This window comes from Crotalus tigris, unplaced genomic scaffold, assembly GCF_016545835.1.
Source record: "Crotalus tigris isolate CLP2741 ecotype Arizona unplaced genomic scaffold, ASM1654583v1 scf7180000018485.2372832, whole genome shotgun sequence".
Classification (NCBI taxonomy): domain Eukaryota; kingdom Metazoa; phylum Chordata; class Lepidosauria; order Squamata; family Viperidae; genus Crotalus; species Crotalus tigris.
The window spans coordinates 532,229-676,407 of NW_024097033.1; the positions used below are offsets into that span (position 1 = coordinate 532,229).

At 39.3% G+C, this 144,179-nt stretch overlaps 1 protein-coding gene and 1 long non-coding RNA gene across 3 annotated transcripts; both read right to left on the reverse strand.

The window, feature by feature from the left end:
- Window positions 1-10,499: 10,499 nt before the first annotated feature.
- LOC120312317 lies at window positions 10,500-12,120 on the reverse strand. The gene is made up of 2 exons (XR_005557857.1): window positions 12,082-12,120; window positions 10,500-11,474 (listed from the first exon to the last, which is right to left on the reverse strand). It is a non-coding gene; the product is annotated as an uncharacterized LOC120312317 (long non-coding RNA).
- Window positions 12,121-17,914: 5,794 nt separating this feature from the next.
- On the reverse strand, window positions 17,915-111,865 carry KLF7 (Kruppel like factor 7). Of its 2 annotated transcripts, XR_005557856.1 has the most exons (5): window positions 111,108-111,865; window positions 69,062-69,671; window positions 41,227-41,350; window positions 24,343-25,541; window positions 17,915-20,408 (listed from the first exon to the last, which is right to left on the reverse strand). XR_005557856.1 is itself a non-coding variant. In XM_039352878.1 (4 exons), the coding sequence occupies exons 1-4, from the start codon at window positions 111,312-111,314 to the stop codon at window positions 25,490-25,492; spliced, it is 993 nt and encodes a 330-aa protein (XP_039208812.1). In that variant the 5' UTR covers window positions 111,315-111,865; the 3' UTR covers window positions 17,915-25,489. The 2 variants fall into 2 exon arrangements, 1 of the variants encoding a protein (XP_039208812.1); XM_039352878.1 differs by having other exon boundaries at window positions 17,915-25,541.
- Window positions 111,866-144,179: the final 32,314 nt, after the last annotated feature.

Sequence of the window (144,179 nt, forward strand, 5' to 3'; positions counted from 1 at the left end):
AACGGTAGAAGAATGTTAAAAATGCCATTTTATACATACCTATACAAACTGCAGGAAGTACACAACTATAATTTCAGACAGCAGGTTTGCATGATGCATTTACGAAGCTTCAAAAGGAAGTCAACACATTGCACTTCCTGCTTCAGAAATCTTATTTATTTTTACCTTGGTGCCAATTTGGCAGTTTAATTATTTCTTCAATTAAATATGGTTCACTGAAAATTAATTTGATTTCAGATTTATTATGCATATTTGCTTAGTAGTATATGTCACTACATTCTTATCATTTTCTGTCTAGAATATATATGTATTTTGTTGTCTTTTAGAAGAGGTAAAATGCAAGTTTATAAACTACATAATTTATAGCTGTTGGTTTAATTTAGCATAAAGGTTCAACATTCTGCTACTTCTTACTGAAATGGTAAACCTGTTTCTGGAAGAATGAGCTTTATTCCTTTTCATCAATTTGGGTTGAAACTTATCTTTGTTCCAGTCGACTCTATGAATTTTGGATGAAAAAACCAAGTCCAGACCCATAAGATATATGTGTGTGTGAATAGGTGTATGTGCCACACCCCTTCCCTTTTTAGCACCTAAACAATTGTCAAGTTTTTTATATTGATCTATGTTAATATTTTCCTTTTCTTGTGGAAAACAAAAGGAACTTTTACAAATTCCAGAGTGTTTAGCAGAGAGATTTATTGCGCATGTTCAGAAGCAATAGAGACAAGCAATTCTGAACCCCGAGGGCAGGTTCAGGCTTCAGTTTTATACTTTCTCTTTCTCGGGAACAAAGGACTACACATTTATGATACACATTGTATTACATTAGGTTAGTTTCTCACAGGCATACAATGGACAGTTTTGCTACATATATTGTCTCCAAGTGCAATGTGCATTTGGTTAGTCACATATTGCTAACACAGCATTACTCCAGTAATTATGCAGACACATCATTATTTTAGTGATTTTTCATTATTCCACATTATTCCCCCCTTTGGAAGTTTTCCTGCTTAAACTTCCATCATTCTACCTCTGATATTAGTTCGTAGCCGTTGGCATCTATTCCTATCCCAAACATCCAATCTTCTCTTTCCCATCTATTTTGTTCCAGGACACCAACTGCCATTCTTGACTGTGAGAGTCACTAAATTACAGTTATCCATTCCACAGGAGTCTGCTTTTGTATTATTCTTTTCAAACAAGATGTGCTCCATCTCCTTTGGGTCTTGGGTATGCCACTTAATACATGACCACCACTTACATCTGACCATGGAGACTGTACATCCATCTGGTGGGCACAAGTACTTATGGTTTGGGATATAGCTGTGGATATAACTGATCCCTCTGCAACCATCTATTGCAGCCCAATAATTAGCTGCCTTACAAACATCAAAGGTGACGCTAAAATTGGAGTGTGGGTTGGATTTCCACTGAGAGATCCCTAATAGTGCTGGGTCCCTAGAGCTCCCATCTGTTCTATATGTTCAGATTTGTAAGGCCCAACTATCAGGATCAGACTTTGGGTTATAACACTGATCTTGGACCCCTTTTCTGCAAACTTTATATGTAGTTCTATTATATGTACAGGAGCTAGGGGAGCTATCTTGGCATCCTTCTGGTTTCATTATATAATAAATCAAAGTCTTAGTTATCTGGCTTCCTTGTTTTGTAATCTTGATGCAGTTTTGACAACCCTGGTTTCCCTATGTTTTTGTTCTTTCTTTGTGTGTGTGTATATTCCCCATATTAAATAACTAACAGATATTATGAGCTGTAGAATCCTCATATCTTCCACTGTGAAGAGAGATACAGCTTCCAGAGTGTCTCAGCAAGGTTTGTTGTTCACACCGTGTGTTGAGAACCCGTTGCCGGTAGGGTTCGACAGGGTGTATTTCTTGTAAATTTCAACACCAAAGGTTTGTCAGTTTTATCCACCTTGTAAGTTACTGGATCGGCAGGTGCAGCTGCTTTCAATCTACTCCAGTGGATCCAGGACTTTCCCTCCAAGGTTTTCACTGCCAAAAGAGAACACATGACAACAGTACATGGTCCTTTCCATCTTGGGCTATTCCCCCCTTACGAGTCAAGTCCGGCCAGCCCTGACTGTCAGGTTTAAATAGACAAGGGGGACGGCCAAACATGAGCTCATAAGGGCTAAGTTGTAATTTAGTACGGGGGGCCAGTCTGATTGCATACAAAATCATAGGCAAAACATCTGGCCAATGGTGATGAGTTTCCAAACAAAATTTGGTAATAAGGGTTTTAATTGTGCGATTAGCACGTTCACCCTTCCAGCTGATTGGGGGTGAAAGGCACAGTGAAATCTCCACTTAATTCCTAATGCCTGGGTTAAAGCCTTATTAATTTGGTGTACAAACTCAGGGCCATTATCTGATGAAATCCTAGAAGGGCAACCAAATCTAGGAATAATTTCTTTAAGAAAGATTCTGGCAACCTGTATAGCTTCCTTATTTACAGTTGGAAAGGCCTCAATCCACCCTGAATAGGTATCAATTATAACTAACAGGGCTACATATTTCTTACTCCTAGGCATATCAGTAAAACCAACAATGACATAGTCCATTGGAAAATAAGCGATTGATTGTCAACCAGGTGGTACTATCGGTCCTTGGCGTGCATTGGTTTGGGCACAAATGGAACATTGAGAACATACTTGTGCCATTAGCGAAGAAGCAAAGGGAAGATAGAAAAATTGTTCAAGCTGCTGTAATAATGCAGTTTTTCCCAAATGATGTTGCTTATGGGCCTGAAAAATAAAGGGGCGGGCAAGCGCAAGAGGAACAGCAATGCATCCATTGGGAAAGGTGTACCAGCGTTTAACCACTTCGGCTTGTACATCCTGCTTCAACTTTTGGCTTTCCTCTTTCGTATATGTAGGGTCAAGTTGTTCTAAGTAAGTGTCTAAATACATGACTTCTGTCACTATCATCAATCGCCATATTTCTTCCACTGGGTGGTGCACTTGAATTAATTGCTTCCCATTGTCAAAGGAAATGGTTGCTTTTAACTTATTAAGCAAGTCTCTTCCCAATAATGGGACCAGACAGTCTGGGACATATAGAAATTGATGTTTAATGATTCCTTGTCCCACTTGGCATGTTAGGGGTTCTAAGAGTGGTCAGGATTGAGTTTCTCCGGCTACTCTCTGAATTTGGATTGTCTGGTTTGATGGCTTGCCAATAGATTTATTTAGGACTGATCTGGTGGCTCCCGTGTCAACTAACATTGGGACAAACTGTCCTCCCACCCGTATTTTAACAATGGGCTCCGGGGGTGGGACCATAGAACCCTGTCCTCTTCAGTCTCCCCATTCCATGTCAGCTAAGCCGATCATGTTTTCTTCTCTTTCTTCCTTCTGACTGGGATAGGCTGCACGCCCTCTTTCCCTAAAGCTTCCCTTGCAACTTCTCTGGAAAGTCCCTCTAAATCCTCTTCCTCGTCCTCTTCCATGCTGGCGAGATTGTCCCCTAGGTTGGCCATTCTTCTGGGGGCACTCCCTTTGCCAGTGTCCTTCCTGTCTACAGATGGCACATTGGTTGGGTCCAATACGCATGCCCCCCAATACCACTGCTAACATTTCAACCTTCTTTTTCTCTTTCTGATCTGACTTACGCTCTTCTTCCTTTTCATGGTTACGGAACACCTTCTGAGCTATTTCCATGATCTCTGCTACATTTTTCCCTAAGGCCCCTTCTGTGCGTTGTAATTTTTTCTTTATGTCTGGGGCACTTTGGGTGATAAATCTTTCAATTAGGAGTGGGCGATTTTGAGCCACTTCCATATCAAGGCCTGTGTTTACTTTATAAGCTTCTATCAGTTGGCTGAGAAAAGCGGTTGGTGACTCATTTTTATCTTGCCAAATACTAGTTACTGCAGCATAATTAACTGGATGAATTGCGGCTTCTCTCAGGGCTTCTAAACACAAAAGCTGATAATTCTGCAACAAAGTTTGGTGTTGTGCATCGTTAGCATTCCAGTTTGGTCTTTCTTCTACTGCTTCGGCATCTCTGCTTGCCTTATAATTCACTCCCCCGTCAGGGTGTCGGCGGGCAACCACTTTTAATTTCCCTAATCTATATTTTTATCTCCCCTCCATATCTAGTAAAGTAGAAATAAGTTGTTGCATATCATCCCACATGAGGTTATGCGTCTGAATAATGGTGGAGAATAGGTCTATTATTTCTTGAGGTTTTTCTGAAAATGGCCCATATTGCTGACGCCAATTAAATAGATCAGTGGTTGTAAAGGGAACATACTGAAGCATCAGAATATTGGTGTTGTTTGATCCAGGGACCAAGACTTCTCTTAGAGAGGCTATCATTTTTTCTGTTTTGACCCCCGTTTTACTTCTAGTTTGACTAGAAACTGATGTTTTGCTGTCATCGCTATCCAAGTCCTGGACTTTCTTCTGAACAATTTTATCTTTTTTATTTTTTTATTTTATTTTTTTTAAAAAAAATTTTTTATAAATTTTAACAGAAAAACAAAAAAAATAACAATACAACAACAGCATAAAAGAGAAAACAAAACAAAACAAAACAACCCTTCCCCAAAACACCCACTCCCTCCCCCCCCTGGAGCTTCCCAGAGCAGAATATAGGCTTAATTAAAAAAAGTTAAACAGATTATATAAAAAAAAGAATATAACACTAATATATATATATATATATATATATATATATATATATATATGAGTTATAAAAAGGCTAAATGATATTTTTTTATATCCAATTTAAATTGTATAAACTTTATCCATTTATCCCAAACAGCAAGAAATTTCTCTTGCGATTGTTCTTTTAGGAAAGTCGAAATCTTTGCCATTTCCGCCAGATAAGATACTTTAAGAAACCATTCCTGCAAAGTAGGCAAAGATTCCTTCTTCCAATATTGTCCTACTAACAGCCTTGCGGCTGTAATCAAATTCAACATCAATATAACCTCCTTTGCATCACAATCAGTAACTATACCTAACAAAAATAATTGTGGAGTAAATTTTACCCTCTTTCTGAAAATTCTCTGAATATTCCACCATATCTTAATCCAAAAAGCTTTTATATTTCTGCACGACCACCAAATATGATAGTAGGTGGCATCCAAACAACCACATCTCCAACATTTAGGCTGTAGGTCAGGGTACATAAGAGACATTTTTTTGTGGATCAAGGTGCCATCTATAAAACATTTTATAAAAATTCTCCCTTAGATTCTGTGCTTGTGTAAATTTAACATTTCTCACCCAAATAATTTCCCAGGTATCCAGTAGAACTGGTTCACCAAAATTCTGCGCCCATTTAATCATACAATCTTTAATTAATTCTGTTTCTGAATCCAATTCCACTAGAACCCCATAAATTCTCTTAATATGACTTTGTCTTTGGTCCTTTACTTGCTTAATAAGATTTTCATCTTCTCTGAGAAAACCCACCTTACGATCCATCTTCCATCTATCTGCTAATTGTCTATATTGAAACCAAGAATAAGTAATATTTTCATATACTAACTCTTCCAATAGTTTTAACTGCCAGTTTTGTCCATCCCATCTGAGTAACTGTGTATAAGACACCGTATCCATTCTGACACCTCTTTTTATCCCCTCTATTGCATGCCAAGGTATAGCCCATAATGGTATTTTAAAGTCACTCTTATAATATTTTCTCCAAACCCTAAGTAAAGAGATTCTTATAATATGAGATTTAAAAACCCGATCCACCTTCTTATTAAATATTAAATAGGCATGCCAACCAAAAAGTAAATCCCATCCCTCCAGGTGGAGTATCTCCAAATTTGTTAAATTTACCCAATCGCTAATTAATGTTAAGACCACCGCATCATAGTATCTTTTTTATCTTTCTCTTTGCACCGGCTTCTGGTTGAAGATGGACTTCATTTCTTTCAACCGGAGGGGTGGAATTTGCTGATGTATCCCCCCTTCTTCTCTTCTAGGAACATAGGGCAGGGGCCTGGCAACTTCCTCCCTGTCTTCCTGGCTCAAAATCTTAGCTTTTGTCTGAGGTTTGGCTTTTTGGTTTGCCAAATATATTTTAGCACATTCTATCTGACACTTTGCTAACCATTGAGGCTTTTCTTCAATATTGATCTGCCATTGGTCTATATAGGGATATTGGTCCCAATGACCACTTCCAGTCACAATTTGATGAACCCATGCCATGAGTTCGGGATTCGCCGATCCCTCTTTGGGCCACCCTACGCCAAAGGTGGTCCATTCAGATTCACAGAATCTTTTTAATATGGCTGGATTTGGTCTTGGGTCCCCATAATCCCTAGAAAAACCCTTTTTGAAATTTCCTAACATGCACTGAAGCGGCGTCTGACCAATGCCCTTCTTAGTCTGGTTCCCCCCCATTTCTCCCTAACACACTACCACCGACCTGGAGTGCCGGACATTCCAATGGTCTCTCTTCAGGAAATGCGATGGTTTAACCACCACACAATCCTAACTTTTGAAGACTTAAGGATGCCGCCTTATCTTCTAGGGAGTGATCAGTCTCCTCTTCTGATCCAAACGGGATCAGGTATCCCCTTACAATACTTGCCTGCAGGCGTTCCAGACCCTTCCGCGGATTAAAGACTCATCTGCTACCCTTGGTGGATCCTTGACTGGAGTGCTTCGCTGGCGGGTGAGTTCCCCTCCCTTCCCATCAATGTCTCCCCATAGACAAAGGCCACAGAGCCAGCTTGGAGGAGTCATCGTTAGGAGAGGGGCTACCCACAAGGGCAGTCCATCTGGAAGGTCAATGGCCTCTTCCTAAAAGTCCCGGAGGAATCGCCATAAATCTTGTGGAAAACAAAAGGAACTTTTACAAATTCCAGAGGGTTTAGCAGAGAGATTTATTGCGCATGTTCAGAAGCAATAGAGACAAGCAATTCTGAACCCCGAGGGCAGGTTCAGGCTTCAGTTTTATACTTTCTCTTTCTCAGGAACAAAGGACTACACATTTATGATACACATTGTATTACATTAGGTTAGTTTCTCACAGGCATACAATGGACAGTTTTGCTACATACATTGTCTCCGAGTGCAATGCGCATTTGGTTAGTCACATATTGCTAACACAGCATTACTCCAGTAATTATGCAGACACATCTGGTGTAGTATTTTATCATAAGAAGGGGAATTGGAAGATAAAACAAAGATAAGTTTAACCAAGAAAATAAAATACTTAGGGACCTGGCTTACAGCGAAATGCTCCTCAATTAAGGAGGACAATTATGATAAAATACTACACCAGATAAAAAAAGATTTAGAAAATTGGGAAAATTTGCAAATTTCATTTTTAGGGAGGACCGCTATGGTCAAAATGAATGTATTGCCAAAAATATTATTTCTGTTCCAGGTTATTCCAATAAAATTAGGGAAAACATTCTTTCAAGAATTAAATAAATTGATCACTAAATTTATACGGCAAAGGAAAAAAACCAGGATTAAATTAAAACTCTTGCAAGACACGAAAGATAAAGGGGGATTGGCATTACCAGAGTGGGAAATATACTACCAAGCATCAAGCTTAACTTGGCTAAAAGATTGGATGGATTTGAAAAATACTAGAGTCTTAACAATAGAAGGACATGATTTGCAAGCAGGGTGGCATGCATTCCTATGGGACGAAAAACATAAGATACACAGATATTTTCAAAGACACATAGTTAGGAATGCATTGCTAAAGACTTGGAAAAAAATAAAACAAAAACATTATACAAGAATTCCAATGTGGTTATCCCCAACAGAAGCTTTGAAATACCCAAATCTATTGGATATAAATAAGATAATTAGATACAAGGAATTAGTAAATGAACAGGGAAATTTGAAAACAAAACAAGAATTGGAACAAGACATTGGCAGAGAGATTGATTGGTGGACATTTACACAAATTCAATCTAAATATACAGAGGACAAAAAATTATATGAAATTCAAAGGAGCTGCAAGAATTGGATAAAATTATATATGAAACAGAAATAAAATTAATTAGCAATTTATATAAATACCTATTGAAATATAAAATGGAAGACGAGGTTGTCAAAGACACAATGATTAGATGGGCAAAAAATTTCGGATATAATATAGAATTGGAGAAATGGGAAAAAATATGGGAAATAAATATAAAATTGACTATGTCGGCGGCATTCAAGGAAAACCAGTTGAAAATGTTTTACAGATGGCATCTTCCACCTGCCAAACTTGCCAAGATGTTCCAGAATAACTTGCCAACATGTTGGAAATGTAAAAAAGTACATGGAACATATTATCATCTATGGTGGACATGCCCAGTTGCAAAAAAATACTGGTCTACAATAAGAAAATGGATCCAAGAAATAATAGACCAGACTGTAGACTGGAAACCAGAGATCTTTTTGTTGGGTATTTTAAATAGAAAATATAGTAAAGAAATATGGTACTTAATTTTACATATAATAACTGCGGCAAGAATAGCATATGCACAGTGCTGGAAAAATGAGAATATACCATCAGAGGAAGAAGTAATAAGAAAAATCCTGGACTGTGCTGAGATGGACAAATTAACAAAAGAGATAAAAGAAAAGGAAGACACAGCCTATTATATAGTATGGAACAAGGTGTATGTCTGGTTGGAGACTAGAAATAATAGAGGAGAATAAATATGGAAAGGTCAAAAGTGAAAATATGTGTACACATGAAGGAAGAAAAATGTAAATAAGAAATAATGGGGCTATAAAGACAAATATTTAAAGAAGAATAAGGGGGAAATGTAAATATTAGATTACCATTACGTAATTGCTGTAAAAAAAAGGAGGTATATATTGTGTGTGTATGTGTGTTATGTGTTGCTTTGTTCTGTTTTGTCTTGTTGGTTAAAAATAAAAATTTAAAAAAAAATTATGCAGACACATCATTATTTTAGTGATTTTTCATTATTCCACATTACTTTTGTTTTCAGCAAATCTAGAAAAAAAGTATTTTCAAACTAACAGCTTTTCATTTGATTTTCTTGTTTCATTTGGTCCTGAAAGTGCTAGAAGAGTTATTAAGCAAGAAATCTGGGAAATGGAATTTCAAAATATTCATGGCTGATTTTCTGTCATTCCTATGTTGGGGGATCTCAAAAAACAGATTTACCGCTGCCTCTAACTTTTCAATGTATTATAATACTGAAATACCATTGGGCCTCCACATATCTATCTTGTGAATATGGATTTTGCCACTCAAATTCCTTTATATTATCCCTTAACAAGTACGTGACTTTGACTGTCCCACTGCTATGAAGACTAATTTTTGTATGTTATTTATTATTGGATCAGAATACAGCAGCATATTAAATTTTGCACCATTAGTTGCCTTACAGACCAGCTGCTAGTAAAGACAAATTAATGTGCTATACTTGGTAGTAAATTGCATTGGGGAGGGGGGGAAACCTTAAGAGATGAAGCTTGGTTATTCGGAATTAGAAGTTCTTTGCCATCTTTGAAATCATTTCTTTCTTTGATTAAAACAATTGTAGTATGATTTCCTGAAATACATAAATGTTCACCACTTTCGTTTCCTACCCTGTTTCCTAGAAATGTTTTACTTGTATAATGTTACCCATCTGGATTCTAGACATTTTATAAATAATACAAACCTTCCCATGTAAGAATATAAGGTCTTTCTAATTATAATTTCCTTGAATAAAATTATATTACCTATGTGTGTATTGCGTATGTATGTGTGTAGATCAGTGGTTCTCAACCTGTGGGTCGGGACCTCATTTGGGGTCGAACGACCATTTCACGGGGGTCACCAAACAACGCAGTCCACCATTTTTTCCCCCTTTTCCTTAGCTGTGCTACTCCCTTTTATTCTATTGGCTTTTGAAAGCCAATAGAATAGACTCTCTTGAATAGAGTCTAATTCTATTGGCTTTCAAAAGCCAATAGGAATTGTCCAGGCTGTCTCTGCCCTGCTGAGCCCGCCAAAAGTCCCATTCTGCAAACGGTGCTGCACCAGTTGAGCAGTCCTCGACTTACGACCGGTTGAGTAGTCCTCGACTTACGACCGGTTGGGGGTCACAGCATTAAAAAGGTTGAGAACCACTGGTGTAGATGGATGGATGGATGGATGGATGGAGAGAGGGGGGAGGGAGGGAGGGAGGGAGAGAGGGAAAGAAGGAGAGAGGGAGGGAGATGTTGTGGCCTGATGGTCAAGACACTCACCTGCCACTTGGAAAGTTGAGATTTCAATCCTAAGTAGTAGCAGATGTTTCTCTACTAGGGCACAAAGAAAAAAAATCTGCTGCAAGCTGTGTACATCACATATGTGCACGCATGTATGCATGTGTACATAGACACAGATACACATGTAATATACACAAATACACACACATACATGCACATATATGATTTTGACTGTCTGTTCAAAGATGCTGCAAGTGGATCCATTTCTTTATGATAGCGCTAAATCAGAGTTTGTCATACTTTCAAAGATAATATTTCTTTCTTTCTATTTTTATTTATTGCCGTTTTTGCTTCTGTCTATATATAGAAACTAACAACTTTTTAGACTTTGTCTTCTTCCTGTTTTCAGTTAACGTTTTCAATAATGGGGTCTATCTGAATATCCTGACTGATACTTTTACCCATTTCTACATCTACCAAGCACTCTTTGAGCACTTCCACCACAAATGAAAAGACATGGCTTCCCCTTTGCAGTTATGCAAGGAATTTAAAGATTTATTTTTAGTTATATATGCCAGTTTCGTTAGTCATATACCATGCGTACTGTATACATTAAAAGAAAAGACTTCATTTCAATTCCTTGGAAGGACTCTGCAGACCATTTCCCCGAAATTGTTTCAGTTTAATGAAAAAAAAATCTTCCAAGAAAATAACGTAGAAGTTAAACATACTGTAATTGAATATATATATTCAAATTTAATAAGCTAACTATTGCTTATTTGTCAGAAAGAAAAAATATATTTGTAAGAAATAAATCTAGATAAACTGAGAGCAAGACATTTTTGTTGTATTTGATGTAAGGAAACTTAATGTCCCTCATTCTAATTCCCTGATTACTGTTTGCCCTATCACATTCTTCAAAGAAGTCCACAGAAAAGGGATGAACCAGCTCTTTCCAGTGCTAGTATGTCCTCTATTTTGTTTTTATTTCAAACAGCTGCCTCTCCGTTTCTATAATGGAAAACAATTATGTCACAGGAGTCAGAGGACTAGAAACAGACAATCCCTCATTGTCAAGGATCCTATAAGCAGCAGCTGGCTATTTCCTTTGAAGAGCACTTCCTCTGGACCAGGCTTTCCAAACTTATGTGCTCAGATGTGGTAGTGTGCAAGATCCCATAATTTCCAGCAAGATAACTGTGGGAGAGGAGGTGATCAGCTGTGGGAAAATTGCCCTATATTGACTTCCAGAGGCTGCAGCTCTAGTCACCTTCTCTGTTGAGGTCTCTATCCATTGCAATAACTAAAGACCAAGCAAAAAGAAAAGGGAAGGAGAGGTTAATTACAGCTATCTAGAAGGTTAATGACCAAATATTTCTGCAAAGATTCCTAGAATTTCTTATTTGAATGTATTCAGGGAATATACTTGTTAGTTCCTCTCTTTCTCCACCAGACAACTCAGCACCTGTTTAAGTATTCCTTTTCTTATTTACAGTAGCCATTCAGCTCACAGATCCAACAGTGAACTCCAGAAGGAGGGAATGGGATGGAATAGAATATTTTGGATTTGATTTTATGAAGTGATGGCATTTCACCGATTTGCTCGGCTCTGATCATTAGAGCAATGTGTTTTGAGAAAGTGCCTGAATCCCCAAGCAGGAAGTATTGACCTCCATGCCTTCAAGTGAGTGGGTGGGCTGTGAAATAATTGCCAATTGTTTTGCAAAGCAATCTGAAAGGTATACTTTGGTTAAAGCTGTTATCAAAGTCAAATGCCTGTTTATGTCTTTGCACAGCTACAAATGGTTTGTTATAATCCTGAACAAGAGATGAAAATAACCTGCAGCCTGCTGCATTAACAGAGGGATAGAATCAAGATCACGTGAAGTGTTAATACCACTTTACAATACCTTGGTAAGGCTACACTTGGAATACTGCATCCGGTTTTGGTCACCACGATGTAAAAAAGAGATTGAGATTCTAGAAAGAGTACAGAGAAGAGCAACAAAGATGATTAGGGGACTGGAGGCTAAAACATATAAGGAACGGTTGCTGGAATTGGGTATGTCTAGTTTAATGAAGAGAAGAACGAGGGGGGACATGATAGCAGTGTTCCAATATCTCAGGGGTTGTCACAAAGAAGAGGGAGTCAAGCTATTCTCCAAAGGCAAGACAAGAAGCAATCTAGAACTAAGGAGAAATTTTCTGACAGTTAGAACAATTAATCATGGAACAACCTGCCTCCAGAAGCTGTGAATGTTCCAACACTGGAAGTTTTTAAGAAGAGACTAGACAGCCATTTGTCTGAAATGGTATAGGACAGTGATGGCGAACCTTTTAGAGACCGAGTGCCCAAACTGCAACCCAAAACCCACTTATGCATCGTCAGGTGCTGGGTGGGCATGGCCCACTGGATGGGCGTGGCTGCAGTGGTAATGGCAGACTGGGTGGGACTAAAAAGTTCAATCAATCAATTCCAACTTTGCAAGATCTTTTTTTTCCTGCAAGAAGTCGAAATTGACCGATTGATTGAACCTTTTTTTTTGTACACGGTGGCGGAAGCCTAAAGTGAAAAGGTTTTATAAAACCCAGCTGAAGGCCTAGGACTGGGGCAATGGCACACGTGCCCACAGAGACGGCTCTGAGTTCCACCTCTGGCACCCATGCCATAGGTTCGCTACCACTGGTATAGGATTTCCTACCTGAGCAGGGGGTTGGACTAGATGACTTCTAAGGTCCCTTCCAACTTTATTATTATTATTATTATTATTATTATTATTATTATTATTATTATTGTTGTTGTTGTTGTTGTTGTTGTTGTTGTTGTTGTTGCTGCTGCTGCTGCTGTTGCTGTTGTTACAGGCTGATATTTCATTTTGTATTATCAATAGATTGTCTTGGAAGACTCTGTAGAGGCAAAACCTACTGGCATTGGCCTTGAAGTTAAGCCAAACAGCAATTGCAGCAATTTATTTTGGCTTCCGCATGAAATGACCCCAAATAACACCAAAAACAAGAAGCAAGCAGATGTTCAGCCTACAGCACTGAGATAAAATTGTAGTAGTTACCCAAACCAAGAGGTGAATCAACAGTCACTTTGACAATTATGGTTATATCGGTAGGTTAGGTTGTGGAAACATTGGTTCTGCAAATATTGTTAAATCACAACTCCTGGCATGTCTTAACATTGACTAATGTTTGCTGGCTCAGGACCCTGAGACCAACATTATCCTTGTTCGTAGACCAGGCAAAGTAGGTTGTGTGCCCTACCAAGAGAAAAAAAGCCTTTTCTATTTAGTGTATAGTTTTGTAGCATTAGGCCAGTTTTAATGAATAACATCCTACTCATCATGAAATTTTCATATTAACACATGTGGGACACACAAGCCAAAGTTGCCAGAGTTTTAAACAACATCACTGGCACCAGCCAGTTGGTAGATATTTGACCTCATACTGGTGACTTCTGCTTCAATCTCAGAGCTCCAGACTCCTGCTTGGGTTGTCTATCTCTAGCTTTAGTCTTGAGCTATGCTGCAATATAGAGACTTACTTCGCCTCTCCCCTGCTCTAATTCTATGATTTATAAGACTTATCTTTCCTGAGGATGAGACAGGTACAAATGATCATAGAAAACAATGCATACTTTAAAATCTATGGTCACCTGTGCAGTGCAGAGGAAAAAAAAACTTGCAAAGGAACTCTCAGAGGCAAACAGTGCATGGCCCAAAAATCTCCATCATCAGCATCTTTGATTTTCTAACTTCAAAGAGCCAGTGAGGGGAACAGGATGCTCATTTGATAAATGAAGCATTGCTTTGGAGAAGGCTGTTTAATTTTGTATCCCCCTTGCTCCAAAGCCAATAGCAGCTGGGGAGCAGTTTAGATTGGCTTCTACAGATCAAATAAGTAGATCTTTGAAGAAATGGCATTGGGAAGGAATGTGGCAAAGATTTAATCAGAGATCCCATCATGGTTTCCTTTTCTCAAAGAGAGCAGTAGTGAAAAGGTTAATAGCCATTCCAGTTGAAAATAACTTTTCAGAATGCAGCACTGTAAACAATTATCTGGTAACCAATCTCTGAGAAAAAGGAAATGGGAACATGGCAAAGGAAAAGAAAAAAGGCACTAGAGCTCAGAGAGGTCACTGAAGCACATGAGAGAGGGAATACCTTCATTTTCATAGGCTGTGAAAGAACTGACCTGACACATGGAGTAAATTTCTGCTAGAGTATCACTTCGGCTGCTAAAGCTCACTTGATCCCTTCAGGGATTGCCTGCTGTTTAAAGAAACTGTCCAAAAAGCTACCTTCTCAGCTTGATTGTAAATGAAAACAACTAGGATAAGGAAGTCAATCTGGGCAATTCTGTTTTTTGGGTTTTTTTTGCAAAATAAGGAGATGGGCCATAGCTGCTACTATCCCAAAAGAAATATGCTTTGTAAAAATAAAGGCATTTTGTGTTCTGAGAAGAAGGGACAATTGGAGAAAGCTTCTTCTGAAAGAGTCACCTTGTAAGTGGGAGAAAGTGACTGCCACCAGAGTGTTTTGGAAAAAGAGAAATGGCCTTAAGGGACCCTCTGTAGACCAACATAAATTTCATCATTAGATTATAGACTTACCTCCCTCATAAAGTGCCTGAAAGAGCTCCTCTACAGCTAAAGCTAACTCCCATCTGCAAAAACAAAGCAAAACAGAGTAGACTTGGGCCTTCAGTTGGAAAAAAAAAAAAACATCATTAATTGTGTAGTATGTGAGGGGGAGCTGTTTAGGAATTCCAAACCTGAGAACATAACAATCTTTCCAACAGTCCTGGATGGAAAGGAAGGAAATGAGTCTACTTTTAATCACTGCCTGACTTGGTGGTGAGCTTCCTGACATTTCTTCCTGCTGGTGCTCTCCAAGAATTGCAGGAAATTAAGCATCTACTGTGGAAAGAAGAAAAAGAAGCCACACTACACTTAGTGAATAAGTTGTAAACATCTCCACCCTGGAGAGGGAACACTTAAGTGTTGCTGAGAAAATGACAAGTGAGATTATTTTAGTAACAGTTCTCACAGCAGAAACATCTGATTTCCACACTGAAAATTCCAGTTGCTTTAATCAAGAGAAATAAAGTAAAATAGATGTTTCAAGATGAGACAAGGTGAGCATCATTGTGATGATGTATAATAAGCGAGTAGAAACACAAAGTTCTTTTTTTAAAATTCCATGTGAGGGATTTTGTACTAAATGATATTTTTGTTAGCTCAGTCATTCACTTCAACCATCTACTACATGAGAAGTGAGCCTTGCTCCATGCCCATGTTTAACCACTTCTATTTTTTTTTAGTTCAAGCTATCCCGATTGCTTTACAATTTTTAAAAGGTCTAAAAATGCCATAATCACAACTGTTTATGGAAATTGTCTAAGCATCATAAGGCGTAGAGGTATGGAGAAATCATTGAGGAAGATACGGGACAACCATTAGGAAAATATGAACTTAGTTCAGAACACAGGAAGGAGTGAAAAAGAAACTCACGACAGGTGAGCCTGACCCTCTTTAGTGTAAGACAAGGGGAAAGAGAAACACTGCCAGACTATCAAGAGTTTGTTTATAACCTCACAATAATTAAACAAAGTCTATTATTTCTTGTTGTAGCCGTTTCTTGGAAAGGGCTGTGTTGAAAGAGTGGCCAAGGTTTATGGTTCTGTAGCTCTTTAGCCACTATCTGTGAGGAGAAGGGGATCAAAAAGGTCAAGATGGCAACTGCAACTATGCAAATCACAAGTAAGCAACAAGGGGTTAGGACATTGATTGCACAGTTACGGCTGCTGTTTTGACCCCCACTCCAGGTTTCTCTTTAATTTTCCTACTCTGTCCTGTTTCTTGAAAATATTCTGCACAGAAAGTTGGCACTTGTCTTTATGATTTGAAAATTTCCAAGGACCACAGAAGAAGAGGCAAGAATAATGTAAATGCCAAAATCTAAATTATATAAAGTGAATATTCTGCCCTAGCACTGTAATCAAGCTTTATCCAATGAAGAGGCTTAATTTAACATGACACACAAGCTTCTCAAGCAACAATAATCTGGAACAGAGCAAGTGTAGCTGTTGAGCTACATTACAGGATGAAGCGTCAGAGTTGTTTTCTCTGTATTAACTACTATTCTTCCACCAGAGTAAGCTATTTCTTTGTATGTACAGCTATACTGCTCCCTCAATCATGCCTCCTCCTCCCCCCCCCAACATAGTTAGAATGAGATTTCATTATGACAAGAAATGTAGCAGCTACAGGAGTCCAGCTATACTGGATTTAATTCATATCCACTGTGTCAATGACATTATCCAATCATGTCATCTTTGCCATCCCTTTCTCCTTTTGCCTTCAATCTTTCACAACATCAGACTATTTTCTAATTAGTCGTCTTCTCCTCTCATTTGGTATCCAAACTATTTGAGCTTCAGCTTCACTATCATTCCTTCCAAAGAACAGTCAGGGTTGATTTCCCCTTTAGGATTGACTGATTTATCTCCTTGTAGTCCAGGAGACTCTCAAGTGTCTTCTCCAACACCACAATTCGAAAGCAAGATACATTAAGTACATTGCTGGGAAAACACATTCCTAAAGTTGGCTCTAAAAGAGTGAGTAGCCTTATAAAGCATACAATGTGGTGGATTTTCAGGGAGTACATGGCACAATTCATCTCTCTCCCAGATACAGGAACCTACTCTCCAGAACAGACATACTACTGAAACCAAGAGTGGGACAAACCCTTGAAAATAGCAAATATCGGTGTCAGTAAATACATGCCACAGAAACTTTTTCTTTAAAGCTGAACAGAAGAAACCCACAAGCAGTACAGGACAGGTCTGTCAGAAAGGAAGGGCCAGATAGATAGCAAAGGCAGATCAAGCAAGTTGATCAACTACTTCACTTCACCTTATGTACTGTCCAAGGCCATATTTCTTGCTTTGGGGAACTCTCTTTGCCAAAGCTTTGTCAAGCTGTCTTAGCTTGCCAAAAAGTGTGCCTGATTATAGAAGGGACTAAGCAAAATTCTGAAACAATTCATGTACAGTTTTTGTACAGTATATGCATTTGTAGAGTTATAGGTGCTGTCCAAATTGAACTCCATAAATCTTCTATTCAAGAATGAGATTTGTTTTACATTATTTATCAATAAAATTACAAAGAAGTTGAGAAAAGGTGTTGTACATTCATCAATGCTTTCAACCAAATCAGTATCTGAAGTAAATTTGGTATGTTCCTCAAGGAAGGAATCTAAGAATTCTGAGACAATATGGTTTACTGTAAACCATTAAACCTTTTCAGAAGGTTTTGATAAATAAATCTATTTCTTGTTTGGAACTTTATTTATGTATACGTCTACTCTATTCCCTTTCCTTCTATATTATAAGTCCATCAGTATAAAGAAGAATAGGAACTTTGCTCGAGTAGAAAACCAAATGCTACAGCATTCTAAATCCTACAGATTATGAAAGCAGGGGGTCCTCCTGTAATAGGAGAGTGCATGAGCAGAAGGGGGTTTTCACCACAGTATGTGCTTGAATGGAGGAGCATGTGATAATCTGAAGATCCTCTGGTGCAAACAGTTACTTGTGAAAGTAACTATTGGATGTAATCCAGAAAATTTTGCTTCCTCATTGTTGTGAGTTACCGCGAGATACAGCCCTGTTTTTATCTTTATATTAGACAGTTTTCTCTCTGCTTCAACAAAAAATACCCAGGATGCCTTGAACCATTTTCAGGCCAAACACATTCTACTTTTTATTACACATATTACATTCTTAAATAAAAATGCGTCACATAACTTTTTTTGCATAGATATCTTACAATATACCAATTTAAAAAAGAATTATGAAACAGACCAGTAACAAAAATAAATCTTCTTTTTCATTAATAATCTTGTAACATTAACATACCACCATCATATAATACAAATAATATTTTTAAATCTTAAGACTTTTGTACAGCCAAAAAAATGGACAAAGTAATATATTCATATATTTATATTTATATTTATATATTTATATATATAAAAAGCTTAAAAAAAATAAACACCAACCAAAAAATGGGAGAATGGAGGGCTACCATTTTGGGTACTTCTGCGATATACTAGAGCCATGTTTTTCAACTTTGCCAACTTTTAAGATGTGTGGACTTTAATTCTCAGAATTCTCCAGCTAGGAAGGGGGATTTCTGGGAGTTGAAGTCCACACATCTGAAAATTAGCAAGGTTAAGAAACACCGTACTAGAAATACCTGAGAGAACGAGGCTGAAGGTTCCTCCAAATGCACTTGGCAGAAACATCTGATGAAAGAAAAGCTGTAGTGCAAAAAGAAAGTCCTTCAAGAATTGGTGGTGGTTACGCAGATATTGTTTTGAAAGAATGACTGGATTATATATATATATATATATATATAATTAGAATGAAAAAAGGACCTGGTGAATCTGTTACAAATACACCAATCCTTTACTTCCCTAAGCAATGTTCATTGTACCCATTGTCTAAATTCTGACATGCTTTTCCCTTGATATAACTTTAGAAAGATTAAAAGGGGGTTGTTTCAAGGGAGTAATTTCTCCTACCATGCTCCTGGAACCTCTTGCCAGGGGTTCCAGTTCTGGAGGTAATTAATGCTGCTCATATACATCATCAGTCTTTAAGTCAAGACCAGAATCACTGTAGATCAGCTCCTTGAAAGATCTAACTGTATGCTGAATGTGCGCCTCAGCAGATTGAGCACATTACATGTGAAGGACGAAAGAACCACTAATCCATGAAACCCAGTACCTCCTTTATAGTACGAACTACAGCTGGAAAATTGACTGGAAATGGGGGCTGTGGATCTTTGGACTGATGCAACTAGAAGCTAATCTTGATCATGAGGCAATCTTATCAGGATTGTAGCTAATAAGGGGCAAAAGCAAGCTTGCCTACTTTGTTATTCCTTTAGATATTTTTCTGAACTTTCTTAGAATCCAATTTTTTTGTTTGTTTGTTTGGTAGAACTGTGGAATAGGAAGGACACGGGTTTAATGCAATGCTACTTGCTAATTCCATCCCATCCCTTCCCCAATGAATTTGGGGACTGAGAACTACTTCTGGAAAGTGTTACTGCAGACAACAGGATACACATGAGAGATGCCTGACCTCTTTATTTTTTTAACTTGTGTGCAGCCCATCTTGCCTAGAAGGCGGGACCTCTTAACATATTCTCAAACCTTATGTTTTGCCTCTCAATTCAATGCATCATCTCTGCATGTTTCCTCCCTGTCAAAAATATATACTTCACAAGAATAACCTTGCTTTAGAAGCAGCAAATGACTTGATTATGAAGATTGGCAATAAAGCTCAGCTTTGGCTAACCTTGAATTGGGGTGAGATTCCAATTTTTCCTTCCCAATTCAGATTCTGATTGACTTCCAATTGTTGATTTGCAATTTTTCTCACATAGGAGGGTGGAAAAAAGGGGCAATTGCTTGACCAGCTGCTCAAGACATCTAAATATTGTTCACTTTGTAGGTTTGTGCACAATAATCAGCAGATGAGCTTATGCATCTGGTAAGGGTCATGTGAGGAAGAGACAGACCCTGGTACATGATTCTGGATTTGGGGCAGTATTTCTTCTCACCAGGAATGAAGTATTAACTTGCCCATTCTATCCCCAGAAAAGTTATTTACTTGTTATAACCTTTTCATACATTTGTGCATCCAGGCTTCTAGCCTTGTCGCCCTCCAAGTGTGTGGCATCCATGGAATTGGCAGCCATGTAAAAGGCATAATTCCAGCTCTGATGCAGAATTCCTTCAAGTGCAGATGACTCCTGAAGGAACCAGACATGAGCAGAGCCCTATTGTATCCCCACTGGAAGCACTACTCTAAGAGAAGGTGCAGAGAACTCAACACAAGGCAAGGAAGGAGGTGAGCTGAAAACTACTACTACCTTGTGTGCTCAGCCTCTCCGCTCAGCCAATATTTGTGATATTCTATAGTGGTTTTTTTTAAAAAAAATCCCTCAAATGTTCTCTTTATACAGTGCTCATTTTGGGATAAAATACTGTTCTCAAAATGATACCATTATAGTACTCTCAATTTGTTGAAGAGATTTTAACCATGTATATACTTACAGTGTTCATTTGCTGATGATACATGCTAGCATAATTGAAGTGCTGTTTAGTTTTTTCTTAGAACTGAGCAACTTCATACAAATTTCACTATATCTGTGGAACTAAAAAAAATTAAAAAATAATACAATGTCTATCAGGTAGTGAAGGATCAATAACAAATGAGTGCTTAAAAACAGTGTTACAATTTTGGTGTTCAGGGATTAGCAGATACAACGTTCAGAAATGCGTAAAATACAAATAACAACAAATAACAATATACTGGATATACTGGACCAGATATATACTCTGGTCTGACCATATGGCCTTCCAGGGAACCATTTATTAGCCACAGGAATAGTAATACAATAAATGAAAATATTAAGTGACAGACGTGTAAAAATATTACTTTCAGGAATGGCTTCCCAAATGGATCTATCAACCATGCTGATTTATTTATCCAGGTAATAATCTGTCACACAGGAATTTAAAAAAAGATGTCCAAGAAATTGTATGTTATATTGATAGGTGATTTTTGCACACTGAAGCCTCAGCAGATAAATAGGTCAATTTAATGTCACTTCCCTCCATGTGACATAAAACTCAGGGTACTTTTGTAAACACTTCCCCCCCCCCCAGTTTTCATTTTGTTTTCTCATGGTATACAATAAAGATACACACAAGCAAAATCATTCCCAATAAGCCAACATTCTTTTAAAATTCACTATCAGTAGTAAGGGCCCTCACTCAAATGAGACAGAAACAAGGATTGTTGATTACTACATCAGGCAGAGTTGGATTTCACTTCATCTATATGGGCTTATATTTTAGATATATTCAAATGTTTTAGCATATGTATAGATATACAGAACTTGGGAGTGTACGCCTGCAATTTGGCCTTATGCCCAATCAACAAATAAAAAAAATATATAAACATAGTTCAATTTAAAAATATGAGTATGCCAACATTAACTTTCAAATCTAAGAATATTTTAGTGTGCTTTTGAAATTACAGCAGGTTAATACATTCTTGATACTTTTCCCCTATTGTTCGAGGGCTTTTAAGAAAAATGAAGCATTTACTGTATCCCTACTGAGAAAGAGAGAGATCCTTGTTGCTGAAAGAGGTCGGGTGTGTGTGTCAATTCTTGCTATTTTTCTGAAGATAGCCCCTATCTTATTTTAGCAAGGAAAGGCAAAATCCTTAACACATATACACACATATACTCACACACATATATACACACACACACAAACAAACACACAGAGATGGCCCTCTGTTAAGTGTTTAAAAGAAAACAAGAGTTTTCTTTTGAATCCAATTATCATGGGGTCTACCAGAAATGTGTAGTACAAGTTAGCATGTAGAGTATGCCATGCAATTAACCGATTCTAAATTTTCCAGAGTATATTGTAAACTGGCATACTGAAAACAGGATGCAGCAGACACTGCTGCTGCTGAAGCAACAAGAATACTGCTCAAAGGCCTGAATAAAATGCCTCAGATTGCTTTTGCCTGTGTTTTCTATCCAAGCTTCCTTATATTAGACTAGGAAGTTAGCTACTCTCTCGTGCCTTGCCATTTCCTTTCCTTGAGAGCATTAATAAAGACTGGGTGGTAAAACCCTGCCATCATTGCTGTTAGAAAATCCTTTTATAGGATGGTAAAAGCCAAACTAAGATCTGCTAAATGATGTAATTAAGTCCTTGAAATATTTACACACTCTCTCCCTCAATTTCTGTTGAATTTGTAATAGAAATACAGAACCCATTAAAAATCATTTTTGGTATGGCACAACCATCACACATGATTATCTTTCGGTAAGTGGTCAAAAGAAAATCTCAAGAACAAATTACTATTTGTGTTTGCATTTCCCACGGCTCATTGTCCAGAATTCTTCCTCCTCCTTCCTGCCTCCCACGTTTGTGAGACTGTCAGTATGATTAGGATTGCAGACAGATCCTATCACCATCAGCGGATGAGGTGGTTCACTGGGAAGTAAGAGGCTGACAAGTGCTAACAGCCTTACAGACAAACATTGCAAACTAGGGGCAGAGGCAGATGGCTAAGCTGTGATTGATTTGCTGTACCAACTTATAGGCTTCTGATTATTTATTTATTTGGTGGTGCTGGCCAGCTAATAACTATATAATCTACTGTGGAAACATAGCAACCTTATGCATCAACTATGGATTAACATCTCTTCCTCATTCATCTTCTCACAGGCTGAGAGCAGATCCCTTTCACATTTACTCAGGAAAAGGCCCTGTCCGATTTAGTTGACTTACTCCCAAGTCCCTATACTTCAAATCTACTTTGAGCAGGGAGAAAAAGAACAAGCTTTTTGTTCCCCAGATTATTTCAAGTCCTGTTAACAGAAAATTTTCTGAGACTTCTAATATCAATAAGAGTTAGATGAACACAATTCCTTTTGGTTTCTCGGGATTCCCATTCCCATCTGTTTCAGATTATTTAAAGAAGCAAACTTATTTTAAATTTGTCTGTTAACTCTTATAGTCTCAAATTAAATACTAGATGCAACAGAACTGAATATTTTGGTCTATGGGTATTACTTAAGGACTATGTCATGACAGTTACATATATATTTGTGTGTGGGTTCGCGCACATACAGATATATACGTACATACATACATATCTATATACATACACACATACGCACAGATACATGCATGCACATTATGCAAGACTCTACAAGAAAACAAAAAAATCTTGACAGTAGAGATTTTTCAACTAATTCGTTGTCTAGATGTTCAGTCTTCTCTCTTCTCTGATATTCTAAAACTGTCACACAATATTCCAATACCAAGTTACAGAGTTCTCAAAATTCCCAGTGAACACCTCCATAGAACAGAAAAGATGCAAACACGGTTAAAGAGAACTACAAGATTGTCAGCAAACAATGCTCCAAGATTTCTTCACCACAAATCTTTGGAATAAAACTTAGATCTTGCCCTTATTCTTAAATCCTAATGTTAATTGCCTCTGTAAAGATTATTCGTGTTTTTGGTCTGTATCTCATCCCATCATTAAGGGCTACATTTTGTATTTGCAATATAAATGGTTGTTGATAGTCACAGTATGTGCAGGGATTATCTGAGCCCGAGGAGAGGACTGTTTGGAACCTCAGTAGCTGAACAAAATTACAGATGGAAAGAAAACCCCAAGAGCTAAATATTATGTATCAATGTCTGTACTTCCATTATATATTTGAAGATATAAAAAGTTATTTTAATGTTTCTGCATCCTAAACATGAATTAGGAAATTAGTGAACAGTCAACAAGTCAAAAAACAGTCCAAAGTAGGGCAGTGAGCTAGTTTAGTGAGTGGAAGAGTAGCAACCAAGAGAGTTACAGGCCATTCCGTTTCTCAGCACATCTTGCAGGGATGGTCCCAAATAAACTATACACAGCCATTCTGAATCACTATCTCTTTACCTGCATGAGAGATAGTTTGAAAAGGCAGTCTTTGGAATAGTGCCAGCTCCAACTAGCTAAAAATAAACATAATGCATATATAGAGAAAGGTGTGTGTGTGTGTGTGTGTGTGTGTGTGTGTGTGTGTAGATAAGTACAGAAAAAAATAATCTAATTTGACCACAACCATCAAACTATCTACAAGATCCAAGCATGAGCCTGATGCCTTCATTGTTCATTAAATAGTACAACCATTGCTTGAAGTGGACCCATGCATCTACTTTTTTTTTTGTTTATTTAAATTAGTTGTTTGGAAAGAAGTCCGTGCTTACCAAAAAGCCAATCCTTTCATTCAACTGCATTGTGTTGGACAAGTGGGAATTACACCACCTTAATAAAATGGGAAAGGAGAATCTAGGCAGGCATTTTCTCTTTTAGAAAACATGTAGGAGACTAATATTAAAAGCAAGAGATTCTCACTTCTAACTTGCATGATTGCAAGTATTCTATTGATCTGCTTAACCCAAAATATTTCTTTTGCGAGTGCCAGACACACACATATATGTTACCACGTATTTCACCAAGTAAAAGGCTAGCAACAACAAATAACCAGAATTGCTAACCATTTTTTGTGGGTTGCCACAAGCATGCTCCCCAGGGTGCAGAAGGAAAACCTGAAGTCAGGCCTGAGTTAGAGAATCCAAGACAGATATCCAGGTGTGTAAATGAGTTCTCAGAAACTTGGAGAAAAGGTTCAAAGCTTCAAATAAGCTTTCTTTCAAGTTTTCATTAAGTAATTAAATAGGAAGTTTGAACTATGGCAATATGGTGATGCCTCCAAAGATATACTGTGATCTTGCTCAGGGATTTCACTTGTCAACCATTATGCAATCATATCAGCAGTTTTCACAGTTCCTCTGTGCACGGGATGTGCAATAACCAAATACCAAAATTAAAGGAACAAAACAGTATGCCTCTCTCTTTCTTTCTCTCTCTCTCTCTATATATATATACTGTATATCTCCTTGACAAAGTCCATAACAGCTGAAGCAAGAAAACTGGTAGGTGTATCCTAGGATCTCTGCAGAGTGTACTGCCAATTAAGGCCATTGGTATTGACTTAAACAGATCTTGACAGCTCAGTTCTATGAAAAAACAAAACGGAGCAGATCAAGAAGTTCTTGAGGAATCTTGATGAATCATTAAGGGTGCCTTAAAACAAAATCAGCAGAAAGGAACCAAGACAGTAATGTTTTGGCTACCAAACTGGAATTTGGTTTTTCTAGGTCATTAGTTTTCCTTCCAAAATTATCTCCAAAGAAAAGTTAGTGCTACAAATATGCAAGTCCAAAATAGGTTTCCCCCCTCCCCAGTCAAGTTGCACCAAGAAGCGAGTTACATATATGCTGCTTCTATGCTGTTCACCTGCAAGGAATTCTCTTCCATCTGCTTTGATTTCCATTGGCAATAAACAGGAGCAAATATTTTCAAGTTCTGAAGTGCTGTAAGCAACTGTGTCTTAAAGACTTCCCCTGCATCCCTTTTCCTAATCACGTCTTCTGCCTTTCAGATGGGCAAGGCGTTGGAAACAGATGAATGTACTGCTGAGTGCATGACAGCATTTAGTGCATGTTGTGTGAATAGAAGTTTACATGTGATCAAATTCTCTTCTTCTGGAAGGTAGCAAGAGACAGGCAATTGGGTTCCACCCTTCTCCCCATGACGCTATGGTCTAACTGCATCCGGGTCACACTGTATGGTCCCTATTATTTAGATGTGCCTCTTCATATGGAGGGCAAGATGATCAGACCTTGAAAAACACCTGCAAAGTAAACACAAAAGTAAAATCAGTATCAAAGACAATTATACAGTTCGGATTTCACCTCTCAGTGTACAAGTTTGTAATCAGCTGGAAAACTCTCTGCTTATTCCTACATAATAAAATTGCAGAAATTGTAAAGCACCCGATATGTAGTAAAAATGGTATGAGTAATAAATGAATACAAATTTATCTGGCAATTTTAATTCTATTACATCCATTTCAAAATCTACTTTTTTAGCTCTCATGGTTATGGAAGAATCTTTAAGAAGAAAAATGGGTGAGGCAATCTCATAATTTTGAAGTATGTATGTATGTATGTATATAGATAATTGCTCCGTAATAACTTTAGTCAGTGGCGTACAACTGAAAAGGGTGGCTGGGAAGAAATGCCCAACTAATCATGGTCCAGCCAGAAGGAAGCACAATAATCATTGAAAAAAAAGACACAAACTTGGTCCCATTTATGGAGAAGCTATTCTCAAACAATATGTAGTATTTTAAAGGACCATTGTGTGCTATTTATTTACAGACAGCTCCTACTGCAATAAAATTTGAGCCCACTAAAATACTTTAAACAATCTTCTACCTAAGAGCAAAGCATTCAGAAATATGCATATATATTCATAGTTCAAGCTGATATCACTCTTAAGAGCTTCATGTCACCAAGGATGACCATATTTGGGCTGTAGAAATTCATAAAAGAGACGAGGTGGCGCAGCAGTTAGCGTGCAGTACTGCAGGCCACTTTAGCTGACTGTGTTCAGCAGGTCAGCGGTTCAAATCTCACCGGCTCAAGGTTGACTCAGCCTTCCATCCTTCCGGGGTAGGTAAAATGAGGACCCAGATTGTTGGGGGCAATGTAAATAAATATATATATACATATATATATATATATATATATATATATATATATATATATATATATATACACACACACACACACACATTGCTTACTGGTGTACACCGCTTAGAGAGTGCTCGCAGTTAAAGCGATATATAAGTCTCATAAATAAATAAATAAATAAATAAATAAATAAGGTCACTAAATAGAAAAGAGAGATATGAAAAACTATAATTCTTTGTTGTCAATTAGCAGTCATCTGGTTTTTGGCAGCCCAGCTATGGTAGCCCTAAACAAAAGCACTGTGATGATCTATGTCCGCTTCCTCATTTGCCTCTAACCACAGCGCAAACTTTGCCTCAATATCTGCTTTTTTCCTTCCATGTCCTCCTGACATTGTTTTGGGGGTCAAACAACCCTTTCACAGGGGTCGCCTAAGACCATCGGAAAACACATATTTCCGATGGTCTTAGGAACCAAGACACCGCTTCGCATCCGTCTCCGTATGGCCTCCTCCGCCATTTGCAGACAGAGAGAGAGAGAGAGAGAGAGAGGCACTTTCGCTTCCCTTCTCTCTCTCTCTCAGGCAGACTTACCTCCTGCAGGGCTCCTGATTGGCCCTGTGCCCAGGTGCCCCACCCCCTGGGAGAAGCGCGGCCAGGGCCTCGTGGCTGGGGAGCCGCCCAGGGAAGCCCCGGGATCCCTGCTGGGAGCGGCCCACTGGAGGCTACGCTGAGCGGGCCAGCCCTCCCACAAGCTGTGGCCCAAGGGAGACCAGCCCCTGCGATCCCGAGCCAGCCCGACCATTAGACCCGCTGGCCAGGAAGGCACGCCGAGTCCAGGCTGCCAGGAAGGAAGAAGGAGGTTCAGCAAAGGTAGGAGAGGAGAGCTGCCTCCTGCAGCCCAGTGCTGGCGGCGGCTTCCTTGCCCTCCTCTTCCTCCTCCCCTTCTTCCTCCTGCTGCCCCCAAGGTGGCTCGGGCGGGCGCCGGGGCAAGAGGGGTGCCTGGGGGGGAGCAGCCGGGCACCAGCCCCCACCGTGACTCCATCGATGGACGGAGGACAAGGCCAGGCAGTGTGTAGTCCCGGCAGGGGCGGCATCCAGGCTGGGGCGGCAGGGACCCCCAACGATGCAGCAGTGGCCGCCGCAGCCGCTGCCTCCCGTCCTGCTCCCCCTCCCTGCCTGTTCAGCTGAGGACATGGCGGAGGCCGGGCCGGGGGCGGTGGGGACCCTCAACAATGTTGCCATAAGAGAGAGAGCGAGGGGGGGAAAGAGAGAGAAACAGAGGAAAAGAGAGAGAGGAAGAGAAAGAGAGGGGAAAGAGAAAGAGAAAGGGAGGAAACAGAGAAAGAGAGAGAAAAAGAGAGAGAAAGAGAGAGAAGAGGGAGAGGAAAGAAAGAGAAGAGAGAGGGAGGAAAAAGAGAAAGGGAGGAAATAGAGAAAGAGGAAAGAGAGAGAGGAGAGAGAGAGGAAAGAGAAAGAGAGGAAAGAGAGAAAGAGAGAGGAAAGGAAGAGGGAGAGGAATGGCACTTCTTCAACCAGATTGGGCGAAGCCAGCGGAATAGCCTTCCTGTCCCCCTCCCCGGCCAGCTGGATGGGGGGTTGGGAGTCACCACAACATGAGGAATTGTATTAAAGGGTCGCGGCATTAGGAAGGTTGAGAACCACTTCTCTAAAAGAATGCAAATGACCAGCTGTCTGCAAGGAGTATAAATCCTTCCACTCGCCACCATCCAGTCAGAGCTGAAGAAGCTTCTTGGATGAGAAGCGAAATATCTTCAAAGAAAAACCAGAAAGTCCAGTTGCCTCTTGAAAAAGCATCTTTGGGACAGTGTGTTTGCCATGCAAATAATAATAACAACACTGTGGCACTGGGAACTGCCAAAGCCAAAATGGAGTAGACAAAATCATATTCCCATTAAATCAAAGCTTTGCCTGATTCGTATGATAGTTGTAGAGCTCTTGCATAAGTTATCAGAGATAATAAAAAGGGTAAAAAATACAATCACACAAATTTCTCTTGACAGCAGAACCAATGACAACCAGTAATGCACCCAATGGAGACAAAAGTAGTACACACCTGACGCTACCTAGCACTCACTCCTATCTTCTGTGCAATAAAGGATTGGTGCTCTTTCAGAAGAGTATGAAGTATGTATTTAAAAATAAGTTTGGTGCTCTTTCAGAAGAAGCAGGAAACAAGTTTGTATAAGGAGTCCACCTATGATCTGACAAGCCCTATTGGAAAGCTCAAGCCAGGTATTAATAAAGTGGAAGTCAGATGTCCTGTCTCTCCTGAGGTTAAACTACCCTGGCAGTGGAAAACAATGCCAAGAAACAGAACAGAGGGCTGTGATCACCAACATTTAAACTGGCTAAAAAGGGGCAGGGTTGATCCCAGCTCCCAACCATGTCAGCAGTCAAATGGCCAGTGAAGTGTGCCAGATTGTACTTCTTGCAAAAATCTATTGAGAGAAGAGAGGAGAGGAAATATTCCTTTAAAGCTGGAACTGAGGATGAATTTAAGTTGCCTCAGATATGGGTTAAGACAGCGGTTCTCAACCTTTCTAATGCCGCGACCCTTTAATACAGTTCCTCATGTTGTGGTGACCCCCAACCCCCCATCCAGCTGGCTGGGAAGGGGGGCAGGAAGGCTGCTCCACCGGCTCTGCCCAGTCTGGTTGAAGAAGTGCCATTCCTCTCCCTCTTTCTTTCCTCTCTTTCTCTCTTTCCTCTCTTTCTCTTTCCTCTCTCTCTTTCCTCCCTTTCTCTTTTTCCTCTCTCTTTTCCTGTTTCTCTTTCCTCTCTTTCTCTTTCCTCTTTCTCTCTTTCCTCTTTCCTCTCTTCTCTTTCCTTTCTTTCCCTCTTTCTCTTTTTCTCTTTCCTCTCTTTCTCTCTTTCCTCCCTTTCTCTTTCTCTCTCTTTCCCCTCTCTTTCTCTCCTCTCTCTCTTTCATCTCTCTTTTCCTGTTTCTCTTTCTTCTCTTTCTCTCTCTCTCTTACGGCAACATTGTCGGGGGTCCCCGCCACCCCTGGCCTGGCCTCCGCTGTGTCCTCAGCTGAATGGGCAGGGAGGGGGAGCAGGATGGGAGGCAGCGGCTGCGGCAGCCCCTGCTGCATCGTCGGGGGTCCCCGCTGCCCCCAGCCTGGACGCCGCCCCCGCCGGGAATCCACGCTGCCTGGCCTCGTCCTCCATCCATCAATGGAGCCACGGTGGGGGCTGGTGCCACATGGCCCACCTTCCTCCCAGCGCCCGCCTGAGCCGCCTTGGGGGCAGCAGGAGGAAGGAGAGGAGAAGGGCGAGAAAACTGCCGCTGCCCCAGCCGGGACTCCACGCTGCCTGGCCTCGCTCTCCGCCCATCCGATGGAGCTGCGGTGGGGGCTGGTGCCGCGCGGCCCCTGCCAGCCCCTCTGCCAGCCTGGCTGCTCCGCCCAGCACCCCTCTTGCCCCGGCGCCCGCCTTGAGGACAACAGGAGGAAGAAGGGGAGGAGGGCAAGGAAGCCGCTGCCAGCGCTGGGCCGCAGAGGGTGGCTCTCCTCTCCTACCTTTGCTGAATCTCCTTCTTCCTTCCCGGCAGCCTGGACTCCGGCGCGCCTTCCTGGGTCCAATGGTCAGGCTGGCTGGGGATCGCAGGAGCTGGTCTCCCTTGGGCCGCGGCTTGCGGGAGGGCTGGCCCACTCAGTGGAGCCTCCAGCGGGCCACTCCCAGTAGGGATCCCGGGGCTTCCCCTGGTGGCTCCACAGCCATGAGGCCCTGGCCATGCTTCTCCCAGGGGGTGGGGCACCCGGGCACAGAGCCAATCAGGAGCCCTGCAGGAGGTAAGTCTGCCTGAGAGAGAGAGAGAGAGAGAAGGGAAGCGAAAGTGCCTCTCTGTCTCTCTCTCCCTGCAAATGGTAGAGGAGGCCATGCGGAGCGGTGTTTCGGTTCCTAAGACCATCGGAAATATGTGTTTTCCAATGGTCTTAGGCGACCCCTGTGAAAGGGTCGTTTGACCCCCAAAAGGGTCGCGACCCACAGGTTGAGAACCACTGGCATAAGAGATTGCAGATATGGTGAACTGCAAAAATAGTTGTGACAGTCAGCAGCACTGCCAGTTGTAGTGGTAACATTTTAGATATGCTTTTTTTTTTTTTTTTTTTTTTATTAAAATTTTTCAAAAGTTTTACAAATAAAAATCCACCCCCCCCCTCCCCAACCACCCCACCCCCCCCCGACTTCCCAGAACTGGATATAGGATTATTTAACAAATTTTTTAAAAATAACATTTACAATTTATAAAATAGTTAATAATAATGATTAAAAATCACAATAATAATATATATAATAATAATATGCATAACATAAACTTTAAAATAAGTAATATATACTAAGAAGAAAAAAAAAAAAAAAAAAAAATAAAAAAATGAAAAAAAGAAAAGAGAGAGAGAAAGAAAAAGGAAGAAAATAGACGAAAAATATATATGAATAATAATACATAAAAATTATATATATATAAAAAGGAAAAAGAAGAAAGAAAGAAAGAAATAGCATTCATTACAAATTATGAGAAAGCTAAATAATATTTTTCCATATCCAAATTATATTGTATGAAATTTATCCATTTTTCCCATACCGCAAAAAATTTTTCTTGAGATTGCTCCTTTAAGAAAGCCGAAATCTTTGCCATTTCTGCCAAATACGAAACTTTGTAAAACCATTCTTGTAAAGTAGGCAAAGATTCCTTCTTCCAATATTGTCCTATTAATAGCCTAGCGGCTGTAATCAAATTTAACATCAATGTAACCTCTTTAGCATCACAGTCAATAACAATACCTAATAAAAATAATTGCGGCGTAAATTTTACCCTCCTTTTAAAAATTCTTTGAATATTCCACCATATCTTAATCCAAAAAGCTTTTATATGCTTACAGGTCCACCAAATATGATAATAGGTAGCATCCAAGTATCCACATCTCCAACATTTCGGCTGTAGATTAGGGTACATAATGGACATTTTCTTTGGGTCAAGGTGCCATCTATAAAACATCTTATAAAAATTCTCTCTTAAATTTTGCGCTTGTGTGAATTTAACATTTCTTATCCAAATAAGTTCCCAAATATCCATTGAAATCGTTTCACCAATATTCTGTGCCCATTTAATCATACAATCTTTAACTAATTCAGGTTCTGAATCTAATTCCACTAAAACCCCATAAACTCTCTTAATATGGGTTGGCCTTTGGTCTCTTACTTCTTTTAAAAAAATTCCATCTTCTCTAAGCCAGCCCATTTTACCATCCATCTTCCATCTATCCACTATTTGTCTATATTGGAACCATGAATAAGTTAAATTTTCATGTGTTAATTCTTCCAAAGATTTTAACTGACAGTCTTGGCCATCCCATCTTAGTAACTGTGCGTAAGAGACCTTATCCATATTTACCCCTTTCCTTATACCTTCTATGGCATGCCGAGGTATAGCCCATAATGGTATTTTGAAGTCACTTTTATAATACTTTCTCCACACTCTTAACAAAGAGATTCTTATAATATGAGACTTAAAAACCCAATCCACTTTTTTATTAAATATTAAATAGGCATGCCATCCAAAAAGTAGGTCCCAGCCTTCCAAATGAAGTATTTCTATATTTGTTAAATTCACCCAGTCGCTAATCAAAGTCAGTACTACAGCATCATAATACAATTTCATATTTGGCACCTTGAGTCCACCTCTCTCACGAAAATCTTGCATTATTTTAAGTTTCACCCTTGGTTTCTTCCCTGCCCAAACAAATTTATTAATACCTTTTTGCCATTCATCTAAGTTACGTTCGTTCTTTAAAACAGGTAGCATTTGAAATAGAAAAATAAACTTTGGCAGGACATTCATTTTAATAACTGCAATTCTACCCAAAAGGGATAACTGTAAATTATTCCAATTTTTTAAATCCTTCTGTACCTCCATCCACAGCTTTTCATAGTTATTTTTGTACAATTTTACATTAGAAACAGATAGTGTAACCCCCAAATATTTTACCTTATCAACAATTTCAAAATCTGTTAAGTTAACTAAAGCCTGTTTATCACCATTAGTCATATTTTTAGCTAATATTTTAGTCTTATTATTATTAATTTTAAAACCAGAAACACATCCATATTGTTGAATCAATTGTAATAATTTCACCACCGAGGAAACAGGTTGAGACAAAGTAACAACCAAGTCATCTGCAAAGGCTCTTAGTTTATATTCTTTTTTATTAATTTCTATTCCTTTTATTTCTTGAGACTCCCGAATTTTAATCAACAAAATTTCCAATGTTAAAACAAACAATAACGGGGATAACGGGCATCCCTGTCTTGTTCCCTTTTCTATTACAAAAGCCTCTGACAAACCCCCATTTACAATAATTTGAGCAGTCTGTTTTTGATATATGTTAGATAATACTTGTAATATATTTTGTCCGAAGTTCATCTCCTTAATTAAACACAACATAAACTGCCAATTCACTTGGTCAAAGGCTTTTTCAGCATCCAAAAATATCAGACCTGCAGAGACTTGGTTATTCTTTTCTAAATACTCTAGTAAGTTAATAATTTGTCTAACATTATTCTTCATGTACCTTCCAGTTATGAAACCCGATTGATCCCTGTGTATAAGCTGCTGCAAGATCCCCATAAGCCTGTTAGCTAAGATTTTTGCAAAAATTTTATAATCCACATTTAAAAGAGATATAGGCCTATAATTTTTAGGCAAAGTGAGATCCTGACTATCTTTTGGAATCAGAGATATAAATGCATTTCGCCAGGATGGAGGGATTTCTAACCCCTGTAATAACTTATTAAACAGTTCACACAACGGTTGAATCATCTCTTCTACTAAAGTTTTATAATAAATAGATGTCAACCCGTCCGTACCCGGCGCTTTGCCCAATTTTAATTGTTTAATAGCTGTAACAATTTCTTCCTTAGTAATTAAACCGTTAATCTTTTTTCCCTGATCTTCTGTTAATTTAGGAAAGTTAACTTTGCCTAAATAATTATTTATGTCTGTAGTTTGAATATTAGAACCCTTATATAATTTTTGATAATATTCTAAAAAAGATTTCTTAATCAATTCTTTCTGATAAACCAATTTACCATTATAATTTATTTTATCTATATTCCTCTGTTTCTGTTTTTTTCTTAACTGATAGGCCAACCATCTCCCTGGTTTATTAGCATTACAAAATGTATTTTGTTTCATAAATAGCAAATTGGTTGCAGCTTGATCAGCCATCAGCATATTAAATTGTGTTTTTAACAATTTTAAAGCTCCTTTAACCTTTTCATCTGAGGGATTTGAAATTAAAGATTTCTCTTTTAATTTAATCTCCTCTTCCAAGTCTTTCCGTTTCTGAGTCTGTTCCTGTCTATGCAAATTATTCATTTTTATCAAAATACCACGCATGAAAGCCTTACTTGCATCCCACACCATTGACATTGATGTTCCCTTATTCATATTTAAAGTAAAATATTCCTTTAAACATTCCTTTAATTTGTGAACATTTTTTTCTTTTTTAAATAAGTTCTCATTCACCCTCCAGGATCTCCTGTCTTCCTTCTCTGCAAACAGTTCCATCCAAACTGGACTATGATCGGACAGTGTCCTAGGAAAAATTTTTACATTCTTTACCCTGTTGTATAAATCTGTTGTAATCAAAAAGAAATCAATTCTTGAAAAAGATTGATGTCTATCTGAGAAAAACGTAAAATCCTTTTCTTCTTGATTACGTTCACGCCAATAGTCTCTCAATTCCCAATCTTCTTTCATATCGAAAAAGGCTTTGGGTAGTTTAGCCTGTTTAAAAAAGGTAGAAGAGCCTTTTTTATCCATTTGTGTGTCTAAGACACCATTCCAGTCTCCCATTAAAATCACAGATCTATAATCCAACAAAGTTATTTTCTGATGTAGTAACCTGTAAAATTGCTCCTGTTGCTGATTTGGTGCATACAACCCCACAATAAGGATTTTCTTACCATATAAACCAAGTTCAAGCATAACATATCTTCCGTAAGGATCTGATTCTAACAGGGTAGCAGATAAATTCTGTTTAACGTAGATTACCACACCCCCTTTCTTCCCAGGGGCGGGAGATACAAAATGAGATCCCAAGCGAGGATTATTTAAATATTTTTGGTCTTTAGCTGTAATATGAGTTTCTTGCAAGCAAATGATGTCATTGTTATGTTGTTTCAAATAGTGGTAAATTTTTTTTCTCTTTTGAGGAGTGTTTAATCCATTAATATTCCAGGACAGGAGCTTTGCCATCTCCCTTGGCCTTCAGCCTGGAGAAAATCCGCTCAAATTCTGCTGCTGATGAATATGTAGCAGAGCTTTTGGATCTTGCTCCTCCCACCGGCACTGAAACAATTTGCTGAGTAGATTCTCCAATTTCTTTTTCCTTTTCTTTTTTCTGTTGTTCTTTTTCTTTACGTTTATGTGCTGCACGGGTCATTCTCTGTTCTTTAATCTCTGATTGAGACATCCATGCCACCTGTCCAGCAGTCATCATCCCTATAGCTTCAGATTTCTGTTCCACCTCTTTATCACTCAAAACTTTCTGCATCATGGGCAAAGGAGAGCCTGCTCCCAGGACCGTTTTATAGAATTCCTTAGCTTTAGCAACTGTATTGAGTCTATAACGTGTCCCCGCATGGCTCAAAACAATGCCCATCGGAATCTCCCATCTAAATGGCATTTGTCTTGCTTTAAGTTCATTTACTAAAAAAGCAAAATCTTTTCTGGTTCTTAAAATTTTAGGTGGAATTTCCTTTAAAATAATAATATCTTGAGCAGCAATCTGAAATCTTTTATTATAAAAAGTTTGTAGAATCTGATTTCGCAAAGACTTCTTAGCAAAATATATCACCACATCTCTAGGCAGATCCCTCTGTTTTGCAACCCAGGAGTTGACTCTATAAATTCTTTCCACATCCCCACGTAACTCTTCTTTATCAATATTCAAAATAACAGCCAAGTCATTAATCACCATTTCCATCAAATCTTGAGTTTTATCTTCTTTCAGACCCCTTATTCTCAGAGCATATTTTTAGATATGCTTTTGATTTGACAAATATGTTGCATATATCTAACAATAGTGTTGTGATCTAGCAAGTAATGCCACAAATAAATAAGCATACTATGATGAAGAGCAACTGTTCTATCAGTAACATCTACAAGTTAATATATGCAGTCTGCATATATGGGATGAACTATACCACCACAGGAAAGTAGCAGCGGTTTAGAAGGCAATGGGAAACTACTGTGCTATGAAAAATCACCATAGTTGAAAATAAGTACAGGTAGCATCGTGGTTGCAAACCCCCATTAAGAGGCAGCATTCAAGAAGAAAAGAATGTGTGTCATGTTTGGAGCTAGGATTCCCCTGAAAACATGTGGAATTTAATTAACATCACTATGCTCCACTAAAAAAATAACGCAGGAAGATTCTGATCTAGAAAGTGAAATGAAAAAGGGAGCAAAAGATGGGATGAAGAAATCTTGAGAATAATTGCCTAGTTCATTCTAAAGCAACTGAAAAGATAAGAACACAAAGTAACTCTCTTACCATATAGTTTGGAAAATAGCCTAGTGACTTAGTCCATTAAAAATGGAATGTATGTCAGTGGGGGAGGAAAGGACCAATCAGAATCATCTTTCTCTTATCCTCATATCAATCTATGCATCTCTAATACTACAATATAAAAGAACAACTATTCTAAGAGGAAATGTGAGGTATTTTGAATGGCAAATGTGACATACATCAATATCAAGGTGCCACGGTTTCAAATATAAATATAAATATTCACATTGCAGAAAATATTCTTGTTTAATCATACAGATGGAATCTTCCTGGGCATGCAGAATTAGTGGGGTTCTTCCATACTAGTTACTGTGGAATACAGATATCAGTATTATCAACAGATCAATTACTGTAACACTGTGATAAAGTAATATGGCACGGATTGATTATAGCAATGAAAAGGTTGGAATGAATCGAATTCTGGATTCCTCTTAAGAATAAAGATTAACAAGAAAGCTCCACTCCAAGAATACAATTTCCTGGCTGTTTCAAGTTAGTATTATTTCCACCAACATCAATGAAATGGCAATTGTCTTGAGTATTCTTCCATTGCTCCTAAAGCACAGAAAGAAAATATTTCTTTAGTTAACCAAATTAAGCAAAACTTTGGGGTTATGGGAAAACTAAGTATAGTCAAGGATCCAGAGATAAAAAGCAAAGGAAGGCAGTGCAAGCAGATAGCAGGAGGAAGACAATTAATTGGTAATGCAAAAAACCTCAGAAGAGAGATGTGAAAAAAGATCAGATTTCTTTCCTGTTAAGAAACAGGAGACTGGTTCTTTCGTTCTGCGTGCATGGGTTTTGGCAATTCTCATGTGCTTAGGAGGGAAATAGAGCTTTGATTGTATTATAAACATTTTCTTATTATAGCAATGGACTTGAGGCTGCATGAAAAAAGGATGGATAATTTTCTAAAACCTGCCCAGAAAGCTACTTTTATAAATAGGATTTTAAAGCATGTCAAAGCCAGATGTAGCTATATTATTTGATTAGTCCCTCAATAGGACCTTAGTTTTAGACTGCCATAGTCCATATTTCCAGTTAAGTAGTCTACAGCTTGTTTAGCAAAGACAGACCTATTATGTTTTATTACCCCAAAATCTATTAAAGGTTTTATTTTATCAGCAATATGCCAAGATAACTAAAGTAAACAATGAAGTAAGTTTTCAATTTTAGATTTCTAAATCAGATTTCAAAAATATCAAGGACTTTAACAGCTGCTTGTACAACCTCTTACCTAGATACGTGAGTTCATAAAGCTAAATAATAAGTATACAGTTGTATATTCATATAATATTAATATGAGAGATTTACATCCTGCCTTTTATTCAGCTATTATATAGCTTTCTTACCTCTTTTTTTCCTATATAAAATAACCCTACAAAATAGGTTGAACTGTGAAGAAGTGACTGGCTCAAAGTCACCCTGTATCTCTGCTTCACTGCTCTGATAAACAGACCAAGAGAAAATGTGTGTGTGTGTGTGTGTGTGTGTGTGTGTGTGTGTGTGTGTGTGTGTGTGAGAGAGAGAGAGAGAGAGAGAGAGAGAGATTACTTCAATATTAGCTACATTTTTTCTTACATGAAGAAAAATTCATAATTATCTTCAGGTAATGAAAAGAGTTTTGGGTTTTGCTTTTGTATTTTATTATTTTTTCTTTCTAGTTTTGCTTCATACTTCATACTGGAGTTAATTGTTAAATCGGGAACATTTTACACTTTTCCTTTTATTTATTGCAGCATTTCCTATTACTGTTTTGATCAAAATCTGCATCCATGTTAACTTATTCATAATTTTATTTTTATGGCTGTAACTATATAGTTAGCAGTTGTTATTTAGTCCTTTGAAGCTTTGCATATCCACATTTGCTCTACTGAAACAAGATTTCAGTATTTGCAGAAAAGGTTCTCATTGGATCTGTGGTTTTTGACTACAATGGCAGATGGACTTTTGCACAGGTGTATAATTTTTTTAAATTTTACTATGCATGGTTTGATAATATGCAACTGCAAGGCAGAAGTGTATAATAAGGATGACCTATAATTTGAATTCTTAACATTTCAAGATGCAACAATTTTAAATATGGCTTTTTATTTCTTTCAGTGCCTTTGATAAAAATAAAACCAAAACATTTGCCATTTTATGTATCTGATTTGGAGGCTGGTTTTCAATTTGGCTTCATCTTTCATTAGGGGTCAACAAATTTGTTAATACGTTTCCCCCCAGTTTTTCACTTTTGCAATCCTTAGCGAAAAAGTAGGCAATCTTTGGGACTAATGGACATATTTTGAAAGCGTATTATAAATGTTTCATAAGAACCTTATCAGATGAATATAAAATGGCTGACATTAGGCAGCATTCATAGAGACACACAGGAATAAAAACATCCATTTCCCAGTAAGAGTATTATGGAAGTTTGTTTTAACCATCACCTCTAGTCATAGGTCACTCTCAGGAAGCTAGCATTTTGTTTTGCTATTTGTGTTTTTCTTTTCAGATAATTAAGGAAATTTGTAAAGATGGCAGGGGGAGGGGGTAGAATCTGATAGAGAAGTATGCAACATCCCCGGATAGTGCTATTCTTGCTTAAATTCATTCCATCTTGTTTGCACATTTATTTGCAACATTTTCAATGTTTCTTTAAATACTATAAGGATTTCTCTGAATATTTCCCCAATATCTGCGTTTTTTCAATACCTTTTTCCTAATACATATCATACAAGTAGCTGTTCTTCATTTAATAGATCTTTTCCATAAATATACATTTTATATATATTCCCTATTTTATTAAATCTGTTGTATATTTGTATATGAGCCGTGGTGGCGCAGTGGTTAGAATGCAGTACTGCAGGTTAATTCTGCTGACTGTCGGCTGCCAGCAGTTTGGCAGTTCGAGTTTCACCAGCTCAAAATTGACTCAACCTTCCATCCTTCTGAGGTCAGGAAAATGAGGACCCAGATTGTTGGGGGCAGTATGCTGACTCTGTAAGCCTCTTGGAGAGGGCTGTAAAGCACTGTGAAGCGGTATATGTCTAAGTACTATTGCTACCTGACGGAAATGGGAGGTTTAGAAATAGGATAAATGAATGAATGAATAAACAAATAAACAAACAAACAAATAAATAATAATAATTTATTTAAGTTGCTTGTTCGGAAAATTTGGCATTATATAATTTTGAGACAAATGCCAAAAGACATTTGTTCAGAATGTGAACTATATACAGTTCACATTCTGCTGCCAGAAGTGTACATTCTATATATTTTAAATTCTTCCTATTTCAAATTTTTCCCTATCCTCCTTTCTGTCTCATCTTATAGGCTATAATAAACATATCTATCAAGCTATGCTTGAACTAATTTTTATAACAAAGGATTTATATGGATAAATAGAGTAGCATATTCTCCACATTTGGCTCTTCCCTACACATCGGAGCTTTTTCGCCATTGCCGGCAATGGGGTGGACGCGGCTCCAGTATGATGAAACTGGCCAGCGGGCCGGCAGTTTGACACCCCTGCTCTACTGCTTCAGAGAAGGACTGCAATACTTTGGCAGACTGGTGTCTCATAGTAGAAGCCAGCTATATGGCAAGTGTTTAATTTTTCTCACCATATGCATTCTGCTAAATGTTAATGCCTTCCCTATATATTGTAGGGTATGAATGGGACAGGCAAAGGAATGTTTTAATCCTGTTGCTAATCCTATAGTGAGGTTGTTCTCAACCTGGGCGGTCATGAGGTAGTCATTGGGGTCCCTGCAGCCTTGAAGAAATGTTATGATTTAAATCTTGAGTTAGGTCTTTGGGGTTTGGGACCATGGCCGGTGACCACAAAAGGTATTTAAAGGGGGTCTGTAATGAAGAAAAGGTTGAAAACCACTGCTATGATGCCTATAAAAAGAAAAGATTTCACCAAGAAAACTAGCTATTTATTATAGCTGTCGAACTCTAAGGGATTCTGGGTGGTATACAATACCTCCTCTCCAATCCATAAAAACAGATAAAACCTAAAACCACACAAACAGCCTAAAGTAAAATGATCCAAAAACAGCACAAATAAAAAAAAAATCAAAAGAGTCCCCCTGCCCAGCCCAACAAACAATAATGCACCCATCCCAAGCCTGGGATCGAGCCAGGTTTTATGTGCTTTCCAGAACCCAAGGAGAGATAGCGTAGTCCTTATCTCTGGGGGAATGCTGTTCCAGAGGGTGGAGGCAATGATGGAGAGGGCATGCTTCCTTAGTTCCACAAGATGACAACATTTAATAGTGAAGACCTAGACTCGCCCACTCTGGGAGAATGTACCGCACAGACAGAAAGGATAGGAGATAAGCTGGCCCTGAGATTCCAGGCCCTATGCCATACACAGCTTTGTAGGTAATAAACAGCACCCTGAATTAGACCTAGAGGCTGAATGACAACCAATACAGCAGAGTATTGGGGATTCATGGGCATGTTGACAGATGACTATTACTGTTACTGCTACTGAATTTTAAATCAGCTATAGCTTCCAGGCTGCTCCAAGTATGGTAGTTGTGAGGTGATCAGAGTATGAGTTACAGACTGAAGGACCTCCCAATTGAAGAAAGGGTACAACTGGTGCCCCAGATGAACCGATACAAAGGCCCCCTGGGCATAGCTGCCACCTGCTCTTTGAGCAGTATCTGTGAATCCAGGAGCTGCAGAATGTATTATCTTTTCTTTAGAATCTGTGCAGAGAAGTCATAAAAGTACAAATGTATACAAAACTATACATTTGAAAGACAAAGTCAATACATTTTCACAAAAATAAGACAGGTGCTGTATTTAAATAATGATAACATCAAAAGACAGAGGCAGCACAATAAAAGAGAAATAACTGGAGAAAATAAAGTCAAAGACCTACAAATAGAAATAGAAAAACTGTGGCAAAAGAAAGCAAAGATAGTACTAACGGTAATAGGCACTGTGGGTGCAATGCTAAAACACTTGCAGCACCATCAGGATTGACCAATTTACCATCAGTCAATTGCAAAAGGCAGCTTTATTTGGATCAGGTTATATTCTGCCACAATATCTTTAACACTACCAAACAACAGCTGCCTTTCCCAGTTCCCAGGACTCGATAGGTGGATAAAAATGCCAAATCCAGCCTAATCGTCTGGCTGACTGTGGGACCAATCAACATCATAATATTTTAATTGCTTTGAGAGCACTTCTTGAATTAAGAAGTGGGATATAATTTGAGAGAAAATAGTAACTGTTACCTGTCACAATGGCTGCACTTGAAGGGCTTTGCTCCCGTGTGCTTCCTGTAGTGCCGTGTGAGTTCATCACTTCTTGCAAAACGCCACTCACACCCTTCCCATGAACACTTGTAAGGCTTCTCACCTGCGGAGATTATAAAAGTCTTGTTAATGCTGAAAGCAAAATTTGCATAAAAGGCACACTTCCTATTCATACCAACATTCCATAAGCCATTGAAAGTGGTTGCCCCGATGTAATGATTGCTGTCTGAACAAGGACATCTGACATAATTCTGTCCTGAACCTGCAAGTTATTATAATCACTTCCTGTGCGAAAGTAAATTGAACTTGCAATGCCACATTCTCATTGCCATGGCTATCTTATATTTATTTTTCATATCTACTGTATAAATCCTTGCACACATTTTGTAAGTGATAATTTTTGAGACTGGAGAATTGGTAGCACCTCAACACAGCAGCAAAATCCTAAGTTAAGTCAAATGTGTTTTGGCATTCTTCATTCCTAAGGCCTCTATAAGTAATATCATAATTTAAGATTTAATCTTCAATTTGATTCCCGGTCTGGGACTGGGAAAAAAATTTAACAGTTCAAGTCCTAACCAAGGACCTAAGAGCTGTTAAGGTAACTTCTGAGTATATAAGCAGTTCCAAGTAGAATGGTTTTTTGCAGTCAGGATATTCAGGATATTCAGGCAGCCCTTTGGATATTGTTACAAGAGCTCCTATTATTATTATTCCTCCACACTCGCTCAACTTCAATTTGCAGATTATGGTATTTTGTTATTTTTCTAGCTGTTTTTCTTCAATTCATGCATCACCTGGTATTGCAATATCAATGAACCAGACTTTTTTCTTTTCCACAATAGTGATGTCAGGCATGCTGTTATCTGTCTGTTTGGATCCGAAAGTCCCACAAGATCTTGACTTGTTCATTTTCAAGAACTTTTGTCAATTTGGTGTTCCCAGTAATTTTTACTGCATTCGAACCCAAACTTCTGGCAAAGCTTCCAATGTATGATTTTGGCAACTCGATTATGACGTTTGTAGATAACCAGTCTGTGAGATTTTGCTGCAGCCACTGATAAGGTGATCCACTGTCTTATCTTTCTCATTGCATAAGTGACATTTGCTGTTGTTACTGACATGCTGAATTTTTGCTTTCATGGAATTTGTCTGCAGGGCTTGTTCTTGCAGCCAAAATGAAGCCTTCAGTTTCTTTATTCAGCACCCTTGATCTCAACCAGCCCCATGTTAGCTTTGTATCTACCTTTCTTTCAATGGCTTTCAGGTATTGACTATGCATAGGCTTCTTTTTCCAATTAGAAGCTAAATGGTCAATTGTTTCTTTTCAATATTCTGCTTTCAATCTCATTGTTTTCAAGAGGTTTCACTTATTCAGCAAAGGCTCTTTTGCTTTTTTTAATGTAGTCTTTTAAACCATATTTTTCCTCTTCCACAGTTTGTTTCACATATACGAGTCCTCTGCCATCCTGAGATCTAGACAAGTACAACAGATCAATATCACTTTTTGGGTGCAGAGCATGGTGCATTATCATTAGTTGTCTTTCGATCCAAGTTATCAAGTTCTAGCTGTGTCCAATCAATGATTCCAGCTGAGTATAGTATTACAGACCCTGCCCAGGTGTTAACTGCCTTTATGATATTTCCTCCACTCAGCTTTGATCTCAACATATTCTGAACTCGCTTTATGTATTTTGTTATTATTTAATATTTAATCTTTAATTTGATTCACAGTCTGGAACTGGTAAAAACTTAATAGTTCAAGTCCTAACTTGTTGTTATTGTTATCATATCATTATTATTTTCATTATTTGCTTAAATTTATTGACCACCCAACTCCAGTGGACTTGCAAAGACAGTAAATATATGCATGTACATATGATTTTCATGGAATTTAGCTTATTAGACCTCTGGTTTGGACAGATCAGCATCAGTACTCAGAAACCTTCTAAGCATTTTTTTCTTTGCAGTTTCTGTAGTTCTGAACAAATGATTCACTATAGACAAACAATATTAATTCATGGGAATAAATAATAGTCAAAATATAAATTAAGGTTGTGCAATGCCCCAAAGGCACTTTTTACTTTATTTGAAACTCTGACCCTTTACTGGCATTTTAAGCCTAAGCAAGTAGTGAACAGAAGGTAATGTTTTTAAACAGAACTGGTTAAACTGTCACTGACTTTGTACATTGATTCTCACTCTTTTATAGGTATTTTTTCGGATATTCTTTAATCAATTAAAAATTTTAGATCCATTTTAAGCAGTTTTAGATTCACTTTTATAATTTTTAGATCTGGTTGAAACTATCCCAGTGCCCCCCCCCCAAAAAAACAGTTCTATATATCAAAAACAATACCGTAAAAGACAGATTAGGAATGCAAGTCAAAGTAGGCAAGAAAATGGTAAGAAAACACTTATTCACTCTAGATGAGTTCAAATCACCAGGTCCAGATGGATTACATTCCAGGGTTCTGAAGGGACTGACAGATGTGATCTCAGAACCACTGAACCACATTTTTCAAAGATCCTAGGGACCTAGGGAACTACCAGAGGATTGGAAAAGGAAAAAAATATGGATCCAGAAAATTACAGACCTATCAGCCTGACATCAATACCTGAGAAGATTCTGGAAAAGATAATCAAGCAACGAATCTGTGAACACCTAGAGGCAAGCAAAGTTATAACCAGAAGCCAGTGTTGCTTTGACAAAAACAGATCATGCCAGTCAAATCTTATTGAAATCTTCAAAAAAGTAACTAAATTAGTGGACCAGTGAAATGCTGTAGATATAATTTACTTGCACTTCAGTAGGACATTTGATAAAGCAGACCACAATCTACTGCTTAATAAACTAGTAAAATGTAGGATAGACAGCATCACCACCAGATGGATTCGTAACTGACTAATAAATTGTACTCAACTTGTAGTCCTCAATGGAACTACATCTGTATAGAGGGAAGTAAGCAGTGGAGTATCTCAAGATTCTGTCTTAGGCCCGGTACTCTTCAATATCTTCATAAACAATTTAGATGAGGGAATAGAAGGGGAACTCATCAAATTTGCAGACAACACCAAACTGGCAAGGGATAGACAGAAGATAGGCTCAAGATCTAGATTCTTGACAGACTTGAAGACTGGGCCCTATCTAACAAAATAAAATTCAGTAGTGAGAAAAGCAAGGTTTTAGGTAAGAAAAACCAAATGTGCAGGTATCTGGCATATTAGCAGTAACTATGAAAGAGAATTAGGACCGCTAATGGACAACCAATTAAATATGAGCCAGCAGTATGTTGCAGCTGCCATAAAAGCCAACACAGTCCTAGGCTACATTAACAGAGAGATAGAATCAAGATCACATGAAGTGCTACTACCGTTTTACAAGGCCTTAGTAAGACCACACTTGGAACACTGCATCCAGTTTTGGTCACCACAATATAAGACTCTCAAAAAGAGTGCAGAGAAGAGCTACAAAGATGATTAGGGGACTGGAGGCTAAATCATATAAAGAACGGTTGCCGGAATTGGGTATGTCTAGTTTAATGAAAAGAAGGACTAGGGGTGACATGATAGCAGTGTTCCAATATCTAAGGAGCTGCCACAAAGAAGAAGGGGTCAACCTATTCTCCACAGCTCTTGAAGGCAGGACAAGAAGCAATAGATGGAAACTAATCAAGGAAAAATAAGGAGAAATTTCCTGCCAGTTAGAACAATTAACCAGATTTGTCTTCAGAAGTTGGGGGTGCTCTATTGCTGGAGGTTTTTAAGAAGAGATTTAACACCCATTTGTATGAAATGGTATAGTGTCTCCTGCTTAAGCAGGGGGTTGGACTAGAAGACTTCCAAGTCCCTTCCAAATCTGTTATACTGTTCTGTTCTGATTATCTTTCTTAGGAAAGAGATAAGTGAGATGCACCCTGTCCATTCTCTTAGAGTTCTCTGGAGCTTTCAGATATCCTTCTGAGAAAATTCTTTACATAGGTCAGGATAAACTGCTTTGTAATGGTTAACATGTCTAGCTCCAATAGTGGTGCTGGAAGATTTCTACTCAACCTATTGACATTCACAATGGGGGAGAATTCTCCAAGGTTCTCACGTTATAGAACACCCTCAGGGAACAAAGGAACATAGGGAACATTATTTGGAGATGTGGAGTAATGTGTCATCTGCACGCAGATGTTTTTACTCTTTTCTCAAGAATTCCAGGTAAGGAGTTGGAAGTGCTCAACCAGCACTTGACTGCACTGAGGGTTTGGATGAAAGCCAAGAAACTGAAGCTCAATCTAGGCAAGACAGAAATGCTATTACTGTATTCTTGTTTTGGGAGGATCAGGTTTATAGCTTCTAATTCTATTTTTATCATTATATATACACATCCTTTGTAGAATAATACACATTTTAGGCTGTAGTGCTCCGTGTGAATAGGTCTCGTTGCAGTAATCCATATCCTGATACACGTTTCATTAGGTTAATGCTACATGCTATACAGCTGCCCTTGAAAACAGCCTAAATTATTTGATCCAAAAATGATGCAATCAGAGCGTTGAATATACTTGGATAATGAGAATATATTTTGCAAGTTTTATAAGGTTCTTTTCCAGTTCCAATTCATGTTGCTGGTATTAACCCATAAAGTTCTAACACATTTTTTTCCCCCTAGCTATTACCAACAATTCCCTAAGATCAATATCAGAGGTCCTCCTCTGGGTGTCTTCCCTGCCTGAGATATAAGAATCAGCCACTGGAGAGAAAGCTATTCCAGTAGCCAACCAAATACGACCTGGCTCTTCCTCACAATTAAAGCAAATTGACGGAGGGTCTGAAAATATCTTCCTGCTCAATTACATGTTTCTTCGTTCAATAAATGGAGTACTGCATAATCATCAAGGCTATACAGTGCATTTTAACTACATGACTTCAAGAGGATAAAAAGGAGGACATAAAGGAATTTATGTTTATTGATAAAGTATTTCTAAGCTGCTGTAGATCAACAGATCTCAAAGAGGAACATGCTCAATAAAATGGGTTAACATAAAAAATAATCTGTAATCAAATGAGTATGAAATGCTGCTGCTGCTGCTACTGCAAAAATTGTTAAGAGTTCTGAAAGGCTTTCCCCCATGATTTACTTGGTGAGCTGGATATGTTTTATCTAGGGACATCCTTGAAATACACCATTCTTTACAAACTTTATTTTGCTTTTGATATCTCTTTGTATTTCTATTTCTTCTATTAGAAAATATCTGGGTATGCCATATTGGTGGGGCTGCTGAGCCATGTTTGTGATTCATACATTTTGGACTAATGCTTAAATTTGAATGGCACTGTCCAGTGGATAAAAATGGCAGGGATCGGTCATAAGACATTCTTCTCATTCCCAAGTGCTCTTACCTACTTATTGTTTATCTGCACCTTTATTACACTGTTCCATTCCTCCATTATTCCAGGATATCCTCCTTCATTAAATAGCATAATTCACAAAACCCCATAATGCTGTGTTTAGGAAACAAAAAGTAATTTCAGAGAGAATTTTAATTAACCCCCCCCTCCTTCCTTTTTTCCCACATTCACTGTGCATTTGATCAGCCAATGAAGATCTAATTTAATGCAACTATGCAATATATTTGTTTCTATGCCACCATGATCAAAATCAACATTCTTGGCAGCTCAAATACAGTACAAAAATGCAATATAAAGCGCTCCCTAGAAAAATAAAAACATAGCAGATTCCAACAATCCAAAGAAGACAGAATAAAAAGAAGGCAACCACAATTGCTTTAGCTCCCCAAATGTGAGAATTGTTGTAATTTCTTCCTGCAGAAAAGAATTTTTTACATGCCATTGTGAATTCCACATAGGGCCTCTGCACTTACACAGTCATCTATTTGAAATGTTCTGGAAAGGAGTCTCACCTGCTATGCAGCATTCCAATCTAGCAACTGAAATGACTTCAATTTCTGTCCTGTTGCTGAAGTATGTCCAATCCAAACAGGGAAGCTTCCTAAATTGGGTAGTCAGAAAAGACTACTCAAAAAGCCACAGTTGGGGAGAAAGGTGGCTTTTCTGCACTGTGGTGTTTCTTATTCATGCATATGGGCAATTAAAGGGCAATGTTGCTTAGTGATGGGAAGTACTGGGAGAGAACCAACGACTCCTTTGCAAGTGAATATCAATTATAATGAGAGAGCATGTCACTGGCGAAGTCAGGTCTGGAAAAATTACAGGTAACATAAACTCTTGCTGCAGAAAGAAACTCTGGTGCAACCTTGGAGTGGAAGGAAATACTCATTTATAAAACCACCCTATCCTTGTGAAACATCAAATATCTGAATAAAAACATCCAAAAGAAAGACTCACATTCCATGGATTGATGTGCTGACATTAGCAACAGGAAATGCTGTTTTTCAAGTCAGTAGAGAGGAGAAAGAACTATGGGACTGAAGGGCTTAGATCAGGGGTGTCAAACTGCCGGCCCATGGGCCGGACGCGTCACTGGGAAACTGCGCCCACCCCATTGCCAGCAATGGGGAAAAAGCTCCGATACATTGCGTGATGTTACATGACGTGAGTTTGACATGTCTGGCTTAGATATTAACAACTAGTGACAAGCTCCATGTTGAAGTAGCTAATTATCTGGAAAGAAAGGAATTAAAAATTTCCTTTCAAAACCTACTTAAAAATAGGATGGGAGAAATACAATGGACATCTCATATTGCTGAAACTTATTATCAGCAATGTTAATTGCTGATAATAAGAAAGATCCGATCTGGTGGACAAATGGAAAAAGAAAAAAAAAGACAAATCTGGCAATGGCAAAACAAAAAATGAAGTGTAGTGAGGCACCCACTCTCGTTCTGCCCAAGAAATGTGACTTAAAAAAATACCTGACAAAATATTGTTCCAACCTATCAGGTGGATCAATATGAGGAATACTTGCAAGACATACACCAATCCCAAAAGTCAACATGGCATAGAATCATAATACAAGTATCTGTTCCAGAATAGTACCTGCAATTGGAAATAACCTTTTTTTTAAACAGCAGATATTGTTCACACTTTTGCATAAGGTTTACTGACTGACAGATTCTGCCATGAATTTAGAAGCACTGACACCCGCATGCCTGACTGTATTAATTTGCTGCTTAGCAATATGAATGGCCTCATTACAAAACACATTGATGACCTCTTACTTGTCATCTGTCAGATTGCTGAAATGGGGCAAAGCTTTCACCCATAAGAAATTGCTAATATTAGTCAGACAGGGCTGGTAATTGGCTAGTCTGAGTCTCCAGAAGAATTAAGCTTCTGCCCCATTGTGTTGCATTTACAAACTGTTCTATACAGGGAGGCAGAATACTGATGTGTTTCACATAGACTAAGATACTTTCATGCTGACAAAATTATGTTGTGGACATTAAAACAACCTTTGTCTTGGACTCTATATAAAATATCAAGATGCTGCAATGTTGTATAAAAGTGTTTTCATTCAAGATTGCAAATTTCTGAACAGGCATAGGCATAAAGACAGGATAACACAGTAAAATACAGGCTGGTTTACTTCTAATATGAGGGAATGTGCTGTAGGTCAGACTGGCTTGGTATAGGTTTAATTTTTGTCTGAAAGAGAAAACCCCTCAGCTCAGATCAACAAATGAGTGTTGATTATTCTGATGAAGAATCAGAGTTATAGGAATCTCCATCCAAAAAGTGATCTAAATGCTACGTGGGAACCATGCCCAGATCTGAAGTCTGTACTGGTTCAGAACTGGGCTATAAATAGTTGCCACGGCAGTGGAAATATATCAGAATACACCTGGACAGAATATCAGATTTGATCGCTAAAATATGGAGCACATAAGATCCTGTAAAAGCAGATAGTTGTTTTAAAGTACTGAAGAGTGGTGCTATGATCACAATCTTCACATGCTCATCAAAGAATGGAAGAGCGAAGGTGCAAGTGGGATTAGCTTAGGATGGAGATTGGTCCCATCATATTTGCTTTTGAGACGGAGACCCCTGAGTTTCTCTCTGGAAACAGATCTCAACACTTAAGAGTTAAGAGGTTAGCAAGAAAAGCAGAAGCAACAGTATCAAAATTGGTAGAACAGGTGAATCTTTGATATAAAGGAAGGAAACACTCAAGGGAGGTTGGGTAGAAGTCAACATTGTATTAGTTTTTCTCTCCCCCCCCCTCCCGAAACTGATCATTGGGCATAGCAGAGCTTGAAATGGAAGCAGAAGGCTTTCATATACACAATATGGAAGATGCAATATCAGGGGATCTGCCAGGTTCAACAAAATGGAAGACTGAGAGGAAAGCACTGGCAAATTTGCTTGAATATTGAAAATAATGCAGTCCATTGGCTTTAGCAATGAGTGATGAAAAGGTTCAGCAGGATCCAGAATTACCACTGAATAGTCCTGGTGAAGGACTGTTACACAAAGTCTTTTAAAGAAAAACTTGACAGTAAAGATATGTTCTCCAGCACTGGAGATGGAGAATCCACTAATGGGTTTAGACTGTGTTCCTGCCCAATCAGATCAAGTCAGCCAAAGTTGCCATGCCTCTCCAGGACTAGAAGATCCCAGTCTTGACTTGATCTTGCCCATGGACAGACGTGCAAGTTTGGCTCTTAGGCAGGTATAGTCTCCATTGGTGGATTTTCCATCTTTCCTTGACTTTAAACAGTTTTCTGCTCAGTGCTGGGCTCAGCACTGGGGTCGGATTGCTGTTTATTTCCAACCCCCCCTTCCCCTCTTAGCTTTAAAGTGAGGCTTAGTTCAGCTTCTCTTTTTGCGTTTGGTTGGCTTTCGTTTTTTTCCATTCCTCCCTAAACTTCTTCGTTGGTTTTCTATTAAGTTCAATACCTTTTATTAATTCTTTACAAACATCAATAGTAGTTTTTTCTCTATTTTGCTCTGCTTTTCTTCCCTGGTTGGGGTTAGCAACCGCAATTCCAAGACTACGATTCAGGAGGGGTGTGTGTGTGGAAGTACTAATCAGTCAGGGAGGCTTCCCTGAGGATTATTTTCGTTTCGTTTTGGGTGCGTAGGCCCAAGGACGCAATTGAATTAGACTGAAGCAGGAAGGCTTCCCAGCATTTTAAAACGCTGTTTTTCATGATTTCCGGGGCTGCCTCTGCAGTTCTAACAGTCTGGAGGCTCGATCTTTTCCAATTGCAATCCTCGTCACCGGCTGAGCACACACCGCTCCAAACCAGGTTTTTTTTTTCATTAAATCAGCTGGCTGGCGGCTCCTTTAGGCGGCTAAAAAGGGCGGAAGACACAGGCGAGCTCCGTTTGTTTTTTTGGAGGCTGCGACCGCGCCACCGAAGCTATTTATTGATTTCCTTGTTGGGAAGGTCCTCTGGATTCTATAGGGATGTTCAGACCACATCATAGTGGCCAAATAGCTCTTTCAGAATTACGTCTGCCATTTGTGGACACTGGGCACCATTCTCTATTGTTTAATAGACTCAGTGAGTTTCATTTTCACAACGGCCGCCATTTTGAAACCACCATTTTGAGAACTAACAGTTCTCTTCATATTCTATCTGCCAGTCCTGGTTTGTTTGTTTGGAGCCTGCACTAATCCTCTTATCCAAATCAGTTATTCATTTGATAACACTACTCCTTCTGGCAGAATTTGAAATGGTGTCTCCTCATCTACACTTAACATTATTTACATAAACAATAGGTCCTTGACTCTCCCTGTATAGCAGTATTGGATTCCAGGTGTACACTTTTGTGCACCTGTGTTATTAAATTGACAGTCTTTGGATACCAGGTGTACCCCATCGTGCACCTGTGTTATCCACAAATTAGTAGCCCTTGGATACCAGGTGTACCCTATCGTGCACCTGTGTTATCCATAAATTAGCAGTCCTTGGATACCAGGTGTACCCCATCGTGCACCTGTGTTATCCACAAATTAGTAACCCTTGGATACCAGGTGTACCCTATCGTGCACCTGTGTTATCCATAAATTAGCAGTCCTTGGATACCAGGTATACCCTATCATGCACCTGTGTTATCCATAAATTAGCAGTTCTTGGATACCAGGTGTACCTCATCGTGCACCTGTGTTATCCACAAATTAGCTGTCCTTGGTTACCAGGTGTACCCTATTGTGCATCTGTGATTATCCAAGTAGACAATAACAGCTGTCTCTGGATTCCAGGGGTACTCTATCATGCTCCTGTGCTTATCCACAGTAGACAAACAGCTGCCTCTGGATACCAGGAGTACCCAATCGTGCTTCTGTGATAATCCACGAGGATGGAGGAGTCTGGCTCTTCCAAGAACGGAGCTTCACCACTCTCATCAACCTCTATACGACAGAAGTCTTCTAATCAAGAGGCGGCAGGAAAGATTTCAGCCAAGGCCAAAGCCAAGGCTAGGTCTACAGGCAAAACATCAAAAAAGGAGGAAAAACAGGCCAGTAGGAGACACCAGGCATTAGAGAGGGTATTCTCTAAAGCTCAAAGACAGGCCAGGACTGAAGTCACTCAGGCTGAAGTTCCTTCATTTGATTTACCACTGGGACCCTCCGCTTCCCCTCTGGGGATCTGGTCCCAGGGGATACCGTCTCTACCCCTCTACCGGGTGGTTCATCTCATCGGGAACACATTGTGCAGCCTGTGGCTCAGCAGGCTCAACAATCGGCCCCGGAAGCCACATTTACTCCTACTGCGGCTGGACTTAGACCAACAGAGCCAGTTCCTCTTCCCTTGGAGGACCGCCTAAATGAGTTGATTGCACAGGCGGTAGCACGTGCCCCTCAGGCTGGATCTCAGGTGCCTAGGTCTACCTCGGTTTCCCCCATACCAATCCACCAGCCAACTACCGAGGCATATGGTGCACCTACTTCACCTTCACAGTCTTCTTACTCTGAGGGTTCATCCTTTCGTGAGTATGGTGCGGACGTGGGGATTCCGATGTCGGATGAAGAGGAAGACCTTCCCGAAATGCCATCCTTTACGGGTCTCTTTAATCCGTCTCATTTTGTCCCCTTGCTCCGAAAGGCCACTTCAACGGCCCATCTTGGTCCCGAGCCTTCCACATCAACATCGACTGCTGCTCTGGACTCGGAGGCGGATCCGAACTTCACGGAACCGATAACCACACAACACCGCATACCATGTCCATCTATGTTTCTAACTGCAATCAGGAAACAGTGCGAATCTCCGGGTACCTTCCCTATTCCGAGAGGCAGTGAGAAAAGGCTATATAATGTGGCCCAGGACTTGGCAGATGCCCTGGAGGTCTCCAAGATGGACGAACCCTTGGGATCCCTGGTATCTCCCACTGCCACTCCTGGGGACGTGTCTGATGCCCTAAAGGCAGAAGACCATAAAAAGGAGCTAACTTTTCGCAAGAAAACACCAAGCTACAGCTTGGGTTATTAGGGCAGCTACATCAGCCTCTTTAATAGGTCTGCTCTCCGCTGGCTCAGAGAGCTTCAGGCCAGAATTCCGGTGGAAGATATCCGAACCCACCAGGATTTGAGCAAGATGGTGGCGGCAACAGAATATGCTTCCGATGCGACACTACAGGCGGACAGATTTTCATCCAGGGTGAAAATACTGGACGCCGTATGCTTTGGCTGAAACACTGGCATGCGGATGCCAGGTCCAAATGGCGCCTTTCTGCAACCCCTTACTGGGGGGAGAGCTGTCTGGGGAAGCTTTAGAGCCATACCTTACAGAGAATAAGGATAAGCGTAAGGTCCTCAATCACCTTATTAAGCGTCCGGACAAAAGATCCAACACATACTCACGGAGGCAGTCCTTCCGTACAGGGACTAAGCCCAGTTATTCCTATCCGCCCCGTTCCTTTCCTGTCAGACAGGACAGACAGGACAGACAATTAGACAGAACGGGCTCTAAGCCCAGACAACAATTTCAGGGCAAACGGCCCTTTCGTGGGAGCAGTCGGCCCGTTGTTCCAGATGACTCTCCGGCGGTCCCTCCCATAGGCGGCAGACTTTCTCTCTTTGCCAGCCAGTGGGAGGTCACCACCACAGATGCATGAGTGCTGAACACAGTTCGCTACGGGCTCTCCCTAGAATTCCTCACCTACCCTCTGAATCGCTTTATCTCTTGTCCCCAATCAAGAAATCTCACAAAGAAAAGGATGATGCAACAGGCCATTCAGCACTTCGTAAGCATAAGGGCCATAGACCCGGTACCGTTGGATCAGAGAAGTCGGGAATTCTACTCCATCCTCTTCGTCGTCAATCCTAGATCTAAAAAGCAATCCTAGATCTAAAAAGACTACACCGGCATATCGCAAATTCAAGATGCAAACGCTCCAGTCAATTCTCGGAAGCGTAAGAAGAGGAGACTTCCTGACGTCCGTAGACCTTACGGAAGCTTATCTTCACATCCCCATCTCTCTCAGCCACCGCCGGTTTCTAAGGTTTGCTTACAGGGGCAAGCACTGTCAATACAGGGCGTTACATTTCGGTCTATCCTCGGCCCCGAGGGTTTTTACCAAGGTCCTCACTGTGCTAGCAGCTCACCTCCGGATGGTGCCAGTCAGAGTCCAGTGTTACCTGGATGACATTCTGATTCAGTCATCATCAGGACAAGCCGCTCTGGCGGATCTAAAACGGGTGATACACCTTCTTCAAAACCATGGGTTTTCGGTAAATTTTTCCAAGAGTCACTTGTCCCCCACAACAAGGCTATTACACCTAGGGGCCATCATAGACACAGTCGACTACCGGGTTTTTCTATCCCAAGAACGTCGGAACAGCATACGACAGTTTATTTTATTTATTAAAATTTATAAACTGCCCCACTCCCACAGGACTCCGGGCGGTTAACAATAAAAACACAATATAACTTAACAAGACAAACAATACGGTAACATTCATCCAGGGGTCAGATTTTATAAACCCCAGGCCTGCCGGAAAAGCCAGGTCTTAAGCAGCTTGCGGAAAACCAACAGGGTGGGAGCGGTCCTAATCTCCGGGGGGAGCTGGTTCCAAGATGTGGGTGCCATCACAGAGAAAGCCCTCCCCCGCGGCCCCGCCAAATGGCACTGTTTGGCCGACGGGACCTGAAGGAGGCCCAGCCTGTGGGATCTAACCGGACGAAGGGAACTATGAGGTAGTAGGCGGTCTCGCAAATAGCCTGGCCCTGAGCCATATAGAGCTTTAAAGGTAATAACCAACACCTTGAATTGGACCCGGTGACCAATAGGCAACCAGTGCAGCTCGTGGAGGATAGGTGTAACGTGGGTGTACCGAGGAACACCCGCTATCACTCGCGCGGATGCATTCTGGACCAACTGTAGTCTCTGAATACTTTTCAAATCATTCATTTGTAGGACAGTTGGTCCTACAAATCTGCGGGAGCGGCATGGCAACACTAGCAAGTCTCTCCCAATTACTGGGAAAATTGATATCGGCCATGGCCATCGTGCCTTGGGCCAGGCTCCATTCCAGGACACTTCAGTGGTTTCTGCTCCCTTTCCAGAGACGGAACCTCAGCTCGTCCATTTGGAGAGTGCAGTCCCACTCAGAGTGTTGCGCTCCCTCAGGTGGTGGCTCTCATCGGCCATGCTCAGGGGGTCCTCCTTCAAGGAGCCGGACCAAATTACTCTGACGACCGACGCCAGTCTGTACAGTTGGGGTGTGCACCTACAATCACAGTGGGCCCAAGGCTGTTGGTTCCGATCCGACCTACGACACAATATAAACTGGTTGGAGCTCAGAGCCATACACCTGGCCCTTCGACACTTCAGTAACTCGGTAGCAAAACGTCACATACTGGTCCTCACGGACGTTGCTGCCAAGGCCCATGTGAATCGGCAAGGGAGCACTCGATCTCGTGCCCTCCTGACCGAGGCTCTTCTTCTGGGTTCTTGGGCGGAGTCAAATCTGGCCTCCATCAAGGCAGATCACATATCAGGGGAGGCAAACACGCAAGCAGATCTCCTTAGCAGGACAATGGTGAACCACTCAGAGCGATGCCTGCACCCAAGGATTTTCAGGGAAATATCCCACAGATTCGGTCTTAGACCTATTCGCCTCCCCGACAAACGCTCAGGTACCGAGGTTCTTCTCCCGCTTTCCATGCCCAGGGGCAGAGTGCACGGACGCTCTACGGAGTCCATGGCCGGAGGGTCTGCTCTACGCCTTCCCTCCTCTCCCTCTTCTCCCGGCAGTCATACGCAAAATCCTCAGGGAAAGAGCGGAAGTTCTCCTAGTGGCACCGTACTGGCCTCGGAGACCGTGATTCTCCGACTTAGTGAACCTCTCACTAGCAGAACCGTGGAGGATTCCTCCAGACAGGGTCTCGTTCAGTCAGGGGCCACTACTGCACCCAGACCCCAATGGCTCCAGTTAGCCATATGTCAGTTGAGCGCTCAGTTTTAGTTCGGGAGCACTGCTCGCCAGGAGTCAATTCTATAATCCAGGCTTCCCGTCAGGTCTCTATCAACCGTATTTATGAGGCCACGTGGAGAAACTTCTGTTCATGGTGCTCAAGGCACCACTTGACATTACTGGATTTGACAATTCCTCACATATTGGACTACCTATTGGAGGGTCTGGAGAGGGGTTTGGCTCCCAACACACTATGCAGACAGATTGCTGCTCTTTCCACCATCCTTACATGTGAATCTGCAACTTCCCTGGGTCACCATCCCTTGATCCAATCATTCATCAAGGGTGCTACCAACACCAAGCCCCCTGTAGTCCATAGATATCCCTCTTGGGAATTACCGAGGGTCTTGCGGGCTCTTACCAATCCGCCCTTTGAACCCCTCAGAACATGTGATTTGTGATTCTTATCACTCAAAGTAGCATTTTTGGTGGCTATTACCTCTGTGCAGCGGATTTCCGAATTAGCTGCTCTCTCCACCAGAGATGATTTGTGTATCTTTCACCTGGACCGAGTGGTCCTTCGTCTTGATCTGACTTTTGTTCCAAAGGTAAATTCCTTATTTCACAGGACTCAAGAAATTGTGTTACCAGATTTCTGTCCTAATCCCTCACATGATCTGGAACGGCAGTGGCATCTGCTGGACGTCCGCAGAACACTCCGTTATTATATCTCGCAGACAGCTGCCTTCCGCTCTACCGAAGCCCTTTTCGTTTCATATCATCCTCCTTCCAGGGGCAGGAAAGTGTTGTCCTCCACGATTGGCAGGTGGATTAGGGCTTGTATTGCAGAGGCGTATAGGGTGGATTCAGTGTTGGTTCAAGGGCGCATCATGGCCCATTCCACCCGTAGCGCGGCTACTACCGCGGCCTGGGACACTCAAGCGTCCATTGAAGATGTTTGCAGAGCGGCCACATGGTCCTCTCCATCACCCTTCATTAGCCATTACAAAATCAACAAGTTCGCCTCGGCGGAGGCATCCTTTGGCAGGAGGGTTCTGCAACAGGTACTATCTCAAAGTGCCACATTGGGCAGGCCTGATTCCCTCCCTTAGGGACAATAAGCTTTGATATGTCCCATTGGTGGATTCTCCATCTCCAGTGCTGGAGAAGGGGTGTTGTCTTACCTGAACGCCTTTTCTCTTCACGGAGGTGGAGAATCCACTCCCACCCTAGCAGGTTATTAGGTCTAGCTTTACATTTATGAGCCAACACGTCTTGCTGTCAGTCATGGCTTCGCCTTCATCAAGACTGGGCTTTTCTAGTCCAGGAGAGGCGTGGCACCTTTGGCTGACTTGATCTGATTGGGCAGGAACACAGTCTAAACCCATTGGTGGATTCTCCATCTGAGAAAAGGCATTCAGGTAAGACAACGCCCCATTTCATTACATGTCCTTCCTCACGACAAAGGATAAAGAATGTCCATTTGAAGAATGCTGCTTGTTGCTACAGTTTTGACTGATACACAAAGGATCCTTAACACCATAAACACTCTCAAAGAAAACACAAGCAAAACATGCTTCATTATCTCTGTATCTCTCTGTATGTGTGTGTTTGTGTGTCTGTCTGTCTCTCTGTACCTACTTGGATAGCTATGTAAAAATGTATATGACAAGATAGCTCTAGTGTATAAAGTTATTTATAATGTATGTGTTTTTCAGTAGGAAACGAATGTAGAAAGCAACTGTTATATACAATTCAGCTGCAAACTCATAGAGGAGACTGCCCTTGAAAGGATGGGTACTAGGATAGGACTGAGCTTGCCATCTAGATAAATGATTAAATATGTAAATGTGCTCATATTGATAGACATAAAAAAGCAACATTCAAAAACACAGAAGATTTAGTTCTCAGTGCTACACTAAACACAGCACGTAGTTATTATCTAAGCAGATACATTATTGGATAAGGGTTTGTTGGCAGTAGGTTGGAAAGAGGTCAGCATTCCTCCTGCACTATTTTGTCTCTTTGAACTGCATCTTCACACATACCCCACACTGATTTGAATGTAACTAGGCCAAACCTGTTTCCTGAGATACAAGTAAGTTAACTATAAATTAATTTTTTTATGAGAATGTTCCTCCTAATTCTAGTCCAAAAGTGAAGAAACCATCCCCCTCCAGCTGCTGCTCAACTACAGTTCCCAGCAACCATTGATTATGATGAGAAATGCTCTCCCCACCTCACAGCCCTGCAGCTATGGATCTTCTCTGAGGGAAAATTCTTTGTTCCCTACAGCATCTTGAGTTTTTAACACTGTAGGTAAGGGATGGGGAAATTTTGCATTCTGGTTGTCATGGTAGTAATACATTCCCTTGATGCCCAATTCAAGTTAAAATCTAGCCAATAAACCCAATAACTTGAATGCATTAATTAGAAGGATTTCAATTTGGCTAACCAAAAAAAAAATGTATAATCCATGATTTGATATGCTGCATGGTAACCAACCATAAATACACATTCTTTTCTCAGTTTCTGGTATACCTTTAACATCTATGATATTTGAGCTCCAGGGGCAAAATGTCTTTGCCAAGCATAGAGACTAGTTTCCTATTCAGTCTTTTTCTTTGTTAACATGAGCTGCTTGCTGCCAAATGTCAGAAAATGTCTGTGTTCCGGGCTCTGCAGGCTTGCTTAAAGGATATTGTATAGAGACAAAAATGTAAAGACAAAGGAAAACGTGTCCTTTAAAAGGCATTTGATCCACAGATTTCAGCAAAGCCTAATTTACCCCTATCAAAGCTGTCATAACACCAAAACAAAATGAAGAGAAAGAATATCTCAAAAGAAAGGGGGAGATGAATATTTAGAGCACTAATGAGAGCCCATTTGGTGTAGTGGTTAAAGTGCTAGTGAGTTCCAGTCCCACCTTAGGCATGAAAGCCAGATAGGTGACTTTGGGCCAACTCATCTCACAGGGTTGTTGTCGTTGTTGTGAGGAAATAGGAGAAAATATTATGTTCACTGCTTTGAGTTACTTATGAAAGAAAGGCAGTATAAAAGAAATCTAATAAATAATGTATTATCTTTCTTTGATGTGTTTAAATGATTGCATTCCTACTAATTCTCTAGCTTCATGGCCATGCCAAATAGGTGTTATGAAATTGTAATTTGATGTATCTAGAGGGCATCAGTTTGGAAGAACTACTATACTGGGTGCAAAGGATAGTTATACGGAGCATTACTTTTATATAGTCATGGGATTTATTTTATTTATTTTTTAAAAGCTAGGTGGCCATATATATTTATAGCGTCACCGATCTTGTAGCACCTTTCTCTGGGAAGCTAACAGTAGTGATAAAATACAAACAAGGAAACCAATAAAAAAGAAAAGAAAAGAAAAGCCTTCTACCATTGAAAGCAGTACATTCTGAAAGTGGTGTTTGGTTTCAGGCAAAACTAAGTTTGAATGTCACAGGATCTCTTGTGGGAATGGAATGGAACACTTTCTCTTTATTTATCTTATTTCTTTGCACATCTCTTTTTTCTAAGACTGTAGCAGGTTGTTGCAAAGTCTCATACGACAAAATTAATAAGCTTGAAAAAGAAGTCACCTTCAAAATCAATTTGCATAATCAATATTGTTTATAATTTATGAATGCTTTCAATTGGAAGAGTACTTGTGACACTGACACCTCAACCATTTTTGTAAGGGACATCCACCATTAATTCCATCTTACACAATGCAAGTAGTCCTTGATTTACAACCACAACTGAGCCCAACATTTCCGTTGACAGTTGTCAGGTCACAAAAGGTGATCACTTGATCCCAGGACATTGAGATCATTATAAATTCATGCCAGGTGTCAAGCAACCAAATTTTGGTCACATGACCACAGGGATGCTGCAAGAGTCATAAGTGTGAAAAATGGTTATAAGTCACCTTTTTCTCTGTTATAACTTCAAATGGACACTAAACAAATAGTTGTAAGTCATGGACTACCTCTATGTAGGTCCAACTCATTCTCTGTTTGCACACCTACTGATTCCTGCAAAGAAACAGTCACATAAACAAAGCTGCAAGCTTCCTAGCTCAGTAATCTTTTGCATAAAATTGGTTGCATTTTGGTAGAATTCTAATTAACTGCTGGGTTGAATATGAGTGCAGCAGATTCATATGTTCAAATCAAGGTTATCACTGCTTAGCAAAAGTATGTTATCACTGCAATTAAAAAGCAAAACTGCCTTCCAAAACATAACAAAATGTAAGTTATTTAACTTGCTTGAATTTTGAAGTTTTTTTTTCCAACTTGGCATCCCCTAATATATAATGATATATATTGTTAACTTTTATGCTTTTCCCACTATCAAAGGTATATACTTCAACTCTAATGGCAGGCCCTGGAAGTGGAAATAAATACATGTTTTATTGACATAATGACTTATAATGCAATCCTCTCCTCGAAGAAATCTATTCTATTCTAAATGTATAATGTGCTTTCTTAGATAAAAGACACCTGAATCTGTTGCTTTCTGACTGGATGTAGGGGGAGAAAGAGGAAAGGCACAACTGAGGGAATATATCCCACACTTAAAAATCAGAAACAGAGCATCAGTATGGGAAAATATGATTATTGAATCAATTATACAGAAATTAATTTAAGAAATCTATTGCAGTTTTATTTTAAGATCCTTTCATTTCTAGATGTGCCTTCAGTTCATTTCAATAAAAAAAAATCCTGGGATGTCTTAATAAAATAACAGATGCCAAGTAATGGTTTATTGCACAACTCTTATTTTCTAACTGCAAAAGAATTTTAGCGTTATTGCTTGAAACAGTTTATTATTTTAAAAATGAATTGCTCTTTATTGATACAAAAAAGAATTTATTTGCTTTACTTTCTATTGTCTTTTATATTTTTGTTCCAAGAAAAAAAAATGCAATCATTATCATAGGCACCTAAGTAAGAAAATAATTCAGAATCTGACACTCAAATGATAAAATAAATTTAAAGCAGTTTCTTTTGTCCTTTGAAAGCTTTTGAGGAATAGGCAAGCAGAATCTACACAAGGAGATGACTAACTTCAATACATATATGTCAATTTTCACCCAGCCTCAACCTCTAATTTGCATGTTGTAAACAAGCAATTAAAAGTCAGACCGATTTTTTTCTATCACATTATGCTACCTCAAATGCAGTGTCACTGGAGTTTGAGTGCACATTTAGATGTTCACATCAAAAGATATACCTCTTTCTATTTTTTTATTTGGACTGACTGACAAATTATTTTTTTACAAAATATCTGATGAATTACAGTAACAACAACCTCCTTTGCTACCTAATAGAATAGCATTTCAACAGTTCTGTTAGAATGTCTGATTGCAATGGGAAATTCTCATGGCTTGAACTGCCATTAATCCAATGGTCACATCTCACAACGATTATGATACTCATTACTATTTTGAACATTGACGATACAGAATCTGTGTAGGAATATACATCCTGAGGAAACGCATTGTCAAGATGACCTTGGTTTGCTTTTCATCTGCACTAGTGCCTTGTTTTTCTTTTTCAGCCTATTTTAATAGTCCAATTAGTTGTACTTTCAATAGTTTCTCAAAGAGCTGTGTTTTAAAACATTATTTTCTCCCCCATCCCTGCCAAGCAGGCAGGCAGAAATCAATGAATAAAAACATGAAGACAAGTGACAAAAAGTGTCCTGAGAAAAGGATATTATCCTTCAATTGTCTCTGCAAGTTCTCATTTAAAGGAACAAAGGTTTCTCAGTTCCAATATAATTTTAAAATGTATCCTTATGGGCTTAGCAAAAACTGAAGCTGGAGGCACCTGATGTATGCTCAGAAGAGGAGGATTTTTGAGGGGGGGGGTTGCTTAGGGGACACAGGTGCCAGCCTTCTGTAGAATGTGCACTTCTGCTCCATTAATTGCTGACATATCCTCTACCACCCCCACTTCCATCTCTGATCCCTAGGGAGAACAGCAGAGCGGCAGGCCCAGACTGGTACCCAGCAGCAACACCAGCAGCAAAAGTAGACAATTAGGTGCCAGAAGCAAAGGGAGGGAGGGAAAGAGGGGGTAGAGGATGTAGTTGCTTAGCAACCAGGCAGCAGAAACAGCTGTGTAGCAGGCCCAGGCTGGTACCCAGGCACTGACAAGCTAGCCAATTAGCACACTGATGCTAATGCTGATGTTTCCTAGCAACAGGATGCACAAGTCTGCCTGCCACACTCTCTCTCCTCACATTCCTCCCCCACTAGCATTCAAACCATTACTTGTCCCCCTTTTGACTCAATGACTCTATTTTTTGTCCCAGGAAAGATCAGGAAACTTTTAAAAATCCTTGGAGTATTTAGCTTCCATTTCACTTAGCATTAAGAACTCCATATGTAGGACATGGTAACAACTGCAAAATCCACTGAGGAGTATGAGGATATCACAATTTGAGTTCAATAAGATTTTCTTAGATTACAGTAGCATCATTGCATTTCATTTGTGTATGTAGAAAGGGTTACTTTTCTAATTCTAACTGCTAAGCATAAAAGAAAACATTAACATGTTGTGCATTTGCATCTGAAAAAAGATGCTATTAATCAAAAATAAAGTCCTATTACTGTTTCTCTGGATAACAAAAAACAAAAACACCCTAACTAACTACTGCTAAATTGAAAGCATCAGCAAAATGGAAAACCTGGCTCTACAGTATGTTCTTACAATAGAATGTGACATTTGTATGCATCTTATCCATGCATTAGATCGGGCATGTCCATGTGGTACCACAAAATCGTAATCTTTTAACATTATTATGTGATTTGTATACATTGTATTATATATTTCATATGTGGCCCAAGACAATTCCTCTTCACTCAGTGCAGTCCAGGCAAGCCAAATGTTGGATATGCATGCATTAGATGGTTCACCCTCGAGCTTCTTGATCATAATGCTATATATATTGACACAGACTGCCACTTGCCATGGATTGATTTCAGTCACATGAATGCATTATATCAGATCCAAAATTCTTATTTATTTGCCTAATATAGTTATTCTTGATGAGATTATGTTCTACCTTGTCTAATGCTGTTTACTTCAGCAGTGGTACACTAGCATTCATTTGGCTGAAACCAATGCATAACATTCCCACATATTAGGGAGACAGATAACATGGTATTGGCATTGAAATATACATTATGTGCTAGTACAAAACTCTGTATTTTTTAAGATACAATCAAGACAATCGTACCTCATCATCACCTAGCTACATTTTAAAGTACAAAGACCTTGTATCAATGCTTGATTTGTTTAGCATTCAAAACTGTGTTTACAGCTTTAAAAGAGAATACGGGTTTCAGGGAATAATTCTGCACTAGATCGAATATACTGAAACCCTTACTTTGATACTACTGTAATCAATTAGATTTTTCTCACCTTATTACTGCTCTTAGAATGTAGAGTTGAGAAGAAATAAAATATACCTTCTTCTTTCATGAGGCAAAATGGAATTTTACTCTGCATGAATAAAACTGAAAAAGAACTACTCTTTTAACATTAGAAAATGTGCTTCAGAAACATGCTTTTTATTTAGATATTAAAAAGCCAAGTTAAAACTGTTGAATAACTCCACATATTATCACTTAATGCAATTTCCTTCAATTCCCATCTTCAGCTGAAGACCTTTAGACCATTATCCTGTTACAGATCCTAAGCCTATCGTTTTGTGAATTTCCACATATTTACTGGTATCACCTGAACACTTTACTGGTATCACCGGAAATCTGTAGGATTTCCCATAGTAGCATGAGTCCTCACTGCTTTCTTCACTCTCCTCCATCTTCCCTCTGAAGACGAGCACTTTTTCCAGATGGTCAAAGAGAGAGCCCACTACTGCTGCCAATTAACAGAATAACTCCCCCCCCCAAAAAGCAGGAAATCCTATTTCATTTCAGACAAATGGTTGTCCAATCTCTTCTTAAAAACCTCTAGTGTTGGAGCACCTACATCATCTGGAGGCAACTCGTTCCACTGATTAATTGTTCTAACTGTCAGGAAATTTCTCATAGTTATTATATTAGTCTCTTCAATTTCCTACTACAAGTTGCTGATTTTGAATAACAGAAGCCTTTGCCCTAATCTGGATTTCCTTTCTATCAAGTTCTACAATAAAAAATTTGCTCCCTACAAGTTTTTGCTTAATGATTACATTAAGATTGGAGCCAGACTAATACTTCCACAAAAAAGTCAGATTTAATTTCTAATATATTTTTTTTTCATTTAAAGCATCTGCTTCCAATCTTGGATAATGACAAATTTATACACTTCCTCCTCTCGTTGTTCAATCTAAATTAATTCTCCTTCTGTCACTTAACTCATTGGCATTTGCTGAGATAGGTCTGAAAAAAAAATCCCTTCCCTTTCCAGAAGTGAAAGTGTCATTCCTTCAGAAATATTTGCCATGCAAATGTGTTAAGGCTGAGTTTATTTCCTCACATCATTAATTATATGTTTTATAACAGATCCTTTACATAACTTATAAAATAGGTAATCTTTCTCCCAATTGCATATCTCATCTTTTCCTGCACCTAGTGCTCTCTTTCATACATATTTTACCACATACCAAGTGACTTCTCCATTTTACACTAGGCCAAAATCTGAATCTATCTTTTGACACATTTGTTTTTAGCAGGAAGACTTTGGTGCAACATCAATGAGCACCAGTTCTTTAAAAACCTTTTAGCTTATCGGGAAGAAAACTAAATAGCTTCTTGCTTTTTCTGAGTTAAATTTCTTTCTGTACCAAGGGGTTCAGTTTACCAGACAAATTTCAGTTTTATATATATGACAAAAATCACATTAATCATAGGAAGCTATTGATTGTGGAATACATTTACAAAGAAGTGTACTAAATGAGTTCCAAAGAGGAGTCTTCCTCAACCATAAATGGAAATGTGTGTTCTGGGTTAAACCTGGCACTTTGTACCTGCAAAACAAGTACTCTTCAACACACACATCTCTGTCTCCCAAGTACTCTATCCATCCATTTACTGCATGTCATTCCAGAGATTAATTGTGTCCTCTTTCAATTTTGCCTATGAAGTTCTGTGCTTTTTCCTTGAGATACTGCAAGCACTTTTTCCACAGACTGTCATGCATGGAAAAACAAGTGTCAGCAAAACAGGATTACTCCTGATCTTACTAATGGTCAACCCTTGCTTTTGTCAAATCTAATTGAGTTTTGCTACCTTGTCATCTCACATTTGAATTACTGTATCTAGTTCTTCATTTGCTACAAGCAGCTAATGGGAAAAACAAAAATCTCAGAAACTTTTCAGACCTTCAGCTCAGCAATCAAGAGAGCCAAATGGCTGGTAGCCATTGGCACTGTGAAGCTTGTTCACAATTGAACAAGCGACAGTTCCAAGAAACTAAGCCTGTGTTCAAAGACAAAGGATCCAACAAAATGACTGCTTTATGCCTATAATCTTGGCCTTGGGACTCTTACAATACACATCAAAACTTCCAAATCCCACCCCCTTTAATAATTTTCCTTTTGGGGTTTTGGAGCCAGTTGAAATGTCTGCTTGCATAAATAAAGCGACATTATTGTTTAGAGAGATAAGGCAGTATGAACTGGAAAAAGCAAGCTAGGTAAACATAAGAGTAGTTGTTTGGGGTCATAATCTGAATTCACCCAACTCAGTAGCTAGACTCCAAAAGTGAACTGCAGAAGGAAATAATAGCTCATTTGGAGATACCAAGCATATCCTAATGAGTAGTATAATTTTAATAATTTTATGGGAAAGGACTCAATGTGTCTCCTTTTAAACTATCTCTGATTTCAGATGTTGGTCATAAACTCCCAGCAAAAATATTTATGCCCAGCATTCTACTGTCAATTGATCATTGCTGGTCTACATTTGATTTGGACTAGGTTTGAATCAGAAAGCCAATACTGACACCAAATCCAAACATTTTAAAATTCCTCATACCTCAGTCCATTCATAGAGCAATCCAGGTCAAAGATACCACAATTACAGAACTGCATCACATGAAAGTATTGGTTGGAGATGAACCCTTCCTTGAAATCCACTAAGAATAAATGTAAGAAAACCTATTTAATCTATTAATATCTTCCTGATATAAGCAACTATTTTAAATAAACAAACAAAATATTCACAGGATAATTATGGAATAAATAAGAAACCTTAAAAAGTTGTGAAATTTGGCCAATTTAAACATTTTGTTTACAATTCTAGGATTTCATAGGCCTAATTGGTGACTCCTGTGTTATACTATATATATATTCAGTAATCCTTCCCATTGTCTTTTATTATTTGAAATAATATTTGCAACCATTTAGCCAAATCAAAATCAGAAAGCATGACTTCAATCTTTGCAAAGTACAGTATAATTTGATGTCTAAACTGACAAGTCCTATTTTTGTTTTTTATATTGTTCTGATTTAGTTAGTTATTATTACTATTTTGTTTTGTTTTTGATATTGTATGTTGCCAAGAGTCTTTGGAGATTGGGTTTAAGTATTGCAAAACACATTCATTCATACACTTACCTGCAAGAAAGATAATTTTGAATTTAAGATGATACCCTTCTTCTCAGAGGAAGAATAGAGGGGAGGGAAATCACAAAAACTGCCCCACCACCCCAAAAATGTGTCCATGTGATGTATGTTCATGTGCATATGCCTTTGTGCAAAAAAGGTTGGCCACAAAAAAGTATACTCACTGAATAATCAGAAATGGCTTAGGAACGAGTAGAAAAGGAAAGATGAGAAAACAAAACTGAGTAGAGAAGAGGCAACTGGAGAGGTAAGGAAAATAAAGAGAGAAAGAGAAGGCCAGTCAACAGTTATCCAAAGTTCATAACCCTAAAGTTTCCCAACCCCGCCTCATACAATCTTCTCTTAAATAGGCTATGATGCTGGCAACCATTTTTAGTTCCATCTATTTCAATAGTGAATTCTTTTAAGTACACCCTGCCAGTTCATAATTTTTGAGTAAAGAAATATGATCGCTATAGGCACAGGTTTTCACTCCAGATCCTTAATAAGGTAGAAATTCATCTCTAGGAATTGTCCTTTACAAAGGTAGGACAATTGGCACTATCATCTAAGGCTGTCTTTTACAGAAAAATTGGGAAACTGACTCAGCAGTTTTGATGGAAGCAAAAAATAACATAGCATTCAGGAAGTCCTATCATCCTAGCAAGAAGCTGAAAAAAGAGAAGAGACTAGCCAGCTCATGCCCCATTAGGTTATTGTTTTGGAGATATTCCATACCTAAACAAGGAAACAGAATAACACCTGCCAGAAAATATGCATGGAGCTCCTTCCTCCCTCTTCCTTCTACTTCCTTGTTCCTCCTTCCCTTCCTTTCCCAGAAGGCACGTAAGTGTCTGCTACTGGGTGGGGGAGGGAAGAAGGAACTGCAAGATTGTCTAGGAAACTGTTACAGAACGCTGAAAATGAAGATCACATAACTGTAGCCGCAGCCCAGCAGTACTTAATAACACTGAAACAGCCACAACTTCCCCAAATTTCATTCTCTCGGGAGTCATGGCCCTGGATTTTGAATATATTTTGTAAATTAGTCCAGTTCAGATACCTCTGTTCAAAAACTGTTGCCCTGTGATTTAATGTTTTACCGTTAAAGGTCATAACAAGAGTTTTAGTACAGATAGGAGCTAATTGCAAGACTATAATTTTTCATAGAGGAGTATTTCATACCATAGTTACCATACATCAGGTCAAAGTAAGAGCATATAGGTTTTTTGACCAGGTGACTATTCAGATTGTAAATGAGGGAATAGTTAGTTAATTGACTGTGGTTCACTGGTATTAACCAGAATTAATCAAACTTTGTTCTACCAAAATACACAACTATCACCATGTTGGACATATAGAAAGATTCTGAATTTCTAGATATTTCTAGATAGGAAGGTATTTTAGTGCTTAGTGCTTATTAAGGATTTCTTAAGGATCTTACATGTTCAATGTGGAAATCAGAAATTGGTTCAAATGTGATAGATATATAATGTAAAGGGAATACAGTTGAAAGTACATTCAGTTTTGACTACAATACCTAGTTTCAAATATCTGTTCAGCTGAGATAACTTTAATCAAAGCATTCGTTCTCTGTGATACATGAAAATAGCACGAACAGTGATTTATCCTACAAAGCTGTCTCTAAATAAAACTGATTGAAGTTGAATATGTTTCACACATATTCACTAAAGGAGATTTATTTATTTACTTATTTATTATAATGAAACTGACAGCCTAGAATAAAAACAGCTATAACAATAACAATAAAATGTGGCAGACCCCCCACAAACATATTAACTCTAGAGCTGGGAACAGAGCCAGGATTTCAAAGGGACTTCCAGAACCCCAGGAGTACAAGCATCTGGGAGCTGCTCCAGAGGGCAAGAGCTGCAATGGAGAAGGCATGCTTCCTCAGTCCCACAAGATGAAATTCAATTGAGAGGACCGTGCAGCAGAAAAAATGAAAACAGGCTGATCCTAAGTTAACCAGGTTCTAAGTCATGATCAGTAATAACCAGTAAAATCAGTAATAATGTAAAATTAACAGTAATACTTTACCTTTTACTATGAGTAAATATAGGTGAGGAAATTTTTATTTTTATTTTTGCAAAAGTAGGGGCAACTGAAACGCTTATGTGATAAAATTATGACTCCTTTCAAAGCCAGAACCAGACTCTCATGAATATGGCTTGATCTACAGTGAATTATAATTCTTTGAACAGGCTGGCTGGGTAGCAATCAACAAAACTAATAAAAATTTGGCTTTGATTTCTAGACATAATTGCATTCCACCAAATAATCTATAGAATTATAAAGCAGCTGTGACATAAAGACCATCATCCCTCATTGATAGGATCTTTAGGAGTATTAATCTTAATCTTTATAAAAGGAGAGAATTATACCAGAGGTGCCTTCTATGCTCAAGGAATGTAATTTAACTTCCTCAAATAGTCAAACACAATCTCCCTAAAAACTTCCTATGCCAATTATTATTGTTATTGCTATTGTTATTGTTATTATTATATTTATTTGCCACCTATCTCACTATAGAGCTACTCAAAGCAGCTCATAACCATAAAAAATGAAAATAAAAAGGAAGTTCAAACAAAAGTAAAATAATAGAACAATAAAACAAAACATGCTGTATGATTATTTGTATTCTCAGTAATCTGGGAAATTCTGACAAAATGTTACTAATATAGGAATTATAGAGCCATACACATTTTCATTCTGCGATAGCGAATTCTCAAACTCCTTGACATAACATGGAACACAATGTTCCAACCCAACTTTTTATACCAAGCCTGTAATTCTTATCCTCTAAAGCTTCATTTCAGTACATGATAAATAATAAATAAAAGGCATAAGTTTGGTTAAAGACAACCAAGCATCTAACACATGTACCTGTGTGAGTCCTCTGGTGCGCTTTTAGATGTGAGCTCTTTGTATATACTTTACGGCACCCATTAAACTGACAACGATGAACCCTCTTCTTGTTTTCTGGGGATGTATCAGCCCCTGACCCTCCTTGTTCACTGTCACTGAGCGCACACTTTGTTGTATTAGCTGGTGTTATTACACCAACCTTTACTGAGCTGAGGGTGGATTTCTTGGTCACTAATTTCAGTGTAACTGTGCCATCAACTGCAGAGATAGTTTGTGAGGTTTTTCCAAGATGGCGACCGAGTTCAGGAGAGGAAGGAGGTGTTAGTGAGGTCACTGCGTTGAGTTGGGCCTGGTTAACAGCAGCATAGCCCTCTGTAGAGGAGCTGGTAGGTTGCAGGCTGAGACAAGTCTCAGACAATAGTTTGTCCCTTGAGAGAATAATGTCCATGTTGGCATTTTTATCACAGGTACTCATATCTATAGGTAATAAGAGTGGGTCCAATGGCTGAATGCTGTCTTCTGTGCTTTGAGCAGAAGAGGCATGAAGAAAACAGTCTAAGTCCTCCCCGAAGCTTTCTGAGTTCTTCCTGGGTTCTGTCTGAAGGTAGCGCTCCAGCTCAAGGCATGTCTGTAGAAACAAAAAGGAGAAAGAAACCATCACTGGACAGTCAAACCTGGTTGCAACCACTGCCAAAAAGAAAAGAATATCTGAATAAAACAACCTGCCACAGTAAGAGGTAATAGAAAAGCAAATCAAAGTAACCATAAGACAAAAGAGGAAGAATGTGGCTGCAGCAAACATTTCAGAAATGAATTCTTCTGTACAATAAGAATACAGTGGCTATTCAGCTCTGGTGTGTAGAATCTGGAAATCCAGGTACAAATTTATTTGCAAAAATACTCAAATTGTAAAAAGGAAGGCAGTTGAAAGCACAGGTTGCTAGTTGCCTAGCAACTATAAGAACAATCACTTGCAAACCAAGTGATTCACAAATATTACACAAGCACAACTTGACCAGTTCTGAAGAAATTCTCAACTCTATTTTGTTAACTACTTTGGGTATTCATACTAGACAGCAGTGTTATAAATGTTTCAAATGAATCAATAAATATAAACTGAGAAACAAATATATAATAAATTTTCTACACTTTCTTTACAGATTAATTCAGACTACAACATGACCATGGCATTGATAAAATCTGTAAGTTCCTAGACCTCTAGGAATTAATTTTATGAGTGAGTCTATACATGCAAAACATGCCATGTAATTCCATGATCTTGTATCAGCCATTTAAATCCAAAGTAGCGTAAAAGTTTACAATGGGATGTAGTTCATTCATTTCTTTTTCTCTTCCCAATGTACCAAAGAACAGTATTGTGGATTTTCTCACACATACCATAGATCACCTATGCAACTACAGTATATCACGGAGAAATAGAGACTGCTTGTGATTCTTTCCGATGGATAGGATCAAGAGACAATAAAACGCAGTGATGTCTGAGCTGTTGGCTAAAGGACTGCAAATGTTAAGATTAGCCCAGGCAAGCAGGAGATTTAACTATCCATTTACATAGATTAGTCTTTCACACATGTTTAGTCAAAACCAAATTATATATAATAGAAAATTCAGTTAAATCATAGAATTTGTCATCTCCTAAACCTGCCAGTGAATAAATAATAAGCATAATGTTATTGTTTTCTCCAAGCTTAAGTATACTTTCACGGAATTTCTTCTTGTCACAATAGAAATACCAATCACTCTGTATCATCTTGATTTACGCTCCTTAAAAGAGAAACCGTGAGGCTCACACTATAAATACAAAGTCCATGAATCTTTGGCTAGCAAGATGGAAAAAAGATTTTCAAAGAACATTAAAACCAGCACAGGCCTTGTGAAATCTCCAGATGATACAAGGCTGTGTTGGGTCAGCTAATATCCTGTGGAGAAGGCAGGAGGGAGCTGTCCCTGTAAGGCATTACTCCTTCTCTGATGACCACAGTGATCCTGACAAGCTTTAAGCCTTGTCATTAATTTTCCATAAAGAACCATTTCTGCAAGACCCCTTTTGGGCAAGGCCTGATGCTTTGAGAAACATGCAATTATTCTTGGATCCCACCCCCTGCAGTCTTTGCACCTGTGTCAGTTCAAGATACCAGCTGGTCAAGGCCTGCCTTCTGCCTCAGAAATAGAAAGGCACCTCATCAAACTCACCTCCTCTTAGAAGGGAAAGGGAGGGGGAAGGTGGCCCCAATCATGAAGAAGTATAAGTAAGCAAGCAAGCTTGCTTAAAAAAACTTACTTCCCTGCCCCCATCCCCGGTCAGCTCAATCCCAGTCTAGCAAGATTTCAGTCTGAACAACAGGGGGTGATGATGCCTACCGTAGCTTGAACAAACCACAAATTGTTCCCACTAGCTTCTGGGCTACTGGCAGAATACAAAGAATACTAGGGGTTTTTTTTAATGAAATAATAAATTAAAAGTTACATATGTTCAAATACTTTATATGAGACACCAGAATGCTAATTAAGAGAGAACAAAATACCAATGTCTTTTTAATCTTATGATTTCAAAGTCCAAACTTTAATATTTTTCAGATTAGTAACAGAAATTTATTACTGGGTAATAAACACTCTTGGACATCCTTAGCATACAGGAATATATTGTAAGTAGGAAGCTGAATAAATCTACCAAGTTCTTAAAAGTCATGTTAATAATACCCAAATATACTATGCAATACAAATGTGATTATGTTTTTTTTCTGTACAACATTCTGAATTTTATATTTCCCCATCCTGTCAGAGAGGAATATCCGTAATGCAGAAAAATAGAAACATACACTGAGATAGATTAAATTGGCCATCTTTAGGATAATGAAGCAGGATTCTTTTCAAACTGATCATAACCAAAGTCTCTGAACAATTACCTTTGAAGACCATAGAAGACACTGGAACCTTCTGTGGATTACCCATTCTAGTCAATTGGGAGATAAAACAATTCTGAATTAGTTGAATCTAGCTACCTTCCATGTCACTGAGCTGACTGGCACATTCTGAAATAATTCTCACGCAAAATATAAATTGAAAATCAAAGAAACCAAAGAACCAAAAAAGATGGTCATCCCAGTGAGCAGACATAAGAAAGCCTCATAAAGAGAGTCCACACTCAAAGACTAAGGGAAGAAACAGGTCTTCAAAATTTATTTAAGAGAGTTGGGGCTATTCAAGTCTTAGGAAAATGGTTTTGGAGGACAGATGCCATGATTGAAAAATCTACTTTCTGGGCCCCACCAGTTTAATTGATGAGACTCGGAGCGTGACCATTTTCTCAGAACTTAAGGAAGAACTACTGAAGATAGGCAGTTCTTCGGATAACAAGACCCTAGGACAAGGCCCCTATCCGGCACTTTGAATTCTACCTAGAAACCTACTGGTAACTAGGCAGTTCACAAAGCAGAAATGCCCATAACTGCTTGTGCCCCTGAATTATGGATCAGCTGACCATTTCTGAATGGTCTTCAAGGGCAGCCCCCAAATAGAGCACACATATGGAGTAATCATATACAGTGGATCTTCTTCTTTGTGTTAAATCAATGGTACAAAATATGATACTTTTATAAAATATCATCTAATCCTTTTTTATATGCAAGTTCCAATATGCCTAGTCAAAATCTCAGCTAGTCAATGAGCAATGTTGCTCAATCTAATTACCACAGCTGATAGATCTAGTTGCTCGATTTGGGTTCCTTCAGATGGCCTACATTTTCTAACATCCTTCACTAGGCCAACTGAGGCTATTGGGAGTGGCAATTTAGCAATATCCGAGGTGCAATGCCTAAATTATCCCTGTACTAAATTATGGAGTGTGATGGAAAGTTGCCTCTGTATCCGGTACAGAGATTAAAATGTTAATTATTACATTGGTTCATTCAAAGTGAACTGGTGGTTATTGTTACTTTTTGCGTATAATCTCTACTGTCTTCAGTCTTATCTTTACTTGGTTTATAGCAACATCCAACATTATTAATATGCTTCTGTTTTTGAGAATTGGTTTTATGCAGTCAGATACTCAGTTTAGTGGTTCAGTGCTTCACACCCAACCTTATTAAATCAAAGTTGATTCTTAAAGAGTGGGGGAAGAGAAGTTCATAGTAAATGCTATTGTATTCTCACAACAAAGGCACACAGCACAGCAGGAAGCAGACACACATACAAACCTAAGGAGAAGGAAAAGAAGCGCTGTTATTAATACGAAAGCCAGTACTGAACAAAAGATCCCTTAAGATAAATAATGTAACACAGCTGCTACAGTATAAAGAGAAATTGATAAATGTTATTCACTGCCAGTCACTATTTGAAGAGATGGAGAAGATGGTCCAATAAAGAGAAACGATAATTGGGCTTCTTAATTTCCTAGCCCCCCCCCAAAAAAAGACCCTTAGCTATTCTGGAGTATATTACAAATCTATCCAATTCATCTTCTCCATCAGGGATGCAGTATTGGAAGGATAATCTATTCTCACTCTCTGGTGATGTAGGAAATCCACTCTTACTGTATTCAGTAGGTAAGCTATTCAACCTCTACTTAAAAACAGGGAAATAAGGGAAAATCCACTGCCTTCCAGGACATTGTATTCCTCTATTAAAAGAATGTGTACCATCAGAAAGGGGCATTGTCTTACCTGAACGCCTTTTCTCAGTACGGAGATGGAGAATCCACCAATGGGTTTTCTCTGTCTGCCTGCTCTTGAGACCAAGTAGCCAAGCTTGACATGCCCCCTCTTGCTAGGAGATCCAGTCTTGACGAGGGCGAAAGTGGCTGATGCAAGGACGAGGCGTTGGCTCTCAATTCCCTAATAACGGCCTAACTGACCATAGGGTGGGTGTGGATTCTCCATCTCCGTACTGAGAAAAGGCGTTCAGGTAAGACAACGCCCCTTCTCCAGTACATGAGATGGAGAATCCACCAATGGGACATACCAAAGCCTCACTGTCCCGATGGGTAGGAAACAGATAAGGCCAAATCTACGTCCCCGGAGACCACTTGCTGGGGGACTCACCGACCAAAGGAGGTGTCCGCTGAAGCAAAGCAGTCAATCCTATAATGACGTCTAAAAGGGGAGGACGATGACCATGTCGCAGCCCTGCAAATGTCTTTGATGGATGCCTGAGTGGCCCATGCCGCAGATGTCGCAGTGCTGTGAGTGGAATGGGCCGTAATATGACTTGGAGTCAGTAAGGAGGAAGATTGCTACACCTCCATGATATAGGACTTGATTCACCTGCCGATAGTGCCAGCGGATACCTTCTGTCCCAGGAATGCCGGACAGAAGGAAACAAAAAAGGGCCCCAGATCTGCGAAAGGGTTCCGTGCACTTCATGTAACGCCGCAGGGCCCTGCAGATGTCCAACGTGTGGCACTACCGCTCCAAGTCAGGGGAGGGATCAGGACAAAAGTCAGGCAAGATGACTTCCTATGTTCTATGGAAAGGTGAATTGACCTTGGGCACGAAGGCAGGATCCAACCAAAGGTCTTGGTGGAAGGTGCAAAGGTCATTCCTGACCGAAAGAGCAGTCAGTTCTGAGATACGCCTGGCTGACGCGATGGCAATTAAGGTAACCTTAAGAGATAAAGCCCGCAATGGTATAGTAGCTATGGGCTCAACAGGCAGTTTTGTTAGTGTGCGAAGCACACGAGGCAGCTCCCAAGCAGGGTACCTGTGTACCACGGGAGGGCTAGTGTTGTAAGCCTCCTTGATGAAAGCGTGTACCCTGGGATGATGAGCTAGAGGAACTGAGTCCAAACAAGTGAGCCACTACCTACCTATGAAGGGTCGCAGGGGCCAGGCCTCTGTCCAGACCGTCAAGAAGATAGTCTATGATCTGGGGAATAGTTAAATTGTACACATCCAGTTGCCGCCTTCTGCACCAATGGCAAAAATTGTTCCATGTGGAATCATAAATGCAATTGGTCGCCGGTCCACGAGAGGCCTGAAACATGGTTATCGCCCGTGGAGAGAATAACTCTTGTGTCATGATGTTGCGCTCAAGCGCCAGGTGGCTAACTGTAACCACTGAGGGTCCAGATGTTGGAGGATCCCCTGGAGTAAGGACATGCGATGTGGGGGAATCCTCTACGGAGGACAGCGGGAGAAATTCATGAGATCGACAAGCCAGGGTCGCTGCGGCCAGTATGGGGCCACAAGGATCACTTCCACCTGCTCCTGAAGCAGTTTGCGGATGGTCGCCAGAATGAGCAAAAGGGGAGGGAAGGCATAAAGAAGGCCCCGCGGCCACGGAGTCCGCAGGGCACCCGTCCCCTCCATCCCCAGAAGATACTAACAAGAGAAGTACCTGTGGAGTTGGGCATTGCTCGATGAAGCAAACAGGTTGATGACCAGATGGCTGAACCTGCTGAATATTCCGGAAAAAAGATCCAGATGTAGTCCCCATTCCAAGGGGTCTATCGTGGAGCGACCAGAAAAGTCTGCCTGCCGGTTCTTGACCCCCGAGATGTGTTCGGTCTTGAGAGAGGCCAGGTTGGGCTCTGCCCAGGATCCTAGTAATTGGGCCTTGGACCTAAGGGAGTTGGACCTGGAGCCCCCCTGCAAATTCACGTGGGTCTTGGGCGCCATGTTGTCTGTGAGGATTAATATGTGACGTTCCTGATCCAGTGTCGGAATCGACAGAGAGCCAAGTGAATGGCCCTGAATTCCAGCCAATTGATGTTGTGTCTCAAGTTTGCGCAGGACCAATATCCCTGCGCAAACTGAGACTGAATGTGGGCTCCCCAACCAAAGAGGCTGGCGTCTGTTGTGATGGTGAGGCAATCTGGCTCCTTGAAGGAGACCCGTTGGCTACCGCTTGTGACTTTGGACTTCCTGAAGGGATGTCCTGCTCCTCGAACTGGCCTCTTATATTGGTTCTGCTGCCTGGGGTGAAAGCCTGGTCTATCATACGGATGGTCATATGGCCTGTCCTGCCAGGGTGTGTATGAACGGGGGGTTGGGTGGCTGCTGAACCTGCTGCTATTCGAAGGATCTGCCTGCAGAAATATGGATTGGCACTTTTGTTGGACAATCTAGTAAGGTGTGCCATAACCTTCCATTTATCCTTGTTCTCGACAAAGTACGGATTCAGTACCTCCCCGAAGAGATTGTTGCCCAGATATGAGGCAGTGGCGAGATGCCATTTAACTCTGGCGTCAGCCTGCCAGTGTTTCAGCCATAGCATTCTTCTGGCTGTGATGTCGGAGGCTAGGGACCTGGAAGCAAAGTTGGCCGACTGAAGAGCCGCATCCACGGCATACTCAGTTGCAGCCACCATTGTACTTAGGTCCTGGTGAGTCCGAATGTCCTCAGGAAGGACCCTGACCTGTAGTTGGCGCAGCCACAAGAGGGTGGTCCGGACAAAAAAAGGATGCCCAGGTGGCCGTTTTGATAGTTCATGCCGCTGATTGATGAGTCTTACAGAAAGTCTATTCCCACTTCTTGTTGTCCGCTTTAAATGCCTCAGACATATCCCCAGCAACCGCAGTCTGGGATACCAGTGTGGTCCAGGCCTCATCCACCTTGGGGACCTCAAGGGCCTCACTTAAATCTGTAGAGGTACCAAGGATACTTTTTCTCTGACTCGCTTACGGAAGGAAATGAGGAAGGGGGAGATCCATTGCTTTTTAATCCCCTTGAGAAATATAGAAGGAGAGGGAGTGTGGTGCTGGGCTGTCACCATTTCAAGGAATATTGGATTTGGACTGAAATCTGATGTGGCCTGCGGTTGAGGGGACTGATCCGGCCTATTGATCCTCATCCTTCCTTGCCTGGCCTCTATTCAGGCCCTCTGCGCCCTTCATTGGACCATCTGGTGCACCTTGACTGGCCACCTAAGGCCTCCAGGCGGAGCCCAGAGTGGGTCCCCAACCGTGCCTTCGGCATCAGCTGCCATTGCCATGACCAAGCTCAGATAGAGTTGCCTTTTTGGTCAGGTGGTCAGAGGAGCAGTCCTCGTTACTTGCTCCAATTTTGCTTCCGCCAACTGTTTGCCTGCCAGAGCTTTGCCTCAGTTTCCTATTTGCGAGACCGCCTACTACCTCATAGTTCCCTACGTCCAGTTAGATCCCACAGGCTGGGCCTCCTTCAGGCCCCGTCGGACAAGCAGTGCCATTTGGCAGGGCCGCGGAGGAGGGCCTTCTCTGTGATGGCACCCACGCTTTGGAACCAGCTCCCCCCGGAGATTAGGACCGCTCCCACCCTGTTGGTCTTCCGTAAGCTACTTAAGATCTGGCTTTTCCAGCAGGCCTGGCGTTTATAAAACCTGACCCCTGGATGATTGTCTTTGTACTGTTGTTCTGTTATGTTTTATGTGTTTTTTATTGTTAGCCGCCCAGAGTCCTTCGGGAGTGGGGCGGCTTATAAATTTTAAAAATAAAATAAATAAATAAATAGAAGCTTGATTAATTTAGTGTATAATATTACAAAACAAAACGTCCCTCAAAAATCACTCTGGTCTTTGTGACTATAAGCCTCTGGCCTGATGAGGTCTAAATTTTATTTTATTTTATTTCATTCATTTTTTTTTAAACGTGGCATTCAAAATGGTGGCCATCAGAATTCGGGTGGAAATTAGGGACTCTAGGGTTGTGTGACCTGACCAGGGACCAAAGATCCAGAAGGCAGAAACATTAAATCACAGGAGGAAGATTAAGCAGCCTAGGTATGCCAGGAAAACTTTTTACTCTTCGTTGTTTTAGCGGTAACAAAATGGCAGCCGCCACTTGCTCTGTCGCCGAAAACAACTACTGTGACCACACGGGGGAAGTTTCCCCAACGTTGGGAAGGTCCTGGCAGAAGCTAGTGCACTGGCTGTGGAAAATTGCTCCAATTTGTCTCCGATCGTGAGAAAGGAAAAAAACAGAGTCTTGGGAGTCGTTTTAAATTTTGCAGCCAAAATGGCGTCCACAACGTCCCAAACGGCTCCGGAGGTCTGGGGAGTAAAATAGAATCAATCTGAGGTGGGAACGCTGTTCCCTGGGTCCTAAGAGGGGAGGTGACATTCTCACCTAAGGCAGTTTGTGAGCTGCTCACAAAAAAACAACAAATTCCTTTCCCCCAGAGCCCTGGGGAAAACGGAAGGAATCAAAGGCAATTGTCTTTCCCCCCACACACATCCTGCAGTTCAAAAGCCTCCAATTTAAGGCAGCGCTGAGCCCAGCGCTGCAGGGAACTGTAGGAAATGATTCCCAGACTGTGAGAATTATTAAATTATATTGAGGGATATTACTATTAAAGGGAGAATTCACCAATGGTTTACTACCTGCTAATCTGCTGAGAGAGCCAACCCTGATGCGTCTTCAAGAGCTTGAGACCAAGTCAAGACTGGATCTCCTAGCAAGAGAGGGCATGTCAAGTTTGGCTACTTGGTCTCAAGAGCAGGCAGACAGAGAAAACCCATTGGTGGATTCTTCATCTCCTGTACTGGAGAAATTCTTGGTTCTAATTCTTTTTACTGTAACTTGAATCTTTCACCTGAGATGTTTCTTCCTTTTAGATAAAGAAACAAATTTATTTTCTACACAGAAGCCTTTCAAATATTTTAAAGTAGTGCTTATTTCATCTATTAATCATATCTCCTCCAAGCTTTTTCAAGAAAGTTCTTCTAAAGCTTTCTTGATTATATTAAGAGCATCAGGCTTTCACATCTTTGTAACTCTCCCCTAGATGAATATGTTGTATTATGCTAGAACTAGACACAACACTCCAGCTGAGCAAATACCTACAACTGAGTAGTACAATAGCTTCTCAACACTATACTGTTTGATGTAGCCTTGGATACTTTAGTTTTTTTAGCTGCTGGATCACCCATTAATTCATATTTAGTTCTTAAAATCTCTGGGTCAGATTTGTATACACAGCTGTCAAGTCATCTTGCATTTGCACATTGATTTTTCCCAGATCAATCTAGATCTGCCTTATCTCTGTGGAATTTGTTTTGCAAATTTTGCCCAATTCTTGGTATCAAGATAATCTTGAATCTGTTTTTTTTACGGGTTACCCTCTTTTCAGTTTGGTTCACCAGGATGTTTAATGACAATTCTCTCTATCCCTACAATACTAAACCCAGGGCACCTGTTCTACTCAGAATGGTAAAAATTGACCTAATTTTAGTATTCTTTTAGTAACCACTAACCACTTAAACAGTTTATCAGTATGCCAGTGAGAACCTTTTAGTGAAAGTCATATTGAACTTAAGAACCATAGACTAGACTAGACTAGACTAGACTATTCTTTATTGGACGAATGTGATGTTTAGTATACAAACCTAGCAGCTATTAAAAGAGATAGCTTACATTTTCTTCTTTCTTTAAAAAACCCAATCCATGATGACTCTATGTTTTTAGTCTTTGACCCTGACTGGTATTGAAATGTAGAGGCTGGAGCCATTAAAAAATGGTAGCTGATGGATCAAAGCCTGAAGCCTAATATATCATATAATGTGTAAAAAGTACAGGTAGTCCTCATTTGGTGACTGCCTCATTCAGCAACTGTTTGCATTTAAAGTAGTGATGGGAAAAATAACTGTGACCAATCTTTGCATTTATGACCTTTGCTGGTCGTAAAGCAAAGGAAAGCTGAAGTAAAATGGTAAGTACAGCTATGGTTTCACTTATCAAGTTGCCAGTCTTAATTGTGGTCACTAAATGAGGATTACCTATATCTGAAAAGGGAAAAGAATGACAATATGCCCAATTGAGGGAAGAATCTTTCTGAGTCAGGACTTAAGATAAACTCAAGCTTCAGGATGGAGGAAAACCAGATGACAAACTACTGATCTTGAAGAGAATATAATTAAATTTTTACAACATTTACAGAAACTAATAATAGTATCAATTAGGATTATCCACTGAATTTATAGTAAACATTAAAATAACCATTAGGAAAAAAACAACGCAACAGAAATCAGTACTAAAAAAGAACACAAATTAATCTCTCATCTCTTCAGTGAATCATGGGGAAAAGCTAGATCTACAAGTGGGAAGAGGTAAATGGCATTGGTCATGCTTTTGGAAAATCTCTAGTATGCGTGGGATGGTGGATGTGTATCCATTCTTGCTTTATATGACCTCTCGGTGGCTTTCAATACCATATTTTTTTTATTTCGTTATTAAATTTCCCATCTCTCCTATAAGGTGACTCTGGGGGTCTTGTTATGCTTCTGGATCAACTCAGAAGAGGTTTCAGTTTTTTGGTGAAAGCTATATTATCTGTATTTTTGGAGACCATGATCTTGAAGTCAATACCCAAAGTTCTGAATAGGGTTCTTCACCCCAACAATTTCTTCTGAAGGCATCCTTCCCAATAGAGGCTACATCTTCTGAAATACTGCATTCCACTAATGGCAGCCCTGTAAGTTTGTCCAGTATTTCATCGTCTACTTCATTTCCAGCACATCCCATCCATTAAGCACATTCTGTTTTTAATCTGGGTTCCAAAGTGAAACCTGAGTTTGAATGAAGCAGCCAGACAATAAGTTTCATCCAGAAAAAAGCTGAAGTCAAGAGCATTTTCCCAGAGTATTAAAGGCAGGCCTGAAATCCTCAGTGTTAGTCTGATAATCATTACTTTCAAATATGCAAGGAGGATATCTTCACCCAAAGAGGTAGTTATCCTTCCCTCCATTTTTTGAGCTAGTCTCTCTTATTAGCCAGAACGCCCCCAAAGATGCTTTTTCATGAGGCAACTGTATTTTCTTGTTTTTCTTTGAAGACATTTCGCTTCTCATCCAAGAAGCTTCTTCAGCTCTGATTGGATGGTGAAGAGTGGAAAGATTTATACTCCTGCAGACAACTATTCATTTGCATTCTTTTAGTGAGCCCTTAAAGCTACCTGGAGGCTTATCTGTGTTTTAGCTTTAACAACTCGCTAAAAGAATGCAAATGAACAGCTGTCTGCAGAAGTATAAATCTTTCCATTTCCCAACATCCAGTCAGAGCTGAAGAAGCTTCTTGGATGAGAAACGAAATGTCTTCAAAGAAAAACAAGAAAGTCCAGTTGCCTTATGAAAAAGTATTTTTGGGATAACTATGACCTGAATGACTGAGAATCTCCATAGACAATTAGCCAGAATGGACAAGTCTCAAATATATAAGTAAGTAGCTACAATTCTCCAAGAATCTTGTGCACATCTTAGTCTTGCACATGCTTCAATATATTCCATTTTAACTGGACAAATACATGCTAAGGGAATTACTCTTCTAAGTGAAGCATTTATACTGTAATAGATAAGAATCCTCTACTCCAATTTCTTAGTTAAGAAGTAGTAGACATCTAGATAAACGAAGTAACTTTTGCCAGCTGGCTTGCTGGATAGCTGAGTAGAAGCAATGGCAGTTGTTGACTAAAATTAATTCTTTTCCAACTATAATTCTCATGGATTTTTCTTCAGCAAGATTTACTGAGATGAATGGAATATTGTCCATGCATTTTGGTGACTAAACTATTTTCTATTCACAAATATTATATCTCTGTTTACATTAGAAGGAGCCTATGCTTGGCTGGAATCTGGATGTGAGAGTTGTTTTAAAGAATGTCTTCAAGGAAAGAAAAATTCTGAGGAAAAAGAGAGTGATGTTTGCAAAAGTGGCTGTCACAATTAGGTGGTAGAGCTCAAGAATAATAGAGAATGGAAGGCCAATATATGTAAATGTCTGACAAATAGTTTCCTGGTCTATTCCAGGGAACACAGATCCACTAATCTTGATTGTAAAAGACTTAGTGCCAAGAGAACAAGGCTGCACCATTTAAAATGGCAGTATGGAACTACTAAAATCAGAAAGTTGCCTTCAAAAGAGAACAATTACAAAGTGGCCAACTACAATTAGTCATCTCATCTCAAGATACCCAAAAGGGCATCTTTGCCTATCTTAATGGATAAGAAGATGGTGAGAAGGAGTAGATCTTAAGAGAGATCTGACTCAAAGCTCTCTGATTCCTTTTCCTTCAGACAAGCTATTGGGGACTGGAAAATAAAACTGAAAAGTCCATTTTGAACAATAGATGACATGGAAAATGGCATTTAGAAAGATCTTTAGGCTGTTGAAGTCAGAAATGGATAGGCAACAGAGTCTTTATTTTTTTTCTTGCCTGGAACTGGCTGGGGCAGGCCACTTAGGAGGTTTTGATGGGTTATTTCTTTGGTGCCAATAAAAATAGACATTTGAAGGAGATGGGGAATTCCATCAATCTTTTGGAAAGATCAGAGAGCTACCAGGCAATTCTGATATATAGTAAGAAACTTGGAGGAAGAAAAAGGAAATACAATAGCTTTGAAGATAGCAACCCTTAAAGCTAGCTCTCTGGTAGTGCCTCAGAACAAGAATGATTATAACAAGCCTATTTAGTAGACATCCAGCAGTGCTTATGAAAATTTCCAAGAATTTGCAAGATTCTTGTATAAAAGGGTAAGCCACTGTGCTCATACTACCCCAGTTCCAGGATGTCCATATGTTATAAACATATCAAAGTGCTCTGAGTTTGTGTAATTTCTACATGAACTACAGGTAGTCCTTGACGTACAACCATTTATTTAGTGACTGTTAGAAGTTACAACGGCACTGAAAAGAGTGACTTATGACTGTTTTTCACACAATTATTGCAGTATCCCCATGGTCATGTGATCAAAATTCAGATGCTTGGCAACTGGTTCCTATTTATGACGGTTGCAGTGTACTGGGGTCATGTGGTCACCTTTTGTGAACTTCTGACAATCAAAGTCAATGGGGAAGCCAGATTCTCTTAACCAGTTACTAACTTCACAAGTGCAGTGATTCATTTAACAACGGTGGCAAGAAAAGTAAAATGGGGCAAAATTCACTTTACAAATGTCGCAGCCACAGAAATTTTGGGCTCCACTGTGGTCGTACGTTGAGGACTACCTGTATACACATAGTTGCCAATATCAGTCATTTCCAATTGCTGCTAAACTACAAATCAAGTTTTCTGAAGGGAGTATTTTTTTCACATCAATTTGTTTGCTGATTCCATCTTCCCTGGAATCTATGCAACCATCAGAGGATTTTGATATAGTTATCACTTAACATGAATAAAATGTTATGCTGAAATCTGGCCATATTGCTTTAAAGCTGACTGCAGAAAAGTATTCATATTCCACTTTATTTTTAAACACTCCTATTGTGAAGAAAAATCTGAATATAACCGTATCCTGACAGTACAATTATTATTAATGCACAGAGAACATCAAATGTGGAGAGGGTTCATACAGGCAGACTTAAAAGATGTGATCCAAAAACTTCTGCTATCAATAAAGTGTCCACTTTCCATTAACATACTTTAAAGGATGGATGGATTCTTGATTTCTATTCAGTTAGTAGCAATTTTAACTTTTAAATGAGGTAGGAATCACATTTTTCACCTATGTATTTGCTAAGATGAAATTCTTGTATAGTTATCAATATATTTATTTTTAGTGGAGGGCAGAGCAATTTTTCTTTACACAGGATTGACTTGTTCCTTTGTGCCCTTGTGCAAAGATTTCTTGTTACATTCTGCCAAACAAAGAACTGGGATAAGTTATTCAGAGAGTAAATCCATCATCCTCATACAGCTAGAAGCTCAACAGAAATAGCTTCTACTATCATCACAGCATTCATTTATGTTTTAACAACACTATTTCTATTTAGCTTGATTTTCAATTATCTTAATAAGACATTCAATGTAAGACTCCAGGAAATTCTCACATCTTAAAAAATTAAAGTTTATCCATCACAGAAGATTTTACTGGAGTGTTAACTATAATTTGTAATACAAAGCTCCTGAAAAACAAATGTTTCCATATGATTTGGTAGCCATACACAGGCTTATAAAACAATTGCCTAATGGTTTTGTTTTGCTTGGATAAAGTTTTTACATCATCATTGTCATGGCTTTTTCACATCTCATAAGTTTCATTTTATCACAACCTTCTTCTCAATTGAGACAATTAGGAAATCTAATCCAAAATTCACTTAGATGAAGTTTCTAGGAAGCTTTTATCATGAACTTGACATTTGTATCTTAAATATCCCTAGGAATTGCCCAATACCTTTCTTCCACTGCAAATGTGCAGAGTTTGAAAAGTTGCTTGTCAGTTGGTGAACTGTAATCTTGTAATCACCCCAAAATTAAAATTACTAATAATATCCCAAAATTAAAACTACAAATAATAAAAGAGTGGAATAATAGTTCCAGTCCTTCAGAGTATTTATAGAGGAAAAACAGGAGAAGAATGCAAGTGTATGCTTTGATTTAGCTCTTTGTAGGTCAGCGTTCCCCAATCTGGTGCCCTCTAGACAGTAACAGCATTGTGACTGGCTGGGAATTTTGAGAGTCACAGACCATATGCCTTTAAAGAGTATTAACTGTGAGAAAGGCTGACAAAAACATTAACATATTTTTTAAATTTCTGTGTATGAAATATGAGGATAGACATGGCAGTTCCAATCTAAATAGGTTTGGACATTACACTTGACCTTTCTCTTAAGTAACCACATATTCTTCCTCAACACTTGTCCAACTTTCGCCAGCGTGATTGAGAAACAGATGCAGAAAATGGGGGAAAAAAACTAAGACTCTTGCTCTTATATCCAGCATGAAGATGCAGGCCTTAAGCACCTTGGACAGCTACAAATTTATATTCTTAATTTTGTATTGCGTCTTTACCTTTGGAGTAACCAATAGGTGTCATGATTTCAAATGCTTAAAAATGTTAAGATGGAGAAAATAAATAAAGTGCAGATATCTAACTACTGCAGACAGATTTAAAAACTGCTGATGACCTGGAATTCTCAGTTTATCAAGCATTTTACATATTCCAAGACTGTTCCCAAATCCTCATCTGTGCATCTCTGAAAAATTCCATCTGAAAAATAATGGAAATTACATTGTTTCTAAACGATTAATGGAGTATGGTTGGTTATATACCTAAAATTCTATAAGAGCAGGGAATAGGATTAACCGTTTTCTTTTTTAATATATAATAGTATGCATGGGACAAAAAATGTTCCAGAAAATAAACTAAATCCTTGATTTTTTTTTAAATTAACTGCAAATGTAACATGTTGGAATTAACTTTTTTCTAAAGTTGATCCAAATATATTTCTCTTTCTAAAACCAAAATGGAAATCAAAATTCTTTCAATGAACCTAAGGCTTTCTGCTTTGGGATTTATGTTGTTGATGATGTCTATGTTCCCCAAAAAGTAGTTTGCAGTTATCTAGGGGAGGGGGGTTAAATCAACCAACCAATTCCCCAATAAAGCAGTTTTCTGTAATTATTTGGCTTTGCTTTAACATAACCACCCAAATGGGTCTTGAGGCAATACAATATTTCAGCAACCTTCCTTCTCTTTATTTAAACACCATTTCCATATTGTAGAAACCTAAATATGTGTTCATGGAGGCAAGCAAAAGACAAAAGTACATAAACAAGCATTCTCAATAGCCCTCTTGCCCATTTACCCCACTATCCATCCATCCGCTATCCGCCATTTGATACCTGCTGTGTATTAAGTCAGGCCTACAGACCCTTTTGAGGTCGCCACTGATATTTTTTGCCTCCCTTTTCCTTTTTCTACTGGTGCACGTTGCCTGGTCACCTAAGACCTCCGGGCGGAACCCAAAGAGTGGTTCCAAAAACCTAAATATGTGTTCATGGAGGCAAGCAAAAGACAAAAGTACATAAACAAGCATTCTCAATAGCCCTCTTGCCCATTTACCCCACTATCCATCCATCCACTATCCGCCATTTGATACCTGCTGTGTATTAAGTCAGGCCTACAGACCCTTTTGAGGTCGCCACTGATATTTTTTGCCTCCCTTTTCCTTTTTCTACTGGTGCACGTTGCCTGGTCACCTAAGGCCTCCGGGCGGAACCCAAAGAGTGGTTCCAAACGTGCCTTCGGTACCTCCCTCAGCTACCGTGACCTTAGCCCAGAGAGAATATTTTTGTTGTGGTCGGGTGATCAGGGGAACAGTCCTGGTACTTGTTCCAATTTCGCTCCCGCCAATACTTGCCTGCCTGAGCGTCTTCTCAGTTTTTCTGGGACTGCTCAAGCGGAATGGAGGGACCCTCGTTGCCTCAATCCATGAGCACGACCCCTCCACCTCCCAATTACGGCTGCAATACACCTTCTGACCAGAAGGCGGCAGGCAAGTACAAAGCGAAGACAAAACACTCGCTCAAGAGGCCCTCCAAGTTGGCGGAAAAGCAAGCCAGCCGTAGGCACCAGGCCCTGGAGAAGGACTTCTCCAGAGCGCAGAGGCAGGCCCAACTGGAATTGGTTCAAATAGCGGCCACCGAGATGGAATTACCATTGGGTCCATCCACATCTCCTGTACTGGAGAACACATTAATTATGCAGGTAGAATATATGGAACCTCTATCTGCAAATTCTCAGATCATCCTGCACAGTAATATGACCAAGGGCTTGTTCATCCAACCCATGGTAACAATTATCTATAGCTTACCACAACCACCTTGTGGCTGGTAGTCATACTTACCTTTTTTGGGGAATGAAGACTACAGCTACAGTGGATGAAGCCAAGGCGCTCAAATGGCTAAAGGCAGAGATTTCCCAAGCTTTTTCTCCTTTGATTTTAGGAAAAGCTGAGGATTGTTTTTAGTTTTTTTTTAATTCCAAGCAATCTCACTTTGAAGTTTACACTAAAGAAAGTTTTGGTTATTGCACTGTTGAAATATGAGTGATAAACGGTTCTAGAGGCGATTAAAAGGAATAGTGGGGTCTCATGCAAATCTGAAGTCCCAATGCACTCCAGTCTTAATCTGTTGTAGGAATCGGGCCTTAATTATAACTAAACTAGCTTCAACATTGGCTTAAATATACAAACCTACAATAGGAACAGTATCACATTAAAAGATTTATCTTGCAGATAAAGAGATCTGCTAAACAGTGTTATGCTCAACAGCTTTAAAAGAAAGTATCTTGAACATTCTGTTACCCAGTTTTTCTTGTCTTTATAAGAAGCCCAGTATGTCCTTTGCAAGGCTACATTTATTCATATTCTTGGACCAGAAAGCATCCACCAACTACCTTCTTGAGAAGCTTCATAAGAATGCAAATCATATTATAAATTTTAAAAGATAAACACCAATGAAATAGAGACAGTTTATTAGGAGTCTCTGTTCTACCGTCCTTCCATCCAGATCCTCCCCACTGGCGTAAGCAAACTGATCATTCTATTAGTATTATAAAAATACATATAACGTATGATATGATATTTGAGCAAAAAAAATATCTAGCAACAATTGTATAAATGGAAAATATTAAAGTTATTACAATGCAGGACACAATAAAAAGCAAAGACAAGAAACAGCAAGATCTTTAAAATCACACAAAAAAACCCCTAACCCTTAAAAGTCTGGGCAACATGAAAAGATGGCTGCCAGGCACCAACAGGGTAACTAATCGGGTTCCAGTTTCCTCAGGAAACTTTCTCCAACTGGAACATATCCATATTAAACAACCCCTCCTTTTCTCCTGCCTTGTCTCATATGATGGAGGCCATCTGCTGAAGATATTAAGCTATTGGATGTGCTGAGAGACAGGTAAATCCCCCATTCCTTACATTATAAATGGTGCTTAAGGTCACAAACAGTACTTGAACTTGGAGACAGTCCATTGCCTCCCAACTGAATGTGATGGGAATGTTTAGTTCCAGCTAGCAATCTAGCAACTACACTCTAAATTAATTGCATTCCAATCTATTGATTAGATACTATTTTATTCTGTAGAAAAAAGAAGGATTCAGATGTAATTCCTAACTTCACTTTCAACTAACTGCTGTCTATGGTTTATATTCTAAATCAGGGGTCTTCAAACTTGGCAACTCCAAGCATGGCTGGCTGAGGAATTCTGGGAGTTGAAGTTCACAAGTCCTAAAAGTTGCCAGTTTGGAGACCCCTGTTCCAAATTAGTTAAATATTGAAGAAAATATGTTATTTCAGTGTAGCACTTAGTGTATATAAATTGTATATAACACACAAAGCCATAATTCTTTCACATATTAATTGCTCAATATGCTGCAGTTGCTAAATATTTTTTCCTTAATGCTTCTATATAGGTGCTTCTGAAATATTTAGTCCAAAGCAAAAAAAAAAAAAAATTAGTAACCAAGGGATTTTATGAAGAAGGGTCAAGAGTATCAGAAAAATTATTAATTCATGTCAGTTTGCACCGCAGCCCCCCCCCAAAATCCATGCAGTCTAATAATTGTTTAAAAATCAAAGCTTGTGACTGGAACCACCAGTTAAGAATCCTTTCAGACACCATCAGTTGTTTTCATTATCATTGGAAAAGCACGTTAAAGATTATGTAGTGGTAAAGATAAACCCAAGATGAAAGCAAGATTCCTCTTATGTACCTGCCATCAAATATGGGTGCCTCTAAGACAGAAATCCCCAAAGAACATGTGCTCCATAGAGAAAATGCTGTAGTGCTAGTTATGGGTAATTAGATTCCAGGAATGTGAGCAACAATCAATAGAAAGGACAGGAGCTTCCATAGCAACCATTTCTTACAGCCGATGCTCCTGCAGACACCTCCCTTGGTGACCCTCAGACTCCATTTTTTAAAGCATTCTTTAATCAAAAAATAAAATAAATGGAAAATTAACAAAACAAAGGGCTATCTTTTAGCATTACCCTTATTTCAAGGATTTATCTGAACCCATGGAACTCAAGAGGATAGCCCAATGTTTCATTTGGTAGCTTAGCCATGTGTCCAAAAAATCAAAAAAGAAAAACTGAAGGTGAAGAAAGTATATTTTGGGGGCAAACAGGATGGCAAGGACAACTTATAAAAATGGATATTTTGTGACTAGCCTTGATCTCTGTGGCAGCCATTCTGTGACAGCAACTAAAATGTCTTCATAATATTTCAAATGTGTGCATTGGTCCAAAAGACTGGGAAGTCTTGATATGACCTTGCACTAAAATCAAAGGGGAAACTCTGTTGACAAATAAGATAACTAAAGAAAGAAATAGCATATATTAAAGATTACTTCAGTGACATGCAACTAAGTCAGTATATAGACCTAAAATGAATTCCTGTATTTACTTACCTACAATTTAGTGAGGCATACTTTAAGTTTATTATGTTTGTTTGTATATTAGTTTGTCATTTTGAATAGTGTTATAACAAGTTATAACACTATTCAAAATGACAAACTAATATACAAACAAATATACAGTCACTGTGGCAACACGGGAGGTCGTATGAATCTAATTGCACAATGAAAGCTACACCTATTTTTTCCAAAAGAAAGGGGCCATTGGGCTTTGGAAGGCTATAAATTAAATTGTCAGTAGTATCTGTTGGATATAATTGTAAATATATAATGTAAGGAGTTTCAGTGTCAATATATTCAGCTGGGTCAATCCTACAGAAGAATGTTGGTCCACATGTTATTGTGGTATCTATCGTACCAAGCATATTTTGATTAGAGAAAGTTCTTGTATTAAGCAATCCATCTGAGACATTATACAATGAATAGAAAGATTAGATCTGTTATGGAAGATAATAGACAATAGATAAAATACTGAAGCAGCATTCTAAAATAAAGCAAACACAATGCTTAATATTTTTCCCCAAAGTCTCACATGTTGTAAAAGATAAACATTTTTCCTCCCCTCCCAAAAAAGATAATTTGTAGGGTTTATTAGAGAATCTTATAGTATCTTAAAAGCTTATTCCCTACTGCTGATACTGCTGATTTTGTGGAAAGCACTAGAGAAAGTGTATGCATCTTTTGGTGCAATGCCAGAGTGTGGTTGGTATTTACAAGCAACTTGTAAATTTTATTAGAATAGCATTCATTCATAGACTATGACTTTATATTTAAAGAATTAGTAGAATTTTCCAATATAGATTCTTTGACAAACTACAAGGAGGCCATCATTCATACCACATTGATCATGAAATGAATGCTGTAAAATAAGTGGAAGGAAGGGTGTATATATATAATATATAAGCCCAGATAATTAGATTCAGCTTGTAGACCTGATAGTAAATTAAAGAAATAAGGAAAAATAACAAATTTGAATAAAATCCAGCCTGCATTTCTGTATTATTACAGAATTATGTATTATGTAGTTTCCCATAGTGAAATGGGAAATGTTAGGTCTTTTTACCATTTATGCCACAATTTAATGATGTATTTCAATATGAATATCTTTGACTTGAGCCTCTGAATTTTATATAATTATGTAAGCCTTAGAAGACTTCAATTAAAATTATATTAAAATATTTATACAGTAGCTAAATCTATTTTTAGTAACTTTCAATGTGTACATTTTTCCATAAACTAATAGCAATCATTAGATGAATTAGGTAAATTTATTTTCCTGTATCTTTCAACAAATAAAAGATTTCTATTAAGATAAGCTAAATAATATTCACTATGGTCATTTTAATATTTGGCTGGTTGAAACAATCTCAACTTCCAGCAGAAATAGTATAGGTAAATTTCTATAATTTTTCACTAATTTTAATAATTACAATACATTTCCTCATGATGTTCACAGAGAGGACCACTTGGGTATTTTGTCTGATATACCTTGGACAAACTTTGATATCATCAGATATTCTAGAGCAGTGGTGGCGAACCTATGGCATGGGTGCCAGAGGCGGCACTCAGAGCCCTCTCTGTGGGCACGCGTGCCATCGCCCCAGTCCTAGGCCTTCAGCTGGGTTTTATAAAACCTTTTTGCTTTAGGCCTCCGCTGCTGTGTGCAAAAAAAAAAAAAAGGTTCAATCAATCAGTCAATTTCAACTTCTCGCAGGAAAAAACAGATCTTGCAAAGTTGGAATTGATTGAACTTTTTAGTCCCACCCAGTCTGCCATTACCACTGCAACCACGCCCACCCAATGGGCCACACACCCTAAATTGGCCACACCCAACCAATGGTTTACACCCACCCGGCACCTGACGATGAATAAGTGGGGTTTGGGTTGCAGTTTGGGCACTCGGTCTCTAAAAGGTTCGCCATCACTGTTCTAGAGAGTGACATTGCCCATCTTAGGCTCACAATTATATGATTCCAAATTAAAATGAAGTGTGTCTTTGAGTATCCACCATATTCCAGGGTTCATTATGCTAATTCTACTAATTATACTGCTATAATAATTATTATTTTGTCATAAAACAATCTCCATCCCACCCAGTTCAAAGTTCAACCTTAAAATTTGAAGCATTAAGCTTCTTCTATTTAAAATATATTTCAAAACTGCTAAAGGTTTTCTTTCTTCTTCTTGCTGGCTAGGCATCTCAGCAGCTGGAAATTTAACAGAAAAGGATGCAGTTAAATTTATAAAAATAATTATTCACAATTTATTTCACATTACTCTTGGATATCCTTTTCTGATGATTAACCGCTAGCCGATTTTATAGTTATTTACAATTTCTTTGAGCTCTCAAAAGCTCCAGCTAGATACTAAATGGGAATCAATGTGTAACAGGGAATGGATATCATTATTTTGAGTCCTATGCTGTTCTCGTACATTCTGCACTTGCTTGGTTTTTCTATTATGGAATACTGTTTGTCTGGCAATTAAATTTGCATGAGTGGGCTAGATAGTGACAGCATCTTCGTCACTAACTGGTAGTCCACATGGACAGACAATTTAGAGCACCAAACAATGTCTACAAATAATTTATATGAGCTACATTTAAGGAGACCAGGTCTCAATACGTCTTGGCCTAAACAAGGCCAGATCATTGATAAGTTTTTACTTTTACACTCCAGTATGGAAAATTAAGATCACCATGTTCTTTTCATTGCCTCTAACAGCTAACAAAGTCTTGTAAAGACTCTATTTTTGACTCGGTGATGCAATTCCTACTCTGCTTACACAGAAACTGAGAATATCATTTAAAATGGAATACACCCTTTGTGAATATTGTTTATGCAAAATAGAAATTTGGAGATCACCATGTCTAAAACCAATAAATAATTAAAACAAAGGAAATCTAGGATAAATGCTAATGTCAAGAATTATCTCCCTGCACCTTTGAGAGCTATATAGCACCATTTAAATACTCACTGAAGCATTAGTTAAGAGAGTTCTAGACACTTAGTTATCTCTGACTTTTTATTTTCTTCTGCATACTCTATTTACCTCTTCTCAGGGGAGGAGACAAAAAAAGATAAATAAAATGTAAACAAAAATGGGTAGGTTTTTGCTCCTTCTCTAGGATTTAGGCACAATCCTTACTTACTCATCTAGGAGCATGCCCCACTAATCTCAGCCAACCATCCTTCTGATTTATATATTACAACTTTAGATACAGAAAGGCATGAATGCTGGACTTCCATGGAAAGTATGGTGAATTAAAGGCAGCTCTGAGAAAGCAGAGTGGATAACCACAGCAAAAACCAAGGAACCGGTGAGTAGAATAGTTCCTTGGAACCTCTCTGGATAAGGTGAGGAGAGGGCACAAGATCACTCACAAGTATTTCAGATGCTGTTCTTCATGAATAGACCAAAGACCAAGAATTGGAAAGAAATCAAATACTGTGACAATATTTGAATGAACGAAAGATTTAAACTGTTAGAAGTAAAAGAAAGGAATATAAAATTAGTTTATTTGATCAAGGTTAGAATAAGATATGGTATGTAATTACAAAGCCAGCAAATCTTTATGGACTTTCTGCTAATGTCTGGACTGAAAGGTTGGTGCTTTATGTAGTGGTCTATAGATAAGGGAAGGGATATAGGATGAAGAGATTTTTGTTTGTAACCTTACAGGGGGCAGAGATCTCCTAAATGTGTTTATAGTAGTTGCGATGAAGGTTGGAAATAACTTCTTTACATATTTTTATTATAGTTTGTGTTAATTTTTACCATTATAATAACAACAATAATTCTATGGATAAATGAAAATATAATAAAAATATTTTAAAAGAGGAAAAAAATTCTATTATCATTAGCTGGCAAGCCCAGTCTGTAAAATAATATACCCTACAGTCTTAGCTAACATAATCATTCTAGTGAGTACAGTCATAAAATAACACTGTGAAAATGGTCTTGCTTTTTACTTGTCCTTGTCTGCAATACTATAATCAGAATTGTGCACTTCATTGCAGAGTAAAGATCTTGACAGGCTGGCAATCATCCAGGAAAGATCAATAGAAATTGCTGAGGTTAGGAAAACAGCTATTTCTAGAGAAATCGTAAAGCATTTTATAGTTACCTTGTGACAATGCCCAGAGACCTCATTGCAGTTCATTTCCTGACCATATTAAAATATTGGTCCAAATTCTGACAGCCCAACAAAATTCATATATTCATGTAAGTCATATTCTTCAGGTTAAGTTCTATAACAGAAATCCATAAATTTAACCAAGATCCACCTAGGTGAATAAGAGTCTATGTCTCACAATGGTTACTGGATTAAAGCCAGAAACATCCCCATAGAATCAAACTTAAGTTCTACAGATCACATGGGCATGACTGCATTGTTTTCTTGACAGAAATCTGGAAGTGATTTGCCCCTGCCTTCTTCTGGAATATTATTCTACTTTCCGGTCTAGGTCACATCCTCAAGTTTTGTGGGGTTTGTTTTCTGTAACTCCCCACCATGACCAGTTCAAGCAAAGTCTTTACAAGCTACTGCTTGCTATGTGAAGACCAGGTGTTTGGACACCAGTCCTGAAATTCAAAGGGGAACTCTAGGCCTATCACTGTTTTTCACTACAGCTTACTCCCTTGGTTAGTGATTAAAACAGGTAAACAACACTTTGCATGATGAATAAACATGAATACATATATAAAACCTTGGACATCATTCCCATAAGTCTTTGAGTATAAATATTACAAACTGGTATTTTTGTAACAGTGGCAATCTACCTTACAGAGTCCTTTCCATTTATTTGAAACCATGTTTCTTTATAGATTAAACAGCATTGCAAATGAATCTGGATGACATTAAACAGACATTTGCCTGTCATTTTTTAGTTTTGTAGATACAGAAAGAGAGAAGGAATCAATTTTTATAACAGAGTTCTCCCAGATTTTCATCACAGCAATTTGTTTCCCAAACATCATTTCCCATATTATTAATTGTAGTACATCTGATCATTAGTATGCATGCTTGTTAACATACGCAGAAACCCTAATACAGAGAAATTCAGAACAAAGGAAAGTAAATGAAGAAGCAACAAAGGAAGAATAGGTGTGAAAATTGTATATCCTTAACTTTAAGCCAACAGCTTTACAAATCTTATCTAATGCAGACAATACAGATTTATTAGCTTGAGTTTTCACATCATCATTCACCTTCAGAATGCAACATATAATTTAAAGAATTGTGCACATCACAGGGGGAAGGGAAGGATCCCTTAAAATCAAGAAGCCAGATTTTTAAAAATCTCATGCCAAATGTTTGATGAAAACCTACAGAGTGACAAACCAATAAAATGTTAATGTGTGGTATTTAGTCAAGAACACTATTTCTATTCTTAAAATTACAATTCAGAAATACAACAATTCAGCAGTATAACATATTCTAGTCTATAATATACAACAATATAGTACACAGTAATGACCATGAAATTTCAAAACATATTATTTTAATAAGATTACTTTTGCCATATGTTCTTTCCTTGTAAGAGGAAGATTGTTGTTATGTATCAATTGTACATTAGTTAATCTCCGATTAGCTAATCCAATTTACACATTCTACAAAAGAAAAATTCAATTTTTGGAGGTTATGCTAACTTTAGTGCTATCCTGTTGTGAATAATCAAATTCAAAATGATTTAGTTTCTGGGACAGAAGTGCTTTCAACTTGACTGTGCTTCATGATAAGAGTGCTTATATCAGCCATCTAAAGCTCACCTCATTAAAGCACTTCTGGGCAAACACCGACCTAGGTAGCACGGGAGTCATTCAGCGTATCTTTCATAAAAGCAGAATACCAATATTTAGAAAGACTAAAAACCTAATGGAGAGGAAATATTGTTATTATATTAGCCTCTGGTACCCCAGTGACCTGAAGATGATGATGCTTTAAAATCTCTGCAAAAGTCAAATTTACAATCCTAATCCATTCAAAAGATAATACGGTTCAACCAGCAACATGATCTTGCAGATCAGGGATGTTAGTGAAATAAAAAATTCTACAATGTCATTTTGAAGGTTAAAATGTCAATTCTTTATCTGAAATAGCTAGAAGCTTTCCAAGATTACATTATTCACAAAGTTTCCAACTAGGAGCCAAAAATTCTTATCTTTTTGGTTTTTAAGATATCAATGTAAGGCACGTTAAAGACACATCTTTAGAGCTGCCAGCTTTCTCATAGGAATGTCCTAATTCAAAGAAAGTAAATATCAAGAGCATCCTCAAATGTATTAAAGGCAGAATCAATCTAGATAATTTACTGATGGCTTTCGAAGCACATGGGACTAAATGTCTGTAAATTCACCTTCTTAAGAAGGGTTCACTGCATCAATTGCCAAGGACTCACAAAAGTATTTTCCCTTTATCTAAGCAACACAATAGCTATTAAAAAGCCACATGCCATAGCAGCAACTGCAGAATCACCACTCACAGGTGCTCAAAATGCCAGTTTGTACTATTTATGCCAGCATGCACTCAATTATATGACCATCTAATTCAAACTATGTAGGCAACATACAAAAGAGAAAAAAATAAATGATTAGTATAAAATAACATAGCACATTAAAGCATACAAAGCAATAAAATGGGAAAAGGAACTGAAAACTCACCCATTGGGGACTCCACTCAACCTGACCCAAAGTCCCAATATGAATTGCTCTGTGCTATCTGAGTCTTGTGTATCTGCCCTTACACATCACATCTGATATGCAGAGCCCCAGCCATGCTAAAGTATGACCTGAGCTGCAGACAAAGAACACATAAACCAGACCTCTTTCAGAATACGTGTCATTCTCAATCCAGAAAACAAGCACATTATAGCTACTGACCTGAAATCCAGTTATAATATGTCACTAGGAATTCCAATATTTCTTTCACTTCCAAATTACCTATAAGAATGCTTGTGTACAACAATTTTGCCGGATATAGTATGGCTTCCATAAAACATCTTGATATCAAGATTGTCTGTAAATTTGGCAGAGGAGTCTGAGATGTAACAACCAACACTGCAGATAAATCAAATGCAGAAGTCAAAATGCTGCCTCTGATAAGTACTCCCTATATTCAGAGAAATGTGCTTATTGTGAATTAGTAACCATTTTGATCTCAGATTAAAACTATTACCAGAGCATCTTGGAGGCTAATAACCTAATCCTAGTCATATTTAGAAGTTTAAGAATTGGTGACCAAGTTTGCTTCTTTTCCTTTTCCCTGCCGATCCTTTTCCCTGCTTTTCTTACATCTTTTAAAATTAAAATTAGAATGCAAGGTTTATATAGATCCTCTTTGAGAGTCTTTCCAGTTAAAGAGCACAATATAAAAGCTTCAGATAATAGCTAATATCCTTATAAATCCCATTTTATTCAAGTGGACTTACTTTTGAGGTACATGATCTGAAACAGATCCATAGATCTTTAAATAGCCCTAACCCCCTATGTGAGGTAAAAATTGCAAGCCAGCAGCCAGATAGCATGCAGTATTTCATCCAGGCACATTGTTTCTGTCTCACACTTTACTCTTTCCTTTTAGGATATGATAACTAGCTATATCTGAAAGCAAGCGAAAATGTTTTGAAGCTAGCAACCCTGGAGTATGGTTGAACTGTTAAGCCCTAGCCCATTAACTGTGGCTATGTGAACAATCTAACCATGCTATATTTCCAAGAATTCACAACCTGTATATTTCAGACAGTTTTCCTTTCATTGTCTCCATCTCAGGAAATTTCACATTTTCATGTTTTTTCAACACCAGTCACAGGAACATTTTACAAAGATTATCAAATTTTCAGCTACTTTTTCCCAGCCCTAGAAAAGACACTTCTTTTGAATAGGTTTGATCAGATTTGATAACTATCTTGAAGCAAATTATAATTTAAGGGTACTGTACACAACCAGCATTTGCAGTTATTTAATTTTTAAATGCAGCTTTTTTTCAAAAGGAATTTACATCAGATTATCACTGCCATATCAATCTGCTTAGTAACGTGCAAAATTTGTCCTAGGTGGCACTCCTCCAGATTTCCATTAGACAGCACTACTTTTCTACCAGCTATACATCAAAGATAAAGCATTATTTGAAGGGTGCTTTTTAATGCATCCAATGTTTCTTTGCTATCTTTCTTCCCTTCTTGCCCTTAGCATGGCAACTTTTTCTTTTCCAGAGTAATTATAACATTGCATGACAATAAACACAGATTTCAAAATATTATTTCAAAGTAATTCTTTGATTAAAATATTTCAAGATAAGCTCTGATTGGGTACCACAAAGAAATAGCCACCATACAATCATAGCTAAAGCACAAACAAAGAGCTCTTGATGAAAAAGTACACAAGAGAAACATGCACAACGCTGAGCTAACTATGGAAAATAGATTTCAAATACAATCAGAAAGCCAAGACAAGGCAAGAAAAATGGCTTTGTTAAGGCTGCCAGATGTTCCAGGGGTCCAATTTTCATATTACTGAAATTGGTGACTAATCTGCCATTGATTCTAATGCTTACGGATTGCGCCACATATATATATATATATATATATATATATATATATATATATATATATATATACACACACACACACACACACACGTATATATAGAATTGTCCCTATCCGCTGTGCTGTTGCATAGTATACATCATACTTTTATGGTGATTATAAAGCCAGGGAAACCCCACTGAGACAACAATTCACAATAAAGTGGCCCTATACAACTATATTTACCATTGAATTCACTGTAGTGAACACTAAATCTTTCTTGATGATTACATGAGTGAGATTTAGAATCATAAACAAAACTGTACTCATAAAGTATGTGCATTAGAACAACTAGTCAACTATGAATGATTGATATTTAAAACCAGATCTTTTAGGCCTTGCAGTCCTTTTTGTATGTATGTATGTATGTATGTATGTATGTGTGTGTGTGTGTGTGTGTATGTATGTATGTATGTATATATGTGTGTGTGTGTGTGTGTGTTTTTTCTGAGGTTTTCACAGGTGTTTGTATGTAGGTCTTGGTTATTCGGGTTTTCTCCCGCGTAAAATTGGAAGTGTCTTGGCGACGTTTCGATGAAGTCCCATTCGTCATCTTCAGGCTGGTGTTTTCGGCTTCGTGCTTCTAGGAGCATATACATACATACATACATACATACATACATAATAAAAGTTTTATTTGTATTTATATAAAGGCATTCAACATTAAACATATCTTTGTTTTATATATCATTACAAGACTACAAACCATGATGAGCATAGTCCTATGTGTAGGACACCGTTCTGTACTTAAAGATGTTTTTTTTAATAATAATCTACTTATTTCTTTGTTATATAAAACAAAGAAAACTGCTAAATACACCAGGAAGATGACAATACCTGATTGCTTTAAAACCATATTCTTACATTGCAAAGCTTTTGTTCCCATTCCTGTTTCATAAGTAAGACTTGAATCTGAGCGATTATGTTTTCAGGCTAACTGGAGAATCTTACAAAGGTCTCATGTGTTCCAACTAAATAAAGGGGCTGGTTAAATAAGATATTTTAATCCAAAAATCATATTGCATCCTTTATATCAACAGAAATAGAGCAACATCAGGAAATAATGCAGTCTGGGTGAGGGGGAACAAAGTTACTCAAAATGGATCAAAGGATTGTGCTGGGGAGGTTTTGCTCCCCAGAGCATATCCACAGAAAAGACACCCAGGGGGTTGGAGTGTGGGAGGGGGTACATTTCACTTGTGTTAATGACCAGGCTAAATCAGCCATTCTCTGATTCTTCAAGCTTATGAAGAAGAGGTGTGATACCACTTTCTCTGTATCACACCTAATCCAACAATTCTCACTAGCATCTTCTCATAAACCTATGAATAACAATTAAACAATGGCTCCTGATGCACCTGAACACTGAAAGAGAAGATATCAGAAGGCAGCGTTCTCATTTTCTAGCATCTGAAAAGACAGTCTCCCATTATCATTTCTAGCATGGTCTCAGCTTAAGGCGTTATCTATTTTATAGCTGAACTCACTTTCATGCAGTTTCATCCAAGCAAGGGTTAAACTTTGAACACAGTTTTAAATGCAGATAAACAGTCCTAGGATAAGACTGCCTTTCTGTTCATAAAAACATATTTCATCATCATGGTTCTAGAATGAAAAATGGAAACAATTCTAAGAAGGCAAAGTATCTGAGCTCCCATTCTTCTCATTTTAGAAGTAACATATTTTTAACACAAATCTTCACTGAATAATATGGGGCTACTCAATGGATCAAGATCAGCCCTCCCCAACCTAAAGCCCTTCACATGTGTAAGACCATAGCTTCTACCATCTTCAGTCAATAGAGAAAATGTCCATGTTCAGTGGGATAATAAGTACTGTAAGCCCATACAGTCAAGGAATATTCTGTTGGGATTTGACAGGCAGTTCAAAAAGAAAGAAAGAAAGAAAGAAAGAAAGAAAGAAAGAAAGAAAGAAAGAAAGAAAGAAAGAAAGAAAGAAAGAAAGAAAGAAAGAAAGAAAGAAAGAAAGAAAGAAAGAAAGAAAGAAAGAAAGAAAGAAAGAAATCACAGCTGCAGGACTTCCTTTATTTGATAATAAAGAGGAGACAAGAAAGCAGAAAATGTATTTCTTGCAATGATTTCCAGTAGCATAAATACAAAGGAAGCAGGCTCAGGAAAGGGGTTGTTACTATGACATAGGCCTGTCACAACAGCCTGCACTGCAATCAGCACTAAAAGATTAGGCACAAGGTCTTGTTTGCCACTGTGACACAACTGTTCCTGTCCAATATCATCTGCTCTAGCAGCTTTTTGATCAGAGCTGCCTGTGTATGGCATTACAATTTATCTTACATTTTATTGCTGGCCAAGTGGCATTAACAACTTTATAGCCTCCCTTTTATGCTACATTTGGCTTCTAAGTTGAATTCATTCCTGTATGCACTTGCATTCACACAAAGCAAGCAAAGCAGAACTCTTCACTAAAAGATTTGCCAGCTGGATTCACAGTTGGAAAACAACCACCAGCACTGAATAAACCAAGGTTTTGTATTTATGAATATCCTTTCAATCCTCTATAGTTTTGAGAGAACAAAGTCTGCACCATAGGGCTGTTAAGGCACTCCTGCATTTTTCAGGCAATCATTAGCTTTATGCTATATGGCTCCTGTACTCATCTCTATAAAGATCTCTGAAGCAGTTAAATCAAAAATATTAGCAAGTCTCTTTATGCCCCAGAATGTACTCTTTGCTACATTTGGAATCAGCCCTGGCTTCTATAGAGGTTTTATATGGGTTTGACCATCCTAAAGTCTATACTAAACTGATTTTCACAGAGGAATCTTTGGCTGCTGTAAATCTCCCAAATGGTTTTTATGCAGCTTGAAAAAAAGGCATTGAACATAAAACAACATGGCCTCTCGCTTCAATATCTGATTTCACTAGAGCCTGAGGGAGCCTATCAGAAATTGACATCTTGCTTTTGATCCATCTTCATAGTGACCAGGGTACTACTATCCCCCTCTGCCTGGATAGAAGCCTTTTATTCCAACAAATTACCTAACTAACATTCTGAGCATATCACATCAAAGAGCTTTGGCAAAATTTAACTCCCTGACTCTTGTGCTACCAGAAGGGAGCTGGAATCTTCAATTCAAGTTTGACTATGTTCTTGCCAACTAGGGAATATGGGGTCTGTTGCCCATATTTTATTGCACTGTCTTTTTTTTATACAGCTTGGCACACAGACTTAATAGTCCCCCAGTGTCAAATTGTTCTGGCTGGTTCAATGAGAAGTAAACTCAATTCTGGCTGATGGTTTTCTAAAACATCCAACTATCCAAGGTAGCCAAGTACAATTGCCATTAGGAGACTAACAATTTAGATTTTTCAATGATTATACAGCAAACATCTGAAATGCTTATTTTTCCCATGCCATGGATAACATTAATCAGAAGCTACTTTCCTAGTTTATCTAGTTTTCCATTTTGTTTGTTTTGTCTTTATTTTATTTCATTTACCTGTTATTTTACTTAATGGATTTTTTTTGTTGAAATATATAATTACATTGTTATTTGGTCTTAAACCATAAGGAAGTTGTTATTAACCACGCAATCATTAGGGAGAATGAGACACAAAGGGGGCAAGCCAGGAAGATGGCCTGTCCTACATCTGAAATTCCCTCTTGTTTCAGGTAAAAGCTTTTAGCAGTGATTACAAATGCTGGGCAGGAGCTGTCCTTCAATTTCAGGAATGCAAGCAGAGAAAGGTTGGAAGGGAATATAACCTTGTTTTATAATAATAGGAACAAAGAGATGTTCTATATTTAAGTGATGATCTGCAGAGCAAAAGCGAAGGTGCTACAACTATGCCCTAATCCTTACACTTCTCAAATTTTCAACAGTCCTTTTGGAGCCTAAGGTAAAGAATTATATTTTCGCAATGTCAGAATAACTGAGGACTGAATGCTAGGGTTTTGGTTTTTTTTTTAACTGGAAATCATATATAATTCCTTCTATGGAAGAATAGCAAATTATGCTCTAGGCGTATGCATCAGTCTCAAAAATATTCTGTTTGAAAAACAAGGCTGATAAAGAATTTAATTCAACTTGGAAACTATTTATGGGTTACAATATTACACACATTCTTGTACCACATCCAAATGTTGGGTTTTTCTTAATATGCTTTCATAACTAAGCTTTTGTTTGATATACCAGATAAGGTCTTAAATTAGACATTTTTAATGTATTCTTCATTTTGACATGATTTACATTATATTGGCTATTGTTAATTATTGACTATCAACCTGACTTTAATAATGTTCAGAAGGTCTAAAGTGGTACAGGCTACTCTCCATCACTATTGTGATGTTATATCAATTTCTACCTTATCCCGCTTGAAAATCTCTTCTATTTTCTTTTACTTTTCTGTTTTTCTTAAACAATGCTTTAAACACATATACAACCATTGCTTGGTCATCAGTATAATTCCAGCCCTGGGTAATATTTCTTTTAATATACAATAGAACTTGGGACTTGCTATATACAAGTAATTGAGACCAACATTTCTATGGTCAATAGGCTATTTTTTTTTAAGTCAGCAAAGATAAAAATAAAATATAGCAATAATATATACTTACTAATTTCTCAGACATATGTAACATATTTGCTGGTTAACAACTATGGTAGAACCTCCAGTTCTGAAGAGGTTTGCTCTGAGCATCAGCAGATTTAATGTTTCAAATAAAAGACAGCTGTCTTTTGAGGAAGTGAGGAAACAGTTCATGGTTCAAGGCAAGGATAAAAAATTTAACTGAAACCACCAAACCCTCACTCTGCTCATTAAAACAGTTTCTATAAATTTCAAATGTCTCCAGACTCTGGCTCAAAAATGCATATAAATAGTACAGGGGAAAGAAAAAAAATTGTGTGCATAAATCATTTAAATGCCCATTTAAAAGTCATATTGAAAGATATTTCTGGCTGAACACACACAAAACTGAAAGACCAGAAACAGAGAGATCCTTCCTTCCCCCTTACTTGGAGGACGCTAGCATGGAGAGACACCCCTTTGAATTCCCCAGCACTAGCCAAAATTTCAGCAAATCAATTCTACTTGCACTGTACATAGCAAATAGGTTTGCAGTGCAGAAAATATACTACATTAAATTACATCTGTAATTTAAAGATTTAGTGGGTTACTTCTACTCTACCATTTGTGCTATTGTGAAAGAAAGCTTTTTTACTTACTTAGTCATTCTTTCTCACTGTATTACACAAATGGCAGTTCCTGGAAGTTGATTCTTCCTGGAAGCTATCTACTACCAAGGCATGATGTACAATGAGCACTTAGAAATGTGTTTTGCTGTGACTGGAACTAAGATAAAATAGCAACATTGTAAGAGATGAGTTTCATTTATGGAGGAGCCAAGTATCCCATTATTCTAGAACAATGAGAGACTGCAAAGAGAAAGCAATGTCCTGCAGTGTGATTTATTCCTTTCCAGTTGCAGTAGAACATTTCTGACAGACCAGCAAAACAGCCCCATCTGCCAAAGTAAGTCTGGGTAAAGGCTAACACTGTTCTGCTCTATTAGTTGTATCACAGTAATACTTCTGCAGCACCAAGATTTCAGAATACTTCATAGGCATCATCATCCTTTCAGTAGCATCTTTGAGGCTTAAAGAATGCCTCCAAAATCAACACTCCATATCACAAAGCCTGTCAGAACAAATTTATCCTAATGTGACAATCTGAGCAGATATTTACATCTCCAACCCAGCAAATCCTTTACTATATTTTTCACAGGAAGTTATAGCAGATAACTTGGGCTGATCTTAAGAAAAACTAAACAGGAGAGGACTTGGTTATTATTTAGATGAGAGATTTCTAGAGAATCTCAAGACTTTAGTCTAGATTGAGAATTCCAAGTATGTCCAAGTAGTCAGAACTCCAAGGAAATGTGACTTCTTTAGATTCACTACCACCACCCATGAGATTTATAAATAAAGAAGAATCCAGGCTCAAGAATTGCCCTTCTAGGAGAAGACAGACCTTTTTTTTCCAGAGCTTTTGTTTTGCCTTCTGAAGAAACAGGTAAGCACACAGGTCAATATCTGCCTCAGGAGAGAGGATCATTACATATACTTGGCAAAAAAAATAAATAAATTAAGTCCAATATTTAATCAGAATACATATTAAAAACCCAGTAGAGAGGAGACAGGGAATGGTCAGTTGCAATTTAAAGTAAAACATATCATAGTTTTTACTAAGAAAAAATAGGCCAGACTAGGTCAACTAGAATTATCCAGGACCTTAATCCTTGTTCTTACTGGGCAATTCCATGAGACTCCATAAGAAAACTTGCTTCTACTTTCTACCAACAGCAAGTGGAATATATTCCAGGGAAGGAAACTTTGACCAAACAGTATCTTGGATGGCCAGGTGGTTATTCTTACCATTCATGTTTTGCATCATGCTGAGTCAGAGAAAAATCACCTGGGATTACCTGAACATATCTGGGCATTTTCTTTGTTCAGTGGAAGAGGGGAGTCTCAATCCACTGCCCAATAATTATGCATGTTATCTATACCACACCGTTCACTACTAATTGCTCCAAAGTCAATTTGGCAGCATTAGATAGCAGACATTTGTCCATATATAGGCTGGGGTTGGGCCCAACTCAACAGCACTTAACTAAATATAGATTTTTAAACAACTACAAGGCTCTATGTAGATCTTCTTCTCCCCTCTGAATTACATGTGAGAACAAAACCAAATTTTGTGAAAAGTGAGTTCACATATGAGATGTACTGAGCAGGCTGTGGTATCACTGAAATGAAAAGAACATGGTTGAAAGTAGGTACTGCTTTTCCCAGGGCCAGCCTGCACAGAGAGATTCCATGCATGTAATTATCACAAAAAATGTGATCACAAAAGATTGGCAACTGAAGTATGCAACCAATGTCCCTCTTTTCTCTACATCATTATTCTAATGGAAACACTTTGTGCACTAGAACTTTTCATTGGTTAGATCTTTCTTTTCTTCTCTTTTTTCCATATATAGGCTCCCCATGGGATCTTATTTTCATCACCACCACCGATAGTCAATCCAACCCCAATTCAAGGTAACATAACAGTCAAGCTGTTGGATTTAGTTTGCATTTACAAATACTGCTCCAGCTGAAAAGGTTTCCCCATCCATTTGTTTGTTTGTTTCCTTGCTTGCTTCCTTATTTATTTATATAGCTGCCTACTCACTCACAGTGATCCTAGGTGGCTTGTAAACAATAAAAACACAATATAAAAAAATAATTTATTTGGGAATCTTGTCAGCCCAAAGTCTGAAAAATCTTCCAAATTCAGGACAACAATGATCAACATGGTTCGATAACTACCATGTTAGAATTCCATTTTCCCCTACCTTAGTCAAGTATAGGAGAAAGCAATATTTGATTAATCAGGGTGATGCATGATAAACAGAGATATCACAGTAGAAGCATAATTTATATATTATTGCTGTCAAGATGGTTTCAATAAATAGGACCGTTAAGAATGTCTACCAATGGGGGGGGAGGAATCCAAATATGACAGAAAACAATTCTTCTTTCCAGAAATGACAAAAATATGGAACTCCCATGATTCTTTTAAAAAGGCAATTGTAGTTGTATTCATACTTCAGTGCTAACCAGAATCTTCATTTCAACATGTTCTCCATAATCTGAAGATCAAAAGAAAAATCAATGGGTGCTGGATGATTTGCCAAATCCAAATCCAATGAATTTTTCATTCACATAACCAGAATTTTCAGATATATCTGCTTCTCCCCATAAGGCAGAAAATATATTTAATTTTTCTGGGTTTAGCCATTTGAACATATTACAGAGATGCATAACTAGCTTTGCATCTTCTTTGTCCCTTCCAACTTTACTACTATTACTATTACTATTACTATCTGTAATATCCAATGAGATCTCATAACCATGAAAAATTGTGTCTACATCACTCACTAACCCAGGACAATTTATTCAAAAAATGTTAAAGCCCTTAATTATATTTTAAGGGTTACCTACATCCTATGCTAAATTCAGCAACTATTAAGAAAATGTCTGCAATAACCAAATGTATAGTTAACAAATCTGGATATATTGTCTTGTTTCATTTAATTTATTTTGAGTTTATACAGCCAAATGAGGGGGGGGAAGTGAACTATGGATGCTGTTTAATACCAGAACACCCGCTTTGCAAGCAAAAGGCCTGAAAGTCAGAACCAATTCCTGGGATCACCAGTTTAAAAAGATCAGAGGTGACAAGGAGCGCCCCTACCTGGGATGACCAGACTGAATTCTTGTTGCATTACTGTTTGCCTCTCAACAAGTTACATTTCTATATGTCTTGTGAAGTTTTCCTCTAACAGCTCTTAGCAAACGTATACCAAAGCACACTAACCATTTTCAAGAGCCTTTCCAAGATCCACAGACACAGAGTATAAGCAATGTGTGCAAAGGAAAGTAATTTCTGTTTGAACAATGCCCACGTCCATGAGAAGGGACAACATTTTGACTGGAAAATATATGTGAAAGCTATGCTTATTTAGTACAGAGGTAGCAAACAGCATAACTATATATACTCAACTCTAAACATACATAGGTTCAATAAATAGCATTCTAAGCCAAACTACCTCAGGGGGTTCATAACATCTCCCCTGAGTCCAAATGGTAAAGACATGTAAATGGACAAGATATAAATTATTTATTCCACCTCTCAAGCCATTGCAAGCAATAACTTCAGATTCCAGTCATCATTTCTAGTCATTTCCAGCTTTTGCTTATGTATATTCTAAGCCCAAATCTTGATTTTTTTTTTTCAGTTGTAAAAGACATAGCCATGCTGTGTGGTAAGCCTAAAGCAGGGGTAGGCAACCTTGGCTCTTTTATGACTCGTGGACTTCAACTCCCAGAATTCCTGAGCCAGCATGGCTCAGCTTGGAAACCTCTCCCTTTCCCCTCAGCATGGCTGGCTCAGGAATTCTGGGAGTTGAAGTCCACGAGTCATAAAAGAGCCAAGGTTGCCTACCCCTGGCCTAATGTAATGTATCAGATGCAAAAAAAAAAAAAAAAAACCCCACCTATTTTTTTACAGGTTCATTTTAAATCCTAGTAGTCTCCCATCCAAATAATAACATCTGGGCTAAATATTCCAGCCAGTGATAACTCCCCTCCCTGTCTCACTTATATCCGTTGTAAAACTATATTGAAATTCTGCACAATACTATAATGCAACACTGGGAAAAGCTGCATGAAGAGCTCCTTTCCAACTGCCCAGAGATGATACATGGAGGCAGAATTATTTGGACTATCCAATTGGGTTTATGTCTATGGGAAGACATGTCTACATGGTACAAGTAGTCCACAACCTGCTACCACAATTGATCCCAAAATGTCCATTACTAAGCAAGACAGTTGTTGAGTTTTGCCCCATTTTACAACCTTTCTTGCCACAGTTGTTAAGTGAATCACTGCAGTTGTTAAGTTAGTAACACTTAACAGTTGTTAATTGAATCTGGCTTTCCCATTGACTCAGTTTGTCAGAGGGTCACAAAAAGTGATCAGATGACCTGGGGACACTGCAACCATCATAAATACATGCCAGTCTTCTGAATTTTGATCATGTGACCATGGGGATGCTGCAATGGTTGTTAAGTGTGAAAAATAGTGCTAAGTCACTTTTTTCAGTGCCATTTCAAACTGTCACTAATGAATGGTTGTTAAGGCAAGGACTTTTTATTGTATTTTATTGGTGTACATACATAAGTTTTCAAGCATGGGAAGGGGGAAACAACACACACTTTGGCTATCACCAAAGCAGCTAAAATGTCACATATATCAAGAATTACCTTGCCCACTTTAATGCTAAGAATGCTTTGCTCCAAAAGGATTTCTAACCGTGTAGCTCCATTTCTAGGAGCCTCTAATGTTTCTAACCAAGCATTTCTAGCCATATACCTATTAACACAGAAAAGAAAGGATGCAGACATGCTACAATGGTACTTGCCATATTTCTTTGACCTAAGAGCAACATGGTCTTTTCTCCAAAAACTCTGAGCTGTGTAGGAACTTCCTTGTAACTTTCCATGCAGCTAATTCTCAGAAGGACTTAACAACTTCCTCTTCCTATAACATCAGGCAAGGAGGAGGACAACAAGGAGAACGAATGGCAGCAAGTGTTTATTTAGCAACTGACATGAGTTAAGGCTGCAGTCAGTACAGTAGGTTTTCTGTTTATGACACTTGCCAACTACATGCAACTTTTCCTGTTCTGAATTCACCAGTCACAAAACTATAGACTAAGATAAAGGCAGGAAGGAAGGCTACTAAAGCAATACCATCTTACTATATTAGTTTTCTACAGCTGTCACTCACACCAAAATACATGAAGGGACATCAAAAAAAATCTTCCATTGAAAGCAATGAGACCTATTTCCACATAATATTACCCATGGAAGTGAAGGACCATGAAATCCCACTAAATTCAGTGGGAGATGTTTAAGCAAGTAACTTTATCCCATTAACTAAAATGCCCAACTTGGTCGAAGAGTACGCCATCAGTGCTTTCATAATGAGTCTCAGGGCATCTCATCATATGAGTAATATCAGTTATTGTATAACATCTGTATAAACATGGGTTTCCTGGTAGATCGTTCTTGCGATAAAGAATATTATGCTATTTTGTCTTAAGGATTTCATCTGAGCAAGAAGTTCCAAATTGCTGAAGTCATCAATGTAAGTGGTCTGTTCAACAGAGCTGTATCTTTACCTTGTTTAGGAATTCAGAGAAGAAGCAGACAGAACGGGGGATGTGGAAATGAGAAAGAATTATGCTTTGAACAAAATGTATCTGGAATCCATTGCCAATGCTACTTACTCAGCCTCTGGAGCAGATTTCTCAAATGTTGCTGTGATCGGACAAAGGGGAAGGGAAATTTGCACATTGAGCCTTCTTGCTCTTCTTTCATTTGCAATGTCTCCCAGATGTTTTGCTAGATGGCATTTCAATAAAATGGAGCACATATTTTTTTAAAAAAAAATGAGTGGGGATCTAAGATTCCTGGGGCTATTCTGCTGCTTCCCAAAGTCAGCAAACTCATTTTTAGAAGCAAATATTGATTCTATGATAGTACTTCCTCAAAGAAATTATAATATTGAAAACTCAATTGTCTTTATAATTACAGATGTATTTCCAGAAATCACAATGTCTGGAGTAGACTGAGAAAGCAAAACATATCCTTTAAAAAGTTAATTTAGTGTAAGTGAATTCATGCTCATTGTTTCAGGACACTTTCCATTCACCCTCTTCCTTGTCCCATATAAGTAGAGTTTGATTGAGGTGTGTACCCTTCTTAGACTTGGAACAAGGCTCTATGGGATGGGATGCAATTGGAATTTCTTCTGAGGAGACGTGTATACATTCGGTATATTGGTGATAATTTTTATTCATTGGCTTTTAAGATTTATAAGCCATCTTAAAGCAGTAGCCTTAACAACGCAAGGGGGCCTACAATTATACAAGAATATTAATTAAAACAATTTAAGTTTCAGCCACTTCACCAGGAGGCTTTAAGGGCACGATGTTACTGTTCAGCTCCTCCCCCAGCACACACAATAGGAAGATAAAACTGGCTATCTTACAGGAACTATTTTTAAAAAAAATAGGGACATGTGAACAGAGGGCTCTACACACAGACTACATAAATGTCAAGTTTCTTGAATGTGACTTGTTCACATGGCAACCAAGATTTAACAAAAAAATGCCTGCAAAACCTAAAATTGGTATTTTAAAAAATCCTTTCCATTTTGATTTCCGAGCAGAATGCTTTTTTATTGAAAAAAGCAGGCAGTTTCCTTTTTCTATAGTAGAATAATCTCCCAAAATATAGCAGACAATATCAGTGTTAGGTTGCTGAATGTGCCAACAGATTATCTTGCCTAGAACGGTCTAGACTGTTATTAATATGCAACTGATGCACAAGCAAGACCACTGTTGGGAAGCAACTGGAAGAATTGTTAAGGCAATAATTATTTGCCACTCCAACTGGATCAGCTGCCGAAAGGAGAACCATAAAGAAAATCATATGTGACTCATTAACCATGTGTGTAACAAGCAAGCCAAACACAGGCTTCTGCCTTTCACAACCAAGAGGACCTGAAGTGCTTCCACCATGTATTTTTCTTTTAAAAAACACACATTCAAAAAGAAATATGGAGCTAAATATTATACATTGAATTTTAGTGAGAGTTGTTTAGCCATTCCAGAGCAGTAAAATCCAATGCCCCCTTCTAGAACTGAGCTAATCAATAATGTTTGGACTACAAGAGAATAAAATACAGCAAGTCATTAGCTTGTTCACCCTATATCAGTCATAGGCATGGAAGTTACATGACTACCACATGGTGCACGTTCCTGGTCTTGTTAACTCCACAGGCCAGAGTTCATCTGCCTCTCACTTTCTCTCTAACGAAAGGAGTTTTCAGAATATACCAACAAATCATTAATCAAACCCAGCCATAAAACTCATACTACCATCTTAGGTGTCATCTTGCCCTAACAAGGGGTCTCTTGGAAGGGCTGTCCTCTCCAGCTACATTTCATCTTGCCAGCTGATAGTTAGACTGCTAAGCATTCCCTCTCCTCATCTGGATAGTTGGGCTAATCAGGGATTTGATGAAAGTCTCTGATTCTCTCTAGATTCCCATCTCTCTTGACAGTATTGTCTACCAGCGCAGTTTTAACCTCATTACCCAATTTTCCGATTTTGGTAATTTTTCTTAACTCTTCTAGCGTCTAAGTTCTCTCTGTTGGATGTGCAGAAATAAGCTTGAATGGCATTGTTCTAAACCAGTATCGCTCGTGCAAGTTTTTAAAAATAAATAAAAATTAATAAGTGGAAACAGACTGTTAATACAGCACGTTCCTGCAGACTACTTTTAGTAAAAACTGGCTTATACTTATGCACCAATTACTTTTAAAAGAGGAATATACATTATTCCATTTCTATCAGTTGTCAGTTGTCAACACCAGTTAAAAGTGATCCCTCCTTATTCACAAAGAAAAGGGGGGGAGGGCAACACTTTATTCCTTTCTAAAAGGAACTCAAAACATAATACTAAAAGACCTCCAAATAATTTCCACCAGTCCTCAGGATGTTCCCTAATTTATTACTATTATTTTGATCTCGGATTTAACGCAAGCAGCTTCCAACTACATCGCTTTGTTAATGAAACTGTAACAGTGCAGCTTACTTTACAAGAAGGGGGGGAAACCAAGGCGAGAGAAAATGAGAAATAAAAGCAAAAGAGAGATGTACAGGAGTAAGGTAAATGGTTCACCTGCTGCCAGTTCTCCTCCAAGGATGGCAAAGCTGAGAAGTACCCGGTGTCGTGGACAAGCTGCAGTTCCTGGAATATACTATAACTAGCCAACACATCCATGTTGTTGTTGCTGCTGCTGCTGCTTCTGAGCAAAAAAACAAACCACAACCTTTTCCTTTTAGATTTGTGTTTGAAATTTCGTGACGGGGTTTTAGTTCTGTTCATTAAAAAGGAGGGGGGGAAAGACTCTTAGGCGTAATCAATCCAGAGGTCCTTTTTCTCTCGTTTTGCTTTTGTTTGAGAGAAACAAGAGAATATTTGAAGTCACACTTTCAAAGATAGGGGGGGAAAAATCAAGGCAAGAACAAGAGTAAAGGAAGGAAGAAGAAAAAAAAAAGGAAAAGAGCCCCATCAACAACCCGATAAGAAAGGAAAAATGCTCCCAAACATGTACGAGGCGAGCCGTCAGCCAGGCAACCAAGAGGGGGAACTTCTCCACTTGTAGTAAAAAGCAATTGCCTTCAAGGGCTCTGTTGCTGACTCCAGCGCTTGGACCAGAGAAGGGGGGGAATGCAAACTCACTGACACGAGACTGCCATCTATTTCTGCATTGCTGCTCGCTGCTGAATGCAATCTTTGCTCTTTATTGGGGGGGGATTGCATTTTCTCCCTTGTGCGCGCTTCCCGGGCGCGCTCCCCACTCTCTCCCCCCCCTCCCCGTCCTTCTCCGCGCAGTCATGGGCTCTTCAGAGGAAACCGTCCATTAAGGCAGCGCGTGACCATGTAAGGTAAACAGGGGGAGGGAAGAGAGGGCCGCTCATGAAGTCACTGAGGCCCAATCGAGGCCTTCCTGGAGGAAGAGGGGACGGGCCAGAGCACGGAAGAGCCGGAGGGATTGGAGGAGGGTTTCATCCGACTGCCGCCTTATAAGGCAGTGTAAGGGGAGCTATTTTTAGAGAACTATATAAGCGGGCTGGGCTCGATGCTGTGCGCCGAGGTTTGGGAGGGCTAGATGGCGCGGTAGCTGAGTTCTGGTACATGCAAATTTCCAGGGGATGTCTTTGCAGTACAGCCAGCCAGCCTGCCTGCCTTTTGCATGACAAGGAGAATAAACGGCCGCAAGCTGGAGAATGGGGATAAAGCAGGATGCCTGGCCCGCAAGGACGGCTGCGGAATCAGGGATGGACAGGAATGATGAGGAACTGGGGTGCTTTTCTTCCTTAGCTGGTCGTCGCTCTTATTTCCCAGTCAAAGGCAGAGTCCTCCTTTGAATCTAGAGATAGATCTATATAACCGAAAAGGCAGCGGGAGCTCCACGCAGCAAACGGTGGAGATTGGGAGGGGGGAAAGAGACACCAGCGAGTCCACGAAAGAAGCTAAGCATCTCCGCGGCTCGGCGTCCTTTCTAGCTTCGCTGGCTACAAACTAGCAATCTAATGGGAAGTGCGCGATAGTTCCCGTTACGAGGGATTAAGATTCATTGAACTCATCCGGACTTCTAAGTAAAACCTGCCCAGGATGGAGCCGCATCCCTCTGCTGGCTAACGGTGGTTGACCTTGTAGCGCCAAGTAACGCGGCTCGGAGTTCGGACGCGCTTCCTTGTAGCAGAGCAGCGTAGGCGGGCTCCGCTCTGTTGCAGAGCCAGCTTGGCTCCCAGAAAGAAAAGAACGGGAAATTCCAAACTGTAGCGAAGATTTCAAGTTAAGAATAGGTGCAAGAGTTTTAATGCTTGGAATACTGGACAACGCAGCGATGGATGGGAGAGCAGCTGAAAAGAGATCAAAACCTTGGGAACATAAATGAAATCCTGATTAAAGTGTTTGAAAATGTTGCAGTATAGCGCCTGAATCCATTTGTTTTCAAACAAAAAACAACCTACTGGCCTTTTTGTGTATTACATTTTACATAAACATCTTGACAGTTTTTCCATAAAAGGTTAGCCTGGATGACATTGACTTTCCAAAAGTTTTTCTGGAAGGGGGGAGGATAATGAGCTTTTGCCCCCAAAATACAGAGAGACTTAATTACGATGTAATTACTTCTCCACACTTCACAATATTATGTGTTTTGTACACACAATCTCCTTTGCAATTTTAAAAACTTAACGTTTAGTGAAAACTTTTACTAAAAAGTTTTGCTCACCAACCCAAGTTCCTGGTGAACTGTCTTTGTAATGTGGCTGGGTTTACACACATTCAGCTGAAAGAAGCTGTCTAGTTTTGTGGTTCAATGAATTGTGCAAGCTCAGCCGGTGTGGTTATTTTATGGTTCAGTGTATTATGCAAACTCAGGCAATTTGATTAATTCAGTAAGCCATGGTTCAGTAACCATAAGAGTGAGGTGTGAACACACTTTCAAAAGATCATATTCCTGCCATTATCTGTTTCAAACAGCAGCTCTCAATAAAATTTGGGGTATATTTGTCAAAATGATGATCAATTGATCAACCTAATAACCACTGGAGGGGAGCAAAGGATTCATTCTTCCTGGCTACAGCATAGAGGTGATGCTGGTAGATCACTCAGTAGAAGCTGCTGTAGATCAGCTGTTGTTAGGTATTTCACTGGACTTATATACTACTCCAGTTGAAGCTGATCTGAACTGACATACGTTTGAAACATCACAAATGCAGCTAAAAACATAATGCACATTAAAGTAAAATAAATAATAATGTATACCAATATATAATACAAGGAATCATTCAACAGCCGTCATCAAGCAAGGAAAAACTTCCATTTCTAGGGGAAACAGTTCATATCATTTCAGTTCTGAAGTCCTTATAAAATAGCTAGTGGTAAAAATGGGGGGGGGGTCAGATGCAGGCAACTGACAATCAGCACAGCTCTCAATATGGTGGTGTTATCCAGATGAATTGGGAAGCACCCATAACTTCTCAGGCCACTGAATTCTGGAACAAATGTGGTTGCCAAATATTCTTCACCGGACAATGCAATAGTCCAATAAAGATGACTAAGTCATAAGTGACTATTTGTAGAGGTTCCCATTCCAAAACTAGGTGTAACTACCAACTAGTAAACTAACTACCAACTAGGTAAAGTAATTAAGATCATTGACTGAGCAGATACAAAAATAGCCAGGGCAATTATTGAAGCCTTGGAAACATCCCTCTTGTCAATCAACAAGAGTGCCGATTTACCACCAGTGTGTCAGGTACTTAGGAGCCAATGACTTGACAGCATAAGGAAACAACAGCCAATGACTTAATAGCCTGCCATCAACATCCCAATCAATCAATAAGAAGCCACACTGTTCTGAATCATATAGCTCTATGTAGCCTCATATAGCTCTATGTAACCCTAACTAGAGAGCATGTATCAGTATATTAGAATATCTGGCAGTTATTGGGTTAAATGCTGATTTGTTAATGGGTCAGTGGGAGGAGTCTCTAAAGGGCATTGGGAGACTTCCTGGACACAAGCCAGATTGCAATGTCTTTGTCTGAAAGAAGCATGGGCCATCAGATGCCACCCGATGAGCCTGAGCCGTTATAAAGATGGTATGTGTTGAGTCCTCAGCTAATGGCAATAACTCACGAAGCATCTCGTAGTTTCAGGAGCCTCTTTATTGTTGTTCTGTAGCCCCGTTACAATGCCGAGGCACACAAGCCTCTCAGTCACTCTTAAAGACAATCCCCGGGCCAAACGGCAACATTTAGGTGCGCTGCGCGCCTCGCACATGTGTGCAAGTGCCGGCGCCAGCCAGTCTGGTCCCGGACAGCTTGCAACTGCCTGGGATTGTTGCAACGTCCTGAGCCTGCCTTTGCAGGCTCAGGACACAACACCCCTTCCCCCCCAGCTAAGACTACAACTACATGAATAGTTACACGCGACCTCAACACGAGCGTGGTGTGCCACCCCTTGCTCCAATGGTGCCGGCTATTGTTCTGGAGATTAACTCCCCAGTGCCCATATTTCCAATTTTCCACAGAAACACCCTCTTACTGTTTCTGCTTTGCCAGCAGAGTTACAAAATCTTCAAGGTACCTAGGAGATCTCTTAACTCTCTGTGATCTCCTTAGGCCCTGATAATCTCCAATTACATTTTGCCCAGGGGATGATATGGATTCGCCCCCTTTCTCGGATCCTGATGGTCCCCATGGACCGTGCCCCATTGCCTGGTCTACTTGCTTGCCCACCGGGCTCGTCAGGCCAGGACTTTGTTCTCTCCATAACCTGGTTGTCCTGCCTAGTTGCAGGCTCTCTGGCCCCTCTAGAAGACTGCCACTGTTGGGCAACTCTGTAGAGCCTCCCTGGCCCATACTGGACCTATCGTGAGGCTGCCTTCCACCACTCCCCAGTTCCATAGTAGGACTGTCTGGGGTTTCAGTACTGCCCCAAAACTCAGTTGCCCCCTCAACTATGCCGGAGATGTCAGAATTGGGATTTGCCCCTCCGACCATGTCCCTGTGTGAATGCCTCCTTCTGGATGCAGTAGCAGTGCTGGGCCAAGTAGACTGATTGTGTGCCAGCTCTCTTGCAATGTGTGAGTTATTAGGATGCTCCCGGTTATTCTCCCTGACTGGAGTGCTGAATGGTGTTAGTGGATAATGATTATGCCCCTGGGGTGACTCCCTGGCTGGAGTAGGCACTGGTGCCTGTGTGCTAGCTGGTTCCCACGAATTCCTGTTTGGAACACTTGCGGAATCTTGTGATAAGCCATCTGTGGCCTTTCTGTTGGTGCCTGGCTGCTGCCAACACCCCTCCCTTTGCCCGTAGAGGTCCGCCTTCCCCCCTGGAAAAGAACCAGGAGTCTCTGAAGGTAAGTCCAGTCTTGTACGCAGCTGGTCGATATGCCGTCGCAGGATACGACCGTCATCCAAGGAGACCTCGTATGACAAAGGACCTGTAACCTTGCATACTACAGCAGGAACCCACAAGTGACCTGGCCCGTAGTTACGGGTCCATACCGGGGCACCCACTAGCAATTGCCTCGGTGCCCTGGGTTGTGTAAACTTAGGAGGCAGTCTGTCCAGATGCAACCAGTCAAGTTTAGTAGTCAGTTTGCGCCCCCAGCGAAGTTCAGCTGGGCTTCTCCCCATAGAAGTTGAAGGTGTGGTGCGGTAAGCAAGAAGAAAATCAGCCAACCTGTGGTGCCAGTCCCCATAGGTCAGTTTATTTAAAGTATCCTTGGTGATGCGGATCATCCGTTCAGCCATACCGTTGGTGGAAGAGTGGAAAGGCGCAGAGGTGGCATGATGAATCATGTTGGCCTGTAAGAAAGCTTGGAATTCGGAAGAAGTGAATTGAGGGCCATTGTCAGACACCAAAACATCCGGAAGCCCATGTGCAGCAAAAATCCCCCTCAGTACTTGAATGGTCTTGGCAGCGGTGGTTGAAGAGACAGGTACAACCTCAAGCCACTTTGAATAGCTATCAACCAGGACCAAGAAGAATTGACCCTGAAAGGGCCCAGCATAATTGATGTGCACCCTAGACCATGGAGACTGTGTTTCCTCCCATCTATGCACAGGAGCCTGGGGTATTTCTGGGTGAGAACGCTGACAAAGATGGCATGCATGCACCTTAGCCTCAATTTCCTTGTCTAACCCAGGTCACCACAAATGGCTGCGCGCAAGCGCCATCATTCATACAATGCCAGGATGACCCTCATGAAGGGAGCCTAAGACCCTAGACCTCATTGAGGTAGGAATGACAACTCTGCTGTCCCACAGCAGACAACCCTGAAAAGTGGATAACTTGTTCCTCTTAAGCCAGAAACTCTTGATTCAGCAGTCATATCCTGGCATTTAAAGATGACTCAGGCAGCGCCTGAATGGAAAGGATGTTGATGGCAGGGGCAGGATCAGCCTCTACTACTTGCAAGGGTAATCTACTGAGGCCATCAGTGTGGCCCATTTCTTTGCCAGGTTTGTGAATTAAAGAAAAGTCATAGGCTGACAGAAAGATTGACCATCTCAGCATCCTGGGGGAGATGATATGGGGAGTTCGTTTGTTTGTGGTAAACAACCCCAACAAAGGCTTATGGTCAGTGTAGACCGTGAAATGTCTGTCATATAAAAAATCATGGAATTTTTTAATTCCAGCAACAACAGCTAAGGCTTCCCTGTCTATCTGAGCGTAGTTTCGTTCAGCAGAAGACAAGGTTCTGGAGTAATACGCAACAGGAACCTGAGTTCCATCCGGTCTAAGGTGGCTGAGTACTGCTCCCACCCCATAAGGAGAAGCATCACAAGCGATGCACACAGGGAGTTTCATTAAAATGTGCAAGCACATTGTTGGATGTGAGTAAGGCCTTAACCTCATTGAAGCTTGCTTCATGTGCTTGTGACCACTGCCACACTGCCTGTTTGTCCAGAAGCCTATGAAGTGGTTCAGCTACGTTAGCCTTGTTAGGAATAAATGAATTATAGAAATTCAAGAGGCCCAGGAAAGCTTGTAGTTCAGCTTTGGACTTAGGCCAGGAGCTTGCATGATAGCTTTTAACTTGGACTCAGCAGGATGAATCCCATTGGCATCAATTTTGAATCCCAGAAAATCTGTAGAAGGCACCCCAATTTTACATTTGTCCTTTTTGAGTTGGAGGCCCATTTTCCGGAACCGCAGCAGGACAGCCCGCAATCTCTCAGCTAAATTTTGAGTGGAATCTCCAGCAATTAAGACATCATCAAAATAGGGGCAAACCCCTGGTATACCCCTCAATGTATTTTCCATTACGCTTTGGAAAATTCCAGGAGCCACATTTACTCCAAACTGTAGCCTTCTGACTTTGAATGTCCCCCTCTGTGTTACAATGGTTTGTGCTACAGCAGCAGCTTCATCAACAGGTAACTGTTGATAAGCCTGTGCTAAGTCAAGCTTTGCAAAAACATGCCTCCCCTTGAGGGAAGCCAGAATATGGCTGACTACAGGTACAGGATAGGCATGTTATTGCAATGCCTTATTTAGAGTGCATTTGTAATCTGCACAGATGCAAATGTCCCCATTAGCGTTAAGAGGCGTGACTATGGGAGTTTCCCAAGGACTGGAGTCAACAGGTTCTAAGACTCCTTGCTGAATCAATTTGTCCAATTCAGCATCAATTTTTCCTTTTAAAGCAAAAGGTACTCTCCTTGCTTTTATTCTGATAGGAGTGACAGTGGGGTCCAATTTTAAGGAAACTGGGGGCTCTTTGTATGTACCCAGCTGTGGGCTGAAGACATCTGCAAATTCTTTGCAGACTTCTTGTAGACCTACTGTTTGCAAACTATTGAGCCCTGTAACTTGTATTCCCAAGGCCTTATGAGACTCGTGCGCTCACCCTCCACTATCAATACATCTAATGGACCTTCAAAATCCTTATACTGTACGTTAAGGGTGGCCTCCCCCTTAACACAACTTTGGAGTTTTGAAAGTCTGTTAGCACTATATTAGAAGGCCTAAGCTTGGCCTGGAACCCACTACCAGAGCAAATCTTTCTGAATGTGTGAATGGAAATGATTGAAAGTGCAGACCCAGTGTCCAGTTCCATGACCAATGGAACTCCTTGCAACTTCACTTTAAGTGACAGTTTCTTCTTGAGTGGCTTGTGTGTGCCTGTCCTATAAATGCTTCTTCGTGAAGCACAGAAACCCACCCTGTTTTGGCTAGGGACCCTGGTACCTTTCAGGCACAATTCTTCTCGGGGTTGTACCTTCTGATGGCCCAGGCACACAGCTGCAATGTGGCCTTACTTTCCACATGCTCTACAGATTGCAGAACGAAACCTGCAGTCAGTCCTCTTGTGGCGACCTCCACACCCGAAGCACTTGGGAACAGCTGAAGACTTTTCTTTGCCTTCCTTCTGCTTCCCTTCTTTGGTTGGGTAGAGATGATCTACTTGTTCATCAGGGTCCTCTTCCGAGCTCCCTTGGACTCTCTCATAGTGCACGGGAACAGCTTCTGGAGTACTTCTAATAGGCCTCATATTCTTACTGCTGCCTCTTCTGCAGTAACCTCTCTCAAGGCATCTTGGAACGATAAGTCTTCTTTAGCAAAAAGTCTCTGCTGCAAGTCTCTGGTTCTCAGCCCACATACAAATCTGTCTCTCAGCCTTTCTTCTAAGTCTTTAAACTCACACGGCATAGCTGCTCTTCTCAATGCAGCAATGTACTCTTTAGCTGATTCACCAGCCTGTTGATCCTTCTGTTCAAAAGTATGTCTCCATGCAATAACAGACAACTTGGGCTGAAAATGTTCTTTTAGTAATTTCTTTAAATCTGTGTAGGTAACAGATTCAAGAGGTGCAGGGGCTGCTAAATTTTCAGCAATTTCAAATGCATCTTGACCACAAACACACAGCAGGGTGGCGGCCTTTAATCCATCTTTTCTCACTTGATTTACTCTGAAATAATTTTCTACTCTGACCACATAAGACTCCCATCTTTCTGGATGCGTAACATCAAACTCAGAAAGTCTTCCTATCTTTGCCATTTTTCAGTAGTACAGGAAGGGTCTATCAGCCAGCTTACCTCCAACGATGTTGCTGAGTTTAACGCCATTTCCTTGCTGCTTCAGGACTCCAGGGTAAGCTTACAATTCTTCTTAATTAATTATAAGGCATCCCACCTTCGTCACCAGTGTTGAGTCCTCAGCTAATGGCAATAACTCACAAAGCATCTCATAGTTTCAGGAGCCTCTTTATTGTTGTTCTGTAGCCCCATTACAACGCCGAGGCACACAAGCCTCTCAGTCACTCTTAAAGACAATCCCCAGACCAAACGGCAACATTTAGGCACGCTGCGCGCCTCACGCATGCGCGCGAGCGCCGGCACTAGCCAGTCTGGTCCCGGGCAGCTTGCAACTGCCTGGGACCGTTGCAACATCCCAAGCCTGCCTTTGCAGGCTCAGGACACAACAGTATGGAAAAGAGCATCATCCTTTTACCTATAGGAATGGACAAAAGATGTATTTTCCAGAAGTAACAACCACAGCATGATTGCAAGTAATCTTTCTGATTGAAATATATTTTTTGTTATGAAATCATTTCTATTGAGTTATCTATCTGACTTGATTTAAAAGAAGGCATTTTTAACTCGGAGTCAAAATAGTAAAAGGATGCTCAAAGTTCATATCAACTTTGTAAAGGCAAATAGTAAATTGATATGATTAATTTTCCTCTGATCTGCAACAGTTTAAAGAAGCAAAGTAAAGATTCTCTAGCTTTACAAAGGCAAGTAGTAATTGGATGTGGCTAAATTCCTTCAATTGCCTGCAACAGTAATCTCTGGGATCAGTCTCCCACTAAACGCCTGCAAAGTAAAGTCAGTGTGTCTGTTTGGCAGACAGCGTTTCAAAGGAAGGTCTGATTCAGATGCATTGTTTTGTTGATTCTGCAAGTAGCCACTGCATGATAAAGTTTATCTGCATATTGACAAGCATCTACTGGCAAGGAATCATTGCTAGTCAAACTCTGCATGCTAGTCAACATTTTAGAGTAAAGTTATAAAGTGCCTTGTGTTTGTTTGGATGCTTCTGCTAAAATTACCTTTGGATCTGTTTACAAGCCAACGTTTAAAGCAAAGAGATATTGTGATGTCTATCTCACTAAGCAGAAGAGAAAAGTCTGCATAGCCTGCCTAATGCAAATTAAGGATCTGGAATTTAAGTGTTTAGAAATATGTTGATTCTTTATGCATGAAGAGAGACAAAGCTACAAAACTTCTGTTTCTTCTTCATAATTCTGCTAGCCAAGAAAGCAAGCAGCAAGGGGCCCCTTTGAGGGCAATAATAGGTCAATTAACTCTCAACCCAATGCTGTTTTCTTAGTCCACTTGCCATAGCAACAGGTTACTAAGGAAAGCAATTAAGGCAATTAACCTCTTCACCCAGCCACAGCACTGGTGAAAGAAGCTAAACTCCCCCCCTCCCTTAGGAATGCTTGGAATTTCAGCCGATGTCAATGGAATAAGAAGGCATCTGGTTTCAGAGGCAGAACCAACCCCAATAGCAATGCAGTAGCACCCCCTAGTGGCCAATCTGCACATGACATCCTGTTAAATTTGAATTTGATTATGTTGGATTACAACAACTTGATAATTAATTTAGCACGTAGCAGGCTTATACCAAGCCAAGCTAAGAGCACCCCCTAGAGAGGAAGAAGGTACTTCACTGCTCAGATCACTAACTACGCAGAGTAAATCTGTTAGTTAAAGAGCAAGTTACTTAAATTTATCCCAAGCTACCAACACCCTGTAGAGGGCACAGAGTGAACTTCGCCAAAGTATTCACTCACTCAAGCTGAAGACCAAGTTGTTCCAGTTTGAGGGAAATTAAGGAGTAGAAAGGAGAGCCAATTGTCCTTGCTTATTATCACAAGCTGATGACCAAGGGGTTCCAGCCTGCAACTTAACGGCCAGGTGGGAGTTTTGTAGCTCTACATTCTCTCAATGGCCACTAGCAGTAACGTGGTAATAGGAAGAATTTGGCTGGCCTTTCTTCAGATGCCCCCTAGTGGTTAAAGGAGGAACTACATGGAAGCCTTTAATCACGCCCAAAGCCAGCCCTTCAGTGGACAAAGGGTGAACCTCGAAGGAAGAGCGCCCTGGTAGCTGACCCACAGCAAATGACCCCTAGTGGTGAGGGGTGAACTGTGTGGAAGTACCCACAAACACAGGAGAACGCACCCAGTGGCATCTCCACCTACAGACAGCACCCCTGAAGCTGATCTACAAGCAGCGACCCCTAGCGGTCAAAAAGAAAAGTTCATCTAATTTGCTTTAAAACAGCTAGGAAGTGTACTGAACCTGTCTTAGCCATGGCAGAGTGTCTTATTGATTTAGATGAAGGGGTTCAACCAACCAGCCTAGTTGAGACACCAACCAGCCGGCCAAAGAAAAATGCTGCGAACAGCCAACCTTGACCTGCACACAGAGGCTGTAGCTCAAGACTCAGTGAAGCCAAAGACGTCTCAGGGCCACTATGATTTGAGACAACAAAGAAAGCCCACAGAAGCCATGCACTCACATCTGATGGAGAAATGGGACATCATCCACAAGCACCATGAAAGATGCTGGGAGAGATTATACAAACTCTACCAAGAACAGAAGGAGGAACTCTCCCCAGAACATGCGCACGCAATGGAAGGAGATAAGGAAGACGCCTATGCGCAATGGATGGACTCTGAATGGCAACTCAAGGACATTCGGGAACAATTAAGAGTCTCAAGAGTCGATAGCGAGATGCAAAGCCTCAAGCTACTAAACGAGGAACGTAAGAAGCTTCTAGAGAGCTCACAGGGTTCCCCACAGCCCAAGCCTCGCCAGAGAGACAGACCGGTCGACAGGGCCGAGTCCGAAGTTTCCCGCTCCTCACATGCACCATCACAACAGGCACATGTGGCTCCATCTCACGTGTCTGAAAAGGCCTCATTCTTTCACCATATCTCCAAGATGCATTCCAGCTTGTCACAACAATCTCACATCACAGGCACCTCCCGCCTTTCGAAAGCATCTTCCCGTCATAGCCAAGCATCCAGAATTTCACATGCAGAGCAAGTAATCATCGATGCTAATGCTGCCAAAGCAGTATTTCACGTGGCACAAGAGGAGCAGCTGAAGAAGAAGGAATTGGAAGCGATGGAAATAGAAGAAGCTCAACTGAAGGCCAAATGAAAGGTTGAAGCGGCCAAAAGGAAGACTGATGCAGCCAAAAGGAAGACTGATGCAGCCAAAAGAAAGGCTGACGCAGACGCTGAGGCGGCTGAAGCAGCTCAAAGAGAAGCTGAAGCAGAGGCTGACGCAGAAGCTGAAGCAGATATAAGGAAGGCTAAAATGAAGGCAACTCAAGACGAGCTTGAGTTCATAAGAAGTCAGCGAGAAGTAGCAGACAAAATGGCAAGAGCAAAAGGCCTTCAGAGAACACTCCAGCACACCATTTTCCTGCCCAATAGGGAACAATTGGAAAATGAAGAGCGGCATAGCCACATACAGCCTACGTGGACAACCAAAGCACGTTTCAGCGTGGGCAGGTGAGAGCGCCACAGCCGGCCACAAGCCCCCCAAGACCGAGTAGGCGAACAGAAGAATCTCAATGACCAGATGTGCCGGTCAGCCAGAGAGTTGATGCCACGACACCTAGGTCACGAGATCTTCCCACCGTCGCTGCCCCATTGAACCCACTGAACCATACCCTTGATGGCAACCAGATGGGTCCACCAGCAGTGACTACAGCTATACAGAAGGCAGCGCCACAGGATCTGTCCACCGTTGTTGCCCCACGGAATCCATTGAATCATACCATTGATGGGAACCAGATGGGTCCATCTGCAGTGCCAACGGCCCTAGAGCAGAACCAGCCATCACTCGGGGACAAGATTGAAAGAGCTCGAGCCATACTAGAGTCCCTGCTGCACCAACAGGAGGCAGCGTCCCAAGGAACTGCCATCAGACCTGACCACAGAGGAGAGTCTCGAGCACCAGCCGTGCCATCCCACCAGGGAGCCAGCTACACTCTACCAGAAAGACAGACCCTCCAACAAGTAAGCAAGCAGGAACCTGGGTTCCCTCAGCTCAACGCCCGAGCAGAGGAGTTCAGACCAAGCCAACAAGGTCCTTTGCACGTGACATGACAAAATACCCTCAGCCAACAATATGCCGAAGGAAGTTACCAGCCAGCCATGGTGCACACCCCCACTCCCAGAAGGGATGCACCACCTCCACCAAGCTACAGCCCACACACGGGATCGACGCATCACCAGATGAGGAACTCGTCCAGCTGACAGGCTGGCTAAGCCCAAAATCCGTAATCACTGTGAACAACATCTTCGCTGCCCATTTGGGTGACCCTGACATCAGCCGTACAAAGACTTGGGCCACACTTGACAAGGACTATGGTGAACCCACAGTGACAGAGTCCTCGCTTCTGGACCACATTCTTAGTTTCCCCGACATAAGAATCTACGAACATCAACAGCTGAAGACTTTCTCGTCGCTCATTACTCAACTACAGACAGCACAACAGGATCCTATCTTGCTGGGATTAGCTTGCCTTGACCTGTTTAGGACACAAAATCCTATCATCCAAAAACTACCATGGTTGATATGTGAACAATGGATCGAGCTTTCTCAAGCTTACATGAAAAACAACCAAAACAAAATTCCCCCCTTTGCGGTTCTCACTGAATTTATCAGTGACCAGGTTGACCTCTACAATGACCCCCTATACCTCTCCAACAGAGAAGCACACTTCCCAACGACCAAGCGAAGCAGTCAAAACTCTGATGTAGTCAAGGGACCCATCCAAGCTACGAAGGACAGAATCACCTTTTCAGTGTACAAAACAGACATCATGCTTCACCCAAAAAAGATTCCCGACGAACGAACACCGAGGAGTTCTTATTCGAATCCTTGTCCAGCTAAAAAAGGCCTGACTTGTCCAATGCACAAGGCCTCTCACTCTCTAAACGATTGCAGAGAATTTAGGAAAAAATCCCTAGATGATCGAAAGACCCTACTCAAAGAGAATAGGGTATGTTTCAAATGCTGTGACTCTATGGAGCACATGGCCAAAGACTGCACAGCTAGGGTGAAATGCCACCTGTGTGACAATAACAAGCACCCAGCAGCCTTACATCTAGAAACTAAGAAGCCCTCTGAAGTGACACAACAAGCAACTTCAATGACGGAGACTCAAACTGACTGCAAAGAGCAGCCAAAACAGTACACGACGTACTATACAGATATATGTGGCGACTCACCATGCCCTCCTTCATGCTCACCCATCTGTCTTGCAAAAGTCTACCCTGACGGGCAATCTGAAAGGGCCGTAAAGATGTATGCCATACTAGACCCACACAGCAAAGTTACTATAGCTAAGCCCACCTTTTTCGACCTCTTCGACCTCCAGAGTGAACTGAAGCATTTTGCAATAAATATGTGCACAGTACCAATGCACAAGGCGGGGAAGAAAATCACTGGTCTACGCATAGAAGTGATAGATGGAAGTTCACATTTCCGGGTACCATCAGTATTAGAATGGGAGACCTTACCAGATGTTTGCAGCGAAATCTCAACACCAGAGGCAGCAAGAAAATACCTCACTTAGCACACATAGCCGATTTAATCCCTCCTCTAGATTCTGAAGCTGAAATCCTACTCAAGGTGGGGAGAGACGCCCCAGAGTCTATTGGCTCCGATGAAAGAATCAAAGGTCCACCAGAAACCCCAGTAGCCATTAAGACGGAACTCGGATGGGCCATAAGAGGGACGGTTTGTGTTGATCAATTGCAAACCCCAACCCAGGTGAGCATCTCAAAATCTCCATTCCCAGTAATGGAACAGCACCTCACCTAAAACCACACCTAGAACACTGCACGTTCGTGACAACCAAACCTGTTTTGGAAGCGACAGGTTTGTATTTGTATTTGATATTTCTGTATCACTTTTAATTTCTAACTACAAGCATCAACATGATTTACAATAAAATAACAACATGGAATAAAAGCGATCAGTTAAAAAAACAGAATGATAAAACATTGGTAAGTTGCAATGGGCTGTTAGCAATACTGGCAACCAAGATATTCACAGAAAACTCCCCACTGTGAGTCTATTCTCAATAGGGACATAGTGAGTACAACCATGAAGAATGCCCTTCTTTCCACTATTGCAAAGTGAATATTAGCAAATTGGTGTGATAAGCAAAGTGTGTTCCACTGAATGTAAAGATGGAAAAATCTTTAGTAAAGACAACTGTTCCTTACATTGCCTATCCCTTTTCAGTGTTGTAAACAAACATGAATGTAATTTGATAGCTAATAGGTAGCTAATGAGGACCAGTCTGGTCTAGTGATTAAGGCATTGGACTAGGAGCAGGACACCTGAATTCTACTCCTGCTTTTAGGCACAAAAGCCAACAGGATGACTTTGAGTCACACACTCTCAGCTCTAGGAAGAAGTCAATGATGAAACACCTCTGAAAATATTGTACAGAAAACTGCAGAGAACTGATCATGTAGTTGCCATGACACTTAAAGGCACCACCTCCCAAAAAAGGAGAGCAGCTAATACATCCCTTTAAGCATGTGAGTAGGAGTATCCATGGCACATAGCTGCCATACTTGGTGGCAACTCATAAAGAAAGGTTTCTCATTCATACAATGCATTACTGTAGTTCAGTCTGATTATGAATCCATGGGTCGTCATGGTCTGGCTATTTTTATCCAGGATAGATCAGAGTTGTTGTAGCAAAAACTGTTAATTACTATCAAGGTCTGCCCAATTTAGGAATGTGTTCCTGCTGGTGAAGTGAAGTAATTGATAAATTGCCCAATTCCCAGACTTGGAAGCCACTTACCCACTGAATTTTAGTCTCAGCCCTGTATCTTAACCACAGGATGATTTTTTTTAGCTACTGTATCTGTACATGTCTCTTGTATATACTGTAAAATATATGTTTCTGAATGCTAAATAAAGGGGGCAAATAGAAAACATTCTCCAATACTATTCACTTTTTGTTAAATACATGCTTTGGATAAAATCATATTTAACAAAACAAATATAGTATAGTAATAAAGTAAATAAACAGTGGCATATCATTCAAGGAGAAAGCAAAGCTACTTAACCAAAATGTTTTCAGAATATTTTGAAGTCTACAACTGCATTTAGCGTCTGGTCATGAAAAGAAAATTCAACAATTTCATCTGAAGTGGCAATTTTCTTAACATAAAAAGTGCAATCTGATGATTTGTCTGGTATTTTGCCACCTTTTAAAGAAAAGGACTGGAATATAGGTTAGGATCTGATCACACAGATTTTTAAAGGAAGTAAGGGGTACAGAATTAAATTAAGGAATTAAGGAAAAAATTCATTAATTGATAAGTCTTTGAATTTGAAAATGGAAGCTAATAAAACAATTAAAATAAGCCATACTTTGGGATACAAGCCTAGCCAACCTACTAAATCAAATTGTTTTATTGTTTTTATCTCCAGAAATAGCCAAGAAATACAGATAGTCCTTGACTTATGACCACAATAGAGCCCAAAATTTCTGTTGCTAAGCAAGACATTTGTTAAGTGAGTTTTGCCCCCTTTTACAATCTTTCTTGCCACCATTGTTAAATGAATCACTGTAGTTAAGTTAATCAAATGGTTGTTAAATGAATCTGGCTTCCCCGTTGACTTTGCTTGTCAGAAGATTGTAAAAGGAGGACTTCCGGTTAGGTGTCGTGGCATACTAGATGCAGGAAGACGGGGCTCCATCTTCCACGTTCAATTTTGCCCCACTGGGGACCCTAAAAAGGGTCAAAAGTTGCCCCAGAGAGGCAACAAAGAAAGAGGAGACCCTTGTCAATCATGGAGGTTCAGTGGCCTTTCCGCTGGATCCAAGGAAGCACTCCAAACCAGCAGGGGAAAGACTGGCTACATTCATGTGGCCAGTCAGAAGCTGCTGACAACCAAAGATAAGCACTAACTAGCAATTTTTGAGCAATGTGGATGGAACTGGGTGAGACTTTATCCTCTTGTTATGACCTTAATACTACTGTCCTGGAAAAAAGAATGCCCAAAGCAAAGAATCCTCCCCGATGAGAGAGGGAAGGGAAGTTTTTGCCCCCTCCCTCAGGAAAAGAAAAGCGGTGAATTAATTGCTTTGGGGGAAAATAGAGAAAACTACAAGATCAATTTGGAATTAATACAGATATATAGCTTTGAAATTTGGGGGCTAAAAGTACTTTTGAGACTTTTTTTAGAAAAGATATTTGAAAGTCTGTAAAATAGGTGTGGATTTGGAAGATGATGTCAACGACATCTAGTGACAAATCATGGCACTACAATTTATTATGCTTAAAGGAAACTTGGCTTGAAGCCCAGACTTAGATAAGACTCTTTGTTGTTCCTGGAATCTTTCACTTTGCAGACTGCAGCTGGGAAAAGGGAAAAAAACCTCTTGGGCTGCTTATCTGTGTTGGGGACCCTATTGGACTATAAAGACTATATACAAAAACAAAATGGGTGTTTCATACTTAGCCTCAAATGGTAAAAAAACCATCTTTAACACTTGTCTCTGAAGCCCCCAGCTTGATATACCAATAAGAAAATGTTAATGAATCTGAGAAATTCTTTCTATGTTGAAATCAATCCAAGAGACCATTGTTTTATTTCATGATGAGACTAAAAATAATGCAAATGAGATAAAGAACAAGTTTCTAACCTAAACTTACAAATCCAGACAATGACTACAAAGAAGGAACTAATAACCCAGAAAAAATGACATTGCCATAGGTGTATACTATAGGCCACCCAACCAAACAGAGGAAATAGATGAACTGTTTGCTAGTCAGCTAATTAAGGTATGTAGGAAGCAAATCACAATAGTAATGGGGGACTTTAACTACCCTGACATCAACTGGGAAACAAACTCAGCACCAAGTGGAAGATCAAACAGATTCCTGACAAACCTAGCAGACAACTTTGTCTCCCAAAAAGTAGAGAAGGGAACTAGAGGATTAGCCATATTGGACCTAATTCTCACTAACAGATGAAATGATAGAAGATGTTGAAGCCACAGGAGCCTTGGGAGGTAGAGATCATGCAATATTAGAATTCAACTTTATGGAAGCACAAGCAATAGAACATAGTCAAACTAGAGTCTTGGACTTCAAGAGAGCTAATTTCAGTAAACTTAGAGAGGGCTTGGGAAAGATTCCTCCAGGGGAAAACAACTCAAGAAGCTTGGGAAATTTTGAAAAGCGAGATAATAGAAGCCCAATATAGCACAATACCAATAAAGAGGAAAAATAACAGCTCTCAAAAGAAACCAGCATGGCTGCATAGAGAACTCTCTGATAAATTGAAAGATAAAAAAGACAAGTATAGAAAGTGGAAAGAGGGGCACATAACTAAATCAGAATATCAGCAAATAGCCCGAGCCTGCAAAGATGAAGTGAGGAAAGTAAGGCTCATAATGAACTAAGGCTTGCGACCAAAGTAAAAAATAACAAAAAAAGCTTCTTTCAACATGTAAAAAACAATAAAAAAGTGAAGGAAATGATTAGTCCATTAGTGGGTGAAAGTGGCAAGAAGGTGACAAGCAGTAGGGAGAAAGCAGAACTATTTAACTCGGGTTTTTGCATCTGTCTTTACACAAAGGAAAAAACAGACCAACCTATCAAAAATAGTGCCATAAAAAAACAGAATATGCAAGAAAATGATAAGTGAGCACCTGTCCAGCCTAGACAACTTCAAATCACCAGGACCAGATGGATTACACCCCAAGGTTCTCAAGGAACTGGCAGATGTGATCTCAGAACCACTGAACTATATTTTTCAAAGATCTTGGAGCACTGGGGAACTACCAGAGGACTGGAAAAGAGCTGATGTAGTTCCCATCTTCAAAAAAGGGGAAAAAAATGGACCCAGGAAATTACAGACCTATCATCCTGACCTCAATATATGGAAAGATTCTGGAAAAGATAATCAAACAACGAATCAGTGAACACCTAGAGGCAAACAAAATCACTACTAAAAGCCAACATGGGTTTGTCAAAAACAGATCATGCCAGACAAACCTTATTGCATTCTTTGACCAAGTGACAAAATTAGTGCATCAGAGGAATGCTGTGGATATAATTTACTTGGATTTCAGTAAGGCATTTGATAAAGTAAATCACAACCTACTACTTGAAAAAGGTGGGTTAGACAGCATCACCACCAGATGGATTTGTAGTTGGCTGACTCAGTGTGTGGTCCTCAATGGAACTGCATCTACATGGAGGAAAATGTATAGTGGGGTGCCCCAGGGCTCGGTTCTAGGCATAGTGCTCTTCAATATCTTCATCAATGATTTGGACAAGGGGATAGATGGGGAACTCATCAAATTTGCAGACGACACCAAGCTGGCAGGAATAGCCAACACTCCAGAAGACAGGCTTAGGATACAGGAGGATCTGGACAGACTTGAACACTGGGTGCTATCTAACAAAATGAAATTCAAGGGTGAAAAAAGTAAGGTTCTACATTTAGGCAAGAAAAACCAAATGTACAGGTATAGTATAGGGGGTACCTTGCTCAATAGTAGTAACTGTGAGAGGGATCTCGGAGTCCTAGTGGACAATCACTTAAATATGAGCCAGCAGTGTGCTGCAGCTGGCAAAAAAGCCAACACAGTGCTGGGCTGTATTAACAGAGGGAGAGAATCAAGATCATGTGAAGTATTAATACCACTTTACAATGCCTTGGTAAGGCCACATTTGGAAAACTGCATTCAGTTTTGGTCGCCACAATGTAAAAAAGAAGTTGAGACTCTAGAAAGAATCTCAACTTCTTTTTTACATCGTGGCGACCAAAACTGTACTCTAGAAAGAGTACAAAGAAGAGCAACAAAGATGATTCGGGGACTGGAGGCTAAAACATATAAGGAACAGTTGCTGGAATTGGGTATGTCTAGTTTAAAGAAGAGAAGAACGGAGGGGGGACATGATAGCAGTGTTCCAATATCTCAGGGGCTGCCACAAAGAAGAGGGAGTCAAGCTGTTCTCCAAAGCGCCTGAAGGCAGGACAAGAAGCAACAGATGGAAACTAATTAAGGAGAGAAGCAACCTAGAACTAAGGAGAAACTTCTTGACAGTTAGAACAATTAACCAATGGAACAACCTGCCTCCAGAAGCGGTGAATGCTCCAACACTGGAAGTTTTTAAGACGAGAGTGGACAGCCATTTGTTCGAAATGATGTAGGGTTTCCTGCCTGAGCAGGGGGTTGGACTCGATGACCTCCAAGGTCCCTTCCAACTTTATTTTATTATTATGGATCATCGCACAGTCAGCCAGATGTTCAGACTGGATTTGGCATTTTGTCTACCTTTTGAGTCCTTACCCAGGACCTGGGATAGGCAGATGTGGATGTTTGATGGTATTACAGATATCGTCGCAGGATGGAAGCAGTTCCTAATAAGGCCGCCTTTTGCAATTGACTAATAGCGAATTTGTCAATGCCAATGGTGTTCAAGTGGTGCTCCAGTTGTTTTGGGATTGCACCTATGACTATTGGTACTACCCTTGCTTGCTTTTGCCACAGTCTTTCTATTTCTATTTGTAGGTCTTTGTATTTTGTTATCTTCTCCAGTTCTTTCTCTTCTATTCTGCTATCTCCAGGCACTGCCACGTCCACTATCCAGACTTTTTTGTCTTTCTTATCGACAATTGTTAAGTCTGGGGTGTTATGTTGCAGGTGCTTGTCTGTTTGAATTCTGAAGTCCCAGAGCAGTTTAATTTTATCATTTTCTATGACTTTCTCTATTTTATGATCCCACCAGTTTTTGCTTACAGGCAAATGATATTTTTTGCAGATCTTCCAATGCACCATTGTTGCTACTTTGTCATGCCGCTGCTTGTAATCAGTCTGTGCAATCTTCTTGCAACAGCTTACCAAGTGGTCCACTGTTTCTTCAGCTTCTTTGCATAGGCGGCACTTACTGTCTGTTGCTGTCTTCTCAATTTTGACTTTGTATGCATTTGTCCTTAAGGCTTGGTCTTGTGCAGCCAGAATTAGTCCCTCAGTCTCTTTCTTCAATTTTCCTGCTCTTAGCCATTGTCAGGTTTTATTATTATCTGCTTTCCCAGCTATTTTTTTATGTATTGGCCATGTAGTGCTTTGTCTTCCCACGCCTCTATTTTGTTCTTCATTTGGTCTTTCTTGTAGGCCAGTTTGGTCTCTCCAGTGGTTAGTAAGCCTTCCTGATATACTAATTTCAGTGCATCTTCATCATTGTTCTTCAGATATTCTTCCAAAGCCATTTTTTCTTCTTCAACCATCTGATGTACTTGTAGCATTCCACGCCCACCTATTTGCCTTGGTAGATAAAGTCTATCAATGTCACTGCGTGGATGAAGGGCATGATTCATTGTCATTATTTTTCTGGTCTGCCTATCCATTGCTTTTAGTTCTGCTTGAGTCCAGTCCACTATTCCAGCTGTGTACCTAATGACTGGGATTGCCCAGGTGTTGATTGCCTTTATGGTATTTCCTCCATTGAGTTTGGACTTTAAGATCTTCTTCACTCTCTTGATGTATTCACCTCTAATCTTTTTCTTGACTTCAGTGTGCTTGATATTGTCAGCTTGAAGGATACCCAAGTATTTGTAGTACTCTTCCTCATCCAGACTCTTAATGTTATTTTCGTGGGGCATCTTGATTCCTTCAGTTTTCACTATTTTTCCTTGTTTGATAGTAAGTGTGGCACATTTGTCCAAGCCAAACTCCATTACAATATCTTGGCTATATATACGGACAGTGTTGAGCAGCGATTCTATTTCAGATGATGTTTTTCCATACAGCTTCAGATCATCCATGTAAAGGAGGTGGGATAGTCTGGCAGATGTTTTTGATGTTTGATAGCCATGTCCTGAGTTATTCAGTATTGTTGACAGAGGAAACAGTGCAATAACAAATAGTAATGGTGATAATGAATCTCCTTGAAATATTCCTCTCTTGATATTAACCTCTCCCAGCCTCTCACCATTGATCTGCAACTGTGTCTTCCATTGTGCCATCGATCTTTGCACAAATTTTCTGATGTTTCTACTGACTCCTGTTATTTCTAGGCACTTTATTATCCAATCATGTGGCAGAGAGTCAAATGCCTTTTTGTAGTCAATCCATGCCACATTCAGGTTGGTCTTCCTTCTCTTGCAGTTTTCCAAGATCATTTTGTCTATTAGGAGTTGATCTTTTGTTCCTCTGCTATTGGGGCGGTTTCCTTTCTGCTCAGGTGGAAAGAGATTGTTTTCAACTAGATGCTGTTATACTGCATCAGCTACCACACCAGTTAGTAATTTGAAAGTTGTTGGAAAACAGGTAATTGGCCTGTAGTTGCCTGGTGTTGCCCCTTTTGCTGGATTTTTTATTATTATTATTATAACAGAAGGAAAATTAGAAGAAACGGATCCAAATATGGAGGACCTAAAGGAAGGAATTAACCAGACAGATGCAGACAAATGAAAAATGATAACACTGGAAATGAAAAAGATATCTTACTTGTCAAGATCTCAGAACACATTTGAGAATAAGGAAGAAGAGCTGATCGAATGGATGATAAACCTGATAGGAGAAATGTTGAATCCTTTCAAGATTCAAGAAATGAAATGAAAAACTGAAGAAGAATGGAGTCTGTTTAATGAATATAAATGGGTTGAGCATTCTTCCAAAAATACTTCAGTCAACTTCTCTTCCTCATTCCAGACAATATATACAAAAACAGAGGAAGAATTACTTGATGACTTGGAAAGTTATTTGGCAAAGGAAGAAAGCTAGAGTAAGACTGAAGAAAATAGAGGTTTTGACCTATTAGATGGGATATTATACTATTAAACAGATGTTTGAATATGGTTAAGAAAATAGATAACTGTTAGAAATAAAAGTATTATTATAATTAGAAGGATAGGATTTGTAACTAGAATATTATACTTTGTTATGAGATGGGAAAAATGAAAATTCAAAAAGGGTTTGAGTAAGGGAAGCTTTTGGCTACCCAAATATAATTTATTGTGAGAGAATTATAAGTGATAGAGATATTTTGAACATTGATGGGAAATTAAAATTTTAAAAAAACAGGATATTGATTGAACAAATGGATTTTAAGTGCAAATGCAATTGAGCTATGTTCTGGCTAGAAAAGATATTATAAACTGACACTATCGATATTATGTATAATACCAGAAAAATGTGATGAAGATGTCTATATTTAATTGTATATATATTAACAGTAACAGGAAGTGTATTTGCCCAGGGTGTAAAAATGCATACCACCGGAAGAAGAGAGGATCAAGAAAGCGCTGGATGATATAGTATTGGAAATAGACTGAGAAAGTTAATATGTACCACTGAATTACCAATGGACCCAGACACACATTGTTTATTAAGTACTCATGATTGTAAAGTTAGAACATTAACAAAATATTTATTAAAAAAATAAAAAGATCGTAAAAGGTGATCACATGACCCAACTGTAAAAAAAATAGGAGTCAGTTGCCAAGCATCTGAATTTTGATCATGTGATCATTAGGGATGCTGCAATGGTTAAGCATGAAAAAAGTGACTTTTTTCAATGCCGTTGTAACTTCGAACAGTCACTAAATGAACTGTTGCTAAGTTAAGGACTACCTGTAATACATCCTTCTGTGAAGCTTTGCCAAGTGACCATAAGTCTCTCCATACATGTTAGGTTTCAACTTTCATTAATGCTGGGCAATTTAAAAGGTGACAGGTTGGCAAACGATGGTTTAGATTTTTTTTATAAATCAAAATAACATAGTACTGAAATTGTTTAAGAAAGCTCTTTAACTAACTGAGACTGGGGCTGTGTATTTTCGGAGGCTATGCATATTCAAAAGCAACTTCTCTTGAAGTTTTAGAACAGCCAAGCCACATACTAAGCTCAAGTTCAAACAGAGAGACTCTTTAATGCCAGGGCTTCCACCTATGGCAGAATACCTAAAGAGGTTCAGGGTAAAACAGCATATGCATTTTCATAATGGTGGTTGGGAGATATAGATATTTTATATCCCTAGAGTTGGTGTGAATTTTGCAAGAAGAGAAAATTGAATTAACTTGACAGTTTGTCTTAAGACAAAACAAATGACAAAAGTGATTAAGCAATAATGCTTAAATTTGGCAAAATAATTTTGAAAGGTCTTAACTAAGACTGCCTCCTGTTTTCTCACTGCAAAATAACAAGAGAGCCAGGCTTTATAAATTGTTACCTTTAATTTGTTTCCTTATTCAAAGAAAGAATAAGTTCAGCTCCTTGTATTTGAGTAGACAACTAAAATCTCAATAAACACTATAATGTAATAAAGGCAGAATTTCCTTTCCTGGGATCCCTCTTTTTTTTTTTTTTTTTAAGGCCCTTAAAGTCTTTCTAATTTCCTTGTGTATTTTGATTGCTTCCTCTCTGACTTCTCACCTCCTTGTTAAACTTCCCTCCCTTCCCTAGATGACATTCTTATTGAAGTGAAGTATTTATTTCTCTGAACATTGAGATTTTTTTGTGAAATACAGCACACTTTTGTGTCAGGTACTTTAAAATACTCTCCTAAAGCTTTTTGTAATATCTGCAAATGCACTACAAAGCTTAACAGGCAGAAAGGGGGGAAAACAGTAATAAGCTCTGCCATCTCATTACCTGAGTTGTAAAAGTGGGGAAGGGAAAAAGGTTTCCTTTTTCTAGGGCACGAAAATCCTTGCCAGACCCTATTTTTAACTTCCTGGTTTTTAATTGAAAGCTTATCTCTAGGGTATTTTCTTTCATGCATGTTTGCACCACTGTAAACATTTCTCTCCTTACACCAATCTACCAGGTGAGAAGTTCATCATTCTGAAAGGGGCTAATAAGTAAGGGAGGGTCTGCTAACTAAAAAGTTTCAGTTTGCTTCTTTATTCTGCTTGAGAATACTCCAAAAGTCTTAGATGAGATGAATGACTGGAACGGACATATCACAAAACAACTGCTTTCTTTTTTATTATTCCGGCTTGGGCCACTTATTATGACTTCCAATCTTTGCAGAAATTATGCCCCATTCTATTTCTATTCCTGGGGTATTTTAATATCTCTTTTCTCCATCTCTCTATGAGCACAGTCCAGAACAATTATTTGAGAGGAATGCAATGACATCTGGACGTGTTACTGAGATTTTTGCTCTCCCAAGGTCAGTTCCCATGTTGCTCCGGGATCTCAGCATTTGTATGTGATAAAATTGTGAAAATCTCTCTCTCTTTCTCTCTCTCTCCCCCACCTCCCTGCACACCTCTGAGTTGGTCTTGACTCCTGGCAACTGCCTGAATAAGCCCCTGTAATTTTCTTGGCAACTGCAAGACTTATCATTGACTTCTTCCTAGAGCTAAGAGAGTGACTGCCTTCTCAATTGCCTAGCACTGAACAAGGGGCAAGGAATAAACAGCTGTTCTAGGAAAGAAAAGAGGTAGAGGCTCTCCCATCAAGCCTGCGATTCCCCACATTGCTGAAATATCCTGTCTTTGATAGCTAGGCTAGTGGGGGTTTGTTAGCTGCTATCTTGCTGCCATATGTCCTTTACTTATCTTCCCTTTAATTGCCCCTTTGTTTCATTTCTGCAGCTTTGGTTGCAGTGCTTATCTATAATCCTTTATGAATTCAATGCCAGTTGACTGATATCTTAAGGCTGATAGTGGCCACCTTAGGAAGTTGTGACAGAATGTATTTATTCTTCCAGCTAGGATAATACAGCAGTTAGAGAAAGGCAGGACATCTATGGGGGTTACTCAAAGACAGCATTTCTTTCTAATCTAATAAGCATGTGATGCTTGAAGATGTTGTTTAGTTCTTAAGTCTCAAGTGTGCCTGTGATGCACAAGGGACCCAGGTGGTAGGGATGACCAAGCCACTGCTCCAAGTGAACAGGAAAGAAATTGGCTTTCTTGTCTTCAACTCCCCCCTCCCTCCCCCCCCCCCATGTTTTAGAAACTCTTTTTGACCCTATGCCGTTGTGTTTACTGAAAGTTAAAGGACCATTTCACCCAGCATTGGTGTCTGCTTCTTTATTCTCATTACCATTGCCTTATTGCTGGAGTCTGCGAGAGACTGCTACCAATCTGTCTCCATATCCTTCAGCATTTTCACCCTCTTCTGTTCATGGTAAATTGTTGAAGTGCTGACTCTGAAATTAAAGCAAAGAAAATGCTCTGAGAACAATGAAGGCAGGAAGTTTCCCATCCTAGATCTTTTTTTTTTTTTCCCAAAGAGGCAGACTGTAATGACAAGAAAAGGCTCAGTCTGGCTCTTTGCTGCCTGGTTTTTGCTGCTGAACATTTCAAGGACCGCCTTTTGCAGGCTTCTCATTGCAGAAGCCATGCTGTGTTTTCTTATTATGTGGGAAACTGCCCTGTCATCTGCCATTTAATACAATCTCCTTTCCTTAGTCTTCTTCAACACAGCAGATTGCTGGGGTCTTTGCCTCTCAACTTCTCAGGGGGGAAAGCTGTGTGCAACTCAGTGTGTATGCAAATAAAGAAGGTTAGTTTTTAAAAATGGCAACTTGAAATTTTGACTCTTGGGTCAAATGTTTTTTCTCCTTTACCCTTCATTCCTTTGATTCCTTCTGGAGTTTTTAATATGTAAACTCTGTGTCCTGCAATATCGAACAATCAAACTTGGTGCACCAGCAGTAATCCAAATTCTGCACAGGCTGTACAATCTGCATACATTATGCATGTATAAATTAAATCGTGTGCTATTTTGCATTATTTATTCTGCTTCCGTTAGCCATAGCAAAAGGCAACAAAGGGCATTATTGAAGCCTTATGGGGTTGTCTGGGATTTCAGGTTCTCGGGAGCGACATAAACACAAAACAAGTCTTTTCAGTGGCCGATCTGAGATGCTGGGATTTCCTGCCATCTCTTTAGTTCTTTCATTAGCAGGCAAATTATTTCTACTCAGGAAGGCCTTTGACTTTAAAAATGACTTGTTGCTGAAGCATGTATTATTCTTGTGCATGCAGTTATTTATTTCCTAATTATGTGTTTTTATTTCATGGGCTTTGATGTTTTAAATGTAATGGAAACTCTAATGCATGCTGACTGATGGTGGGGTTTTTTTTTAGTTATTGTCAATGTGGATTTGGAGTTATAATAGTGATTTTATCTGTATTTAATTTTAGCCATTATGAACACTATTTTTTATGGAAATGAGATATAAATTAAAGAAATTCATCTTTATTCAACATTATTTTAAGTGGAACTGGCTACATTTAACAAATTGCTCTAATACAGAAGAAAATGTGTTCTTATTAGCAGATAAATCTGCAGAAATCTCAATAATTACAGCAAAATATTGCTCAACCGTGATGGCTATCAAGAAACTTGGCATGTAAATAAAATTTGATAGATTAATTTTCATGTTATAAGGCAATTAACCACATATTTCACCTTTTAATATTTAGTTTTAATTTGTTTGTTTATTGTACTGTATGAAATTTTTGATCTGTAATTCTGGATCAAATGTACCTTGGAAACAAAATTCAGTATCCATTGCCAATAACCACACTAGCACAATGCATCATGAGATGCTCTAATTCTGTCTCATCATTTTGCTAGGTAACCAAGACTATTTTTATAGAGTTCTTTTTCCATCAGCTGTTGCTCTATAAGCTTTCCTTAGGAGAAATGCAAATAATTAGAGGAATGAAAGACCATGTTTTATACATTTCTTTGCTTCTTCACCTACTATAGAATTCTGTGGGATGAAAGCTACATTTTTTACATTACATTCTACACACAAAATTCATGTCGGGGAGTTTTCCAAAATAAACAAATTAAAAACTCATAAAGGTGGCAATCTGAAACAAGGATTAATGTCAGTCAGATTTATGTATAGGATAGCATTGGAAATATTGTGAAAAGGAAAAGCCATGTAATCTTTAAGAAACAATTGTAGATATGAAGACATACTGTACTGAAATATTCAACCTGTACACAGACCTCTTCTTTCCAATCAGTGGATATTTTCAGAAAGGAGACCAGCTGCTTCCCCGTAATCATAATTCCAAATCTGCAGCTTTCTTTGTTAAAACAATAAGATTCTAAAGCTTCCAGAATCTGAGAGGCGAGGCAATTAGAAAGCCCTTGTTCCCCTGATGGGGAGTGCAAAATGTTGGCCTAGCAATACCTTGATTCAAGCTCAAAACTGTCCCACCATGTCTGGCATGGATCATTTGGGCTTGAAATAACTGACATAGTCTCAACTTGAAATGTTTGCTAAGGTGACCAACTTTTTTACAATGAAAAGGAGGACACAAATAAATTGAAGAAAAAATATTGTAAATAAAAGAAAAATTTTATTCATTGCAACAATACAGAATACACTATAATATAATAAATGCATAATAAAAAACATTTGTAACAATAACATTTTATATTATAATTATGCTTACATGCCGCGCCCCCGCCCACAGCCACCCCACCAGCATTGCTGCCCTGCCGTGTAGAGCGGGCCCCGTTGTTCCCAAAGCACCAGCTGCGCCGGCTCCAGCCCGGGGGCAGCCTGCCATCAACACATCCCGCCTGTAGCCGTCCCGCCAGCACCACTACTCACCCTACACAGCCCCGTGTAGAGCAGGCCCCGTGGCTCCCACAGCACGGGGGCAGCTGGCCACCGCTGCCCCTCGCCCCCCTGCCCGCAGCAGCCCCACCGCCCCTGCCTCTGGTGCCCACAGCCATTATTGCCCTAGCAGGGCCGAAGATCAAGAGAAAGTTACTGTGGCATTGCCGCTCCAGTCTCCTCCAGGTATCTTTGGGACTAACTAGGAGATGGTGTAGTTGGGTAGCAGGGAAGGGTGCAAAGTTCCTGCCAATTCGCCTTCGCTGCAAACAACTTACATGTGCAAAGTTTGTCAGCCGGGTGTTTTGGCAAGCTCAACAGCAATTCCTATTGGCTTTCGAAAGCCAATAGGGAGAATAACACAGCTCATGCAAAAGTTGAAAAAAAAAATCAAAAAAAGGAGCCAGAACGCCGTTCTGAGCATTCTATGAGAAAAAAAGCCCTGCAGATTAGTCTTCAAATATCGAAAAGGAGGACATGTAGGAGGTCACTTTTCGAGGGAGGACAGAACTCACAAAAGGAGGACTGTCCTCCCTAAAGGAGGACGGTTGGTCACCTTAATGTTTCAAATCTGAAAAGTTTCTTGTATACTCCTAATTCCTGCTTTTTCATATTCATAGCTAACTTACAATATAAAGAATAATAGAGTTGGAAGGGACGTTGGAGGTCTTCTAGTCAACCCTCTGCTCAAGCAGGAGACCCTATACCACTTCAAACAATGGGTTGTCCAATCTCTTCTTAAAAGCCTCCAATGATGTTGCACCCATAAATTCTGAAGGCAAGCTGGTTAATTGTTCTCACTGTTAGAAAATTTCTCCTTTGTTCTAGGTTGCTTCTCTCCTTGATTAGTTTCCATTCATTGTTTTTTGTCCTGTCTTCTGGTGCTTTGGAAAATAGCACCAAACTAATTCATACTAATAGCTAAACTAATTAAATAATCATACATACTGGAAACGAAAGCTCCTGGTTTATCTTTCCACTGTGGGAAGTAATTGTAGACATATTTTTTTCAAAACTAGAAATCCAGGTTCCATACCAAAATAACGGATTAGAGGAAATATACCTCTTGCTTAAAATAGGTGATAAAAATATGCTACTAGCTTTTGTAGATGAAGTTTTGAGTGGTGTGATGGCCTAGTGGTGAAGATGCTCACTTCCCAGTGGAGGGTTTTGTGTTTCTCCAAAAATAAGATCCGGTCTTTTTTTTTTTTTTTTTTGCCTCCAAAAGAGGCACCCGGTCTTATTTGGGGGGGGGGTTGTTGTCTTTTGCATTCACCCTGCAGCAATGTCACTGACAGCCCTGCCCAGCCACTTCTTCTGTGGCTGAAGGAGCAGGGTCATTCTGCAGCTGAGAATGGAGCTCCGGCCTGCATTTCACAGTCAGAGGCCTTCCAGAAAGGCCTCTGCAGCCAAGAACGGAGCTACAGATTGAATCCATAGCTCGGACCTCAGCTGCAGACACCTTCCGGAAAGGTCTTTGACTACGAAATGCAGGCCGGAGCTCCATTCTCCGCAGCAGAATGAAGCTGCTCCTTCAGCCGCGGAAGAAGTGGGCTGGCGAGGCAAGTGTCGATCCATGGGAGGCCTGGCTGCAATGGTAAACTTCAACCCCCCATCCCGGCCTTACCTTATATAAATATATAAAACCTGAAGGGACATTTTATCATACATGATGGTTTTGTGAAAAAGTAAAAAAAAATGGATACAAACGCACGTGATGATGTAAAGAATTTTAAAAATTAATATTTAGGTGAAACCAGAATTATTTTTATTGAAACTTGTGAATAGCCAATTAGAAAAGACATATTATATATGGTAACTGCAATTAAATTATATGCCCAAAGATGCATATTTATTGCTTTATCTCTAATCAAACAAGTGGCAGTAAATATTTTTGTAAAACACTGGAAATTTATGACTTTTTGCAGAAAATGGGGAAAACTGAATTGGTGATTTCTGGATTTGCTGATTAAAAGGAGTTGAATATGGAAAGAAAGAAATAATGTAATCTTAGAGAGAAGAGATAATATGGTTTTGGGGGGGGGGTTGGTTTCTTTTGTACCTGCTTACAATCTGATTTACTCAATAACTGCAACCAAATATATGACTGCTCTCATAGAAAAGTACTAAGCGTAATTTAAAATACCATTTTTGTATTTTACCTCTGATGGATGACATACATGAACTGATGGTGTCCATGAGTAAATCTTTTTTTGATCTTTGATGTTTGATAGAGGTGCATAAACAATTCTACAAAAGGCTATTGTTTGCACAAGTTAGTTTGTGCAAAATGTTATTAAAGTCTAAATATCACAAAAGTCCATGCCACCGAAATCTCAGATCAGATCCTTTTAATTCCAAAACCTTCTATTTTTCAGCAACACCCACTCATTCTTCCAAATCAAAGAGCAATTTGCAAAGTACAATTTCAAGTCTAGTAAACCCAATCCTCCTCTTTCATTTATATCTTGTACAGTAATACCTTATATTTATCTCATGTTTATTTCCCATGCTGCACAAATTTGTATATATCCTTCTGCCACTATTTAAATGGTGCATCAATTGTCAAAACAGGTATTGTCTGAAACCAAAAGACAAGACATTTTTTTAATTGCAGAAATTCTCCCCAGCAATGATAGTTGTAAATTCTTCCATCTTAACATATCATTGTAACTTCATTCCATGTCTTAATATAGTTATTTTGAAATAATATACAATTCATATTTGTCATATCCATTTATTCAGGTACTTTATTTTTTCAATCTTAAAACCTGTTTTCGTCAGTTCTGTTTGATCTGCTATTTTTACATTTTTTGTTAATATCTTCATGTTCTATTTATTAATCTTGAAACTTGCTAATGCACCAATGCTTTTGCCCATTAATATTTCAATTTTCTTTAAAGGATTTTCCAGAACTAACACCAGTCATTGCAAAAGCCCTTAACTTAAAAGTTTCTCTTTTAAATCCTTACTCCCTCATCTTGTCTTATATCTATACTCAGTATTTCAAGAATTAAAATAAACAAGAGGAGACATTAAATTAGACATGCTATATTGAGAATATGGAATACATACAAACACAGATTGTACCCAGAGCTCAGCACAAGAAGCATTTTATGGACAAAAACATGATAGATGAAGACAAATAGCTATCTTATCACAAAACACTACAATTTTGTCAAGGGTAATATAAAATAAAATCAAGAGGTGAACTGGTGCTGAGTGATTCTCTTATTTACAATATTAGAAAGATCTAAAATAGCCCCAAAAATATGACTTTGAAATTTGCAAGTGTGTGTTTGAAATAAAATTATGTACAAATGATAAACATATAATTGTTAAAATGTATAAATTTTTATGGAAATTTGAAACAGAAGAATGTGAAAGAATGTATGATAAAGTGGGCTAAAATTTTTGGTTATACAGATGGAACTGTATAACTAAATGGCTGAAAGGTTTGCCATTTATATTACAATATGCTGTAATCTTAAAAAGATACTTTTTATAAAATCTCGTACCATAGATGCATGTCATCACTGAAATTATCTAAAATCTTAAAAAGGCATTTTGATTTTTGGTTGGAAAAGTAAACAACAAGAAGGGATATTTTATTGTGTTTGGTGGATATGTAAAAAATTAGAAAATTCTGGATTCAAATACCTTCACTGATTCAAAGAATTTTAAAAATCAATATATAGCTGAAATCAAGGTTTTTCTTTTGGAACTGATGGACAAACAATTGATTGAAAAATAAAGTCATGGAACTTTGTTTTTATACATGATAATTGCATGTGCAAAGATTATTGCATGTGCAAAGATAGAAAGATTCACCACTAGGTACAATGGAGAAAAAGTTGGTGAAGATGATGGAATGGTTAAATTGACTACTTTGATCCGAAAAAATGCAGTAGCTACATTTATTGCTGACCAGATAACCTCTTATAAACATTTTGCGTGCCACAGAAAAAAAATGAACTTATGATTTATGATTTTGATGATTAGACAGAATAGATGTTAGAAAGAAGAGAGTTATGTTGCAAGGTAAGAGATAAATTTATAATAAAACTTATAACTGCTCTAAAGAAGATTTGAAACTAATTGTTTGCATCTTTTTCCTTTTGCTATTTTTCTTTTACTTTTTTCTTTCTTCCACTTTTAGCTTTCTCTTTGATTTCTTTCATCTTCTTCTTTTGCTCTTACTTTATATTAGTTTTATTATTATAGTCCTTTTCTGAACATCTTTAATGAAATATATATTTTTTAAAAAAGAAAAAGTTTAGCAAATTCCTATGCCAGTAGATCTTTAAATGGAAAAACATGGTTGATTTCAGAATAGGAAATAATGTTTATTTTATCTATTTCTAAAGTAGGCTACAATATATAATCTCTTTGCTGTGCATGAATATAATTAGTGAAGTGGAAAAAAGTGACGGATTCCATAATGAAGACCAAAATTTTCCACTTGATGCTGAATTTTTCCTATAACCATCCTTATGATTCATTGTATGTCATCACATTGTGTTGTGATAGCAGCTCTTATATGTTAGAGATTGCAGATGCTTTTTATTGGCTTAATGTGAATATTATTGCCACAGTTTATTACCAAGACCTATCTTATAGTAATTGAAATACAATATGGTGCCATTAATCACTCTGAATACAAAATATTAACTTTAGAGCATTCACAGAGTGCATTATTAAATGCTACTCGAAACATAAAACAATTTAATTTGCAATGGAACAGTTTAGAAACCTGCATGGTGATTTGTAATGAAATCCTATAGTCAAATGCAATGGATATGACACTTTGCATTTAAATTGCCATAACATTTTACAAATCGCCTAAATTTTGCATTTTTCATTGTAACTGAATGCTAATATCTTTCAGGAAAAAAATGAATTAGTAAACATTAAAAATATTAGAGAGTATATAAATGTAGAGCACCTGGTATGATTGGCTTGTTGCCTTAGAACCAGTAGTTCTTTAGCAACCGCAATTGGGACCAGCTACAACTCAGTCATTAAGCAAAGT

Excerpts from the sequence above, each read along its gene's own strand:
- KLF7 (XM_039352878.1), bottom strand. The coding sequence starts at position 111,314 with ATGAACAGAACTAAAACCCCGTCACGAAATTTCAAACACAAATCTAAA. Across the intron at positions 69,672-111,107 it reads TGGAGGAGAACTGGCAGCAG|ACATGCCTTGAGCTGGAGCG; the intron begins GTGAACCATTTA and ends TTGTTTCTACAG. Across the intron at positions 41,351-69,061 it reads GCACCAGAGGACTCACACAG|GTGAGAAGCCTTACAAGTGT; the intron begins GTACATGTGTTA and ends TAATCTCCGCAG.